Source organism: Pyrus communis, chromosome 4 (assembly GCF_963583255.1).
Source record: "Pyrus communis chromosome 4, drPyrComm1.1, whole genome shotgun sequence".
In the NCBI taxonomy this organism is placed as follows: Eukaryota; Viridiplantae; Streptophyta; class Magnoliopsida; order Rosales; family Rosaceae; genus Pyrus; species Pyrus communis.
Window position 1 is genome coordinate 5434896 of NC_084806.1, and position 125427 is coordinate 5560322.

Consider the following 125427-nt stretch of genomic DNA (forward strand, 5'->3'; position numbering starts at 1 on the left):
GCCGGAACACAGGTTGGTACACCACATGACATTATACAAGTGGAGGGACACTAGAAAAATAAAACTTCCTTCCACTTGTATAATGACATGTGACGTACCACCCCATGTTCAGGGCACACTGAAAAATTTCTCCTGCTTTCAGATCACAAGCTATGCCTCCCAACCATAAAACAACCATTTTAGATATAGCCACATGTTGCCATCCAAACTATCTAGCATCTTGGACTGAAAATTTTCATCTCCACCAGCTCACAATGAAACCATATCAAACATTACGATCAACAATTCTAATAAAAGTAGATTAGAATGTCCACGATCAGTGACGAATATCATCCAATGTTAAAGTCTCGACATATTCTACAAAGCTAGCATAACAACAATGAGCACACGATTGCCTTGGGAGGGGAAGAAGGAACTCACCGATGGTGGGAATGGTTGTGACGATCTCACCAAGCTTGAGCTTGTAGAGGATGGTGGTCTTACCAGCGGCATCGAGACCAACCATCAGAATTCGCATCTCCTTCTTGGCAAAAAGCCGGCTGAAAAGCTTCGTGAACGTAAGCCCCATTTCTGGCTACGGATCCCTACATATCAAAACACCAACTCACTAGCATCAACAGATCAAACTCCGGCAAGGCCAAACGTAAATCATTAGCAATTCATATTTTCACATCCAAGAAACTAAAATTACAAAATTGAAGGATTCAAACTAGTAATTATGCAGCATGCAGCAACAGATCGAGCAGATCTGGAGTTACAGCCAAATTTTGCAGTGGAAATTCGAGCAAAATTCTAGAGATCCGAATGATTAGAACACGTAATCTTCGAATCACAGTAAAAAAATCAACACAAATCTCACGGTATTCAAGCATTTGACCACATTAAACACAAATGAACGCTAAATCTGACCGTAATCAACAAAATTACCGCGAAATTAGAAACCAAATCGAGCGCAAAAGTACCGAAATCAAACGGAGAAGTACAAATGCTATTAAATTCAGAGAAATTCAAGATCTGAGAGTCGGAATTTACCTTCGATGAGCTTTCGCAGAGGGACCTTGAAGATCGAGGGAGAGAGAAGGAGAAGGAAGCTTTGAACCACCGCGTGAATGTGGGGGTGAGGATCGACAACTGGGGTTTATAAACTCCCGGTCCGTGGCTTGTGTGAAATACGAAAATGCCCCTGGCGCACAGCGTAAATGCTGATCCTAGGGCGAAGAGAATTTTCAATATGACCGGCACACGAGTTGATATATCATATATCATTATATAAGTGATAAAATATATATGTTGAAAAGTTAATAACTTAAAAAATAAAACTTCTTACCACTTACATAAAAACACGTATCTATCACTCATGTTCCCGTCACAATAAAAAATTTCTCAAGACATTGCCTGTCAAATGAGTAGCCGCCGCGTTGAAACCACGGTATATACGGCGTCGTCTCGTCCACATTGTAAACAATGTTGGTGTTGTTACGTAGGATTTAATGCAATGCAGTCACCACCTCGAAACGGGGATTTAATTATTCCATAGATTTGATAAAAAATAAAAATAAAAATTATTCCATAGATATTTATTAAATTTTTTTGATTAATTAAGGATAGAAATAAAAAGGGTCGCTGGTGGTTCAATTTTGAATGGTTGATGCAAGTAGCGAAAATTCTATTATGTTCGTTTTTGTGATATGCTCCTAATGAATGAAATATTAAAATGATCAGTTATAAATTTAAGAACCAGATATGTTCTATTATAATATACATTAATGCATATTAAAATATTTTTTATGGTAAATCATTAACATCTTAGAGCAGTTCCACCAGAGGTGGAATAGCCCATCACTTAATCAAAAAAACCAAACTGGGGGTCTGTCAATCCACTCCAGCCCACAAAACAGCCTAGCACCTAGCCCAAGCTAGGCAAGTGACCAACCCATTTTTGACTGACCCATGGACTGACCTATTTGGCTGGCGCGTGCAGCTCAATCGCGCATGGGTGCGAGTAGGGGACAAGGGTGCAGGCAGCGGGGCCCGCTGTCAGCCCACTTGCTCTTCACCCAGAAGTAGGTGACGTGGCCCTCTTTATGCTGTTGGATTTTCAACAGCTAGTTTTTCTACACCGTTAGATTTCCAACGGTAAAAAAAATTTGAATTTTACTTTTAAACTAGACCGTTCGATCACAGATCAACGGTCCACAATTTCCCCCCCCCCCCCCAAAAAAAAAAGGCTCAACGGTCAGAATTATGACCGTTGGCCACGTGGCAGCTCCTTGGCTCTTGGATTTGAATATTTTCAAATCCAACGATCCAGATAAATTAATACATTAAAAATTATAAAAAAAATTTAAAAATACAGAAAATTTTTTAAAAACTTTTTATTTTTTCTATAAATACCTAACCCTTATCTTCCACCGTACACCATATTTCAATATTTTTTACACTTTCAACATTTCAATATTTTCTACACTTTGAGAGAAAAAGAATGACTTCGTGGAAGCTCATTGAAGATGTTACGTTGTGTGAATGTTGAGTGCACACTACTCATGACCCGATTAAGGGTAATGAGATGGATAAGCAAGAAATGTGGAGTAAAATTACAAAAGAGTTTTGCGATGTACATGGAAAAGATGCCAGAAGTAGTTCAGGTCTTCAAGGTCATTGGAAAAAACTCAACGCATCCTTTACTTGTTGGAAAAACACCATCTCTCATGCTTCCGGTAATCTGTGTAGTGGGACAAGTTTAGCGGATAAGGTGACAATATTTTTATTTATTTATATGCATTCCACCCACATCAATATTTTAATTTATTTATGTGTGTTACACCCGTATTTTTTAATACTATCTTATCCCACATATGTAGACACTACAAGCACAAGCAATCTACAATGCAAAGAACCATAACAAATCATTCAACAAATGGGAATGTTGGCAAATTGTCAAAGATTGCCCCATATACAAAATTGTGGCAACTGGTCCAGAAGTTGTCATGCACGATATGGGTCTACATAGTTCACCAGAAGCAGACACAACTGAACAAAAAATCGACACATTTTGCGAGATGGAAGGGATGCCTGAAGAAGTGCCAGAGACCCAACCGACTCGTCAGTTCCTCAGGCCTCAAGGTAAAAAGGCATCAAAGAAAAAAGGTAATTCTTCAAAAAATGACTACACTAAATATATGGAGGAACTTGCTCGCCAAGGTGAACTGAGGATGGCACAGGAAAAGGCAAGAGATGAGGAAAAAACTGCCTGGACCAATCTACTGTTTCTTCAAACATAAAAAAAAAACAATCATTTGACAATTTATTTAATCACATTATTATCTGCGTGTGAAAGACCATTTTTATATTACGTGGGTACCATCAACTTTGTCATTTGTTTATTATTTTCTCTCTTCCCTTCATTTTTTTATTCTTTACACATGAGACAAAAATTTTGGTGTCCCCCACTTTGTCAAAATAATTGGACCAAAATACCCCTCAGCTAAAAAAATTCAAAACCTACACAAGATCATATTTTAAATTATGCAAGGGTAAATAGGTAATTTGGCTTTAAAAAAATTATGTGCTGCATTGTCTATCACACCTCCGGCTTTATATATAATAGATAGATAAATCTATGCACAATAATATAACTTTCATCCCATGCTCCCTGGACCAATCTACTGTTTCTTCAAACATATCATGCATATGCCCCTTTCATATTATTTAGCTCAGATTTGATAACAACGCCTTATCTCATTGAGTGGGTTTGGCTGTATGAATCCTAGAATGTCATTGCGCTCCAATTCACTTAGATCTAAACCTGAAAAAATTGAATTGCAATAATTCAAGATATGAATACAAATTCTATATGTATGTTATCCAATGAAAACTTAAAAAGTCTCAAATTTTCAAATTAATACTCTCTTTTACTTGTAATAAAGTTTTTTATTTTTTCACCAAACAAAAAGAAATAACAGACGTATACACGAAAAAGGGGTGCCATAAAGAGAGTAAAATCAACCGAAAACATGAACCAACTCCAGCATCGTTACAGAATTTTTCTGTACATAGTAAAGGTTTAGATAAGCTGAACTTTTATGCAGAAAATGCAAAGACTGCAAACAAAACGGACGGAAATAGAAATTACCTGTATCTTTCAAAGATGTAGATGACACACAACCTGTTTCAGAGATCAGCGCCAGTATTGAGCCCACCGATGAATGGTCTCGACCATTTGAGGAAACAATGCGCTGACACTCTCATTGATTAAATCCTGGAAGAAATGTATGCAGGCTTCATCGTCCAAGTCCAACCGGAACTTCTCCTGGAGCTGTACATGTCAAAAGACGTGCCGTCAAACAAAAAGACCAAATCGTTTTAGACGGAACAAACATTAGATTACAATCACAAAAGAAGTCACCTTGAGGATGCCTTTTTCAGGATCTGAAGCTATGTCAGGAATGTTGGAACCCGCCATTAGGTGAAACAGGTTCAAGATTAGGTTGCTGGATTTCCTAATAATGTTGTATGCTTCGCAACAGTAGGATTTGAACCTTGTATAGTACTGGCTGCAGAAGGAATATAATTAATCAAACCCTGTGCATTCCTGTATGCTAACCTTGCACCCAGCATGATATGGATATCATGCCATAAGTCTAATGCAACCCTATCTAGCAAACGTGGCGAAATTAGAAGCATCACAGAGACAAAACTAATCATTAAGTACCTTTCAGCTCCACCCATAGCCTCAACCATTTCTTTGCAAAGCTTCATTGGAGGCGGAAATGGTTTTGGATCACGACCCAGAATGAAGCCAAAATCAACATGAAAAAGACGTCCATCGTCCACAAGGAGAAGGTTGTCAAGATGTCTACAGAGGACAAATTAATGCTTTAAAATTATGCATTTCAATACCGCATAAGCAGAACAGCAGTTGTGCAGATATATGCATCTTAATTGTCACCTGTCTCCAATGCCCAGTATATATGTGATAACAGAGTAGCCAGCACAGCTCTTTATAAAAGTTTCCAGACAGGTAGCAGTAATACCAAATGGTCCATGCTCATCTGGATGAAATTTCTGCAGGTAGCTTGTAATGCTTCTGTGCTCTGAGAGAATCTGGAAAAGAGAACATTTTACCAATTGTACAAAACTTAACAGTTTCAAATCAAGGCAAAATGCTTCATAATTTACACACAGCTTACAATCATTAGTAATCAAGATACAACAAAATAAGGTCATCAATTAATACCTGTGCTAATGAGCGGGATGGTATGAATTTTAGCATTCCTTCATCTTGCCCGGTCGCAAGAACTCGATAAGGAGTTAAATGCAGATCAAGATTTTCCAATTTCAGCAATCGATCCATGAGATATACCATTTGAACAACCTACAGGAAGCATAGATCCACTTAATCAGAGTTCTCATGTCTGTGCATGCGAACAGCCACAAGGGTGGTTGCATGAAATACTTACTAATTGGTCTTGGCGAAGATCATCTCCCTTCTTAAAGATAACTTTGCAACTTCCCCCACTTGCTGTTCGGAAAGTCAAACGCAAAGGATGCAGTGCACTTTTGAATATTGATGACTCAGATGGCACAATCCCAGTGATGAGGACTCCTGGGGCCAGTGGTGATCTTATTGGCTAGAGACGTCACAGAACAACCATGAAAGATACAATTGGTAAGGCTATAAGCAATTCATATTTTAATAGATAATAAGATCCGTAGACAAGGAACTTCAACCAAAGTATTACCTCTTCAAAATACGTAAGTTCACTAAGGAGACCAGAAAACAGTTGTCTAAGCTTTTCAATCTTCTTCTGGGTATTGCCCCGTACATTTCTTACATCTCTCGTTATTGAACACAACTGTGCAGTTAATTCTGTCTGGCGCACCAAAGTTTGCCACAGTTTAAGTCCATCTTCATCTCCTTGCACACCAGCTGGCAACTATATAAAAACTTGGATACAGCTTATTTCCATTCTGGCTTCAGCCAATGAGAAACTAAGAAAGGCATTATCATATTAACCAAATAGATGGGTAATCCCAAAAGCTACATTTCATGGTTGGAGAATCTACATAAATGTTTATGCTGTTCTGGGGATCCAGATTCATACCCAAGCAAAACACACAAAACAAACGACCCCATAACGTTAGTTGATAAACTCTCACCTTCATCATATTCTCTTCCAGGATTTCGTAGGTACAGTAAAACCGTTTGGCATATGCTGGATCATGGAGTTCTACAGCAACATACCAGCGTAGAAAGCTAGCCAACTCAATGTTTCTTAACGCTGTCAGATCAAAAGTATAATCAGGATGCCATAAAAACCTATACTTCTGATACTGTGAAGAACTGAAGTGTAGCCTTGCACATCCATGCACACATCCCAAAGAAAAACATTAGACATAGCATGAGGGTAAGTGCATGTGCATGACAGCGTACATACATGAAGAGTATCTGACCACATACCACGTTGCACAAGGAAATGAGAAAGACGAGATTTATCAGAACGCTCAAATCGAAGAGCCTGAACCAGTTGAAGTAAGTAACACTGGAGCTCTTCATCATCAGCTCTTTCAAGAACACTGACAGCATATGCACGAACCTGGCAGGAGGTATTAAAGTTGGGCATTGGTCAGTTTCAAATTAAATGTGTAGAAGACTGAAGATACTAAATAAATCAATGATGGAGAGCAATATGTATCACTGCATAACACACTTTTCATCTCCCAGATCAACAGAGTTATTCTATTTAAGACATCGTATCCCATTGGACATTGCTCAGGATGACAAAGAAAGCATGGACTTTTTAGGTTGTACTTATACTGCACATGCAAGGTGCAATTCCCTCTTTTCTTCATGATCCTATATTCAGCCTAATCAGTCATCAGCTACCATGGGCTTGGAAGGAGCACAACGGCAGAAACAATTGATATGGTTAACTTCAAGTCATGCTGATTAGGATATGAAACTTGATTTTAACAGGAGTACGAGGTAAAAAAAAAAAATAAATAAATAAATCCTCCAGGTAACAGTTATAAGACGATAAGGAACAGGTGATAGCAGCTCAAAATGTTACAGACATGCCCACCTCTTCACTTTCAAAAACAGGAGATAGCAGCTCTAATGCGTCACAGACATCAATCATGTCCCATTTGGCCATCAGTTCTAATGCTTGTTTTGCTTCCTGCAACAAAATGAATATGGAATTCTTGAAAATCTAATCTATTTTTTATTCCTTAGTGATAAAGACAACATAAACGAGAAAGAGCAAGCCAAGTACGTGAATGAGAGATAGCATTCCAATACAAAATATGTTACTTTACTTGTCAACTATTGATCTCAGCAACAGATCTGCATAAAAGTAATTTCTCATGTAAAAAAGAAATAAACGATTGATATTTTGGTACAACACTATGCATATTGTCAAAAGTGCAACAATCCTAATTGGGACATGGATAGTCATATATGAAGGTAATAGCTGGCCTGCAGCTTACTAGTGATGAATCGGAGTTGGACCGAAGTCCTAAGATCAGCTGCACAAGCTACCTTTATATATAAGAAATAGAATAAGCTGGAAATAAGAAGTATTAAAAACAATTTTATTACAGGAGTTAAATAAAACTGCAGAGCGGTAGTAATATGGCACATGAACTAATGGCTAAAGGGGAAAATGATGAGAAGGAAGAAGAAAGAGATGCAGACCTGAATATCACTCCATTCAACACATCTGAGGAACTTTGTGAGGGCCCTCTTTTCTGACATCAATGAGAAACGAAATTTCCAGAGGAGCTGCCTTTCATCGCCAGTCAAAGTCCTCGTTGGTGGGTATTTCAGAATCCTGTGTATTGACCTACAGGAAAAGGCAAACAATTATACATCTCCAGCTTACTTAACAAAAAAAATCAATCAAAAGAACATATAGCAGTGATGTTGAAACTAAAGAATATGGCAAATTGAGAAGACTGGTCCATCTATAATACGACACTAACAAAATCCAATGATAATTAATTCAACCATTACACAACAACTGATCCCAAGTGAGAACCATCTGCATATATATAATTGGTACCATTAAAGTAGAACACAGTTCCTGCCAATTAATCAGCAATACATGAGTTTGTATGAACGTAATTGTGACAATTAAAATTTATGAAAACACTGTTAACCAACATATGAACCTTTAGAGTAAATTTTGAACTTACTTTCTTTCATTGGAGCTTGGTCTGAGATCCCTGTCAATGATACCACGGGTTAAACTCCTTGCGAGTTTTAGTTGCTTGTGCTCTGATGGATTCATCTTTCCCACTTCTGGGTCCCAGACCGTGACAATTTCATTTGTTGAAGCTATTGGGGACGGTAACAAGAAATTTGCCCCTGATTCCTAGATTCCAATAAATAAAGGTTAGTGCTAGGGAAACTCATCATCCACGGAAAATAACAACTAAAAGCTAGTTACTTATTTCAAGATGCGATAACAATAAGTATTGAGTTCCAGAGTAAACGAAGAGTTTAAATAGCAACATAAGCTAACATTCCATATAAGCATGCATTTGTCAATAGAAAAATAGCACCAACTAATTAAATTTCAAAATCTAACCAAATAGTTATAGTTAAATATCAGCCAATAGGTAACTTTGATAACTTCAGATTAGTTGCAGACTGGGGTTACCTGGAAAGCAACACGATGTTCGAAACTACAGAAATCGACAACCAGGTATAAATGCAAACTTCCATTTTTAGAGGTTTCCCGTTCCTTTATTCTCTCCATAGCTTTAAAAGCCAGGCGGTCCAGCCAATCAACACATTGGATCTGCCCCCTCTCATACCTATTCACAAGCTTCTCCAAGCGTTCCAACTCCCCGCGCTCATGCCTGGGGACCTATAAAAAAATTAAATGAGGGATACATAAACAAAGCTAAACCGATTAAGAAAAATCAAGGAACAACGCTAAGGCCCATATCTGTAACTGCTTAAAAAGAAACAATCAGAAACCTTTCCAGGAGTAGAAGTGGGAAACGACCCGTCTGCTACTTTTCCCTTCCAAAGCCTCAGCTTTTGCTTCCCTGTTTTGAGTTGCTTTTTGCTATTAAAAAGAAGAATTGTAGCACCACCAACCAACCCTTCATCCTTCCCACACGAAACATCCCAAACCTATATTTCCAACGAGTAAAAAGATTATGGATACCATCGTGAACTACTAGTTAATAGCTTAATATACAAGGGATTACAGAAAACCGAATTGTTTAAGATGTGAAGTGAAACAGCAAACATACTGTTAGAGCAAGTTGTGAGTGACCGGTTAAGTCTCGGTATTTGGTACTCAGAGTAACGAGTTCGTTCCAACAATATAATGGTCCTGAAGATTCCAACCTAGCAGAAGATACAAAATTTCAAAACCTATAATAACAGGATTGATGCAATTGAAGTCGGAAAAAACCAGTGAAGGGGAAAAAACCTTGTCCTGGTGGGAAGCCCAAACGGAGCACCATCAATGTACAATGCACACTCCACATACAGCTCTGAATTTCTCTCTTCTGTTGCGAAAGCGGGATCAACATCTGCAGTGCATAAAAAAAAAAAAAAAAAAACTGAATTGAAGAACGTTGACTGAGTAAAAATATTTTATCGGGAACCAAACAGAAAATTGAGTGAGAAAATGTACCGGAGCTAGGGGACTTGGAGGGAGGCAAGGCTCCTTCTAGCAGTTCGATCCGGAAGGTTACTGGGAGGTTGATGTCGCAGGACAAGAAGAAGCGGAACTCGTTCCCGCTCATGGCTTCTACAGTTTTAGGAGCTGTGTTTTCTCATAATTTAGGGTTTTCTGGTAGCGAATTGGGGGGTGGGGAAGTCGAATTGGAGTTCGGTCGAGGACGTGATTCCGAAGCAGAGTTTTCTGAATCGAGGTGGAGTGGGAGCAATGCGAACTCGGGGGAGTTTGCTTGAGCAGGCGGAGGAAGGTTGCCACGTCAGCTTGAAGCGGGAGGAGTTTTGGGTCGTTACTTTACTGGGCTTTCTTGAAGCTATAAGCCCAGTAAGATTCACTCCGAAGTTCATAAGTTTTTTTTTTCTTTTTCCTTCTTATTTTGCAAGAACAAAGTTTTTTTTTGTCTATTATTATTTGTATTTATTTGAGAAGGTTCATTATTTTCATCTAAGAATATGCAAGGGAAAATAATAAAATAGTGAAAAATAAAAAAGGCTTTTGAGTGGGAAAAGTGTTGTACAATGCTTCTAAAAAAGATATCATATACACTTCTCGATATGCATTTTGTCACTTGTGTCTTTGAAAGTTTGATTTATGTTCTCCATTTCTCCTCCTTTATTTTCATTTTCGTCAATAACCGCAATAGAAATTAGAAAGTTAAAAATTTCCTTTCAACCAAAATATAGTAGTTAAATGTTTACGTGGGTTAGGCTAGCTAACACTCGAATTTGAATTACCCAAAAATGCAACTAGAAGAGTAGTTTAAACTATCGCCAGAAAATGCATAACCGAACTTCCAAAGATGCAATTGGAAGAGTAGAAATCTCACTATGAGCAAGAGTTTTGAACAAATTACTTTTCTGGAGTCTAAAAAAACCAGTCAAACTATTAACTCAAAACAATGGCAGCAGGGCATTATTTGAACTCCTCTCCACCAACGTCGGAGCTTCAAAACCAAAGCATTTATCCGAAAAGGGGGGAAAGGGAGGAAAAGCAAACGAACAAGTGGCCAAGGGGTCCAATTCTGCTGGGAAACTGCTCAGCATTAAGGTCTCCTGGGAAACTTTGAGAAATCCGGACGCCTGTGTTGCATATAAGCCGTCTTCCCTTCATTCCCTTCCTCAGTGCCATAGAATAAGAGTGTGGCATCTCCAGCAAGTTGCTGCATTGGAAACATTGGCAAAGTAGTTAGCAAACGGATACATGAATAAGAGTGCGGAATCTCTAGAAATACACATGATAACTGAAGGTACCTGTAGTCCAGCATGACCGTCGTCAACTGCATTAAGAGCAGATTTCAGCACCCGAAGTGCAGTTGGGCTGTTTCTTAGCATTTCTCGACACCATTTAACCGTTTCTTGCTCTAAACTCTCCAGCTGGATAACAGTATAAAACAGTGAAGATGCTATCTTCTGCGAACTTTGAGTGAAATAAGGCTAATTTTTTAGGAAAAAGCCATTTGTATTCAATTTATACTACATAAGATAAGACATACACCATATGATGAGATCTGTGTCGCATTGGGAGTAAACTTACTGGTACAACAGTGTTAACAAGTCCCATTTTCTCAGCTTCAGCGGCTGTGTAAAACCTTGCCATAAACCACATTTCTCGTGCTTTTTTAGGCCCTACCTGATTAACCAAAGCCATTCATTAAAGGTAGTCCACCACATACCAAGTGAGGGTAATTTGAAACAAGTATTTGCATAACATAAATCAACTTGAATCGATTCTTACCAAACGGGACATGATTGAACTCCCATAACCAGCATCAAAGCTTCCAACCTGTCAAATTTACAAGTTGTGAGGTTTCTGTATGTTAGCATGCTGCTCTCACCCATTCTTTAGATTGAAGATGAAATGAAAAGCAAGTTTGTAAGTTTCATTAGTTTAGCACCCTAACCAAAATTAAAACTTTGTAACTAACCAGAATAAAGGTATATGATACGAGTACCTTAGGACCAGTCTGACCAAAAATAGCATTGTCTGCTGCAATGGTTAGATCACAGACCATGTGTAATACATGTCCTCCCCCAACTGCATAACCAGCCACCTGATAAACCATTTAACATTGACAACAGATCATGCATTCACTAATTTGGGGTGGAGGCAAAGTTTTCGAGAACTAGCAAAGTTTAAGTTTCACTGCTTTCCAACTGTCCAACAACAAAGGCTTAATGCAAAATAGGTTAACAAGAGCATACCATGGCTATTACTGGCTTTGGAAGACGTCGAATCTGGACCTGAATTATATAACAGCAAGAACAATTATTCATTCACTGCCCAGTATTAACATATAAAATGTTACAGAATCATACAAAAATAAAAATATTAATATATATACCTGCAAATCCAAAACATTAAGACGACCAAAATCTTCATAATCAGAATATCCATCTTTGCCTCTCAAAGCCTGATCACCACCACTGCAGAATGCCTTGGTTCCCTGAAAACATCAAATTGCCAACAAAACAGAGTAAAGCTGACATCTTTGCATCATATTACTAGCTAGTTGTTCCCCCGCGCGCGGGGTTTTGGGGGGGGTTGTGGGGAGGAAATCGTTGGGTTCAAATAGCATCAGGATGCATAGGCATGATTGCTTTCCGCCATTGCAGCCGGTAGAAAGCATCAAATTGCCAACAAAACAGAGTAAGGTTGACATCTTTGCATCATATTACTAGCTAGTTGTTCCCCGCGGGGAATCGTTGGGAACAAACCCGCATCAGGATGCATAGGCATGATTGCTTTCCACCATTGCAGCCGGTAGAAAGCTTTTAAATTTGCTGCAGATTAGTAAATTTCATTTCCTGTCCATTTTTTCTCAGAACTCAATTAGAAGTCAGAGAACTAAAAGAAGGTAAGTTAAGGAGGTACCTTCCCGGTAAGAATGACGACGCCTATGGAGCCGTCGTCCCTGGCATCGTTAAACGCGCGAATGAGCTCCTTAACCGTCTGCGGCCGAAACGCGTTTCTTCTCTCCGGCCTATTAATCGTAATCTACAGAAAGCGCGAGATTTAGACACATCAAATCTCATTATCTCCAAATTGGACTCAGTAATTAGGACTCATTAATCAAAACCAACCTGAGGAGCCTGACCTTTGCAATGGCTTCGCCGACGGATTTCTCGTAAATAATGTCGGTGAATTCTTCGCCAGACTCGTCGTGAGCATTTTTCCAAACAACTTGGTGAGTCGAGACCTCGCCGTGGGTGCGGTGGTAGCTGTCGTTCATGGAGGCGTTGGATAGAGAAACTGCGGGCGAGATGGGAGATGGATGGGCCGGACTGAGGTGGTTGGCGATGGAGACCACCCTCCTACTCGCGGTGGTCATGAGGTCCTTCTCTGAGCTCTCTGCCATTGAAGGAAAACCGGAAAAATGGCCAAAGCTTTGGACTTTGGATTTGGGAGGTTAAGGATGAGATATTTGGATGGGATAAGATAAGGCGCGAACAGCGAGACGGTGCGTTTCGTCAAAGCTCCTCCTGCGGCGTCGTTTTTGGCGCCAAGCCCTAGAGGTAAAACTGCCATTGCAATTCGCAAGCATGGTGCGCGCATCCAGAATTTCAGATTACAGAAATGAAATCAGAATCCAGGGAAAGGACGAAAACGGTGCGGTTTCAAACTTCTTGTGATAAATTTCTTTGTATTTCATATGATTTATGAAATTGTAAGTATGCACGGATGGGATTTCATGCTTGAATCTGCTGTTATAAATGGTAATTAATTTTCTTATTTTGCACTAATTAATCTACTTATTGTGCCATCTGTAGTATGTATCTTAAAGACTGATCTGGATTTCAATTTTAATCCCTAATCTGTTTGAAATTCAATTACTAGAATTAATCTCCTTCTGTTATTTTCTGTTGAATGGTATATGTGTGTTACTCTGTTATTTGGGGGAAATTCTGATGTGTCAGCGTCACCGCGGTATCTCCTTGTGTCTACATCACTGTTACATGGACTGAGAGACACTAGTGATAGAATTGTAGACAAGGGGATGCATCTCGATCCCGAAGAACTTACATGAAACATGTACATTGTTACTTTGGCATCCCAAACCTACGTTGTCATGCGGAAAAGTTAAACCACCTTGCAACGTGTGATAGGATTAGGATCACAAACTGGCGGTGCACCTGTTTCATGTAAGTTTCTCTCATAGGTTGTAGGGCAGACTCTCTTGGTTGTACTTTTTCCATACATAATGTTAAATCTGCTTGCTTTTTAAGCTGTAGAGTCACCAGAGTGTAGACAATTAATGGAAGTTCTGTAATTTATGTTTTTTTGGATGAAAATACAATGATGATACCTTGTAAAACTTCAGGATATAAATGTAAGCCTTTAATAACGATGATGAAGAATTCCTGTAAAACTAGGACTGCCAAATTATACACACACTATACCAATTACCAAGCAAGCTGATGGTGCGAAAGGGGTCAGGAAATCATGCCGACCACACAAAGTGAATACACCATCGTCATCAGATATACATATGTATACTTGGTACTAAAAATTTCAACATACATCGTGATCTGAGTTAACTTTGTTGCTCGATGGCTTGCCAAGCTGTAAACAACCAATGGGTGGGACTGTCGGGGTTCTCAACTCCCCGAACGTCTGCCAGCAGAAGGGGTCGTACATGTGATAATTTTCTTGCAATGGCTTCAGGTCTATGCCATTCAATGTTACGTCTACGCAAGGTAGGCTGTCACTGCAGGCGAAGTGTACTGGTTTTACGGTGTATGTTCCTCTTATTCTCTCGTAGGTGATCCCCGACAGAGCCACAGCTGATGTTTGGTTTTTGCATGTGCTTTTGTCACAGTAGAATTGGTCAATCACAATAGGGAGTTGAACTTCAGAAACTTGAATGTTTGAGAACAGCACTCCCTGAACAGAGCCTGATCCACCCTGCACATTTAGGATTCAGTTATATGAGTAAAAGAAAAGGGTAAGTTGTCAAGCATTAGAAACTAATTTGACGTGGCGTTAGATCCCATGAAGAAGACAATTCTTAATACTCATTTCTAGCATCACTGAGATTGTTTTGCAGTCGACATTTGATTATTTGATGCAGAAGAGAGTTGTATGTTAAAGTCTAACAATCAGTAGGAAGGATGTGTTAAAACTTTTAGGTGAATTCATACCTGCCATGTTTTGACTCTGACACCATTCATTGTGTTGTGCATAATGATGTCTCGAACGGTAATGTTTGAAACACATGCTCTCGTGTTGTCCCTTCCTAAACTTCCAATGCTGATTCCATGCCCTGGTCCACAGTTCACGTTGTGTACGTATACATCTGTGCATCCAGTTTGTATGGAAATACAGTCATCTCCTGCACAAATCATTAGAATTGAAACAATTTAGTTTAATATTAATCCATGACAGTTATACTAATCGACTTGGTTTTAAGTCTGTGCCCATTTCATGCCTTGTCTGTTGGTTTGCAATTTTCTGCTTAAATTTGTCTTTAGTTAGTTCTTAGGACACATTGTGATGTGAACTGACATGCTTGATATTTTCTCCTTCTTATCTGTTGTTTGTTGTATGTGGGCCGTTTTTAAGTTGAACTGGAGAGAATGGCAAGGGAATTCAGCAGTGGTTCTGGCATCCGATGATGACAAAATATCGATTGAGGGTTGCGAATACTACAAACCAAGAGTTGTCAGTGGGGATTGAGACCTAATCCTAAATTGGATAGACCAATGATGATATTGGGTGTGCAATGCATCACATGGGAGGTTGCTATGATTCTTGGAATGTAGCAGATTGCCTGTTGTTGTGTGTCAAACTTTTAGTGGTCGAGGATTGTCGATGGAAGATGCCAATACACAAGGCTGCAGGCAGGATAAGATTGCTCATGGAATTCCCCAAAGAGAGATAATAACCGAGTGCGGAATCTTTGAGTCAAACACAGTGCGCCATGCTAAGAGTAGATATTGGAGGGTAAGATGTATAGTTACCGCAAGCAAGAGTGGTGGTGTGGATGAGCACTCTTTGGGAGTTTTGGAGGTGAATTCCATCTGTGTTGGGACTGTCCCCAGGGGACGAGACGCTCATATCATGGACCAGAACTCCCTGGCAGTTGTCGAACTTGAGATGGCATTGGGGGCTATTCTGAATCGTTATGCCTGTGACCGTCACATTAAAACTCCCATAAAATCGCAATGCCTGTACAATCAACAAAAGTACAAAAATCATGTTACTGAAACTGCAGGTCAAGACTCAAGATCACATAAGCTTCAAGATTTTGGCACACAAGTGGTCCTTACCGTCGGTTTGATGCTTGGCATTTTCCCGCTCAGCTCGCTTCTTATCTGCCACAGATTTCATTCACAGGATGATGATTAGTTTAATTAAGCTCGACGATCGTGAAATTTCATGTTCAAATTCAATGCAGTTTAGCTTAATTACCGGCATTGGCGGGCGTTGTTGGACTGAGCTGTTTAGTGGCACAATGAGTTTGAAATCATCATCTATAGGGTCTCCATAAGGAGTGTCTTGCCACCAAGATGAGCCTCTTCCATCAATCACTCCCTTTCCCTGTACTGTGATTCCATTTAGCTTTGTAAATTCAAGCCATTGGAACAGACCTTTGCTCCATGATTCCGAGTCCGTCGGCGCTACAATCGTACCATCCAGCTAAGAAATTCATAATTCACCTCGTCATTAGTACATTAGACAAAAGACGGAAATCATAATTAAGTGAATGCTAAGGACAGTCGTCCACACAATTCGAGTAATTCCCATTAACCTTTGGATTGAGATCACTTCCCCACACTTTGCTTTCTTCTTATTTTGTTACTTTTTACCTCTGTTACTGTGTGTATATGTATTTTTACCTGGAAAAGGATGTTTTTCTGGCAGTAAGGGCCGGAGAATGAGATGGGACCCACGAGGAACTGGTAACCGGCTGGAACAATGATATTTGATGCCTCAACTTTACAAGCAGCGGCCCATGCAGCTTGGAATGCCTGCGTCACACCGTATCAAAAGCCCTCTGTCAGAAACTATAATAATTACGGTTGGTAATCTTTAACCGTAGAAAATGGCGCTAGTTTGTTGTGCAGAACCGTATACAATTATTGTTGGAACCGTAACAACCCAACTGCCGTAACGAGAATAAAATTTGTTCGGTGGGCCCATTGGGCCCCACCTGTTTGGTTTGTTGATAGAGGATTCCGAAAATCCTTCAATCACATCCGTTCATCGTATATCGTGCTATCAGTTTTTATTAGGTACTGTTTATATTCAATTTTAAATAAAAAAATTTACAATGATTTTTAACCGTATGATGTACGATGAACGGATGTAATTGGAGGATCTTCAGGATTCTCACAAAGAGAATCCGACGAGGATCCTCTCCTGTGAGTTTAATCATTGTATTAAATTGTAATTATAGATAGGTAGAACTTACAAAAAGTATACTTAATGGAAAAATTTTAATTAATAAAACTGATCACAATGCTTCTTCATAATTTGGATAAAATTACCATCTAACCCAAAGCATGTCACGTAAAGTTATTAACCCCAAAGAGTCACGTGCAAATGATTCAAAAAGGCAAAACGTTTGCCAAAATAACTATTTTGTTTCTCTCAATGATTAATTGGCTACCTGTCATCTACGTTACGGCTAGAAGCATGTTGGAATTCCTTGTCATTTTCATATATCATGAGCTACATTCGTAAATGCAGCGGAAAATACTGGACTCCTTACATGTATTTTCTCGTTCCTCATTATTTTGTTAATAGTCACTTCAGTATATGTGTCAATTTCTGATTTGCAGTTAGCGAAAATTGACTCCATAACGGTAAGGAGCCATATACAAACCTAGCAACATTTCTAATCAAAGCTCAAATGTTTTTTTTTCTATGAAGATATTTTAATTAACCCTTGATCATGATTGATTAGTCCTTAATTGGCTAACAGAGTAAAACCATGATGAGCTTAAAGGAACTACGAACCTTGGTGTCGTCGGTACCGCCGTCACCCATAGCACCAAAATCTAGCACATTAAAAGTGGATGAACCTTTCTGTGGAGAACTTGGTGGAGTGTCAACTATTGGCTTGGGAACTTGAGGTGGCAATGGTGCCTTGTTTTGAGGTGGAGATGGTGCCCTTTTAGGTTTTGATCCACTAACACTGTGGTGGTGGCTGCCCCCGCCGCCGCCATGGCTACTTTTTCCTTTTTTCTTTGAAAGAGAAGCATAGGATGCTCTGTTCTGCCTCCAATGTCGCCCTCTTCTCCCCATGCAAGCGTCGAAATTTGACGACCAAACCAGAAATGCAAGTACAAGCATGAATGCGATGCTTCTGAAACTGAACTCACTCATTTTTGCACAATGTGGGATTGTGGATGAGAGAGAGAGAGAGAGAGAGAGAGAGAGAGAGAGAGAGAGAGAGATAGAGGAGGGATGAGAGAGAAAGGAAGAGCTAAGAAACAGAGAGTGTGTTGTGTGAGAGGACTGCTTTAGTTTAGATAGAAAAAAATATGTGGTGGCTGTGTTTATATAGACAGAGACACATACATAAGCTCTTAGGAATTTATAAATTTATAAATTTATGAATATAATTCTCATTTTTATTTCCTTTTTCTCTTATATTAATTATCATGTTTTCTTTTTTGTGAATTATGGTTGGTATAAAATTATAGTTGTAATTTGTTTTGGCTCACATGCCAAATATTGCAGCTGTTTGTTGCAACTCATTCAATTTCTTAATGCTTATGTGAACAAATTGTCCATTTAAATAATCCTTGTTCAAATCTTAATTAATTAGTCATAATGACGAAACCATGACAAGCTAAGAATACCAACCACACTTTATTTGGACGTTAATATGGTTCATTTTGGCAAGTGATGGGTTAACCTCACTGTCATGTAGTGTTACAAATTCACTCAAGTTATAGCACGTGTATTCAATGGGGATTCAAGATTTGAACTTTGGGGAGTCCTATTATTAAAGGTCCAACGTAGCGCAAAGCGTGCAAACAAATTTCAGTTTATTCATTGAGGCATTGCATCAAATACTTGGTTGGCCTGCTTTCGTCAATTGACCCATGTTGTGCACATGTTAATGAATATCGACATTTGTCGAAGCAATCTAATGAGTGTTATTGAGAGTATTTGTCAAGTGTTATCGACACAACTTGCTAAGTGCTATCAATAAATGCCTAGCAAGCATGCATCAAACACTTGGTGAGTACTAAAATGATATGTACCAAACATGCGGAATGTCCACGAATGACCTTCATATACTTGTTTCCCAACCTCCGAGTGGTATTGGGACAACCTTAATCTCAATGTACATATGTGAATCCATTTATTAATATAATATCATATATACGTGACATATCAACCGTGTCGAGCACTCATATCAACCGTGTCCATTTTACGATTATCTGTTTTTTCTTTTGATGACGTTGTTTTAAAGGCTCTAAACTATGTTGGTCTGTATAATGCTCTTTTGTACCTATACCACTTTTTATTTTCTTTACAAGATAATATTCTATTCTAAACTATTTAACTTGCCCCGTAAAGATTTGAACTCGATTATAAAGTGATAGATTTACTGATTTAACCAACTGCCTTATCTGGATAACATGTAGCCCTATAGAGTTAAGGGTTAGTAAAATATTTAACCTAGCAGAGTGAGTGGGGGATGTAAAGGCCAAGGACACACGTGAGTGGGACTAAGTGTCAAGTCCCCGGCACTGACCATAACAGCACTTTATGATCACATGCAACCTTCACGGGCTACTCTTTTTTAGACATGGATTCTCTCCGGATTTATACATCTTAATTCCAGGAATCTATCAATCTGGATCATTGAAATTTGATCCAACGGTTACAAACAGAGATTTATTTTAAAAGTTATAATAACTTTAACCGTTTGATCAAATTTCAATGATCCGAATTGATGAATCCTTAGAATTACGATGCATGGATCCGGAGAGGATCCATGTCCCTCTTTTTTCTCTGCTTTGTCCTCTTAACTTGCATCTATGGCTAACAATTAACGGATTTGCTGCTACAAATTTCTCTTAAATTATTTTTTTTATTTATGAAATTTAATTTAGTTTACACTTCTATATATATTGCTTGTTTGACATGACTTAAGTTAAAAAAGTGTTGGATTAGGATTGGGTGCTTGCTTGCACCCTTATATATATTTTTCTCATATTTTTATATAATCAAGTTTATCTAATAGGAGAAAGTTTTAATTTAAATCACTACGCTTTCATAGTCTTCTAAAAACTGATAATATTAATTTACTTCGAGAATCAAACAATATGAATACTGATCGCTTACTGTGTTGTAACAATTAATAGAAATAACAGTCGAGTTCATAGATTTTTTTTAACAGTGCTTTGCGCATTAATTAGAAATAAAAATTCGAGAGACTTATTTGCGAGAGAATCCTTAATTTTATGAAGTAATGTAAAACCCACTGCGCCCATAGTTTTGCCCTTTCGGTTTATACGGAATTCTGAACGAAGAACAGAAGAGTACCAAGCCTGCAGTTTGTACTACCATTATTTTGTAATGATTTGTCAACAGAACAGTGGGAAACAAAATGGTTTCTTTCAAGTCACATGCATGTTCAATACTTGCGATGCGATGGCAATGACTTTGAGAGACGATAATTAAGAACTAATTGGGGTTTAGTCTGTTTTTAGTGGTGCGGTATAACAGTGCAGATACTGCATATCAGTTTCGATAATTGATCAGATTATTGTCTGCTGAACATCTCTTGAACATATTTACCGTTTAAACTTAGTTGTACGAGAGAATCTCTTGCTAAACCTTCTCTTTTCTCTTCTTCGATATGTTGGATTTGATTTTTAATTTTGAACTTTTTTTTATGTAATTATTAAATTTAATTCATGGGTTGGTATGTTTTGTTGGACATGTTACGTTATTTTCCTTACCATGTTCGTGTTTGTTCTTTCTGTTTTATTCCTACCATAGTTCATGTATATATAGTGAAGTGTTTTTTCTTGTATTCAAGTGATATTCAAATTAATTTATATAACTTTCGAAGAGAAAAATTCAAACTTAAATAATAAAAAAAGCATTTTATTTTAGCTAACTTAATTATGCTAAAGTCTTGCTAGCATTACAACTTACATCGTTGTGAACTATTTCATGGCTCTCATATAATTAATTCCTAGAAAACAATGGGAATGCAGTTGGAATATTTTATGGGAATAAAACACTATGATGATATATACTACAGATATATATATATATATTTCTGTTTTTGTTGCTTTCGGTTGAATTATTTAGGTGTATGTGTCTCAAACTTTTTATCAGATAGAGCTAGCTATAGCAATTGAGGAAAAACATGAGGCCATGAACGTCCCCATCCTTTATTACTCATTTCTGTGGCTGATGAATTGACAGAAATGCCAGGGCCGAGAAGCTATTAGCAATAACATGCACACCTCGATCAATTCCATCACCCACAACTCCTCGACCTATTCTTCCTTGCCCGTCCCTTTCCCCTTTAAGATTTCCATCCAAAATTGGTCTCTTCCTCTCTCATGCATTATGCTTGCTTGCTAGGATTTATTGGTACCCAAAACAATAAAAAAAAGAATAAGAAGAAATTAGGTTCATATCCTTCTTTTTGCTACTCCGTTAATTAAAACATTTTTTTTTAATTTTAAATCAAGGTCCTTAATTAATAAACATCATTAATTATTTTAATAATAAAATATTTTTATTTCTAAATATATTCATTTAGTGTTAGCAATGTTACATTTGGTATATTTATATTTATGGCTAAATTTTTTATGTCACATCCTGGCCCAAGCCCTCACCACATCCCGGACTCAACTCTGCCGTAGCACAATATTGTTCGATTTGGGCCCCGACCAGGCCCTCACGGTTTTGTTTCTAGGAACTCACACGAGAACTTCTCAGTGGGTCACCCATTATGGGAGTGCTCTCGCGCACCACCCGCTTAACTTCAGAGTTTCGATGGAACCCGAAGCCAATGAGCTCCCAAAAAGCCTCGTGCTAGGTAAAGATAGGAATATACATATAAGGCTTACAAGATCCACTTCCCTGGACGATGTGAGATGTTACAATCCACCCCCTTAGTGGCCTGACGTACTCGTCGGCACACATCCGGCCAGGGATTAGCTCTAATACCAAATTGTCACATCGCGCCCCAGGCCCCCACCACATCCTAGGCTCAACTCCTCCGTAACACGATATTATCCACTTTGGGCCCTGCCCATGCCCTCACAGTTTTGTTTCTATAAACTCTTCCCAGTGGGTCACCCATCATGGGAGTGCTCTCGCGCACTACTCACTTAACTTCGGAGTTCCGATGGAACCCGAAACCAATGAGCTCCCAAAAGGCCTCGTGCTAAGTAGGGATGATAATATACATATAAGACTTACATGATCCACTCCCCTATGCGATGTGGGATGTTACATTTTATCATATATTTTTATTTTTATTTTGTACCGATTTTTAATTTGCAACCCTTTTTTAATTTGTACCAATTTTCTTTTCACTTTTAATTTGTACCCATATATTAATTTCTTTTTGTGCCCATATTTTTTAAGTTTTATTTGTATTTGTACCCATTTTTAATTTTACTAAATGTACCCATGCAAATTATATGTATTTATTTTATGTTTTAAAATATATTTTTAAAGTACGTTAATAATTATGTGGGTACATTATTTTCTTTGCTATAATTTTGTGAAGAACAATATTATTCTAATATTTATTTTAAAGTATTTATTATATTTTAAAAATATTATTTGAATTTGTTTAAATTTCATAATTTGTGGGACATTAAATGCATAAATGCATGAGTTAAATCACTTAAATAATGTTAAGGACCTTGATCAAAATATTTAAATAAATAAGGTTTCAGTCTAATAATTAAGTTGATTAAAGAACGGAACCAAAATGATCCAAAGAATAATGATAAGATAATAAGAATATGGATGATGAATTATGTGATTTGTTCACTTTCGTACTTTAGTATTTTATACAAGCGATGTTGCGGGGGAAGAAATGTGAATTCAAAATTATGGAAACAATAATTTATGATCATCTTGTAGCATGATTTGCACAGAAAACCGTTAAAATTTTTGTGCTGTCATGCATAGTTAATAGTTTTCCTTTTGTTCTCGACAAATATCAATTGATTCTCGCACACAAAACTATATTGCTCTTAATTTGTTGGCTGCAGTGCAGGTGCAGGTCTATGCATATCAGTCCATATCATATATATATATATATATATATATATATATATATGATATGTATAAATAATGCAAATATATGCAACGAATTGTAACTTTTTAATCGCAATTTTTGGCTCGTTTTGCATGCATGGCAATATATATATTTGTTTCTTTTGTAATTTCTGTGACAACTATGAGTGAATAAGATATAGACACTTGGAAGTACGACCTCGAAGACCTTCTTGATTAGCCGTCCTTTTGTGTTTACATTAAATTTCATGTTCTCGTGAACTTTGAGTCCTCTCGTGATCTCCATCTCCATGCGCAGCCAGATATTGATTAAGGTTTCATTTCCTTCTTTTCGATTAATTATTAATTTTGAGAAAATGTTTAGATCATTCACCAACGCATCAAAAATTTCATGCATAACGCCACATGAAAGTTTTCATGCAACACCTAATTTTATTATATTATATTACTTTCATTAAAGATTAATTTTCACCATTGTGGCTTGAAGACAAAAGTTAATGCTAGGAAGATTAAATTTTTAATTAAATTTTGTAAATTAAATGACATGGAAGTTAATGATTGGATTATTACTTAAGTGTTAATTAACATATTTATTTCTTATTGATGACACATTATTTTGTTTGCAAGTTTAGTCTACCTAGTATTACCTAAGACAAATAATATGAGATGATCAAAAAGCACTTTTTCGCATCACATAAATTATGTTTTGCTGCCCGTTTGAACTCGGAAGCTTCATGTTTGATTTTATATTTTGGAGCTGGTGGGTTTTCGGAGGCCAATAGTACTGATGTACAATTTACAAGCATTAATCAGCAACACACAGTTAATTATGATCATGATATAAAAATATAGATAAATATGACCGTTAAAAAAAGGGGCAAAATGTGTCTCTGTACAAACTTCAACATCAGTAACATCACCATCGAAATTACATGCTAGTTGCATAATGTGCAACAGTAATCGAATAGGTCCTACAGATAGCAATCACCAGATTCAATTTAACTTGTAAGCAAAGGGTCACGGATCTTTCTAAGATTTGGAGCTGGCTAGCTAGCTCTACCTGTATATATATCATATGAATTACGATAATGATTAATGAAATAATTACAAAAACTTTCCCCATCGGGGTTTTCTCTTTGTTGTTGCTGCCACCACTAGGCCGGTAGGCCCTGCTGAATGCTTATGATGTTATAGGTATGGATGGTGGGCATTGTTAAGCATGTGAATACACACACACACATATATTTCCAGTTTGGATTATGTCCATGATCTCAATAAATTCTTAAAATATTTACCGAAGACAAAAGTGCCTTTGTCCCGACGTACCTCTTTGTTTGTATGCCTTTGAAACCCTTGGTTTATTATGGCCTACAAGAAGAAAAAAAAAACCCTTATTGTAGCCACAATCACGGATTGATTTAGACAGCCGCTGATGAAGTTCCCCCCATACCACCATTGTTTCTTTGGGGACAAGATCCCAGAGACTTTTCTCTGTTGCTTCTTCCCCCACTCTGACTTAGCATCTAATGCATGCATGCCAAGCCACAAGACCCTTAATCAAAGGCACGTATATATTGTACTCAAGTAATCGTATATACATAAAAAAAAAATATATATATATATATATATATATATGTTTCCGTGGATATTTAAACCACGTAAACATTTCATTTAGAATTAATAATATATTGGAAGGAAATGATTTTCACATATTCTTTTTTCTTATTATTCACATATTTATTTATTTGTGTTCACTGAATTCTCCTTATGATTGATGTAATTCGAAATTCATAAATAAACATGGGTGCCGCAATAGGAGAAATTAGAAATGGGTGTTGGAAATTCACTTCTGTGTTTGCAAATAGGGTTATGATATTGATAGTGAACAATGGACAAGACTACTGTGTTTGCACATGTGCATTCCTGTTGTGTAATCTGGAAATGCATCAGAATTCAGGCATGTTGTAAGTACCATCAGTACGACCGATCTAAGAATGTTCATGGCTGTTAAAATATGAAAGCTGCAATAAAGCCGATCAGTGTTAAAGCAAAAAAGAAAACTAAACGATAATTAAAAAAAAAAAAAAAAAATTAACGAAAAACTCCGTGTACTGTTTACTTTAATGAAAAATCACATTTTTACACTAAAAAATCAATCATGATACTATTCACTTTACCCTTTATTTTGTCCTTATCGTTAAAACTCAAAGTTTTTAAGTCATTTTCATTAGTTTTTCTTAAAAAAAAAACTGAATGGTAAAAACTAAACAATAAATATAGTTTATTCCTTAAAATTAAGTTAAAACCAAGTTTCTCGACTCTTCTGTGCGGTCAATGAGCATGCATGGTATAGTTTTGCTGCTTTCAAAAATTCCAGAATCTCATTACTGCATTAATAAATGGCAACAATGCGACTAGAAATTATAAAAACATAACAAAAAATCGTGCGTCTGTTGTTTCTTGATCCATCTTGCGAATTCCAGTGATGTATGCACATCTGTGTGTATGAAAATTGTGAATCTAAGAAATTTATACACATCCATATTTGTTGTTTTGTACTAGGTGGCCATTTCTTGTGACTACTTAAATTGCAGAGAGTTGTCTATGTGTTCAATCTAATATTATATTTTTTAAAACCCTAACCATAATCGATACATACAGCCTATACATCCTTATAAGTTTTGTTGCAACCCTAGCTGTGCTCTGCTTGCTGCCTAGCATTATTAGAATGGACCCAACCATCCGAAGTGAGGAGGACCAACCAAACGAATATACATATATATATGACACGACTCAACCACTGGCTAGTGGTAGTTGATATTACAAATTAGTCATATTCTCGGTGGCCCCTTTTCATCCACATTTGGAATTTCGGGCGTTTTGTTTTCTAATCATCATACAATAGGTCCAACCTCATCCAACCTCAAGATGCAAAATCTTCCATGGGCCATTGCCTCTTCTTTAGTACTAATAACTACTAATGACTAGTCTCTTGGCTCGCGCTTTATTAACGTTTGCGTGATTAGACTTTTTTTTACAATGTATAGTTCATTTATATTGAATAAATTCAACTTAACTGCTCATACATATTGTTATATGAGAGTATGGAACGTGAATACAAATGAAATAAGTGTAGATTACAAAAAATAAATAAATAAATGAATAGAGGACAAAAAAAAAAAAACACAGTTTAGAATTGCTTGCTTTTCTTCAATCAATCACCATATGACACCAAGTAATTGTATAAAATTTCATCAAATATGTCGGCAGAAGGATCCCAATACTTTCATCAACCAGTCAGTGATTGTTTATTGCACACAGCTTCTACTTTTCATGTCGTTTCATTGCTGCAGAATAAGCTTTTGGTTGTAGTTGTTGGGTTCTGAATGTCATCTTGCCAATTAACAAATGAGAACTTCTGTTGGATCGGATTCGAATATCCGAGTGGTCCTCAATCGTCCTTGTCTGCAAATTAACTTTCTAATTGTCCCTATTCCAAAAACGAAACACATTTCATAGTTCATACCATTTCTGAATATAGTGATAATAATGGGCAAGGCTGAGGAACGGGGATTTGATTATCCCTGAAATTTGGTATAGGCCCAGGGGCAAGGTGCAAATTTGAACTTCTTTAGTTTCTAGTCTCGGATTGGTTAATCCTTAATCGCTTAGATTTAGGTATTGAGAGTCAAACTTTGGACAAAGTCTCCTCTGAAGTACAATTATACACCTCAAATGATCAATCATGTCAATAAATGAAATCAAAGTCGAAAAATAAAGAGTGGAAGTGCGGTTTTTTCAATGCGTCAGTATCTTTAACAAAAGAGTGATCAATTTTATAACTATAATTCTATATAATAATATTCTGCGCAACTGCCCCTTAAACCTCCCTCCTATGGAAAGGGATCCTCCGGATCCTTTCCTCCTAGTCCACCAAGTTCGGGGATCCAGACCATTGAAATTTAATCTAATGGCTAAAGTTATTGTAACTTTTAAAGTATGCCCCTGTTTGTAGCTGTTGATCAAATTTTAATGGCCCGGATCCCCGGACTTGGTGGATTAGGAGGAAGGGATCCGGAGAGGATCCTTTTGCCCCTCCAATAATCCTTTACATTACTAGAGAGCACTCTACAGGCTCATTACCCTGTTCAGTATACTATCAAACAGTTATTTAGTTATGTGCATATAGGGAACCAAATCATAGCTCAGTGTGCACAATATCCGCTGTAGTCAGATCTGCAAGCTCAGATTCAGATGTCTGACCGTTGATCGTGGAGTCTTTGTCATGGGAATTCAGACATTCTGCAGAAGGATGCACAATGCCATACCCGAAGCCTTGCGCAGAGTTGCAGTATGTTTCCACTTGGCCATCCTCCTTCTCTAAGTTGACGTCAGTCAGAACTATGTTCCTGCATGGAACTGTGTCACTGCAGGCAAATTTCATGGCCTTCGCACTCTTTGTGGTTCCATAAATGTTCTTGTACATGACTTGGGTTATTTGCACCGCTGATGTCTGGAATGTCATGACAAAGAAAAGCAATACATTCACAATTAACAGAAATTTGACAGGGTTCTGGTTATGATTGATTTAAGCTAAGTGTTGGGGAGTTTAAACTACAATCAGAGTCAAATGGATGAGAAATCAGCAGTGAAGGAAAGAAGAGATTTGGAGCATTACCAGATTTTGACAAGTTTTGGGGGAATCACAGTAAAACTGATCTATGATTATCGGGTTTGATACATTTTCCATCTTCACATTCTGGAAACGGACTCCACGAACATAACCAGAACCGCCCTATATGCAAATGCAAACAGTGAATGTTAACATAGGGGAAATCCATCTGCAACCCGAAAAATAAAACAAAGAAATCCAATTAATAGATTAAAAACCTGCCAAGTCTTAATCCTGAGGCCATTGGTTGTCTCCCTGAGGTATGCCGTATCCAAGACCACTTTTGTGACCATGGCAGTGGAGTTATCCTTCCCAAGACTTCCGATGCTAATTTTCAGAATTTCATGCCAACAAAGATAATGAGAACAACAATTTAAGTAGCCTGCTACGTATCTCTTTTGGGAGACATGACTACATGAGATACAAACAATAGGATTAGTCTACAACAAAAGTAGATGATACCTGATTCCATGTCCTGGTCCGCAAAAGATTCTTTTCATCTTAATTCCAGAGGTACCATTGACAATTGAGACGCAATCATCACCTGAATCAACAGGAAACACAATGTGTCATGTGATTGTGCGCCTTTCAAGAGTACTCAATTGTTTCCTTCGTATCCAATCAAAGGTTAATTTATGATATTCTTTGTTCATATAACCAATTTAGTCTTGTTTCCATCCCAGTTCCTTCTTTTGGATTATGAAAAGTGATATGAGACATGATATTGAAGAAAGTTTGAGAACCTGTTCCAATTTTGCAGTCTTGGAGAATCACATTAGTAGACGCTGTGATATGGATTCCATCAGTGTTGGGACTGTCTCCTGGAGCCGAGACTTGTACTGCATTAACTCGCACCGCGTCACACTGAGAGATGACAAAATTCATCTGTTGGGCGTTCTTGATGGTGATGCCTTTTACCTTTATAGCTGAGCTTTTATCAATAGTAAATGCCTGCAATAAAAACTCAACTTAAATTCTATCCAGTGATCCTGGTCCATATCATTTGAATAAATTCATTTTTGGATCAGAGGGAAAGGTACGTACAGTTGGTGCCCCTCTGCAAGGCTGTAGAAAAAGAAAGAGACAGAGAGGTAAATCAATATCCAGGTAAATCAATATCCAATACCAAATGGTCTAAATTTAAGTATTTGGATACAGTAGAAATGATAAAATGCTAAGATTTACATTTGTCTTGTTCGTTTTGCAGGATGCGGCCCACCATTTACTGCCTGAGCCGTCAATAACGCCATGCCCTTGGAAAAGGACTCCATTCAGTTTAGTGAAATCAAGCCATGTTCGTGGAAAATTCGGATCCCATTTACTAGGCTCATCTGGTGCTACTATAGTTCCTTCAATCTGTGCATTAGTCGTACCATTTACAAACAAGAACATTTCATAACATTGTAGAGCTATAGAGAGACGGAATATAAAGAGTTATCATTGATGGTTAGAATGGAGATGGATTATAAAGAGCTAACTTTCAAAAAAATCAAGAAAGGTTTTACCTGGATGATCAAGTTATCCGCACATGGCCCTTGAAATTTTGTAGCATTCACTAGATAATGGCGTCCTTGGGGTACCAAGAAAACTGCATTTGTTGTATTGCAAGCAATACCCCAGGCTTTCTGGAAAGCCTAAGAATAATGGTATTGTAAAAGAATTAAATGTCAACAAAAATGGTAAATAGTTTGGGTAAACGATTTTTTTTTCGTGGTTAAAATTGGCAAAGTTCAGACGTGCTAGAGCTGTGAATCGTCGTGTCTTTTTTGCAATAAATTAACTGCTGATCACAGTATGTTGTATAATTAATAATCTTTCAGTTTATTGGTATCAAAAGTTGAGTCTCAATATTTTGGCAAAATCTAGTATTTAAAAGTGAGTTTAATTATTCAACAAATGAAGTGCATTTGAATGACAAAAAAAAGAGTCACCTGAGTATCATCAGAAACTCCATCTCCAGCTGCGCCAAAGCTATCCACGTTAACAAGAGTCTTGATACCACGTTCACTTTTCCATGTCGGGATGTCGAAAACATTCAGCTCATTGTCTTCTTCTATGTTAAAGCTTTCAAGCTCATGAAGCATGCTCATATTGTCACACACCATGTTTCCTGCAACTCCAAAAACCGCTATCAGCATACCAAAAACAAAAACCACAAAGAGATTATCCATGCTTGTCTTTTCTGTTGTTTTGCAAGGTTAGTCGATTCGTATAATTTCAACAAACAATGGGTTACCATTTATACGTACAGATTAGTTTAAGAAATCCAAAGGGCTCTCTGGTTTAACATGGCTTGGCTTGAAAGTAGATGAAGATGTTACATTTTCTACAAGCCCACACTTAAAGCAAGGGAAAATCTTTGTTGTTTGCTTTACTCTTAAATCAGTGAACAAAATGAACCAGAAATAGTGTTTCACTCTGGGATTTGTTTCAGGATAAAAGGAAAGTAAAGGTAAATCAGCAAAGTGCAATACTTTACGGATAAATCGAGCTAATTTTTAAGGACAATTTGAATTTTCAAAGGTTGAAATAAAATGATTGGATGTACAGCTGCAGTCTGCCGTACAACAAAATCTAAAACGTTTTTTGTAAGAAAAGCAAAAGAAAAGGTCAACGAGTTAGTTAGACCAAACATAGAAGCATATTTTTATTGAGAAGATGTAAACCTCATGAGCAGGGGCCGGCCAGGTGAAAATTTAGCTGAAAGCATCATGCAGTGGAGACTGGAGAGAATTCCCGTAAGACTACTTGATTAGGACAACTCTCACACTATGTGGGATCCTGTTGAGTCAAGTGGAGTCGAGTGGGATTAAAATACAAGGGATCTCGTGTTTTCGTGAGAGGCGGTCTATGGAACCCCTGGCCAAGATTTTCTCCATACGGACCCACAGTGGGGTCAATGAAGAATCCGATCAGGTGGTTTCATCATTTCAAGATGCTAGTGGTGATGGTGACTGTTTACCTCGATCAAACTGTGACCCATCTCCCATTTCACTTTCCTTGCTATTGCAATTTCCCTGATTTGCATTGCAGTGTCAAACTCTCCAATTTCAGAATAAAAGTTTGAAGCTTGCAACCAAATCTCAGGATCTTCGACATCAAGCTCCAACAACAAAGTTTTTACCGCTCGTCTTCCGACGATTTCGTTCTTGTGTACCCTACAACTACGCAACAACGAGCTCCACATCACACAGTCCCCATTAACTGGTGCCTGCCGCAGCAAGTCTTCAGCTTCCTCTAGCATACCCGCCCGGCCTAAGAGATCAACCATACACCAAAAATGCTTTCTGTCCGGAGAAATATCATATAGTTTTTTCATTGAATCAAACACAAATCTTGCTTCTTTGACCAGTCCTGAATGGTTGCACCCACTTAACACACCCAAGATTGTCACTTTATCAGGTTTCAGACCCTTTAAGATCATTTCTTGAAGCAAATCAAGACCTTCACTTCCCATTCCATTTCGTGCATATCCATGGATTATCGACGTAAAACAAATGACATTCAGTGAAGGTAATTGTTTGAAAACTTGTCGAGAAAGCTTGACATGGCCACACCTTGCATAGGCATCGATTAGTGAACACGAAACCGCAATATCAGATTCAAAACCTGATTTTATTGCACAACAGTGTACCAATTTGCAGCTGCCCAAACTTGCTAAAGCAGATATCGATAAGGCTTTCAGGGTCGTGGATAGAGTAACTTCATCAATTCCAATTCCCTCATCAACCATCAAACCAAACATTTCCACCACATCCTCAATAAAACCGCAATGCAACAAAGAGGTCATCAAAGAATTACAAGACACCAACGTTTTCTCACCAACACTTTCATAAATGGACACAGAACTTTCGATGTCAACGCATTTCCCGTACATATCTATTAGAGCAGATTGAACATGAACACTCCCACCGTGACCAAAACCCGACTTCAAAACATAAGAGTGCATCTGCTTTCCAAGTTCAATATTCTCAGTCCTACTCGCTAAATTCAAAAACCCTACAAACGAACGAATCGATGGCCTCTTCTCCCAAAACTGCATCTCAACAAATAACTTAAGAGCATCAAGCAGCAAACCATTTTCTGCGCAGACCCAGATAATTGAATTCCATGAAATCACATCCTCCATTTGAATAGCTTCAAATGCTTCGTTTGCATCAATCAAGCTCCCACAAGCAGAGTACAAATCCACCAGAGCATTCGCAACAAATACATTCGATTCCACCCATCCGTCCTTAACAATGCGGCAATGTAGCTGCTTTCCTTCATCCAAGAGCCTCCCATTACTACATCCGCGGATCAAATAACAATAAGTAAGCCCATTTGGATCCACACCATCCAATTCCATCTTGGAAAACACACCAAATAGCTCATCCAACAGACCAAGTTCACAAAACCCACGTAACAACAAATTCCAAACAGCTAAGTTTCGGTCCGGCAATTCATCAAACATCTTCAAAGCTACATTATCTAGTCCCATATGCAAATAAAGATCCACAAGGGAGCTCCCCACATACAAATTCAAGCCGAACCCAAGTGAGACAACCCTGCAATGAACTTGCATTCCTTCTCTACAAAACCCTGCGTCGTTACAAACACCCAAAACCGCCGAAAACGTCGACGCACTTTCTCTAATTCCTTGTGAAACCATTTCAGCGTAGAAGTGAAAAGCCTGTTCCGGAAACCCATGTCGGCCGTGCCCAGAAATAAGCATGTTATATGTAACAACATCGTATACAGGCATTTCATCGAACAGTTTGAGGGCAGTGTTCAAGTCCCCGGATTTAATCAAACCATCGATTTTTAGGTTGTTGGAGTATACAAGGTCACGAGCACTGGGTTCAAAGTACGAGTTCAAACGCAGAGATGACGAGGTTGATGAAGCTGTGGCTACGTTAAAGTTTGTACTGAAACGTACGGAAGACAGTAACCTAGTAATCCGCATTGGCCATGCGCCTCTCCGAAGTGAAACTGACAACATTTGATATGTCCAATATTCTCGGGTTCGTATTAATCATTGACCAAATTCATTACCCTCTCTGTCGTTCTGTCGTATTTTCTGCCATGTTTTAAACGACTGCTAAGAGTGAAATTGACAATATTCTAAACAATCAATATTGCAAACTATTATATCAAAAAGAGAAATCGATGTCGTTTTGGGCCAAGTCTTTCAAAAATTGTTTTTTCTTTTTCTTCGCGGTTGTCTTCTTCTCGAAGACTCCACCACTGCAACAGAAAAAAAAAACCCAGAGGGAAGAGCCTCAGAGGCCCAACCTTCGACTTCCAGAGGTCCGTAGAAAATTTGAAGCAAGGATTTCAGCTGTCTTGGCACGCCTCAACCACGTCTAGGCGAGTTTTCGCCTACTCTCATTGAATAGAGACGTTTTCACCCCTGCCCCATCTCAAAAGCCGCCTAGGCGCGTCTCGGGCTGTGTTTTTTATAATATTGGTTTGCATACAGACATTCTCTGACCTAAAAACTTGTAAAGAAGCCCAAACAACACATTTTTAATACTTTGCTTTGCTTGCAAATTGCACTTTATTAATTTGATTCCTACAAGACACTTTTCTTCCAGCCACAACCACTTGAAAAGTTGAAATTAATATTTCTCATTTCAATCCAACTTGAAATATGCAAATGAACACCCATGAAATATTTGGAGAAAGGAAGAAGTAGAAAAAAGTGCGAGCAAATCTTCGAACCATCACAAGACAGAGATGAACATTCTCATACATTGACGACGCCGCCTCCCGGATAATAGGAGAGCCATTTTCCTCACCAAAAACAAAACAGCAAACAAGTCCATACAAACTGTTCTACAATTATAATGATCTTGACACCATTGATTTACATTTAGCAGCAAATGGCAAAAAACACAAGCAGCTTTCACATCACTAACATGTAGCTGCAATGGCCTCCAAGAGGGAGGCCACAAAGCGCATCTGAGTTTCTTCATCGATTCTGGAAAAGAGAGGGACGTGGACAAATAAAGATTTGTGACCCTTTTCTTCTGCAAAACGGAGGGAATGATAGTAGACATAATTGCACACGAAACGTCCAGCATCATCTGATATTGCCACATCATATCCTCGATTCTTCAAGATCTTAAGGATTGCCTCGATCGAGCAACATGTCTTCAAGAACCAAATGGCGGAAAAGTTAGACACGCGAGAGAGAAGGGGGAAGAGAGGACTACATGGGCATGATAAATAGTTTCTTGGATGGCGACACATTATGCCACGTCCAGTATAAGTGATTCAATCAAAACTTAAAACAAGACGGACCATTAATTTGTTTATATGCAACAAAACATCCTAAGCAGCAGTTCCCCTTTCAGTTTCAATTAGAATTAATAAGAATCGATCACGAGACTTTGTCCACAACTCATCTAACAATTTATTGATTGGGAAACTAAGCACACCAATATGTGACATTATCATTACATTCCACGTAAACCAATGCCAAACCCTGCAACATTGAAGGCTTGAAGCCTTTCCCTCGGTTACTTATATAAGAAAACGCAGCAATTCTGCAAAATGTTAACTCAGCACAAAGTGAAATCTATACATTGAACTCCGACCCTAAGTATTTGGTACCCGACACTGACAACATATCATAGTTCTATAAAACGATAAATTGTGTTTTACGAATATATAAATACAGTATTGCAAATAGAATATACAAATACCTCTCTTGCTCGTGTAATTCCTCCATCCTCAGGGACTATTAGTCGTTGCTGGAAGAAGAGAAATAAAAGAAAACTAAGTTCAACAAATTCAAGATAATAGGAACCCTGGTAAAGTAAAATAAAGAAACACCATTAAAATAGGAAGAATCAGACTCACCTGAGGTTGCCATCCTAACTCATCTGGACAGCGGAAAGTGGCTTCATTTACTGCTTGCCGCTCAACAGAAAATCTTACAGCCCCACTATTCACCCCCAGGTGAAGCTGAAGAAGTAATGAAAGTAAAACTATTATAACAACATACAGAAGACTGCCGATAACTTATGTTTCTGCATAAAAATGTCTATTGGAATCTGTTCACACAAATTCATGAAAACGTTTGTCTGCAAAGCAACAAAACCTGACAAGAAGCCTCTAGTGAGACACAAAAAGTTTATGGCAAGTTAGGAACCAAGATAGTGCGTTGTGTGTTTCACAAGATCAACTAAGCAATCAGTGATCAAAATGTCTTGTCAGTCCTCACAGTAGTAATCAAGGGTAACATGATGAACTATGAAGCAAAAGGGGACCTTGTAAGTCAATAGACGCATGAAATTATAGTGCAAGTTAGAACAATAACTTTTTTTCAAATTTAGAACAACACTATTTACTAGCCAAAACAATGTGGATGCTTCTTTCGTTTCTAGCAATTCAAACCCTGAAAACAAAACAAAATTTTGCAACTCTAAAGGAGACACTCACCCATACAACTTGTTCATTGCCGTTAGAACCGGTTGCTGAAATCCCCGATTCCATGGCATTGTAAAGAGCGGGGCGCGCCCCGTCTCCTGCTGTTTCAAGAACATCACAGTTGCCAAGTTTAAGACCAGCAGACAACCCTCTCTTCTCAACAAACGCCCCCAGATTGCTAACTATACTCTCTGTGGGATTCTCAGCAACCCCCTGGAACTTCTTGAACCCACTCACATGAACCACCACTCTCTTTGGTCCTTCTGATCCCATTTCCTCACTCTGCACCTGAATACAATTCCCAATCCTCGATAAACTCCGCTGTCAAAACACCAAATTCAAATTTTTCAAAAACCCAACTTTTCTTTTCGAAGAAAGTTGCAGTCTTTTTGGTCAAAGAAGAGAACCCAGCAAAGTTTCTGAGATAATCAAGCTAGTTTACTGGTGATTTAAGCATCAAACACCACATTTTCACTTGAATATAACAAAAAATGCATGCTTTTACAGCCAAAAATGGGAATTAAGCCTTGGAACTCTCAGTAGACCGATTAAAATTTTATTACAAAAACACACAAGAATTCACAATTTAAAAGCTAAACGGATTAAAGATATGAATTTGCAGAGTTGGGTTGAAAGCAGACCTTAGAAATTCAGGACGGAACTCTCCAGTCCGTGGAGAATTTGAAGAAGGAAAAATGCCGCCCTCAAGCTGAAGAAAGCAGCTGGTTTTGGTCTCTTATTCTTTCTTCGGCCTTTTGCTTTGCTTGCTGGTGCCGGAGGCTAATTATATAACCATTTGGCCGTTAGTCTTTTACGAAAATGCCATGAGAGTCTGCCTCATCCCCTCTATCAGGCGGTCGAATGCGTCTTATCCTTTCATTTTACATCAAGCCGTCCTTGGTCCATTTATGTGTTCATTCATGTCAATTGTCAACGGAATATTCAACTCTGCATGCCCAAAGCATCGCAAGAAGTCGACTGAGCAATCCTCACGCAATTAAGGCACTCATGTCGCCGAGCGATAACGTAGAGAAGGCAGTGCCGGTCAATTTATGCGTGCTCGCTGACCCACTTGATGCCAGCACTCAAATAGACTCCTCCAAATACGTTCCGTGGCGAACATATAATGTATCTCTTAAATGCTTAACGTTTGTGACGTCATTAATTTTTTTTTTAACAATAATTACCAACTCACGTTTTAAGTACTTACCAACAATATTTGGTAAAAGTCGGCATCAGAGAGTACTTGACCAACTGTCGTTGTCATAACATTTGCTTTCTTTTGGAAGCACTTACACCCTTTGACAACTTCAAGGGGAAAAGGCAAATACAAGAGCCAAGGTCTTTCTTTCGGTGGTATTTAGAAACAAGATATGATGTGTTGTTTCATTACTGATCCAAGTCATTTGAGTAAGAATATAGGTTTGTCACCAGTGAAGACACAAATTCTTTGGTTTCTTGATTTTCATGTATTGTTTGGTTTTAAAATTGACTTAGATTGAATGACTCATTGAAATGTTTGAAACGCAACAAGAAACATATAAGCAAACTAATCAACCAATCAATAAAACAAAAAACAATCAAATTTGGATGTGGTACGTTATTTACTGGGTAACTGATCGAATGCGCCACGTTGTTTACGATTAATCTTTTTTTTCTTTTTTGAACAAGCGATATTATTTACTAAAATAGAAAGGAGACTTAACCTCATAATAAGCTTAAATAAAGAGGTAGACTTAGCATTTAATGAAAATCGAATATAAAACATTTCATTTATGAATGAAGAGAAATACTATGAAATTGTAGCACTAGGTGAAGATTAATTTTTAAGTACGAGGGTGCTTCATCTATCGGTATACTCTTTCTTACTATCTGGTGACGTGGCATCCTTTGAGTTGAGCTGGGTAAATGAACGTCTACCAGATCCGACCCGTCTGATTGCAAGACACGGAAACAAAACGACATTGAGTACTTCGTCGTTTGATTTCGGTGGACTTTTAAAAGGTAGAAGCTCAGAGCAAACAGACGACAAGTCATTGAAGTGAAGCGATTGAGAAGAAGAAAATGGGGAAGATTCCGGTGAAGATGAGAGCAGTGGTGTACGCGCTGTCGCCGTTTCAGCAGAAGGTGATGCCCGGCCTCTGGAAGGACTTCACCGGAAAGATGCACCACAAGGTCTCCGAGAACTGGCTCAGCGCCACCCTCCTCCTCACTCCTCTGGTCGCCACCTACTCGTAAGTATTCGATCTAAAAATTAGGGTTAGGGTTTTTCGATTATGTTCCTAAATTAGTAATTGATGGTATTGGAGTTCAATTGTTACTGGATTTTGAAGTGGGTCGTACGTACTTGTGGTGAATTGTTGAAATTTATGGTCAAGATGTTGGATTTAGGGCTGATTGGATTTGGGGGTTGTGAACATTTGGGTGGATTAGTAGATGATTTGCGTTTTGATTTGGTGGGATTTGCAGTTATGTGCAGTATTACCAGGAGCAGGAGAAGTTGGAACACAGGTACTGAAGATTTGGGCTTTGATTTGAGCTGAAAAGATTGGGAATTTTTCTTGTAGCTGCAATGATAGACTACTCTGATTGCAATTACACTAGTTGAAATTTGAATGTTTTCTTTTGAAATTAAATGACGGTGACCCTGAAATGAAGAAGGGTTTGAGTTTTATTGTTCTGGAAACAAGTTTGTAATTTGTTAATCCGATGGTTGAAGTTGATATACAAATTCAATCTGCGTAATAAATTGAGATTGCAGTATCTGTTTCATTTATCGACATTTAAACGTGCAACTCCATTCTGCTTATTACCGAAGCAAAATCCTCGCATCATTCGATATAGGTGCAGGATTGATGCTGGTGCTTGGTCCTCTGCTAGTAGATTTTAACCTCTTGATAAGGAGCACTTATATGGAACAGGTTCAATGCTACCGTGGCACCTTGGTCCAGTAATATCATGTGTAATTAGTCGACTGGAATGCCACGTGGTGGTGAATTCGTTTCATACAAGTTGCTCTCCTTGATGCGAGTTTTGAGGCCATTAAACTACATTGTCTACTGCATTATGATTTGCAGGTGAATTTGTTTGATGAAACATGTATGTAAGGACATTGAAAAATCAATCGTATCATTGTTATGTGCAAGTCTAAATGCCATAGCTGCTTCAGAAGAACAATCACCTAGTGCAGCTTATTACAATTCGAAGCCTGTACCACCAGAGTTTCTCCTCTATCCTGGCCAAAAAGTCATTAATCTGCCATATGAAAATGGTTTAGCAATGTGGTACCGTGGTGCCGTGGTCGCACCACGTAGCTTCCAATTAACGACCGCAGTCCTCATCCGCTTCCTCATCTCTCGCTCCGATAAGACTCCGGAAACGCTCTTGGCAACAGCAAGTTCTTCATCCTAACTATGAAAGCAAAGACGCCGTAGCATGGGAGATGCATCAATCCAACTCCAATATACCTGCAAGGTTGACGACAATGATAAGGTGAGTTGTGATAGAGCTGGATCCGTTTCAGACGAGTGGCAATATACATGCAGTCCAGTTTCTGCAATATTTGTTCGTCGAGGTCAAAAAAACATACCATAAGGGAGCGTACGAGGATGACAGGTCGAGAAATGAATAAGGCCACCTGCAACGAAGTTATCATGTGAGCAATAGTTAAACTTCTTCAATCTCGAACGAAAGTAATTCGAAATGCAGTTTTACCGCATGGATATGAAAGCATGGAATATCCACTGGAAAATCACGAACACGTTCGTCCAAAGCACAAAATATGCAATTCGAAACAATGGAAAGCGCTGAAGGGAGGAAAAAGAGAGAAGATTTCAAGCTTTAATCATGAAAAAAAAATAGCAGATGCCGTTGAAATCGACAAGGAACCGAGCATACCATGTTATTCAAAAGTGCCTCGCCAAGGAGGAAAACGGCATTGACTGAGTGCATACTGACCAGCATCTGCAGTTGAACGAAGAGCAGACGCGTCAAATAAAAGCCGTTCAGTACTGGAAATTAGAAGAGCAACTCAAATCTAGTCACAATATATAGAAGAAACCTTAAGTCAATGAAAATAGCAACCTCGTACTTACAAAATCCAGTGTGTAAGATTTGGACAGAATGAGCCAAAATACGCAATCAGTGAGAACCGAGGCACCGCCACACATCTATACACATGAACAAAGATAAGGAAATAACCAGGTTGAGATAACGGAAACTCAGACATTACCTAACTTTAAGAATCCAAGTCCTGATTTAACCAGAACTGCAGCTGCTAATTGGAGAAAACCTACCTGATAAATAATTTGAAAGATGTATTCGCATGCACCTGCACCTTTGCGCCCGGGATATTTTTCATGCGTAAGACTTTTAGATCCGCTGGACGTATTGCCACTCTCCCCTAGTGTTGGAGCAACATAAGCGCCTCGCTCTTCATCCTCACCAATCCTATTGCGATGCTTATAAATTCCGCAAAGTGAGACAGAAGATCCAAACTATAAAATGAGTTCAGAACATATGAAAACTAAGGACAACGTGATTCAAGGAAACCAAAGCATAATGACTCTCATTGTTCATCAATCATAACGAGCATCTTTGAGTAGGAAGATTGAACCGAGCGGTAGAAGGTACAAAAACGAACTACATTTTATATTTATAGTATACTACAACGTTAAACATACCCCGAAAAAGAATGTGACCAAGGCAAACGTCCACCTGTTAAGCACAATAGGGCAACAGAGTACATCAGCATATAGAGCGTTGCACATATACAATTAACACAATAAGATTCAAATTTGTGCGCATCCGCTCGAAGATGAAAAATGCAAACAGATAAGAGAGCTTACTGAGTGTAATAGTAAAAGATGCCGCCCCCGTCAAGAGCAACATTGGCAACTATCAACCCCAACATCACGAAGAAAGCGATTATTCTATAAGCAAGTAACCACGCGGGATGAATTCCCTTAAGGCACGTCTTCCAGACTTCACCCTCGTACAAACTCCCTACCGTTTCTCGCTGATCTTCTGTCCTCCTGCCCTTCCTTGATTTTTTGAAACCTTCGTATTTCCATATAAGAATTGAGGCTACAACCATAGTAGATAAGATCCATATTGCACAAACGAGAAACCTCCAATTCAACCAATAACTCGGATCGGTCGTATCCGCAGTCATGACGGGTTGCCTAGTACGGTTCGATGAACCTGTGAAGAAACTCGTAGCTTGTGAGTTTCACTAATTATGTTATCTAATTTGTATTCAAATTTGTCGCAGAAATTGGAATAACATAATTGCTCAAATCAGAGAGCATGGAAGAAACCATAACAACCCTGCAAATTCTTGTGACAAAAACCTAGTAACAGTTTACATGTCGAAGGTTAACAAAAAAACAAAAAAACATCGTACAAATCAGATAACGATTGGACAGAAGTTTGAACTACAAATGAAGGAACACAAAAAACTGCAGTACGAAAGGAGCATAATTTAGAAGCTGAAGAATTAATCCAAGTACAAATGCAGGAGAAAACAAAATAATGAGCAGAGCTTTTTCATGGTTGAATTCCTTACTTTCTGGAGGGCTGGATTGGATTGGATTGGAATCAGAAGATCGAAAAGAAGACGGAACTTTTCCTCTTCGGGTCTGAAGACTCAAGAACACGAAGTCAACCGGCTCAGCTACTGTTTTTTATTTATATTCAAATTCGTGTGGGATTAGGTGGTGCTACGTTCCAATTTTCCTCAACAACTGCACCACTCAAAATAATCCACGTGGTTCTCGTGCCAAATCAGAATGCTAAATTGGTGTATTATAATATATTATAAGAAAAATACTATAGTACATATGATATTGTTTATGGTAAAGGAGGGACTACGGATGTTGTAAATTTAAAATTATAATTTGAATAGATTGATAAAATTACGTGGTAGAACAACTTTTTTTTACGATTTCTTGTTGATTTTCGCTAATATTTGACCATCCAGAGAATATTTCATAATGGTAAATCAATGTGGAATGAAGTTGATTATTAAGACCAAATACACGTAAATTATATATTTTTGTGAAAAGTATTTTTTCGAATAACGTGATTACTTATGAAATAAAAAAAGATCAATTCAATCAAGCAAATGATATTTGGTAAATAATCTAAATAAAATTTATATAGCCAACGGCCAATATATGAATATTAATGATACGAGGCTTTTCCATATGCTTGTCGGTGGTTGTGAAACAAATCTTAGTAGATAGTTGCGAGATTTGGACAATTAAAACAAATGTTATTGGATAGTTGCAGAATGTGAGTGGCCGGTAGACTAGATACTAAAAGGGAATAAAAACTACCAATGTGGAAACCATAAATGGGTCAGAATCACTCTCATAAAATTCATCATCCTTACTCTCATTATCGTAATCATTGTCACCATAGTCGTCATATTCGCTATAAGGATCCAGTTGTGGATCTTCTTCATACATTTCGACTGAGCTGCTGCAACCGTCTTCGCTGGACACGATTGGCGCCGGATCAGAGTGCTCTGTCGCCTGCAAAACACTGTCGAATTCCTCGACCTTCTTCAAGAGAGCATCAGGATCAAGGATAAGTTAATCCAGCAGCAGTGCTTTGTTGGAGTCGACCGAGCGTTTCGAGAGAGACATCATTTTGGAGCTTGATGACAGAATATCAAAACCATCTGGTTCCGAAGGCGACGGTGCTGATTGGTACATTAATATCCAATATGAACCCCTCCTCATTGATATCCGTTCGTCATCAAAAGAAAGCAGCACGCAAGGAACCAATTCCTGTAAACAAAGTGGAGATTGAAAAGGTTAGGAAATTGCAGAATGTAAGTGGTATCTGGCACTTATACAATGCAATTCATCTTGCCGCGCGAGAGGAAAGCTCATGTCAGGCGTTCTTGAGGTCTTTGGTTCAATTCAAGCAAAGGAAGGACATACTAGACTGTTCCATCGTGCTTCTCTCTCTAGGGGTGAAAACCTTCTTGACCGAAGTTTACTCTACTTCTTTTGACGGGTTACTTATACTAAAAAAATAAGCAAGCCTAATTCCCCCCTAGGCAAAAAAATACTAACTTGAGGAGGAACATATTTACTCGTTATATTATTGGTAATTGCCTGAACCTCAATCTCAAGACGTTCTCGAACCTATCATAGATTTTATCAAGATAGGTAAATGGTAAAAAACATTATGATACTTTGAGCGGGAATTCCCATTTCCGAACGACACCTCTTTTGGCGCCGTATCTTTATATGAGACCACATGAACTGTCATGCTCCTGCACCGCAGCAAATAATTAGCACAAGCGTTGCCCCAAAAACCCTAGCCTCCGGATACTATATAAGGTAAGCCCCTCTATTATTTACTTCCCAGTCCCCTTTTCACTCTGCAGCCTTGCGCCTCCCCGCTCCTCCCCTGCGATCCTGAGGCCCCCCAACCATGCAGATCTTCGTGAAAACCCTAACGGGTAAGACCATCACCCTAGAGGTCGAGTCCTCCGACACCATAGACAATGTCAAGGCCAAGATCCAAGACAAGGAAGGCATTCCGCCGGACCAGCAGCGCCTCATCTTCGCCGGCAAGCAGCTCGAGGACGGCCGCACCCTCGCCGACTACAACATCCAGAAGGAGTCCACCCTCCACCTGGTGCTCCGTCTCCGCGGTGGCGCAAAGAAGAGGAAGAAGAAGACCTACACCAAGCCCAAGAAGATCAAGCACAAGCACAAGAAGGTGAAGCTCGCCGTGCTCCAGTTCTACAAGGTGGATGATTCCGGCAAGGTCCAGAGGCTGAGGAAGGAGTGCCCCAATGCTGAGTGCGGCGCCGGGACTTTCATGGCGAACCACTTCGACAGGCACTACTGCGGCAAGTGCGGATTGACCTATGTTTACCAGAAGGCTGGCGGTGATTAGAGTAATTTAGAATTTAATATTTTGAATTATATCGTTATTGATTTAAAATTTGATGCTTTATGATCGTTTTGGATTTCAATTTCCGTGCTTGAAGAACCTATGAGCTTTAGTTCTTATCGTTGTTTCAATTGCATATGCCAGATCGAATTATCCTAATTTTGTTGTTTTCGGCTGATGATTTGATGTTGGTTTTTGTTTTGGGAAGTTTGGTCAGATACATTTTCACACAGTAGGAGTAGAAAGTTAGGTTAATTTAAACTATGAGCTTCATTTGCTTAACATGGTTATTAAGACGGTTAATTTGGTTTTGATTAGCTTTGTTCGATTGATTTGGTTATCAAGCTGGATATTTGGTTTTGGGTGACTCATTTGATTATATTGGCGATCAAGCTGATCAAATGGGTTTAACAAAATAGTTTTGGTTTATGTTCGTCGATTACCAACTAGCTTTAGGGCCTAGTGGTTTGAGTTGGTTGACGCACGCACACGATTTGATATTTGTGTTCGTTATCTAGTTATTGTTGGCTCATTGCGTAGCTTAGCCCGAATTTTCTCTAAAGTAGAATATTGTTGTATTAAAAAATGTTTGTCATCAGTGTGTCATATGCATGATTAGTATCGTAGTATTAGCCATTGTTTTTGTTTTTGTGAAATTGCTACTGGTCGTCTATGATAAGGTTGGTGTTTTCACATTGATGCTAGCATGGTTGTGCCCCAAGAGGTTCCTCATGGGATACTCAGCATTATATACTAGGTATTTGTGCATGATTAGTATCGTAGCATTGGCCATTATTTTTGTTCTTGTGAAATTGCTGCTGATCGTCTTATGATAAGATTGGCGTGTTTGCATTGATGTTAATATGGTTGTGCCCCAAGAGGTTCCTCATGGGACACCAAGCATTGTATACTGGGTATTTGTGTGCATCATCAGTGCTGCATTTCGACTTTCTATGTCAGCAATGAACCAAATTTGTACAGGCTATTTCAGTGTGCAATGCTGCTGCATTTCATCTTTCTATATCGGCATTGAACCAAATTTATGGCGTTGACATGTGGTGTAGTCTTGTAGAGTAAGGTGTAGTTTCACATCTGTTACATTGCGGCACCATGTTTTATAAGATTGCGTATCTAAATTCCTGTCATGTTGAACTAGAATGGTATGGGCTTCCTTTAAGATGCTGAGTTGGTGTAGTCTGGAGTTTTCTTAAATGTATGTTATGTTGAGTCTTGTGTTTGAACTTAACTCGCTGACGGTGGCCCATTTTTTCACCTTCTGCACATCATTTGGGATTCTAGTCCTTCAAACATTGCATTTGGGGGCTTATCCTCCATGAGTGCAAGATTTATATGGTTTGGTTTGAGTTGTTGATCAAACTAGGAAGTGTAGTTTTACAGTGCGACAAACCACGCTTTAAGTTTAAGTCGTGACATGATACAGCGTATTGGAAGGAGTTTAAATTTTGGTTCAATATTTTTGGCTTTTAAAATGTCAAGAATACCCATTCAAGAAGGATTGTGTACAATGCACGTGCAATTTTTCTGATGAAATCCAAAAAACAATTACTATCCACACTTTATGTTTTTGTTTTACTTCACTCTACTAATTTATATCTTTGGATCTTTTTTAATACATTCAATTCGACTGTTGAAATTGAGAGGAATGTGTGAGAAGTAAAAAGAGGGGAATAGTATTATCGAAAAACTATGTGTAGGGGTAGGTGTAACTATGTGTAGGGGTAGGTGTAAAACTATGTGTAGGGGTAGGTGTAATTATGTGTAGGGGTAGGTGTGGTGCAGTTCGGTACGCTTTCAAGTGAAATCAAAACCGAAACTTTTGACGGTGTGGTTCGGTGCTCTTTCAAACGGTTTTTGAGAAAAAATATACAATTTAAAATAGGAATAAGATTTTTTCTCCTCCTCATCTCTTTACCCTTCCCTCTCCTTCTATTTGAACGGTAATGGTTAAGTTACGTTAACATTTTATAGTAATTTTATTTATAGAATCAATAAGACAAAAAGCAATGTGTGAGACGAGGGGAGTGAAGGGAATGGAAATAGGAGAGGAGATAATCCTACTTCTTTAAAATATACACTTATTTACGCATAAGACGGTCTTGTTTTTCTCATATATTAATTAATGAACCTGCAGCAAAAACAGCAACAATAATGCAGCAAAAAATAGTGGCAAAGCTGCAAAAAAAAAATGCAGCAAAACAACAAAAAAAAACATTAAAATGCAGCAAAACTACAGAAAAACAGCAACAAAAAAAATTGCAGCAAAACAATAGAAAAACAGCAGCAAAAAACAGCAACAAACCTGTACCAAAACTGCAGCAAATGACAACTACTAAAATTGAGACAACATCTAATGCATCAATGGGTTTAAATCCTTACGCATCACATCTACTAAAATTCAAATTGATCACCAATCACAATATTTTACTACAACCCAATTGAAAAGTTTAGTTTGCCACAATACAACTAAAGTTCAAACTTCAAGGTTTCAAACAAGGTTCAATGTCAAAATGCCTTATGGCATTATGTGACAGCCCGTCCCGAATTAACATTTTCATATGTGTGAAGTGTGTTTAATTACCCTAAATCTTTATTAAAGTTGGACGGTTTGTTTGATTGTGTGGAATGATTAAAGACAGGGCACTGTGCATACACGGGTTGCACGTTTCTTCTCCTTTTTCTTTTCCTTTCCGTGGTTTCCTCAAACCTGTTTTTCATTCTTCCTCTCTCCCCATCAAGCTTTCTCTCCCTCCCTCACTCTCAAACACACGGCAACAACACCAATTCTTCAAAACTTCACGGATCGACGAAAATAAAATCACCATCTTCTTCGTTTCGACGATATGAGTCCAACCATACCAATTTCAGGTAAGAACTATAACGTTTTCACGTCGAAAATACGAACTCCGGTTTAGGTACTATTCATCAACTTTTTATTGGTTGATTTTTAGGACTTTTCAAGCTTATAGGAAGCTTCTTGAGGTCCTAAGGAGGCTTGAAGTAGTTCGTTGGAAGTGTTTGGACGTAAGAACACGGAGAACGACAAGTTCAAAGTTTGGCCGGAGCTTTCGGGGCTTTTTCTGGTGAATCCACGCCGAGTTAGGGGTCAAGGCAGGTATGGATGTGTTCGTCTCGTCAATACCTTCATTTTGATATAAAGTACGTCTAAAATGGTTAAGAAATGAAGAAGTTATGATACTTTGAAGTTTACCCAGAAATTCCGGCAAAACACCCACCTTCGGCGAAACCAGTCCGGCGACGCGAGGAAGAAGACGCGCGCGTGGGCAGCGCGTATACAGGGCGCGTGAGGGCGTGTGAGAGCTCCAAATTGAGTTCTAAAAATTGTCACGTGTTCGTGACATCGTGTAGATCACCGTGCTATATTCACACACCCAAATTGAGCAACGTATGAGAAAGTTATTGACGAATGTTTGTGTATGTGCGTTTAAATGATGATTTTATAATTATTCTTTTATAGGTGAAACTTGTACGAACGACGAATGTAACCAAACTAGGCGTGAGGGTTACGAACCGGCTACTTATCAGTGAGTGGGCAGTTATTTTTCAGTATATATATACGTATACTTGACGTATTTCCCAGAAAACGTATTTTAAAAGAAATACGAATTAAATATCCTGTCATATATGCATCATATTTTAATATGTGCATTACCATAATTATGCATACTGTTGCATGGTGCTGAGGAGGCCCAGGTAAGCTACATTTGAAATACATTTGATATACGTACGAATACATTTGGAATACGATTGAAATACTATGGAAATACAAATGAAATATGATTGAGATATGATTGGAATATGATTGAGTTATGATTGAAATATGATGAATTATACGATTGTGATATGATTGAAATATGATTGAGATATAATTGAGATGCGATTGTAGCACTAGAGCATATTATGTTATATACAGTGATGAGTTGCATATATGTTTGTTTATACATTCATTTATATATGTATATATATATATATATATATATATATTGGTGCGGTGGAGGCACAGGTAAGTGCCAGGTAAGCGTTATTCAACAATTGCATTAAATAGTGATTAGAGGTGCTTAGAGAGCTCATAACCTGCACCCCCGGTGTTAGTGCTCCCGCCCTGAGCAGGGCACAGTCCTTCACGTGATGTTCACCTCCCGCACCCCATGCTCAGCTTGGATCCAAGCTAGGTGCACAGGCTTGTCGTACATACCACATTAGGTGGTTCCGACTTGTAGGTGACCCGCGATTATTCGCACAGCCTTCACGTGATCGTAGCATTAGAGCGTACATATATGTATTACACCCAGGCCTGTCGTACATACCACTTTAGGTGGTTCCAACTTGTGGGCAGGTTCAGTTGTTCAGTTATTGAGTTTGAGATTTGAGCTCTATATGCAACCGTACAGGTCACGTTAGGTGACTCCGGCTGCCAGATGTTATGCTATTGATGTGATTTATACCTGAGCACTTGCATATCATTATGAGGCTTTGACATGGCACATTCTTGAGCATGATTGATATACCCTTGAGCATATTTGGCATATTTATACATACGTATATATGTTTATTTTCTGGGAAACTATACTTGTTTTACGGCGAGGGGTTAGTATATGCAAAAGAGAAAAGAAGGTTTTGAATACGTTCGTTTTGCTGACCCACTCAACTTTGTTTTGCGCCCCTCCAGGTTTAAGATATCAGAGCTTGGTGGCTACGAGGAATCCAACGGTGTTCTGACAGAATGGACAAAAAATAGGACTCACCTTTGGGTGTTTCATCTTAGAAATTGTATCTTTAAAGCTTCCGTACTGTGTAAATGGTTACGTCACTCTCACGTGACGGCCAGCATGCCCTCCTTCGGGACGGGGTGTGTCACATTAGTACAACCAAAAAATATAAATGGTTCATGAAATTCAACAAAGTCTTGGTTTTTAACTTACTTTGCATCGTTCAAATTTCAAACATTTGCCTTTCTTTTTCCTTTTGAACACTTATTCTTCAAAGATTTGTCTAACCATATGCAACAGTAGCACCAATCTACAACACACAGGCATTAAAGAAAGTTTATATGTATACATGTTTCATAATGCACAATTTGTTTAAGTTATATATCAAGATAAGCATTGTTAAGCTCCTAACACATCTATTCCCATAAATTATTGACGAGTCATGCACTCATACAGATTCTATCATGTGTTTTAGAATACTTGTAGATTTTAGTATACTAAATTTTAATTATGATACTTGGCAAACTCCAAACAAGACAATTTTGAACCAAATCAAGGCAATATAGTAAAATACGAACTGGTACGAGGATGTGAGTACATAAAGAAAACAAAATCCAAAGAGAAGCAGGTGAAAACAGTGGATGGTGGTTCCTAAAGAAATTAATAATTTTAGAACTTAAATTGATACTTGGGTGGTTCCTAATCTAGTTCCCTTTTTGATGCAAAAAACCCTATCCCTAAAATTAATTATAAACCCTAACCCAGTTGCCCTTTTGAATCTTTGATTCAAATGACCCCTAACTCTAAAATTAATTTAATTACAAATTATTAACTAAACTAACTAATACAAGTTCTAAGTTCTTACCATATTAGCTGGAACGAAGAGCAGGTGAATGATTTGCCAAGTTTGTTTTGCAGAGCTTTTGATTTGTAGAGTTCAAGGCTTGCGGATGAAGGGGATATGGGGATGCAAGCAGTGAGGTCGCAAAGATGCAAGCAGCCAGGTCGCAGAGATGCAAGCATCGAGGGCACTGATGTCGACTGTGGAAGAGATAAAGATGAGTTTTGAGAGAGAGAGAGAGAGAGAGAGAAAGACTGACTGATGTATGATGTATGGACTTGAATAGTGGTGCAAATTTGAATGACTAGTGTAGTTGAACTAATTAAAACATAACATTCAATATATGGTGCGGTTTCGGTTACGGTGCGGTTTTGAAAACCCAAAACCGAAACCAAACCGTTCGATGCAGTCCGATTCGATTCGTGTTTCGGTTTCAATTTTCGGTTCCAAATGCCCATCCCTAACAATTTGACAAAACGAAATTGTGGGTATAAGTTCAGGTGACATCCGAAGATTGCATATTTTGTTAGGCAGCTATAGCAAACCAACACAAAAAATAAGATATTGATGAGCATGTATGTTCTAACCGGTCCCGAATCACCAAAGCATCATGACCATTGACAGCTTTCCATGAGAATCATCACTCCTCACTCCACCCTCAGCAGTCAAGATTTCTGCTAACTTGGGTAAAAAAATTACTTCAACGTAATTACTCGCAGAGTTCCGAAGCTAGTCACTTTCTTGGAGCAAACCAGGACAGGTGATAATTTATGAGAAAATAACCTTTTCTGGGTATGTTTAGAATCAACAGGATCCTCTTCAGATTTTTTTTGGTAAGGATTTTAGGGATTTATAAATTGTCTTTGTTCATTGTATATCGTGCGATCGGTTTTTGTCAAATACTATTTGTGTTTATTTTAAATAGAAATATTTAAAGTAATTTCTGAATACACGATATATAATGAACGGATAAGATTGACAAACTTCTTAAATCCTCACAAAAAGAATCCGACGAGGATCCGGATTCTATTTAGAACAGACTGTTGTCGCTATATACTTGTTGTGGTAACTATTTGCCAGTACTTGAATAGGAAATAAGACAAAGACAAAAAGAAGAGTGTCAGGGAAGAAAATGGAAGGAATGATAATAAAAGAAAGAGACGACAAAGCTTCCTTTTGACTTTTGACTACTTAATGATCCACTTCAATTGACCGAAAAAAAATATGATTGATCCACTTCAGATATAGGGTTCCAAATTTCCAATTCATCATCCTTTCTTTAGGGTAGATGCCCTTGGGAATGAAAGTTTCACTGCAGCTTTTTACAAGTCTTGCTGCCCAATACGTTGTGTTTCGGAGGAAAGTACCCATCGGTAACTGTAAAAAGTAAAGCGATTCACGATATATGGCAAATTCAAGTTTCTTTGATCCCAATTATATATGTATGTGGTTTATATATGAATGACGTATTTATTCGCACGGGTTAATTCTAATCATTCATGTTTATAAGATTTATGAAATATAAATAGTTAAAATTAACTCAAACACATGTGCATGACTAAACTTAATATTGATCTGCAAATAGAAACCTATGAAAATAAAATAAAATTTGAGTCTTTGCTCAAACAATACAACCTTTCTATGCATGCAATGCAAATGCTAAAAGCTCAAAGAGTTTTGGCACAAAACGAAAAAAGACACTAAATTGAAACTGATCTCTTCCTGCCCAATGTACAATAATGATTGCTAGAAACCCATTTCTCACTTAAAAAATTAAACTATAGATGATTAGGGTCTGACCAACAATGAAAAACAAAATAGATGATTATACTTCACTATTGGGACAACCAAACATCAATATATAGAACCAGAGAGTGAATACATATTTTCAAACTCTCCACCTTTGAGTTTTGAATTTTTCAATCTGTGGGGATGTGGGGACCTTTGATCTTGAACTCTCACTTACAACCACATGGGGGAGAGTTAATTACCACACAGTGGATCAATGTCAATGAGTTAAAAGGGTTACTGATGCAGTAGATGTAGGTCATTGATGAACCAAAACTGGGCAGCACAAAAAGCAAAGGAGAGACGTTCTTATGTCAAATGGTTTTTGCTCTTCTTTCAGGAAAGGACAAATCCTGAGATGCCACTTTTCCTTCTCCATGCATGCTTCTAGAAACATCCACCTTATTACTTATGGTAAATTTGCTGCACTTTCACTTTCACTTTCCATGTGGGAGAAACGAGAGTCAATTTATGGAGAAAACAACGCATGAAACAAAAGGAGCTTCTCTAACCCTAGCTAGTCACTTTACTCACCTGCCGTTGGATTGAAGTTTTACATCAGAAATAGATGTGGCTGCAAAGGTATTGCCAGTTTCACCATTTTAGGATTTAGGGGTGTGACTGTAATTTGTCTATGGAGTGAGAGAACCTTAGACATCAAACATTCTGAAATGCTTCAACATTTATCTACTCTTCATCCCAACTTCACATTGATATAGCAGTGAAACCTAGCACACGTCTTTTTAATATATCAATCTCATCAAATCTTGAATATTTCTTCGGGTTTTCCCTATCTTTGGTGCTTAAAAAACCTCGTGTCTCACTTTAGTGAACAATATGGTGTCTCAGAGAAATTTTTATCTCTTTGTAGCAAAAAGAAGAACTTTGCTTAGAGGAAACGGTGGAGAAACAAAAGCCCTTGTACATGCGCAGCCCAATGGCGGTTTCCAATTCTGATAATGAAGAGGAGGATACAATCTTCATGAATTCCATTGTTAACAAACTTATGTCTATAAGCCATCCATAATTTGGCAATTATATATATAGGCTTACATTAACCTTGCCTAATTTCTATTGTTTATGCAGCCCCAGAGAAGCGACAACGAGTTCCATCGGCTTACAACCGATTTATCAAGTAAAGATTATATGCATGTGAATATGATTCAATGAGGAGCTTTAGACATTTTATGTGACTTCCTTTTGTTAAACAGGGAAGAAATCAGGACGCTTAAGGATGAGAATCCAAGCATGACTCATAAGGAAGCTTTCAGTACAGCATCAAAAAATGTAAGTTTTTTTATAGCCAAGAGCAGTAATGAAATTTAATTATAGTACTATTAACTTTCGTGATTTTGCATGTTTGACTATGTGTAGTGGGCTCAGTTCCCTCCAATTCAGTACAAAGAAGATGGTCCAGATGGAGAGAGTTGCACCAGCCAGAGAGAGGAAAATGTGGCATGGGAATCTGATGTGCCTGAGGTAAACTAAACACCCTAAGTTCCCAACTTTGATCAGATTAATTTCAACTGTACTTATCACAAAAAATAAAATACAAAAGGGTAATCAAATTAAGTAATCCCTAAATTGTCGACTATTGTTTATAGGTTAGTTATGCAGCATGCGTGGTTAAAATATTGATCACAAGAATGTAAACCCTAATTGACTTTTGTTTAGAGGTTAGCAAACCCTAACTAAAATATCATGTAATCAGTTCACATTTATCTAATTAATGTAGCAAATGATCAGAATATATAGCAATTAACCAAGGGATTTGGATCCTCTCCGGATTTATTATTTGAAAAATTTGCAGTTCAAACTACTGAATACCAAATTTATTATTTGAAAGCAGAGGCTAGCTCCTTATGCGTTTGTAATAATTAAATTTATGCCACTCATTTATACATAACTTTCTGTTGAGAAAAATTTGCAGGCAGTCGAAGATGGCAAAGTTTTCCGCGAGACAAAGGCCCCAAGGCATTCCATATGGGAAGGACACCCTTCGAGTGAATGAAGACTTGACCTAAACTTCTATAACAAGAAAGCTGTTCGTTTTTCAGGCCTAAGATTTAGGGTTCAAGTCACTTGCTATTTAAAGAGTAGATTCTCTAGGAAATGTGCTTTTCGTTTCAGATTGAACAAAAAAGTCTTCACTGGCTCCAGAAAGATGTATCGACTAACTTAGACCATTCAAAAATGGCCCAGCCCTCGTATGTTTCAGAATAAACACACATTTACTTCCAGTACTGTTTCCTTCTTCCAAATCTTGCCCCCCTTTGAATATAACTGCCTGGAAATAGAAAATGCAGCAACCTCAAATAATTAAGTTTGCAATAATTTTAACAATCTAATTAAATTTTTTTAGGCCCCATAGCTGTATGAGAATCTATACATACATACATACATACATATAGGGTCTTATATAAATCTTCCCGATTGACTATCGCAGTTACAGTGATGTATCTAATTTTGTGGAGTAATTTATGAGTGTATTGAATGCAAATAATTCTAAAAAAAATAATAAAAGTATAGATGAGCTGGGTTCTTACCTATCAGAGGCCTGGGAGAAATAGAGTGGAAGTATGCTTGGAAGAAGTGCCTATTCTCTTTTTGTAGCTCTCTCCACACTGCAATCCTATATATATGCATTCAGCATTCACACATTAGTAAACCAACTAACTAGACTAATAATGATTCATAGAGGTGGGCATCAAACCAACTTATCCCAATCATATTGGTCGGTTTGGTTTTGATAAAAAAAAAGAAAGCAAAGTCAAACAAACCGAACTGAATCGATTTATTTTTAATTTGGTTGTGATACTTTTGAAACCGAGCCAACAATGTATTTTTCAATTATTTATTTATTTATTTTACATGTCAACGTATTATAGATTATTTAAAGGTCTTATTCATATACATATTTATAAGTCTTAACATATTACAAGTAAGCGATTTATATGTACTTTATACTTCTGTGAGGTTTTAATTAATAAATCGTTTGCTAGCATGAGTTTTTATTTAATTGAAAACTAGTTCTATTTGACTTAATGAACTTTTTATGTTCCGAAAAACTTAATCTTTCAATCAAATTGGAATTAATGCATGATATGTATGAGAATGTTTAGAAGATTCAAAACTCTTGAAATGTTCAACATGTTTTATTTATGTATTGAAGACTTAAACCGAGCAAACCAAACCAAATGAAACCGATTAACAATGATTTGTTTTGGTTTGGTTCGATTCCAACAGTGGCATTGATAAAAATGTAACCAAATCGAACTGTTCAATACTAGTTTATTCGACTCTATTTTTTGTGCCCACCCCTTATGATCGAACACACGCGTCTGTATACGTATTGATACACTTGTAAATATAGAAAATCTCGAGAGACAGACCTGTAAGCGTGACGAGTGGCCTAATGCTTGCATGCTCTGCTAGCACCCTTACGCATTGGTCACGACTCATGTGAAGTAGCAACCATCTCTCAATAAGATGTCGAATCTGTTTTTTATGTGTGTCAGTATCAGTACCATAATTTCCATGCAAATTAAGAAAAGGGTAATGTTAGAGAGACTAAAGTTGTAGATAAAATTTTGTAAATTAAATGGCATGGAAGTTGGTGATTGGATAATTACTTAAGCGTTAATAAACATGCTCATTCATATTGGTGGCACATCATTTAGTTTGTAAATCTTGTTTACAATTTAGTCTCCCATTACCCTTAAGAAAATTATTGGCATGCATAAGTACGATGAGAGAGAGAGATGGAGATTACCATTCTAATGTAGCTTTGAGAGTGGCAATGCAGACATGGACCAAAGTGATGACTGTGATACATTTCTCCAGAGTCTCGATGAGTCTAGGGTTTGGACAAAAACTAAAGGCATGAAAGGCTAAAGGAAGAATAGATTAGAAGAGAGAGAGGTAGAAAGAAAACAGATATATAAAAGCCAAAAAAAGTTCAAGGAAGAAAAGATATTTAGAGGGGTTATATAGAACAAAAGACGACCTAAAATATCAAAAGGGAAGTGTTGTTATCCACAGATATCCAAGCGAAGGGCCAAAAGAGCACTAGAAATCCAAATGATAGAGTCACCTCATCTCCAAAGACTTCAAAAGATAAGAGAACACACATTTGCGTTGGTGCCGATGACAAATCCGTACGTGGCTAAGCCTCTAGCCACTTCACTTGATGATTGATGACTTGAACCAGTCCCAACAATTAATTAATTTGCTACCTATTTTCGGGTCCTACATCCTCTACTTGCAAATTGCCATGAGTTAGTATTGTGTTCGTGTATGCTAGCTAGGACTCTTGATGCAATACCGTGCATGCCATGATTCATGGATAAATATACTTGTATAACAGTCTTATCTCATTTGTCACACGAACGATATTGGAGGAGAAAATTGAACTTAGAACTTCGAATGGAAGTATAAAAATGGTATTTCATAGCCAAATGCAATTGGTTATCCATTATGATATTGCATAAATAATGTTCCTTCTACATATCGTTTTTGTAGCCGCTTATGTCCCCCGCGATATTGAGTGTTCATTATTTTTTAGATGAATATACAATTTTCTTCGCTTTCATTTCTTAATTATGGTATTATAACTTTCTCGAAGTCCAGTTTTGAAGAGTTACAACTAATGATTTTAACAAAGATTTAGACTTTTAACCACTTGAACTACAAATCTTTTGCGACAATCTAATCTTTTATTGCATATGTTATAGGCAGTTTTGAGTCTTGACACCTGGAATGGCATAAGTTATCCCCTTATGTTAAAGTATGGTTCTTTCTTCTTTGTGGGTGCGTTTATTCTTCACGTCTTCATGTGTTTGGGTCAATATTATTCTAGATAGATGCGAAGCTTATGTGCCGCAATACTTTGGTCCCAACCTCATTCTCCCCACATTACGAAAAAAAACATGTTAATGAGGAGATATTTTCAGTGTAATGCCGGAAACTCGCACTCAGTTCACCATGAACAAGTCAAACCATTGGCATAAAGCCAAATTGCCTCCAACTTACTCACATGTGAATCGGCAAAGGAGAAACGTCATTTGACCATGTCAATAATTCATCGCATTTGTTCCACCATCCTCATGGCCTGACTGAGTGACTAATCCACCTCATAAACTAGCATTATATAATTGATTATCTTACCACCATCATCGAATAAATTATTATTCATTCTTTTGACAACTGTTGCCTTTGTATATAACCACGTTTATTGAAAAAAATTAACACAACCACCAGATGACCTTGTGAGTTGCAGACAAATGGAACTTATTCCACCCTAAAACAGGGAGAGGTTCCTTCTGGTCCAACTTCAATCAGCCAACTATTCCAAAAGAAAAAAAGGATTCGAACACAATGCATTACTGATCATTTTTATTTTGGAGGATTGATATTCAAGTTTCAAAACTCAGATCTATCAAGTGTTATTTGTTTATTATTTCGGTTCATCAAAAAATGACTGATAGCTCAGAATTTGTTGCTTGCAAAAAAATACGGTACTAAGAGTGATCCAGATACAATGCCAAGAAACATTTACCACACTCAGGCACTTGACAATGCAAAAATCAAATAAACCCAAACTGGTCACTTGTAACACCACTATCTTCCTCAATTAACATCAGACTTCTCCAAATAGTAACCAACAGAGAGTCGGTACAAATTCATCAACTACACTTGTAGTAAATTTTTAACTAAAATAATGAAAACCTTTAGATGATTTGGGGCAAGAATTCAGTTGATTTCTCCATAAAACTTTGAAGAAAGTTGAGATATTGAGATTTTACCATAAGACAATTGACAATATTGAAAATAACCTAATTAACTCCATATTACTAACCCATTTCCTTTAAGGCTCCATTTGTTATACCTTCTTAAGGGAGACTGTCTAACAAGGATTTCAATCCAGTAGAAGGAGAATAAAGTTCCCTTAATGACCATCGAAAAGCAACCTAGCTAAAAGATTTATAGTTCCAACTATGAAACTGCGGCCCCAAAAGAAGAAAGTAGATGGCATTCCATTAGGTCGATTTCTTCTACCTACATCTAGAAAGTAGAAACCTTTTTTAATTTGTTCATAAATTTATACACACTGATGGGATATCTGTATGGATTACTTTCCCTGCTTTCTTTACCTACAAGAAATAAACTCATATAATCACTATTAAAACACAATTACATCCCGAGGACCCCAAATCCCTTTCTGATCAACAGCAAAAGGAGGGGTAAAAAAAACAATCATGTTAAAACCACATAATTCTTATCGTCTCCACAAATCTACCTTTTGATACAAATCCCATCGTAGAAATCACTCAAGAAATTAATTAATATAAAAAAAACCGATATTATTGTGTGCAAAGTCTACATGTTAAATATCGCGTGCGTGAGTGAGATGTGGGGGGAGTGATCAGATCAGATCAGATCAAATCAGGCCAGATGATGAATGAAACGCACTGACCCCTCCATTATTGTTCTGTTTTGGAAGAAATTAAAAGCAAAGAGCGAAAAAAAAGACAAAAAAATGCAAAATGGGTGGGAAATGCAGGCCAGAGGCTCCTTTCATAGCAATGACGTGTGTTTGTTGAAAGGCATGCATGTGAACTTGTGAGGCAGGTAGCTCTATCCATCCACACTCACACGGCTTTTTAATTTTGAATATTTGGCGACACGCACTATGGTTTGATTTGTACTTCTGTGTGTGCGGACGGCTTCTTTGTACTGCTAACTATGCTTCTTCACGCTATCCAAAATTTCAAACAAGAAGGAAAGAAAGAAAGGAGAAATTTCAGAGATGGCATGCCCGCTGCCGATTGCTTGCTCCCAAATTATTTTTACTTTTGATCCAAGCAACAACAAAGCAAACCATTTTCTTTTCTATGTGCCTTGGGTTTGCGCCCACCTTTGATTACTAATATATCCATACTTTGTAGATTAGGGAGGAGAATATTGTCACTAAGTTAGGTACTGAATGAAAATGAAACAAAATTAATTTTTGAGGACAATGGGAGAACATAGAGCCTAACCCCAATCAATACAATCCTAAAAAAAGTTATGATCAATAATATTACGGATAATATACTTCCATCCCACCCTATGGAGGAATGCATATATTTCAACTTGTGCGTAACAAATTTTTACGTAAAAATTTTAAAATCAGAACTGTTTAAGTTCTTAATCTTGATTTGAATATCATTTCTAGAGAAAATCATTTGAACTAAAAATCATTTAGTCATGCAAATGTATAAAACAAATAAATAGTATTAGCATGAATTAACATATTCATGATGAATGATCCATTTAATTGATGCATTTAGATAACTAAACAATCTCCGATGTGAATGATAATAATACAATATTCACATTGGAAATATGTGCACTCCAGCATAGAGTGGATTGCAAGCATTATCCTAATATTATATTCAGTTTATCTTCAATACAGTGTTTCTAATTAAATGGGACAAACGTTAACCTTGTTGTTAATACAATTAGGCATGTATTTTTGGTTTTCATTATCCTAATTATGCAATCAAGTTTCTCATAACATCCGCAACCTTTTCTACAGCGAGATCAAGTCTTCTGCACCTAACAAGGGTGTGGCCTTTCTGTGGCCCCAATAAGTGTCATTCATTATCTTAACTTTTCTTAATTTTGTTGTCATAAATTTAATATGTGTCAGACATTTATTGGGACCAAAAAGAGACCACACCCACTTTGGATGCAGAAGATTTGATCTCTTCTATAGCAGCCGTGGACCACTACTATGTCGGTTTCCCAAGAAAGAACGCAAATCGACATAAGAACAATATAGGTTCTCCGATCTCGGCTGGAATCATCTAATTTACCACTAGTTGATGAAATGATTAGTTCAACATTTGAAATTTGATTTCAGATAATCTAGTAAAAGATCTGAATTTCTTTTTTAAGGAAATACCATCATTTTTAGATATAATATTATTAATTTCTATAATTCATAAGTGTCCAACGCATTATCAAGAGTTCTTTTTGTTCATTTTAAAGCATCGAAAACAACTATTTTTTTTGTATTTTGTAACTTCCAAAATATTTGTGGCTTCATTCTAAATAATCGTAATTTAAAGATTTGATTTATTCTAAAAAAAATGGATGTTCAAAGCACAGAAATTCAACCATATGGGTTGATTTTGTATCATAATTGTAATGGGACAGCTGATTTGGTTTTATCTTGGTGTTTGATTATACAATTTGGTTCAGATTTGGTTAAATGGCCAATATACAATTGGTATCCATATAATTAACAACTTGCATTAGACTAGTCTTTAAACTTGCTAAGGTGTCATGACTTGGCAACCAAACCATTAGTATTCGAATGAGGATCCTCTCCGGATCCTCTTTGTAAGGATCCTGGAAATCTTCAAATTGTGTCCGTTTGTCATACATCTTATGATCAGGTTTCGTCAGATACTGTTCATGTTTAATTTTAAATAAAAGTATTTAAAATGATTTATGATCTCACGATATATGATGAACGGATACGATTTGAAGATCCTTAGGATCCTCTTCCTCACAAAGAAGATCCGAAGAGGATCCTCATTCATAGTATTCAACCTTGCAAAAGCCCGCGTCATCAAATTAATACTCTCAAGTTCAAATTCTTTTATATGATTTTTTTTTTTGCTTTGTACAAAAAATGATTATTTGGGTGGCTCTTTAATCAATGTTTAAAATATTAATATCGATATACAAATTTGTAAAAATATAGACGGATATATCAAATATCAATATCGGTTGCTTTTGATGGAAATGATAGAAATTTAAAAATGAAACTTTAGGGATTGTCAAATATAGATTTAGACTAAATATAAGAATTTTTCTGATATTTAACAGACGTGTCAAAAATATCGATGATAAAATTTTAGCGCAAACTTAAGAGTTTTTTCTGATATAAGTGAAATTTAAACTTCATCCCATTCTATATCTTTCTATAATTTTTTAAACATTTTCATAAAAATATCTATCGTATAAAAAAAAATTCTACACGCTGCTTGAAATTAACAAATTATTTTATTCATATGGAAATATTTTGGTGTGGTTGGTCCGTTGCGTCTCTACGCTCTAATTCCGTGAATGATGCGGTTGATGCTGATGATGGCTCCTCGTCTGTCCGCTCGCCCGCCAAAATTACCCGCCAACAACAAAGCGGGTGCGTGGGGTCCGCTCTTCTGTGGGGCCCATCCCATTCAGTCAGCCATGAGCTAGCTAAAACTAAAAGCTCTAGTTGTACCCCCAACCTTCCTCACCCCACCCACACCCCCTTCCCCTATTTCCCCCACTTTTAATATTTTTCAACTAACTTCTGATCCATGGCCCCCTTCCCCCCGCTCTCGTACTAATTCTACCGACCCACGCGCCACACGACATATAATGTGTACCCCATCCTAACAATAATTAACTTTTTTTCTTAAAAAGGGGATCAAAGGTGGTTTTACCACCGTGGTCTATCTTTTTAGAGGCTGAAATTACTCATAGAGGTATTTCAGTATTTTTTTAGTTATTATCGTGTGATTCACTAACATCAAAAACCAAACTCATGATGTTTTGTATGAATTACGGGTATGAAATTCGTCATCAATTACTGGACCCCATCATAATAATTCAACCCATTTAATAATTTTGTTGGACGCCCAAATGGAAATGCTATGTTGTTTTACCAAATTGCCTTGTCTTTGTTACCAACCATGAATTGCATCTTCGTCTTGAAAACCACCTTTTTGGTCCGGTATCATCGAACCCGTCGTTATTTCTTATAAATATTTATAGGTTTTTTTTTAATTAAATTTATGACTTGGACTCAACAGCCATACAGTAAAAGTTCGTCATTAAGGTCAGTAAATTAGGAACTGTCAGTAAATAAGGTAATAATTTGCGGTGGGAAAATAAAAGGAAAACATAAGGGCGGTAAAAAGGTGAAGCTCCAACGGTAAAAAATGGTAATTAAGGTAAGTAAATAAGGAACTGTAGATAAATAAGGTAGTAATTCGTGGTAGGAAAAGAGAAAAATAACAAGGGTGGTAAAGTGAGTTAGTGCGGTGAACTACACAAGTGAACCACTTATTTTTTCAAACGGTTGCATTTGGAGTGAGATGAACTTTTTCATAAATAATAGAAAAACATTTTATTTTTAATTCTTATCCGTATATTAAGGAGATTATTTTTCTCTATGCTATATGATAGGTTTATTTACTCCGAAATGAGATAATTCATGAACATGAGAAAATAAACTGAAATATAATCAATTATTCTCGCTAATATATATTTTATGAATTTTTACATAGCATAATATAAGTCGTGAATTGAAATAAATATGATATGGGTAAATATATAATATAACTTACCACACAAATAATAACGTTATGGTATCAACGATAAGGTGTTTTATTTTTGAAATTATCATGTATAAAAATAATATTTATTTATGGAAATTTGAAAGTAAACGAAAATTGCAAAAATAAAGGCAGAGAGAGAACGGCAATCCGTTTGCGTAACCACGAGCACCGAATATTTATGTGTGTAATGTGTGATTTGGATTGAAATAATAGTTTTTGGGTTTTGGGCACTCTCGCCCACTCTCATCCATCCTCATCCCATTTCTCCATAATATTCTTGATCCTCCATCTTCTTCCAAACGACAACAGCTCCACTCTTTAATCTCTTCGGTTTCGATTTTCCAGATCTTCCTCTCCCTTTTTCTCTTCCAAATTTCACTTCTTGGTCCTTTTCCTTTCTGGGTTTTGCATTTCACTCCTTCTGGGCAGCTTAAACATCATTCCTCAAACGATCGGTTATCGAAAAAGCAGTACATTTCTTGAGGTAGTCATCTTCTTTTTCTTGTTTCCTGTTAAAGTTTGGAACTTTTTTTTATGGTTTTATTCATTAAATCTTTTTTGGTTGTTTTCTGAGTCTGATTGGAGTTGGCATATGATTGCAGGATCTGGGATTCTGGGCATGCACCGATTTTGCTTGAGACTGAATCAAAGAGGATTTGGATATTGAGGTAACTTGTTCTATCTGTGATGCTGCTGCACATGTTTTTTTTTTTTTTTTTTGGGATGTTGATTTTTTATGGATTTTAGCTAATTTTTGTAGGAAAGGAATAAATCTTTTCAGTAGGAGATTAGATTGGCATTGAATTCTTTTTGTAAACGATCTAAAAGATTGCATTTTTTCCCTTGTTGAGATGGGTATCTTATTGACTTTCCATATTTTTCAGGATTTTCCTAACCTCTTAACTTAGATAGGAGTTTTCCATTTATTTTCTCTGTTGAATATGATAGCACCGCTTGGTATAACAATCCCATCTCTTTTGTAGCACATCCAATTTATTCACCTGCTGATTTAGCTTCGTTTTGTGTCTTTCGTTCTTGGAATCATGGATATGCTCTGATTTTACCGCATGTATGTTGTCTATCTATGATTGCATTTGTTGTTGTTGGATGTTATTGGTTAAGGCCTGGCTTGGTACTGAGGTGATTCTGAAAAAAGCTGATATAAAAAAAAAACTGGGAGCTGTTTTTGTGTTTGGTAAACATTCAGCTTCAGTTTTTTTTCACAGTTTTGGATGAAAAAAAGCCAAAAACAAGAAGCTGCAAAACCCAGCTTTGAAAAACTGGCTTTTTTTCACATCTGTTTTACATAAAAGTTTACCAAACATTATAATACTGCTTTTTTTTTTTCAAAAGCACTTTTACAAAAAAGTTTACCAAACACTTTGCTGCTTTATTTCACAGCTGCTTATTCTCACAGCACAGCTAGCTTTTTTTCAAAGCACAGCAATACCAAACCAGTCCTAAGCCACACAATGGGCAGCCTAATTTGGTATCGAATTCGCCATCCACGAGAAGACCTCTCACTTAATTTGGTATTGAATTCGCCAGTCCTAAGCCACACAATGGGCAGCCTAAGACCTCTCACTTCCAAGTGAAGAGAAATACCACCAGACCGTAGTACTGAATGGCTGAAAGTGTGATTACGTTTATTGGCTGCTTTTGTTTTTTCCCTTCGGGTCAGGTCTTGAGTAATGTTCAGTTTTCCTTGTTTCTAACTCCACTGATAGGAGATGACAAGCTTTGACTTCATTCTTTCCTGAAACATATCGATCATAATTTGAAGCTACAGTGTTTAGATTTACAGCTGATTTAAAATATTGAGACTTGCTGCATTGTGATGCATTGAAGCATTTTGTTTTGATCATCAAAGTTGTTGGATGCAACTGGTTTAGAGGTTTATGTTGTGAATGCTTACGCATATATTATACAACGTGCATTGACATGCTTTCTCTCGAGTTTTTATGTAGTAAACGAAGAGAAGAACCCTAGTTCCTTTCCATTTTGGCTGTAGATTGAACTTGATACCTAGTTTAACACCATCAAACTCATTATAGCTTGACCCAATTCAGGGGCAACAGGATGCGTGTTAAGACAGACGTAATAACTTCAGATGCAAGCTGAACTGTGAATCACTTTTTAGCCAAATATGTGAAGGGTGGTTGTTTTTTTACGTGCATAATGCAGTTTAATTCAGAATCAATATTGCATTTAAAGGCTGTAGATTATGAATAACGGATATCCTCATCCCTAGAGTTAATCGTCTCTCTAGTGTTTCCTAGATTCCCGCATTTGGAATATAAGGGTTTCTGACATGAACAGAAAAGCCATTTTGAAGTTTTACTTAAAGTTGTAGACAAACCGTTGAAGCGGCATATTCAATTAAAGTCAAGTTAAATGTGGTTTCCAACTTTGCTTAACTATTTCATTGCTTCGTGTTTTTTTCATACATATTTTGGAACATTGTTTTCACCTCTTATACCATGATGTACCCGCTTACCAACTTACAATAAAGCACTTTAATATGTGACTATTGTGAAGAGAATATCCTCATTTGTGTGGAGAAGCCCATTTTCACAATGCACTTGCTCTAAAGGTGTGAAATAAGAAATGAAATGACGTATCTCTGTATAACTTGGTCTCTCAATATACTTAATTATAGAAAAGGCCATCTATAGTAAGGGTGAGCCTTGTATATGCCTTTTGGATTATTTCTTGAATCGAGTAAAAATAAAATTTGGTTTGATTATTTTTTGATGCACACTGGCTGTTGCTAGAGATCCTTCAAAAGAACCTGTGTTTTGGCCATTGCCCACTAGTTCTAATTCAAGATTTAAATTTCCCCTTTTCCAGGTTGATTCTTGCTGTTTATTTTCCAACCTTCGCCGAAAGAAAACAATTGAGGTAGTTTAGTTTGTCTTATACGATGTTGGGAGGCAACAGTGGTAACCCCATGCTTCCTGTTTTCGTGGATGAAAATCGTTACCCATATCCGACAAATGCTTCAAGTCAACTACAGCTGTTTGGAAATGGTAAGTTGTTGTGTCTGCATTCTTTGTTCCGATAAGAACTTTAGAATTAATTTAGATTCATTGATTTTAATCATCTCTACACGTTCATATAAAGTTCTTATCTTGCAGCTCAATCTTTATTGAGCATCATTTTTTCCTTACTAGAATTTTTTTAGTTTGACTTGTCTTTAAGAAGATGAAATTTCAATTTATGTTGCAGTACAAGCTGGATGTAACGTTGATCCTGTAAATTATTTTGGAACTGAGCATATTACTCCCATGCTTCGGCCTAATAAACGAAACAGGGAAATGGAAGATATCTCAAGACAGCAGAAGCTTCAGATTTCTTTGAACTATAATGTCTGTCCGGATGAAGTTGATCATTCAGCTAGCATTCCAAACCCAAATGCTGTATCAACGGGGTTAAGGCTATCATATGATGACGATGAGCGCAACTCATCAGTTACTTCGGCTAGTGGAAGTATGACAGTAGCACCTTCAATGATCCTATCCCTAGGTGACAATATTAGGACTGAGCTGGATCGACAGAAGGAAGAGTTTGATCAATACATCAAAATTCAGGTACTTATGATCTTCAAACACAAATCTCCATATTTCTCATTTCCCAGCATATGGTTTGATATATGATGTCTTTTGGAGTAAAATCGGTATAAATTTTGATTTGTGAATAAGGATTTGCAACTTCATTGTTTTCTCTTTTCTTACACAATTTGAAATTAACATATCGTCCATTCTCACTATAACATAGATTAATGATTTATCTCAGAAGTATCGAATCTTGCTTGAATGTTGAACAATCTAGTCCAACAACTTAAAAATTTCGAACAGGTCATTGTGCGTTAACTTTTTTCTGTGTGTGGACATCATATTATAATTAGTTGCTCATGTAAATCTAACGTTGGATGCCCATCGAACAGGAGGAACACTTGGCAGAGGGAGTTAGGGACATGAAGCAGAGACATATGTCTTCTTTCCTTGCTGCCATAGAGAAAGGTGTCAGCAAAAAGATGATCGAGAAAGACTTGGAAATTGAGAACATGAACCGGAAGAATCGAGAATTGGTGGATAGAATAAAACAGGTGGCTGTGGAAGGCCAAAACTGGCACTACAGAGCGAAGTACAATGAGTCCGTGGTAAATGTCCTGAAGAGCAACTTACAGCAAGCAATTTCACAAGGTGCCGATCAAGGGAAGGAAGGATTTGGAGACAGCGAAGTTGACGATGCTGCCTCGTACATCGATCCAAATAACTACCTGACTATCCCAGCTGGACCCGCGAAAACCGTGTCGAAGAATTACCTTGGGTTGAAGGAGCAAACGGGTTCGAGAACGTGCAGAGCATGCAAAGGGAAGGAGGTGTCGACCTTGTTGATGCCGTGTAGGCATCTGTGTTTATGTAAGGACTGTGATGGGTTTGTCAACGTTTGCCCTGTTTGTGAGTCAATGAAAACTGCTAGCTTCCAAGTGTACTTGTCCTAACTTATGAAGCAACTTAAAAAGGAAAGAAATTAAAAAAAAAATTATGTGATGAGGTGTTGATTATGTGTGATTTTCTCTCTGAAATCAAAATTTGTATGTAGAAGATGTAGTTGTCTTTATAAAATGAGTTATAGGCTTTTGTTTTACTTTTTTTTTTTTTTTTTTTTACAGTAAATAAAAGTGCTTTTGTTACTCCAATGCGTTTTTTACTATATTTGATAGAAAAACTTAAAGTCACATTTGGGTTATAGAGGCATTTTTTGTTAAAACATCCGCCTAATAAAAGCACGTGTCGAAAAAGTGATTGTGAGCATAAGTGCTTTATTACAAAAACAAAGTAGCATATGTAATGCATAATTTATACAGTGGTAAGAATCTGATTCATCCGATATTCTGTCAGCATACCACTAATAGTGTTTCTGCTTTAATAATTGGATGAAGCACTTAAGCACTCAGGTTAGCATGGCATATTGGCAATGCCGCCGCCACGGCCACTATCGTAGCAGCAGCACAAGAACCATTTCTGCATGTCATTATTTCCTCCAACAGAGGCAGGGGCAGCCATGCCATCCACACTAATTAACACACATGAATAAATACGTACTTTATGGTTTGGGACTGGTGGATCTGATTTTTTGATAAAACCAATATTTAAAGTATGGAAAATCGATAAGGAAAAGGTATGAACTTGGACGCATTGGATTGATGAAAAAGATTTTAACTATCAAGATAATTCATTACTTACCGCATCCTGAGACATTTGTATTGTATTCAGAGGGTTTTTGGTTTTCTTCTGCTTTTCAGCTGATTTCTTAAGTACTGGGCTTCCCAGCCACCTCTTGTGTCGAAAGGCTATGGGCCAATAAGCAATATAGTTCGAAAACATCCAAGGCCAGAACCGCCCAAATACAAACAGTGGAGGTGCAATTGGAAGTTCTCTTCAGTTATAATTTGGTTTCTATACCCAATCACATTAAGCTTCAACGTTCCAAATCAATAACGTAACGTAGGCTGAGTTTAGACCGTCATGAGTGTCGCAATAAGAGTAAGCAAACTTCACTTAGTGTCTGACAAATGAAGTTTTAGTCTTGAAAACTTGAGAGAAGCATGCGGATAATTTTTTTGATATAAATGTTACGAGGGAGAGCGTTTGAACTCAAGATTACTCAACACAAGAAAAAATGCTCGATAATCACCAAGCAGATATGCCTATTGATCCTATTTATTTATAACAGCTGCCAAATGTGACCAACTGATTGTGACTCCTGCCTCGTGGCTAACGCTTTCTATATATATGAGAACGGAATTTTGGTACTAATTTTTTTTTTACATAATTTTTTACAAACGTTTTTGTAGGATCTACTTTGTAATGTATTTAACGATCCGAATCGTTTATATTTTAAAACATCATTCATAGATCATCTTCTCTCACGTATCCATTGAAATATATATATATATATATATATATATTTTGTTATGATTTCTTTGTTGATGAATTCAACTGGAAGTGATGGAATCTCTTGCTTACTAAAATTTTAAACATAATCGATATCAAATGTCAAACCTTTTGTTTTCTTGATTCCACTGCATTTTCTGGGTCGAATAGTATGTGATGCAGTTGCAGCTTGATTAAGACAAATTAAAGAACAATTAAGTCAAGTCAATTATTCAGCAGTGTCCACTGTCCACCTATGAATATGATAAAAAAATGAATCCCATAATTCAAATGTGCACATTAACAAGATAACGACTCTTTGTTTTTTTTTTTTTTTTTTTTTTTAAATGAAGAAAGCCTCGCGTTTTAAACAAATCACACCACAATTATTCTTGATATATAACAAAAATAATTGCCTCTTGTTCTTGGTTGATGAATTGCACCAGATGTCTGATTTACTATTGAATTTAAACTTATTGGTTCACGATTAAATTCTGAAATAAAATGTACAGTTTAAATTTTATGTTTGTACTGAAATTAATGGTTCAAATTATAAAATTACGATGTGTTAGTAGACATCATCATATTAATATGTTCATCTTCACAAATCCCAATCGGCAAATAGGAAAAGAAAAATGTTTGTTGTTGCTAACGGGGAGGATGAACACTTAATCGTGACTAGGCAAAACTGAGTCAACTAGGAAGAGCTGCTGTATAGAGTTGACTAGGGGCAAACCTTTGACTGGGGTTGCTAACAATCATCAAAAGATTGAACATTAGGCCATGTATACACATACAAAAATCTGACCCAAAAATAAAAAATAAAAAATACATACAAAAATCAAACAAATATTATAATAAAAGAGCCCTTTCATTTTTTCTTATTTTCACATAAATTTTGTGGGCCTTCTTGAGTGCCATTTCAAAACACCATAAATATTATATAGTATGATGCTTTTATATATAATTGACTAGGATGCATCATAAAATTTAAACTTATTTAACGTTAATAGATAGAGTGATGAACATCATTATCACTTGAAGGTGATGAGTACAAATATTTTTTACAAAAATTTAAGAAAGAGAGTTTCAAACCCCTGACACATAAGTGGAACTTCAACACCCTATTGACTAAAATGTGTTAGTAACGGATGGTGATTATGTATAATAATCTGATTTAAGTGAAAAAATAAGGAAAATCATCCCTTTGTTTGAAAATAATCACACATCTACAAGTGCGTTTACCCCCTTTGTGCATGTGTATTTTTTTTTTTCGATAAATGCTAAGGAGATTTTCAAAGTGGAACTCTTTATAGGTTTTTGACACAATATTTTATAATGTTTACATGAAAATTGAAGTAAAACAACGTTACAGTTGTTTAAGCTTCTCCTTTCATTAGAGAATAACACTACATATGTATGTCACGGATTTTATGCTCTGAGCTATTGAGTTTGCTTGATTGTGGCATCAGATAGAGTGAAATTCTCCATAGCCTATCCGGGTTCGAAAAGAGTGGATAATCATAACTTACCATTAATTATCCTCCTTAAAAAAAATACATATGTATGTCAATTTTAGGTTCTAAATAGCATAATATAATAAAAATATTAGAAAAACGATTGGAGTCTGCACTTTTTTTTTTTATTGTGCAGAGTCCGCAAATTTTAGACCACAGTTAGCGGTGTTGGACATTGATGCTCGAAAAAGTACAAAAGATCAACGGTGATGCACACCACAAAAAAAGCAACCAACCGTATCCCCAGAAGCAGTGGATCATTCTTGGGATGAAATTACAAAAACAGGCTGTTGTCGAAGACTCCCCGGTCCAAATCGGTAGGTGCCCGCATGTGTTTGTTAAGTTGCCGCTAAAAATTAAATCAAACCCCACACCAACCTACCCTTAAAAATATCAAAATTAAAAATGGACCCCCTAAATAACGGAAAATTATATTTGCGTTTATAATTTTGGGCAGCTATAAATACACTCCTCCATTGGCTTGTGGAATTCAGTTGTGAGTTTGCTCTGCATCTACCTTTCTACCTAACTACTTCCTCTCTCTCTCTTTCTCTCATCACAACTAACGCGCATTTTTCAACGGTAAGTTTTTATTTTCCTGCATTTCTGAAAACCCAAATCCCCATTTGATTGAATTCAGAAAAAGTTGAGATCTTTGATTGATTTGATTCTTATTTGTGTGGGGGAAAAAAGCAGGTTGAGAAATGGCACGCAAGAAGATCAGAGAGTACGACTCCAAGAGATTGTTGAAGGAGCACTTTAAGAGGCTCGCCGGCCGCGAATTGCCCCTTAAATCTGCCCAGGTGAGTTTTTTTTTTTTCTTCGATTTGTATTTTTTCTCTGTTATGCATTTAGATCTTCAAGTTTCAGAATTTGGCGCCCCATTTCGAACGAAATCATTTGGATATTAATAAATTAATCAAACAACCATGTGGTTGAACTGTTGCTAAATGCTAATTATGGTGTGTGTGGTTTGGTTTATAGATCTAATCTGAGCTCAATAAACTTAATCATTCAAAGGGTTTTTATTTTTTATCAGGTTTTGTCCCGTTTGGGTTTTGGTTTTCTTAATTGGGTTGTTTAAGACAAATCTATTTGTATGATTCCGATTAAGAAGTGAATTTGATGTTTCTGAATATAAGTTATGTTGGAAATTGTAATTATATTGTGTTTTTATAGATTACCGAAACAACCGATGTCAATGAGCTTCTGGAGAAGGAATCGTGGCTTTCGTCTTCCAAACTCGTTGTGAAGCCTGACATGTTGTTCGGAAAGCGTGGGAAGAGTGGTTTGGTTGCCTTGAATCTTGATTTTGCTCAAGTTGTCGACTTTGTGAAGGAGCGCCTGGGCAAAGAGGTATTTGATCTTCACATTGTTTCATCAATACATAAATTCCTTATGTGTGTTTTGTATTTGATGATTTTGATCTTCATAAGAATCGAGAGTTTGGCTTACGTTTTTCGTTCTTTTGGCGTTACAGGTTGAAATGGGTGGCTGCAAAGGACCCATAACAACATTCATTGTTGAACCCTTCATTCCCCACAATGAAGAGTTTTATCTTAATATCGTCTCAGACCGACTTGGAAACAGCATAAGCTTCTCCGAGTGTGGAGGAATTGATATTGAGGAGAACTGGGATAAGGTATTTTTGGATGTCAATGTGTTACCATATTCTTATTCAAACGCTATTCTTTGTTATTTTCAATAAAAAGATAAAAATTCCTAGAAGTGCATCTTCTATGAGCTCTATTCGTCTACCTTAACGCTCCATATTTATAAAAGAAATATACTTTGTGCAGGTTAAGACCATATTTGTCCCTACTGGAGTTGCTTTTACATCAGAAGTTTCTGCTCCACTTGTTGCAACCCTTCCCTTGGAGGTAAGTCTTTTATTGATATGGTATTTCGGTATCATTTCTGTATAGTTTACTTCTGACCAGAAAAAAACAAATAATGTACTTGATTTTGCTTGCGTCAATCGTATGCTATCTCTCTTGAGTTCATGTTCGTTTTACTTTAAATTGGAAATCATTGACAAGTATTATTCTTGAATATAGATCAAAGCAGAACTTGAGGACTTTATCAAAGCCGTATTTGCTCTATTTCAAGGTGTGTTAAAAAGTTTTGGCCGTTCCGTTTCGTACTAGATTGATAAGAAGTAAGAACAATTTTGCTAATTATCATTCTATTCCAGATTTGGACTTCACTTTTCTGGAGATGAATCCTTTTGCATTGGTTGATGGAAAGCCATATCCTTTGGATATGAGAGGCGAGCTGGATGACACTGCTGCTTTCAAGAACTTCAAAAAGTACATTTCATTCATTCAGTTGTTTTTACCTTCTCTGTTTTGTATTGTATATGCCAAGCTATTTACTAGTGTTTTAGCGTACCAATTTCAATACCACCTTACATTATTATTATGTTCCAGGTGGGGCAGTATTGAATTTCCAATGCCTTTTGGAAGAGTTATGAGTCCTACAGAGAAATTTATTCATGGGCTAGATGAAAAGGTACACACGGAAGCCTTCAACTTTTAAATGAGTAATGTATTTATACTTTCTGTTAATACTCAAGTAAATACCCTGTGTCTAGACGTTCCAAATCCCTTTTTTTTTTTTGTCTAGGAAAGGAAATTGCATCTTCTTGGCACTACCAAGAAGTCAGCTGATTCTTAGTTTGTCCAATTTACATTTCACTATGTAGCCCAAAAGCCGGGATTCCTGCTGTTATGGTTTATCTAAATGCATGTCGCTAGGAGTGTATTATAGAGTTCATAGCTTTCTGACCTTTGAGAAATAAAGGTCCTCTTTTCCCAGTCAACTGGTCTGCATGTACTTCATTCTTTAAATTGGAAACCTGGTCCTTAATGTCTGTCAATTGTAATTTCATATTGGTAATGTTTATCTCATATCATCAGGTGACATGCATTTTAGTAGCCCTGCCATTGTTGATTTATCAGGTTTATTTTTCATTTATTTGCAGACAAGTGCATCTTTGAAATTCACAGTTCTGAACCCAAAGGGACGAATTTGGACTATGGTTGCTGGAGGAGGTGCAAGTGTCATCTACGCAGACACGGTGTGTGTACATAAGATTGAGAAGTTTAACTGGATTTTAACCCTTTAGCTTTTTGACAATTTTTTTCATTGGCATTAATTGCTCACCCAAAATGATTTTCTTTGGTCAGGTTGGAGATCTTGGCTTTGCTGATGAGCTTGGAAACTACGCCGAATACAGTGGAGCACCCAATGAAGAGGAGGTGTTGCAGTACGCCAGAGTTGTGATTGATGTAAGAACGATACATTTTCACTCTTAGCATTGTATTACACTATTACTATGTCCAGTGCATGTTAGAATGCTGCATTCAGTTTTGCCCTGCATCATTATTCTTCATAAAAGACAAACGTCAAGCCACACATGCGTATGCACCTCATTTTTGTTGTTTAATACTAATCTTACGCCTTGTACAGTGTGCAACTTCTGACCCTGACGGCCGCAAGAGAGCCCTTGTAATTGGAGGAGGTATTGCTAACTTTACCGATGTAGCTGCAACATTCAATGGCATTATTCGTGCCTTGAAGGAGAAGGTGAGCTTAATCTTCTAGTCTGAATCCTAATTGTTTTTCAGCGAGTAATGTTGTTCTGTTCTTATCTTTTCGAAGTATGAAAATTGACAATGGCATATTTGACTACTCAGGAATCTAAGCTTAAAGCCGCACAGATGCATCTTTACGTCAGGAGAGGAGGCCCTAACTACCAGAGGGGGCTTGCAAAAATGCGGGCACTTGCAGAGGAAATCGGCCTCCCTATTGAGGTACCAAATATTTTTCAAATTCCATTGATTAGGCAGACATGCAGAGCTCACACTAAACTTTAATAACGAAGAACTTGTCTGACATTTATGCTTCTGTTTGTGTTCCCTTGCAGGTCTATGGACCCGAAGCAACAATGACCGGTATTTGCAAACAGGCAATTCAGTGCATCTCCGCTGCTGCATAAGTTATCGTTCAGATTGCTCGCACCCTTACTGTCTCCTTTCCTTTCATTTTGATTTCTTTTGTGGCAAGTTTCATGTCTCCATTAAATCCTTGTACCAATTACGTTGTTTCAAAATCCTCGACCGAGTTAATGTAGTTATTACGTGCAAATGGGTAAATGGTAGCATGATGAAGCTGTGTGATGGTCTTGTTACCGTAATAAATAAATAAATGAAACAAAACAAAAACAAATTTACGTTGGCATTCATTTCTGCGCATGTTGGAATCCTTGTTTTTCAGAGACAACAAACTTGCAAAGAGATCCCAGTGGGATAACTATAACTATGGACGTTAAATCTTATAACCGAATGCAAGGCAGATTCACTTCACGAAACAAATGCCGGAGGCCAGTAACCCGAAGATGAATAAGAATACTTTTAATATCCTGCATCAATGAACCAACACGCCAAGGAGCGACCCGACAAATGAATCAAAATCTGAGAATCCCCTTCAACAAATAAATTCGAGAGACCAAAAAACTTGGTTCAACTTAATTCAATTTTCAAACCACTACCCTCAACCAAGTTTGCTGTTGTAAATATCTCAAAAAATCAGTAAGAAGCTGTTCAACACCAGAAACCTCAGCAGCAAAGTATGAACTGTATATCTAAAATACTATTCGATAAAATAGTAAATGGGCCGCAGAACCCAGCAAAAAACTTAGCCATGCCCTTCTCTTGTGGGCTTGAGTTCGTTCTGATCCACACTCACCTTTGGTCCTCTTTGAAAGCCGTCGGTCAACATGGAAAAAATAAATTTATATGATGTTAATAAAAATAAACAGGTGGAAGAAAGAAGAGTGTTGAGAAATTCCGGTAACATCATTTTTTCTCTGTGTTACTAAGTCTGGATCTCTGACTCCATATTCTGCAACACGTTGAAAGATTTATGACCGTCTGGACGATAATTGTATTAAATATAAGGAAGAATTGTAGCTAAATTCTTAAATGTGCTAAAATTTAGAATTGACATATAATCACGTGAGCACGTAAGGTCATCTTCAACCGAAGGATCCAGAGGATTAGAGGGCCGAAAATAACCTGAAAATCGTCTCTAACCGAGGGCTAGATCAGAGGGCTTGTGGAATTTGAGAGGGCCCTATGAAATCTGAAAGGGCTGGCCAGAAAAATCATTATTCCTGTCGCTTATAACTGACATGAATTCTTAAGCTAAAATTCAAACGCAACGGCTAGCTGACATCAGCTAGTCGTTGCATTTAATTTTTTTTTTTTTTTTAGGTTTTTTGGGCCTTTTTTTTTTATTCTTAAAAATTCTATTTTTTTTTCCCTATAAGTACCTAAACCATTCATTCATCATTCCTTTAAATTTAATTTATAGTTTTTAAATTTAATTCGTCGTTTTTAAATATAAGTTGTTGTTTTTAAATTTAAGTTGTTGTTGGATTTGAATTTAAGTTGTTGTAGTTTTTAAATTTAAATAATAAATTATGTTTGACCATTTGACCCTTGGTTGGAGACAGTTTTGGCCCTCGGTTAGAGACGAAGGCAAATATGGCCATGTATTGTTCATTAAAATATTAATATCTTAGAGAGCCAGAGGGCTAATGTCACATCCCGGCCCGGGGCGGATCACTTCCCAGGCCCGCTCCACCACCGTAGCACGATATTGTCCGCTTTGGGCTTACCATTCCCTCACGGTTTTGTTTTTGGGAACTCACGAGCAACTTCCCAGTGGGTCACCCATCATGGGATTGCTCTAGGCCCCTTCTCGCTTAACTTCGGAGTTCCTACGGAACCCGAAGCCAGTGAGCTCCCAAAAGGCCTCGTGCTAGGTAGGGATGGAAATATACATATAAGGATCACTCCCCTGGGCGATGTGGGATGTCACAATCCACCCCCCTTAGGGGCCCGACGTCCTCGTCGGCACATTTCCAGCCAGGGATTGGCTCTGATACCAATTGTCACATCCCGGCCCGGGGCGGATCACTTCCCAGGCCCGCTCCACCACCGTAGCACGATATTGTCCGCTTTGGGCTTACCATTCCCTCACGGTTTTGTTTTTGGGAACTCACGAGCAACTTCCCAGTGGGTCACCCATCATGGGATTGCTCTAGGCCCCTTCTCGCTTAACTTCGGAGTTCCTACGGAACCCGAAACCAGTGAGCTCCCAAAATGCCTCGTGCTAGGTAGGGATGAGAATATACATATAAGGATCACTCCCCTGGGCGATGTGGGATGTCACAGCTAAAACAAGTCTCCTGATCAGCCATCGATTGGAGATGACCTAACGAGCAGGGACGAATCCTTTGAGAGCAGCCTCGGGCTGCAGCCCAAGTGACACTTTGAAAACATAAAAATTAGTAGTAGTTATAATGGTTTAGTCCAACTCATCAGCCCCGAGTCAGTGTTGCGAAGCTTTATTGCTTAATGTGATTTACTTAATTGTTATTTAATATTACGGTCCAGTTGTATTCTTTTTTACTTAGTAAGTGATATCTCTTACGTTCGATTCTCGTCAAAAGAAAAATTTGAACCACATTATTGCTAGGCACACCCCCCCCCTCTTAGTGTAGATAATATTTTTTGTTAAAGAAAATGTGTTTTACTTAATTTAGGTTATATGATTGAGGATTGTGTTGGATGTTAGACCCTAGTCCAAAAGCTAATAAGGCATCGCAGTTAATAAGAATTGTAATGGAATGTAAGTAGGGTAAGGGTTTGGTTAATGTGCTATAGCTTGAACTCCAAGTATAGATAATATACCGTTTATTATTGAAGAATAAGGGATCCTGATTCTATCATATTTGGACTGAGATTTCATAAATCAAATCCTTGTACAATAAGGAATCTTAATGACATTATGAAAGGATTCATTAGAGCAAAGTTAGTGTAAATACTAAGCAAAGGTCCCTGCACATACCACCGAAACCAACACCAAAGAATTCCCCACAGCGAGTTATACAATTAGCCTTTTTTTTTTTTTTTTTTTTTTTTTAAATTTGCATGAACCAATTAGTTTAACAAATTGTACCAGGTTGTTTATGTTTGTTGAAATTATTTTTTTTTTCAATTGTTCGAATCTTTCAAGTATTCTCATTATATTAAACTTTTATGTAAGTAGTCTATGCTGTACATATTTGCATTGCATGTTGTCTTTTGCTTTTGTTGTAACTTCTTATATACATTTTGAGGAAGAACTCATTGTATCTCCCTAACTGTGTATATACCCTCACATATATACATTGCCCCACAGACGGCCATGTCTTTCTCCACATATTGACCTCGCGTGTGGCTTGTGAGTTGAGATCAACACTTTTTTTGACAAAATACTGCCCAACTGCACAATACCATGCGCGCGCGCACAAATATATACATATATACATATATATATATATATATATATATATATATATAAGCTAGTATTTGTCCAAAAAAAAAAAATATATATATATATATAAGCAAGTATTATGAGTATACATATATATGCATTGCCCTTTAAAAGAAAAGATTTCTATGTTTAAAAATGAGAAATTAGGCTCCAGTCCTTAATTATTGATCTTCTTTGATTAAAATCTTGTTATTTTTTACTTTTTGATCAAGGTCCTTGAAGTTTGTACACATCAGCATTTTATTATCAGTATATTTCCATGTCAACTTTTTATTTTTATTTTTATTGAAATAGTTAATTATTGCATTTTTTTATCCGGGACTGCGTTTTTATTCCACGACTGTTATGCCTCAAACGCCTCCTATGCTTACCAAACTCAATTGACACATCCATTCCACCAACTAATCCTGCTCACTTGATTTCTTCTTTTTATTTTATTTTTGTAACTGCAAATTCCACAATAATCTCACTAAGTTTTTCAAATCCTTCATTATTATCTTTGATATGATGCTTCAAATTCAAGTTTAGCCAAGATTTGAATTGAAGTCATACTTCATCCGCGAGCATTTGAGCGAGCGCAGTTTTTTGCAGAGTAACTTGAAGAATCAATGACAATTCCGAGCTAAAATTCGAGGTTCTTTTTTTTTTTTTTTTTTTTTCTTTTTATTTTTTGAATTTGCACCCATAATTCATTTATACTTTTTTGTCCGCAAAGTGGATTCTTGGTGTTATAATTTTCGTACCCATATTTACAAGTAGTGTAGTATCGTTTTCACAATTGGTTTTGCATATGTAAAATAATTATTTTTCAATTTTTTTTGGCATGTATTGGGGAACTTCAATGAGTTCAGCATGTATCTTGTGGTTTTGCAGTGTTTTTCTGGTGCATACCAAGTGTTTGTCGAAATGTTTGAAAGAGAATTTCGTATACGAAAATTTTGTATGCATAGAAACTGTTTATAAAAATTCTTGAATAAGTCTTTTTCTCTATTGTGGTGTGCATGAGTACAATTCAATTTCATTGTATACATTTTTTAACAATGGTTCATGTGTTGATGTGTTGGAAACTACTGGAGTTGTAGACCGGGTACAAATTGCAAATAATAATTGGACATGGTTTAATTCACAGCGATGGCAATGAGTATTTAGGGAAATATGCAACACTGAGAGGTAAGGTAACTGATTTAATAAGTGCGTCATCAACGTCACTTTTTGTCACTTTTTGTAACCTGATCCTTTGGAATGCAAAAATACCTTTCCATAAATGCAGTGTGTTTCACTCTCACACTTTTCATACCGGTGTACTTAAGTATGGAACCCATGTTAGGCAAGTCAAGAATTGCGGCTATATCTCTTGGAGTTAACCTCACGTAAATGTCCCCAAACACAAAGAACTTCATATCTTTATTGTACTGCTTTACTATTTTAGCAATATCTGTGACAATTTTTTTTGCAAAACTCAAATGTAACATGACCATCATGATAAGCCTTAAACAAGTTCCAAAATGGTGTTTTTTTTCATCTCTTCGTCATGCATGTCTTGAATAAATCCTTCCATTTTTAGGTACAACTTAGCAAAATGAAGAAGGCTCGAACGATACCTCACAGTTTCCTGTACCTATCCAAGACAAAAACATTTAAATTCTTGCCCAAATCTTCATCACAATATTGTGTCCAACTTCCACATGTATTTATGTAACATATTAGTAAGGTAACAATATAGTAACAATGTACCAAATCAGACCCACGGACAACACAAATGTACCCGAACCATCTTCGTGAGTGTAGGTGCAAACTACATCATCAATATAGGCCATGCACGAACACCATTACTAACATCAACAAGTTTAAAAAAGTTTTCAAGATGTTGAGAATATACCTAAAATTAATTCAGAATCCCATCGTTTATCAAAATTTTCAAGTTGGTGAAAGGGCCATACACACTTTTGAATGTTAGTAAAATGAAATCATAATCCCATCGTTCAGAATGCACCCCTACTTACAATGCTTCAACTCTATAAATACTAAATTGTACCCTATACCACCTACTTTGTACCCCTGCTTGTTAATGTTAGTACAAAGAATTTATACTCCCAACATTGAGAAAGTACCCTTGCATACAATGCTAGCTGCAACTCTAATGCAATTGAATTGTACCCCATACCACCTAGTTTGTACCCCTGCTTGTGAATGTTAGTACAAATAATTCGTACTCCCAACATTGAGAATGTACCCCTCATACAATGCTTGTCAATGTTAGTAAAAATAATTCATACTCCCATCACTGAGAATGTACCCCTCATACAATGCTAGCTGCAACTCTATAAATATTGCATTGTACCTCATGCCACCTAGTTTGTACCCTCTGCTTGTTAATGTTAGTACAAAGAATTTATACTCCCAACGTTGAGAATGTACCCCTGCATACAATGCTAGTTGCAACTCTAATGCAATTAAATTGTACCCCATGCCACCTAGTTTGTACCCCCCCTGCTTGTCAATGTTAGTAAAAAAAAATTCATACTCCCAACATTGAGAATGTACCTCTGCATACAATGCTAGCTGCAACTCTAATGCAATTGAATTCTACCCCATGCCACCTAGTTTGTGGCCTTGCTTGTCAATGTTAGTAAAAATAATTCAAACTCCCAACATTGAGAATGTACCCCTTATACAAACATTCTCATTCCAAAATTCTCATTCAAACATTTCGACGAACACTTGGTGTACACCAGAAAAACACTGCAAAACCATAAGGTACATGCTAAAATCATTGAAGTTCCCCAATACGTGACCAAAAAAATCGTAAAATAATCATTAATATATACAAAATCAATGGTGAACGATACTACGTTCTCGTAAATATGGTACAAAGATTATAACATCAATCAGTATAGGTGTAATTTCAAAAAATGGAACAATACCTCGAATTTTAGCTCGTGAGGGTCTGCAAGTACCCCTGCAAAAAATTGCACTCCTTCGAATGCTTGCGGAAAAAATATGATTTTGACTCAAATCTTGCCGAAAATTGAATTTGAGGATTCATATCAAAGATAATAATGATGAATTTGAAAATGGGTGTGAGATTATAGTGGAATTTGCAGTTACGAAAATCAAAAACTGAAGAAAATAGAGTGACTATTTGGTGGAACGAATCCGTGAATTCAATTCGGCAAGCAAAAGAGGTGTTGGAGACGTAAGAATCGTGAAATAAAAACACAACGAGGATAAAAAAAGGGAAGTGTTATTAGCACTCCAAAAATCTCATTCTACACTACTCACAAGTGTATTTTTCTTTCTAAATATAGAAAGTTTGAAGTATAAAATGAGAATTTTGGAATGCCAATAACAATTCCCTAAAAAAAAAAAATACAATAATTAACTATTTTAGTAAAATAAAAAGAAAGATGACATGGAAATATATTAACGGTAAAATGCTGATGTGGACAATTTCAGGGATTTTGATCAAAAAATAAAAAACGACAGGATTTCAATCAAAGATCTCTACCAACTAAGGACCGGATACAAAGTGTCCATTTTTTAAATAGGTATTAGTTGTGAAACCCACTTCACATTGAACTTCAATAATCTGAACTGTCTAATTTGTAATAGATCATCCTTACAAATATTCAATTCAATCCCAAATCACTTGCTCATTTAATTGTCACGTTGACATTTCAAAGTTCCTTAAACATATTGTTCGTCAATTTCTTAAACTCAATGAAGTGATTCAAATATTTTTTATTTAGCTAATATTTTGAAGGATAATCTATGAGGCACAATTACAAAGTTGTGGACCGATAGTATGAGACAACGACGTGGACATGTGGTGAGTGTTTATGCATGCAGGCGGTTGGTGTCCGATTAAGTGGTAAAAGAAATTATTAAATTATTTGAAACGAAAAAATGTATACGGACTGCGACTGTCTGACACTATTTAAAGCGGCCATGTTGCGGTTGGTGAGCTTTCTACTTCTATAGGCCACTGATCTGCTTTCTCCCTTGCCAACTTTGAAGACGCTTCCACTGCCGACCAAAAAGTGCCATGTGTAAGGTTGGATCGTTTTAATTACATCCACCAAAAAAAACGTGATTAATTGGAGATTTGATAAAGATATGGGGCAACAACTTACCCACTCATCTTGTCCAAGATCCTTTTCTTTCTTCTTCTTTTATTTTCCTCTCTTTTCATTTTGTGTGAAGGATATTTTGCAGGAGGATAAGGAAACGTCAAAACATCTTACCGTGCATGTGCAATTAAGATCTAGGGCTTGTGTTGAAATTTTGGCTCAAACCTTTGTCTCGCGCATCTGTTTGCAAGTGCAAGACCATACCGAATATCTAAAAAGGAAAATTGGAGAATTGGGAGCATTGTGCAAGGACGCCACCTGCACATCCTAAATTAGGACAAGCCTTATTAAGTGACGTGGAGCATGTGTGACTGTAGAACTTCACATGAGGGACAACCTACTTTAATATTATTAGGATTATATACAATTTTAGGGTTTAGGGTTAATTTTATAAGATTTGGATTAAGTATTACTTATTGGGATTAAAATTTTAAATTAGTTTAATTTCTTAACTTTTCAATCCCAGGCTTAGGATTTAAGTTTAATTTTATAAATATAGGATTAATATTTGAGTTGTAGGTATTAATTTTATGTTTTTTTGTGTTAATTTTATTTTATAATTATAGGGTTGGTTTTATAATTTTATAAGTTTTGTGTTAATTGTATAATTTTAGGGTTCAAATTTTAATTTTTAAAGTTTAGGGTTTTGTAATGATTATATAAATTGGGACTAATAAAATAGTTTTAAATATTTGTCGTTCAATTGGATTTTGTAGATGTTGCAATTGATTAGGTAGTGTAGGTATTTCCAACAGCTAGTTTTCTGGACCGTTAGATTTCCAACGGTCAAAAAAATTGAATTTGAAATCCAACGGCTAGTGACATGGCATGATCTGGGCCGTCCGATCTAGTGATCAACAGTCCACGTTTTTCTGCCCAAAAATTTTATAAAAAAAAAGGCACACCGGTCAGAATTATGACCGTTGGCCACATGTCAACATATAGGTTGTTGGATTTAAATCTTTTTCAAATCCAACGGTCCAGATTAATTAACTAAATTAAAATTATTAAAAAATTATTTAAAATTGTTTAAAAAATACAGAAAAAAAATTATTATTTTTTCTATAAATACCTAACCCTCATATTCCACCTTACACCACATTTCAATATTTTCAACACTTTCTACCAAAGCTTTCATATACTTTTAGTGTGAAAAAAATGGCTACATGGAAGCTCATCGAGGATGTTACGTTGTGTGAATGCTGGGTTCAAGTCACGTATGAACCGATTATGGGTAATGAGATGGAGTTGCGAGAAATGTGAAGTAGAATTATGGAAGCGTTTTGCGCTATACATGGAAAAGACGCCATAAGTAGTCAAGGTCTTCAAGGGCGTTGGAAAAAAACTCAACATATCCTTCACTTGTTGGAAAAATGCTCTCTCGATTGCTTCCAGTAATTTACGTAGTGGGACAAGTTTAGCGGATCAAGTGACAATATTTTTATTTATTTACATGCATTCCATCCGCATCAATATTTTAATTTATTTATTTGTGTTACACCCGCATTTTATAATATTGTCTTATCCCACATTTTGTAGACTCTAGAACAGTTGATTTTCCCATCCTCATTATCCCATCCACTTGATCTGCAAATACTACATATGCAAGCATCCACAAGGCAGCAGTAATTTTTTGCTCAAGAAGAAGACCTTGAACATGAAAAATATCTTTTTTTTGCACAAATTATGGATTATGGTTTATATGGACAAAAAAAGAAAGGATGAGGTTATGGACACTAACACGTGGCATTACGTGATTGGATAAAAATCTTATCGAAATCTTGGCTAAATTATTGTAAACAGATAGTGACACGTAGGGCGTCAGAATTGGTTAAAAATCTAATCAGAAATCTATCCACAAAATAGTATGTTTGGATAATGACACATAGCGTGACAAGATTGGTTGAAAATCTTATCGAAATCTTGGCTAAATTATTGTAAACAAATAGTGACACGTGGTGTGACGAGATTAGTTAAAAATCCTATCCGAAATTAAAACTAAATTTAAATAAAAGTTATTATTTTATAAAAAAAATTTAATAATATTTTAAATGGGCTAGGTGCCAGCACATTTTATAGGATGAAGATTGTTTGTACTAGCGCATTTTTTAGGAGTGGAGAAACATTTGGCCAATTTATTGTTCATGGGGTCTATCATTGTTCACTTAGTGAATTAAATAGACTGAATACCAATGCATTTTTTTAAAGGTGAACTTGCTTTTACAATAAACACACTTGATAACACAAAAGCTTATGAACATTACATACTTTAACAGTCACACAACAAGCGATCCCATATGAAGAAATCTTTGGTGAGTTGCTTTATGGATACACATCTAACTTTCTAGGATAGTGTTGTTGAACCACTCAACTACAATTAATTAATCAACTTCATAAATACTATGATGCATCCATACATCTTTATATTTGTTTGGTGTTACCTTTTAGTTGTTGCAACAGATGGGTTTTCTACCTAGTGAATTAAACTAACGAAGAAAGTTGAATTACACAGTTGATTTAAGTCGTCATGGCCTAGATTGGCAATTTTTTTCCAAAGTGATCAGACTTGACTAAGAGGATTACTATTCACACAACTTTTTTTACTTTTAACATGTCATTTTCAATGTTGGGCCGTCGAATTAAATATATTCAAGAAGATCAATGACAAAAAACTGACAAGAGTGTGAAGAGGTAAAAATAGGTGTGTGTGTGTGTGAATATCATTGTCCCTTGATTAATGATCCTATGTTCACGGAAGCATTGAAATGGAACTAGTTAATTTTTTGTTATGTCTGATGGTTCGGTGCAATAATACTTTTTTTATGTGTAAGTTTATTTTCATTTGACAATACATTATTAAACTGAGACGCCACAATAACAGAAAACTCATTTGATATAAGTTGTTCTTTATAAGTTTATTTTCATATAACAATGAATTATTGAACTGAGACACCACAATAATGACAAACTCGTTTAATATAAATTACTCTTCATATCTTTAATTAATATGGTATTTTGAATCCAAAGCATCAATGCATGCATTGACACAGACTAACACCATTCAAACTGTGGCTCCCTGGTCCCTTCCCTTTTGAATATTGAAACAAGAAGTCCCAACATGGACGGCGTGGAATTATTTGCTTTTTTTTTTCTCTTCTCTGGTATCCAATCGTGGTCAGGTCCACCATTTACACATACACCCCCCGCCCCCACTGCGCCGGTCACCTCACGCTACTCTGTTTTTTATTCTTTAACGTTAAAAAAACAAATTATTAACATGTGTGTATTTTTTTTTTTTTTTTTTTCTATATTGAAATTTTACTAACATGTTTTATGCTACCATCAGATATAGGAAGGTTTTCTACATTTACTTGAACGACAAAAATTATTCTATTAAACAAAATTATTATACCTTTTTTGTTCTTTTTAGTTGAAAGATGAAGATTATGGAGATGATCCTATTACAAAAATTATCAAGTAATAATTAAATTTTAAATCGATATGTGATACCACTTTTTTACACAACTTTGACACATATATTTGTAAGGTCCACTACGTAATGTATTTTAACGATCCGAACCGTCTATTTTTTAAAATATCGTTCATAGCCAAAGTCGTTAAGACATTCATTTTTAGTGGAGGAAGTTGATGAATATCATTCTACAAAGAAATCATAAACCCTTAATCCAACTTATAATTTCGGATTTAGGGTATTTTGGGTAGACAATATATTTGAGGGAATACCTAAAAGATAGACAATTCAGATCTCGAGATGAATTACAGAGTGGCCACAAAAATGTGTGTCAAAATTGTTTAAAAAAAAAAAAAAACAGTGTCACGAATATATATATATATATATATTAGAGCTTGATGTTGATAAATACGTAGATCTAGAAATTCATTTCGGAATCAAAGAATTTGTAGATCTGTTCCTCCCAAAATGGGAATGTGCTAGGGTTATGAACTTATAATCTATAATCTGATGATCGAGTCAATTCCATGATTATAAGTTCATTCTATAATGAATCAGACCGGAATATGGTTATATACATTCTAATTATGAGAAGGGATCATTCAAGCGTACTGAGCTAAAACAATTTGTCGATGTCTCTAGTAAACCAAAGTCATTGTTTTAAAGTAATCATGAAACTTTGACCAATGTACCTTGTAGCTCGTACTGTTTGTTGACCATAATTCATGAACCGAATTACCATAAAGAACGTATCGTTAATATATTCATATACACACACACATTATAAAATATAAACTCGTCATGTATCACATTCAAATAACCAAAATGTTTATTTGCAAACAATGTATTATTCTTATAATATGTGATAGTTGCCCTGTATATTAAGTTACCATGCACGTTTGTTATTAGTATTACAACGTTGCTATTTACAACAAATATCGTGATATCCGCTGTATCTGTACGTAATTACATAAAACTATTTAAATGCAGAGTATATATATGCGTGTAAATTATATGTTACAACTACGGCTTACAATTTAAAATCAATTAGTTTAATCCAATTACATAAAGATTGAAAAGCATATGCAAACAGAAATGCAAAAATATTTAAGGGGTCTTTTAATATGGGGTCCAAAGTAACTAAAAATTAGACCTATTTCAAAAGTCAAAAGTCACTAAAAATTGGATGTACGCTCACCATTCCTTCTTAGGGTCCGACTATTTCCTATATAAACGAGTAATGTTATTCATATCATGTTTTTATACCATATTTTTATACCACTTAGGTGGCATCTAATGTGGACAGCCACATTGTTTGAAAAATTTGCAAAGCTCAAGGAAATGAAGGAGAAAGACCTCGTATTCCACAATCATCATTTAATTAACTAGTTTTTCTTAATTATTAATTTATTAAATAATACACTAAATTAAAAAATCTGATTAATTCAAATAATGTGGTTGTCCATATCAAGTGTCACCTAAGATAATATGACAATGTGGTACAAAAACATGGTATGAACAATATTATTGTATATAAACATCCCGCCCCACACACGCCTTTCCCTCTCTCTCTCTCTCTCTCTGTCTCTCTCTCATCCGTTCTTTCTCTCTCTAAAATAATTAGCAATGGCGCCGGAGCAGGTTCAAATTCCGACCAAAATATCCAGAAACGAAGACCAGGAAGAATCTCCGCTCTACGGAGACATCTTAGAGGCCATACTCTACCACGTGCCTCTCCTCCATCTCGTCCCTGCCTGCCACGTGTCCAAGTCTTGGAACCGCGCGGTCTTCTCCTCCCTCCGCCACCTGAACCGAAACGTCAAGCCCTGGCTCATCGTCCTCTCCCAAACCACCTGGCCTCCCTACAAGACCACCGCACGTGCCTACGACCCCGCCTCGCACGCATGGATCGATATCCACTCTCAGCCGTCGATCAAATCCATCTCCACCCTCCGATCCTCTCACTCCAAACTCCTCTACATGCTCTCTCCCTCCAAATTCGCCTTCTCAACCGATCCCCTCCACCGCACGTGGCACCACGTGGACGCCCCTCTCGTCTGGCGCACCGACCCGATTGTCGCGCTGGTCGGCCACCGCATAGTCGTCGCAGGCGGCACCTGCGAATACGAGGACGACCCCCTGGCCGTCGAAATTTACGACACGAGGGAGCGAAGGTGGTGCACGTGCAACTCAATGCCCGCTATCCTAAAGGACTCCGCGGCCTCCACGTGGCTTTCTGTCGCCGTGGACGACAGCAAAATGTACGTGACAGATAAAAACACCGGTTTGACCTACACGTTCGATCCCGACTCCAGGACGTGGAGTGGACCGTACGATCTGTGTCCCGACGGTACGGTGATCGGCGCCATGACCGGATTCGCTAACGGCTGTTTCATTTTGGTGGAAGCGATCGGAAGCGAGGTGCATTTGAAAGGCGTGAAAGTGTGGGAAATGAACGGCTTGTCATTTGAGTGCAAAAAGTTGATCGGGGAGATGCCCCCGGCGATGATGGCGAAGCTGAAGGGCGAGAGCAACTGCGCAGGGACGGTTTCGATGAGCTGCACGAGAGATATGGTGTGCCTGCATAACCCTTGGTCGCCGGAGGAGCTGATTCTCTGCGAGCTTGTCGACGGCGGGTGCAGGTGGGGGAGTGTACGGAATGCAGTTGTGAACGGCGGGACTCGAATGCAGAAGCTGGTGGTGACGTGTTCGAATGTGGGATTGCCGGATTTGCACAAAGCCGTACAAGTTGGAGCGCTGAAAGTGGTTTGAAAAAGGCGGCATGAATCATGGCGGAAATTTAATCGTGTTTTATATATGGAATTTTATTAGTTTTCCAAAAAGTATGTTGTTTCGAGAGCTCTCGTTAAATTTAATTAAGAGACGTTTTGATATAGCTGCGTTTAAAATTTTTTAAACTAAACATCTATGCTTTTGAAAGATTTGATTAAACTCTCATTCTGATAATTTTGATGCCACATGTATTAGAATTAATCATTTTTAATACCAAAATTACATGATCTGACACTACCCTATATTTCTTAAAATCTCACACCAAAAAAATGCACAGCATATTGAACCAAACTTCCAATAATCTAACATTTCGATTAACCTCTCTCTTTTGAGATATTTCACAATTTCTTCTTATAATTTACCAATGATTATCTACGATTTAACATAATTTTTTCTCAAAACGGTTGAAAATATTTTTAAATCTCATTAAATCAAACGTACCAATATAATTCTTTATATCAATACCTTAAGAGAAAATAGGACTAGCAACCGTATAAACGTACCAATAAATAATGCGTATGAAATTGAACATACCAAAATCGAAAGTAATGTACCAATATCAACAATATGTATCAAATCAAACATACTAAAACCGCAAATAAACGTACCAATCAATGTTTTTTACAAATTCAAACGTGCCCAACGATTATATACACATAGTATGTTGTACCTAATAATAGTTTATCAACAACTATAAGTAAAAAAAAAACAAAGGAAAATAGTTTGACAAAAAAATATGAAAAAAATTACAGAGTACTTTCTATGTTGGATATCACCAACCATTTGGAAAAAAAAATCAATAAAACGAACCATTTGGAAAATGTGATAATATTAAAGTTTGTAGGACACATAAATTATTTTGATCGAAAGAAAATAATTGAAAAAAGAGATAATAGAGTTAATAATTAATATCTCACTAAATAAGGAAAAAAAAAACGCATCAAAAAACTAAGAGGATAATTCAAAATTATAATTAACATTTTATTTTAAAAAAAATTACAATAATAACATGTAATTTAATTTACTAGAACACGGTTTGCAGAAAAAGACATGAGATTCAAGTCTTGTTACAGAACATGTTGTGTGACGATTGAAGAGATTTTTCATTATGCTGGAACGTGACAACATGTCACATGTCAATATTTAATTAAACAAATATTTGAAAACAAAATTTTCTGTCATTGTACAATCACATGCGACCTACACGCTTGATCCCGACTCCAAGACGTGGAGTGGACTGTATACGATATGTGTCCCGACGGTACGGTGTTCGGCGCCGTGACCGGATTCGCTAACGACTGTTTCATTTTGGTGGAAGCGTTCGGAAGTGGTGTGACGTTTGAGTGCAAAAAGTTGACCGGGGAGATGCCGCCAGCGATTAGGGACAAGTTGAAGGGCGAGAGCAATTGCGCGGGGACGGTTTCGATGACCTGCACAAGAGAACTGGCGTGCCTTCATGTATGGAGCCAATGAAGGCCCACTGAGAGCATATGCCCACAGCTATATGATCAAATTCAGATATATTACACTATTAGTGTATATATATAAGGTCAAGATTGGGAACACATTTTTATATACAGAGTGTACAACTATTTTGTAATAATGTATTTTAACGATGGGTTTTTTGTCTAAAGAAATGCCTTCAGAAAAGGCAAATGTATAGAATCTTTAAAAGAGATCGTGTTTTTTCAACTCTCTCAAAATGAAATATATTCTAAATTTTATCTATCAAAAATCATCCAAATTCAAATTATATGGCCATTGAAAATATTTATGAAGTGGAGCCTGAGAAGGTGTGTCAATAGGTGTGTCCAAAAATCTCTCAATTCTAATATATATTATATATGTCTATCTATTTATAAACTTCAACGACAACTCATATTTATATCGTGGACAAGACGTAATGGCCCAGTTATAAATATGCGGAGTGTGGATGCATGGATCTGGAGTTTGGAGCTATGCATGCATTATATACATGTGTTTGATCATATTATGAACATTATTGTGAAAGTAAGGATGGCAGCAAATTGATAAGTGCACTTCACTTATCTTCTCCCTTTCGAGTTCAGCAAGTAATTGTATATGTTTTCACTTTTTTGGATTCGTTTTGTATGTGTTTTTTTATTCTTAATGCAATAAATATACTTACAATAAGGGATGAGGAGGGTAGATTTATGCAACAAAATAAGCTTGTCATAATAATTCGATATCAAACTCATCATTATGCTAAGCTTCTGTTTGTAGTCCTATATTGGTATGAACGATTTGAATTTGTTGATATAGAAGAAATGGGTGTTGGTTTTACTTTTGTTCTGAAATGCTTTAACTATGGAAATTGATCATCTCCAGATCCCTTCCACCTAATCATCATTATCAAACAATCCAGATCCTTAAAAATTTAATTAAATGGCTAAAGTTATTATAACTTTTAGAGTGGACCCCTGTTTGTAGCCTTTTGATCAAATTTCAAGAGTTCGAATTGTTTGATGAGGAGGATTAGGTAGAAGGGATCCGGAAGAGGATTCCTTTAACTTAGAATTGTAGATTGTTGGTGCTAATAAGAACCTTTTGACTTAATTACTTGTTATATATTTGAATCTTTTGACTTAGTTACTTGTTTGATTCCAGTTTATATAGTTTCAGGTCCACGTTTGGAGCAGTGTTTACAGTTTTCTACTATTATTCTCTTCTTTTAATTTCAACTTATGGGAACCATACTTTTTAACTTAAAATTGGACCATAAGGTAAAATGTTAAGAGATGGGTGCTACTGTACTGGTAATAAGAATTGTAGAGTTTAGATTCCGTTTTCTGGTCATGTTTTCCGATCCATTCCGAAATACTGAAAACATTTTAGGAATCTTGAAATTCGGGAAAATCAAAATTTCGGTTCAAGCTTGGTATTTAGATTTCCGTCCCGACAAAGAGTCGGTTCAGGACTCGGATCCTATTTTCGGTTCGGAATCCTATAACAAACCGGCTCTAGGTCTAATGGTTAAACTATTCTTTTTTTTAGTACTGGAGACGGTAGTTGGACATGGGTGTCCATTCTGTCAATTTTTTAGTACTGGAGACGGTAGTTGGCCATGGGTGTCCATTCTGTCGTTTTTTAGTACTAGAGACGGTAGTTGGACATGGGTGTTCATTCCGTCGAATGTGCATGCATGGCTAGCTAGTATTTATATTTTCGAGTCTTATTTGGAGTATTTTTTAAATACAAATTTATCGAAATCTTAAATGTGAAAATAAATATTTTTTTTAAAATGAAGTCCAGACATCATTTTTGGCGACAACCTGGACTTAGAAAATCTGTAAACTGTCCCTGCTAGAAAAGCTTTGTAGCAGGATAGTCCTTACACCGATTGCACTGCATAATTAGCTATGTAAGATCAAAATATATGCAGTCTAATACTATTGTGAAAGATGTCTTGGATCAGAATGCCAGTAGCTAGCTAGCCATATATTTCTTCACTCTGTTTCAAGATCTCCGATCTCCGATCCCCTTAGGTATTACTATTCTTGGTCAATCCCCAACATGTACAGCGTGGATTAGCTTGTGTTTCTTCATCAACATCAGATAGTGTAGGGGTCCACTGATTATACACATCATTTGTTTCGGTAAATAATGTTCCAAGGACAGACAAGTTATTGTACATCAGATACAAGATAGTGTTGTGTAAAATATTAACGAGTATAGACGACGCTAGTTGGTCGTTGTCAATTCCTTATCAGAGTTAGTGTTGCTCGTCGTCAAAAAACGTCATCTTGTTTGTTATATAACATTTTGTGCGAGTTTGCATGTTATATTCGCAAAGCGTTTGACATTTATATCATGAATATAGTCTTTTGACTTTGAAGTTCCATATTAGTCTTCTGAGTTTAGGCATGGTTTTGTATGTGTTCCTTGCTTATTCTCTGGCTTGTCTCTCCATCAAAACCACCGATCAACTAGTTTAGTCTTGTTAGCCTTTTATGTTTTGCTAAAGTTGCTTAGAATTGAAGTCCTCTTAGATGTTATCTCGAATGTGCTCTTTGGTATTTGTATTTATTTAATTTTTTGATATTTTAATAAAACCGTTGTTGAAGAAAGTTGAGGGTGTTTCATTATAAAATCAATTGGCAATATGAGAAATAACTGAATTACTTATAAGCATATTTAAGGTACCTCCTCTCATCAACGTGGGATTCATTTTCAACACGCTTCCTCATGTGTGGCAAATTTTCAAGCCTAACATGTAGACAATACAACGAGGTGACGTGGAGAGCGTGTGGTCGTTTGACTTTACACATGAAACGATTTGCTCCGATATAATGAAGAAAGTTGATGTTTCATTATAAAATCAATTAATAATATGAGAAATGACTCAATTATTTATAAACACATGCATAATCCCTCCTCTAACTAATGTGACATTTTAAACAATTTTGTCTCAAAAAGAAAAAGAGCGCGCACATGTAACTGGAAACAATGGATTAACCGACTCAAATACACAACAAATCAAATCGTAAAATGTTGTCTGTCAAAAAAGAAAAAAAAATCGTAAAATGTTGAAGTCAACGGACGCAATAGTCAATAATCAATTAATTAGTTCATTGAAATAGAAAATAATTAAAGGTTAATAATTTCCTCATAAACAATCAAATAATTAATCAAAGTCTATAAATTGCGACATGTTCCACTTCCACTTCCATATTCTTTTTCTTTACGGTCAGCATTCCTATGTAAGCCATCCCGGTACGACTTTCCCACCCAAAAACTCTCTCTCTCTAGAAAATTAGCAATGGCGGCTGAGGAGCTTGAAGACCAAGCTCGGACAGAAACTTCCCACACCGAAGTCCGGCAAGGACCTCACGAACTCGACGGAGACATCTTAGAGTCCATACTCTCCCGCGTGCCTCTCCTCCACCTCGTGCCTGCCTGCCATGTGTCCAAATCCTGGAACCGCACCGTCTCTTCCTCTCTCCGCCGCTTCCACCGAAACGTCAAGCCCTGGCTCATTGTCCTCGCTCAAGCCACCAGGTCTCCCTACCACACCACCGCACGTGCCTACGACCCCGACTCGCACGCTTGGATCGACATCCACTCTCAGCCGATGATCGGATCCATCTCCACCCTCCGATCCTCGAACTCCCTCCTCTACGCGCTTTCTCCCTCTAAATTCGCCTTTTCAACTGATCCACTGCACTACACGTGGCACACGGTGGATGCCCCGCTGATATGGCGCACGGACCCGATTACCGGCGTGGTGGGCCACCGCATCGTCGTCGCTGGCGGCACGTGTGATTTCGAGGACGATCCACTTTCGGTGGAAATGTACGACACTGTGTCAAAAACGTGGACCATGTGCGACTCGATACCCGCTGTTCTCGAGGACTCTGCAGCCTCCAGCTGGCTCTCTGTCGCCGTCGACGACAGCAAAATGTACGTGATGGATAAAGGCTCCGGTGTGACATGCTCGTTCGACCCGGATTCCAGCACGTGGTCTGGACCGTATGATCTGCGTCCCGATGAGACGGTTTTTAGCGCCGTCATTGGATTCGCTGACGACCGTTTGATCTTAGTGGGCGCGGTGGGAAGCGCAGAGAATTTGGAAGGCGTGAAAGTGTGGGAAGTGAACGGCGTGTCGTTTGAGTGTAAAGAGTTGGTCGGGGAGATGCCAGAGGCAATGGTGGAGAAGCTGAAGGGCGAGAGCGATCGCGTGACGTCGATTGGGATGAGCTGCATTGGACATATGGTGTGCCTGCATAACCCTTGGTCGCCGGAGGAGCTGATCCTCTGCGAGCTTGATGAGGGTGGGTGCAGCTGGGGTAGCGTACGGAATGCGGCGGTGGACGACAGGACTCGAATGCAGAAGCTGGTGGTGACGTGTTCGAAAGTAGGTTTGCCGGATTTGCATAAAGCCTTACAAGTTGGAGCGCTGAGATTGGTTTGAAAAAATTGGCCGATCGACAAAATTAATCGTTTACTATTTCGTACTTATTTTTAAACTATGTTGTTTTTTTTTTTTTTAACAAATAAACTATGTTGTTAGTTTAGAGCTTTCGTTCAATTTAGCTTATCAAATAATTGTGACAAATAAATCAATCGAGGCATTGCCGTATCTTCTACCGGCTTTTAAAATTACGAAATAATTTAAGAAATTGTTTTCACATTTTATAATTAAAAACATTGTTTTTTGTTATCTATTTGTACTATTATTTGTTAAAGAATAAAGTTCAAGTTTCACCATAAAATCAATTATTTGTTAAGGAAGAAAGTTGGAATTTTACTATAAAACTAATTGGCAATATAGGAAGTAGCCCAACATTTTAGAACATCCCTAATGGGGGCTTTATCTTCGGCTACCACATTTCTAGCCTTAGCGAGAAATTTCATCCCCAATGAGCCAGAAAATGGGGCTAGATCCACCATCGGGGCTAGCAACTTCATTTCTTGGCCGTCAACATAAAATTGGGCTAAATCTAGCCCCAAAAAACAGTGGGTCTTGCAAAAAAAGTAGCAACCCATGTAAGTAAAATTCTATCACTCTCCCTCCACTTGCAAATACACTTATACTCTCCTTTTATTATTATTTTTTAATTATTTTTTCTTACTTATTTTTCTTGCAATTTGGCTAATTAATGATTGCTTTAAATTTCATACGAATTAAAGTTTCAAATTGATTTAATGTTCATGGGTATTGATGGGTGAAATTTTTAAATAATTTTTTTTTTTCAAAATTGTATGATACTAATTTACCAATTGGTGCTGGGTAAATTGTTATGTTATACGTGAAAATCAAACTATTTCGAAGGGCGAATTGGAGGTTTGTTTTTTTCAATGGTTGAGATTGAGATAAGGGAATCTAATACAACAAACGATTCATAAGCAATGAAATGTAACTTTATCACAATTTAAATTTTTTAGGTTGAAGGGTTCATAAAAAAAAATTAAGATAACATGTCCAAAAATCAACTTAAGAAAAGCTAACACAAAAAAAAATCATCGCTTAATCAAATTACTACATAAATAAATATATATAACCCCATATAGAGCCCGAAAGATATAGCCCCTCATTGGGAGAGATTCTTTTATAAAGCCCCAAAGATTCCTTAGAACTCTAAAATAGGCTATATCCACCACTTTTCTAGCCCCATATAGAGTCCCTCACTGGGAATGCTCTTATAAGTCTTTACAAATGACTTAATTTCACCAATATGTGACTCTTTTACCTTCACAACACCATACGCCCCCTCACCGTGGGGTGAATTTCCAAGTCAAACACATGGACAACACGAATTGATTGACATGAAGCACGCGTGGCCGTCGGACTTTACACGAGAGACAACTTGCTCTGATACCATGAAGAAAGTTAAAATTCCACTATAAAACTACAGAAGATATTGATATTTATCAATTGGGTGCATCTTTTTCAGTGTTTAAAAATTGCTAAGAACTCACGACTACGCCACTCGTTGTACTAGCGATGGAGCATGACTTGAATGTCACTGAAAAAGTGTACTCGTATTCCATAACGCTAGTCCCGTCATGATATATACATTTTGTAACATCGACCAGAAGTGAGCCTATCTTGACTGTGAGTGGAGATAATATAGATTCCTTTATCACATGCATGAATGGTCGCTCAGCCATTGGCCCGTTTAGCAGTTGCCAACGCAGTCATGAATTGACAAGAGCCAATATCTGCCCAGCCGCACTAGATGACCGAGAACATTGTGCATCCATCACAGAGTAAAATGATCAGAGGTACAAGATATCTCAAGAGATATGACTCCCTCAAACTCATGCATCCTTGTCTGGATGAGGATAAGATGGCAGATGGAAGGAAAATTGATCGATTCCCATCTATACTCATCTTCTCCCATCTCCAATTCAGCAAACTCATATTGTAGTTTGCATTATGTAAGCCAATGATTTTAGCGCCTCGTTTACGTTATCCATTTCACTCATACAAATTCATATTGTTCTCAGATTTTATTTTCACGTGTTTCGAATAATTGTGAAGGTTACTTTCAAGTGAGAAAAAAGGTGGCTTAGTGCTTGCCCTACTAATAAAAAAACAATGGAATTGTTTTATGTACTTTCCGTAATTAGCGTAAAAGAAGACTCAAAGCTTATAATTGATGTGATTGAAGGGAGGTCTTAAGATCTTTTTGGAGAATCACAAGTATTATCGCGGGTGTTAAAGGTCTAATCTCTGATGGCCTTTTTTCAAAACATTTCTTGGAATTAAATTTTTAAAAAGGCAAATTTTCTTGCAGATATATTACTGCTGTAGAGATCAGCACTCTTATTTGGGTTGCGCTCTTCCTTTGCGTGGGACCTAGACCGTACACTTCAATTGTACTAAAACTGATTTTACATGCGGTTTTATCCTCTGTGAGTTTCTTTTTCTTAGCCAAATAAAAACAAAAGGCAAAAAAACAAAAAATCGTTTAAACACCACCACACAAATCGGTCCAGGAAAAGAAAAACCTTGGCAGTGATAGTACATCATCAAAGCGGTCCATAAAAAGCAGAGCATTTTGGTGGTTACTAAAATATTGAGGAATCAAACAAAGTGGGATCCACACAAATTTTGGAACCAATTCCTTGTATACGAGGAATTGGATCCCTTACATGTGGTATTCCAATTCCAAGTGCTATGGGGATTTCATAATGCAAATCTTCAACCAATTGTACCCTCACTTGATTTTTAAAATTCCAACACTACCCTTCGCATTACCAAAGCACATCCATCCTCTGCTCAGCACCTTGTCCAGTGCCACTCCTTCACTCATCACCGCAACCACCCCAGGCCATCAACCCAACCCAAATCCACTTGCCATTAGACGCCATGAACTTGAAACAGATAATCTTGAAATCATAATGCAATGAATTGAGAGAGAAAGTTACGATGGCGTCGATTAGGAGTGGGTTTCTATAAACAGAAAGATGAGATTTTTTTTTTTTTGGACGAAAGAGAAAAAGATAAGATTGGTTAGGATTTCTTTTATTTTTATTTATTTATATTCTATCTTTTAATAATAAAAAATCATCGTGTATCGTGCGGTCAGTTTTCATCAAGTACTGTTTATATTCAATTTTAAATTAAAAAATTACAATGATTTATGATCGCACGATGTACGATGAACAAATGTGATTTGAGGATTCCCAGAATCCTCGCAAAGAGAATCGTGCGAGGATCCACCCTCAATTTTATTAACAACCACCCTCTATAACAAAGCTCTATTAGTCAGAACAACAATTATGACTAAAAAGCAAATTTATCACTCACACCTGTTTTTCATGAGTAATATACATAGGAATATCATGAATGAAAGACAGAGAAATAGTATCAAGCTAATCAAATCTACAGAAAGTTGTTTTTACAAGAGAAGGCCATCTAAAAAATCCATCAAGCTAAGTTGAAATCAATAAAAATCCACCATGCTAAGCTGGATCGTACATATAGGAACTTCCTTTCCAATTTAGTTCTCAATAAACTACTGATGTGTTGTTGCTATATAAACGATTGTTATCTTGCGCTGTAAGGATTTATAATTTACTAGCCTCTTGTCATGCTTACGAGTGTGACAATTGGCTTTTTACATGTTAAACTAATTTTTTTTATGATTTTTTACAAAATAAATTAAGAAATTCATTTTTTTATATATATGTTTTATTTAAAAATTTTGAAAATAAATTAGAAGTTAAACATAAAACCACCCACCAACGTGGGGGTTTTGTTAATTTTTTTTTTCCAAGTATAAAATTTCAATTTATTCAAAATGTTTTAAATTTTCTTTCATTCAAAATTAATATTTGTTGAATTATTTTAACTCCTTTTAATTTAATTGTAATTTTAAAATTCATGAGGGGCAAGGTATTTTGAATGTTTCACCACTTTGGGGTGCTTCCTTTATATATACTAGTATATGCCCACACACAAAATGTGTGTGAAATGTTTTTTTTTTTTTTTTAAATTGAAGGAGAGAGGAAGAGAGTGAGAGAGAACGTGGGAGTAGAGAGAGAGGTTATTTTTTTAAATTTTTTTTAATTTTTTTAAATTAGAAATATTAAAATCACTTGTAGGTGATGCTTAAATAAAAAACATCAAACTTTTGTTTTGTGAAATTATGTTAGTGCCCGTAAGTTTTTTGTTGTAATATAAGACTAAATAGTATTTTTATCCTCTTTAAGTTAACAAGGAAAATTTTATTAATATGTAGTTTAGATATATATATTAGAATTAGGGGAGTGAAAATAAAAACAGAATAAGTGATAGTGGACAAGTGAACAAGAGCCCAATGGTTTTCTTAGTCCTTCTTGTCCAACTCAACAGCCGCATTGTACTCAATTGGCCCAAATTTCCTTCTCTGCATTACCTTCTTCTCCTCGATAAATTTTTTCTTTTACATTAATATGAATTTGATCGAGAGGCTTATATCCGGAATTTTTACTTTTTTTATTATAAATTACTACTTGTGATTAAATTAGTATTCTTTTTAGATTTAGTTACACTGATAGTAACTAAATTACTGATTAGTAACAAATGTTACTTATCGTGACTAATTAAATGTCAGTAACAGACATTAGTCATAAGAAACAAATTACTGTGACCACGTCTTAAATAGTTACAACATATAGTCACGACCACATTATTGAAACTAAAAACATTACTTAACGTTAACGAGATGTGACTAATATACATTTAGTTACAAGATAATTTTACTGTGTGACTAAATAACCATTTTCTAATAGCGAAAGCCTCCTGATTTGGGCTTCAGTTTCTTTGTAAAATTCAAATCCTGAAGCCATTTCAGGAGTTGGGCCTCTTGTAAAAAAGGGAGAGCATTTCGTGACAACTTACCAGCCTGCCCAGTGCCCACTCATAGTCACCGGCATGTAGTGATTGATGGGTACTATCTTCTTCTTCATGAATCAGGTTTGTGTAGAATAACTTTTACGAATGTAAAATATCGTCACGATATTATGCACTAATAATATAACGTCATGTGTAATAATTCTTATAACAAGAATGACTCATATAATATGAATATATGTTACCGTGACATTTGTGGTAATATTATAAAGATAAATGTATATTTCTGTTCACATGAATATTATATTATTCACATTCGTAGTGGTGCTTAAGGATTCCAATGTACTACGTTTAATATAAGAACCATCCCCATCCCCATCCCCTGCCTGCCAGCCCAATCTAAAAAATTCATGGGCCATCAAGCAGACGAGAGAGGTATAAATATAGCCAAGTATTCATCTGGTTATTCCTTTTTAGGATAATGAATTGTTTTTCTCGCTCAAAAAGATCTCTCAAGTGCAGGAACCCCACGATCAGAAGTAATAGGATTTATTCTCATAATAATATATGTCGAAATTTTTTGGGTTAATTAGTTTTTTCATATATAAATGTAACAAATATATCCCCTCTAGAAGGGATTTCTCCATAATGTCCATGAACAATTGCTTCTAAAGTGACTACGGATTGGATGTATAATTGTCCAGGCAGTAATTATATAAAAAATTCATTCTATCGATCTAATAAAAAATTTTAATTTTTATAACCCAACTAACTATGATAATCATACAAATGTGTCTAGCTTAAAACTATCATATTAACAATGTACAAATGTCATGAAAGTTGTTGTCATGGCTGTAGGATTGAGCAACCATCGTCGTTAATTTTAAATCAGCGCTGCGTCACACCATCCACAGAGTAGTTGTGAAAAAATATCAATAAATAAACAAAGAATGAAGAATGTGCGGCAGTTTTGTTTAGTCTCGGCCATTGGTCCACCACCGCAGTTCATATCACTTCAAAGCGGGCCCCAGTAGCCCAACATGTGACTCACAGGCCCATAAGACGAATCCTTTTCTTCATTTTTTATTTAATTTCCCTTCTTCTTTTTTTTTTAAATATAAGAATGAGTTGTGAATAATTTCACAATGAATTTCAATGATTCGAATTATCTATTTTATAAGTTTTGATTTATAAAATATCTTTATAAAAATTTAATACAAAGAAAAATTATTTACCTATTTAATTGTTACGACGAAATTTTAATAGTTTCTTATAATATAGTATTCGTCATTTTCTTTGAATTCAATTAGATGCATCGAATATTCCGATTTAACTAATATTTTGTAAGGATGATCTATAAAGTATAACTTTAAAAATATACGATTCAAATCGTTAAAGTTTGATAAAATATTAACCTCACAACTAATCTTTATTTTTATGTTTTAAATGACTCTCCTCCCTTGAAGACAATTTAATTTCTTTTATCTGGGACGTGATTGTATTATTATTTATTTTATTTAGGGAATTGTTATTAGCATTCCAAAAATCTCATTTGGCACTCCAAACTTTCTATAACTAAAAAGAAAAATACACTTGTGAATAATGTGTAATTTGATTTTTGAAATGCTAATATCAGTTTTATATTTATTATCATTGAGGGAGTGAGTGAGTGTGACATCCCACATCACCCAGGGGAGTGATCCTTAAATGTATATTCTCATCTCTACCTAGCACGAGGCTTTTTGGGAGCTCACTGGCTTCGGGTTCTGTAGGAACTCCGAAGTTAAGCGAGAAGGGGGTTAGAGCAATCCCATGATGGGTGACCCACTGGGAAGTTGCTCGTGAGTTCCCAAAAACAAAACCGTGAGGGAATGGTAAGCCCAAAGCGGACAATATCATGCTACGGTGGTGGAGCGGGCCCGGGAAGTGGTCCCACCTGGGCCGGGATGTGACAAATTGGTATCAGAGCCTAACTCTGGTTGTGGTGTGCCGACGAGGACGTCGGGCCCCTAAGAGGGGTGGATTGTGACATCCCACATCACCCAGGGGAGTGATCCTTAAATGTATATTCTCATCTCTACCTAGCACGATGCATTTTGTGAGCTCACTGGCTTCGGGTTCCGTAGGAACTCCGAAGTTAAGCGAGAAGGGGGCTAGAGCAATCCCATGATGGGTAACCCACTGGGAAGTTGCTCGTGAGTTCCCAAAAACAAAACCATGAGGGAATGGTAAGCCTAAAGCGGACAATAACGTGCTACGGTGGTGGAGCGGGCTCGGGAAGTGGTCCCACCTGAGCCGGGATGTGACAGTGAGTGTTAGGTTGGGAATTGCAACAAAGTAAAACTTTGACATTAATTACAAATTAATAAAAATGGTGAGAAAATGACCTGATGAACTGCTATGGTTAGTGTCATGGCGAAAGTGGCACTTTTGTCATAATTCAAAGTTGTGCTTTTGTTTCTCTTTTGAAAGCAGAAAAAGTTGCAAAAGGAACCACCTAATCATGCATTGGTAAGGTGTTGGTCGAATTGCCGTTGGACAGACTCACCATATCCATATAGTATTATTATATTCCCCATCCTCGAGAGTTCTGATGTGAGTTTGACGGAATTGACTTACATTACAAGAATACATTAACATAGTTTACATATTTTTATTTCAGAAGTTTTAATGAAACACTCATCGTAATGTTCATTTTTAACGAAAAATCATATTTTTATCTTCTTTTGTTACTATTCAGTACATATTTATTTGTCATTTTTTATTAAAACTAAATTTTTTTTAAAAACTTTTTGTTAGTTTTTGTTTTTATTTCTCTACTGAGACATGAGCTTGGGAATTTTGTTAGATAAAACAATAAAATACAATACAAAGAAAATATTATGATTTAAAAATTATATCTCATAGTCATTAAAGTGCTTGCGCTATAGAATTTTTGTGTGTATTTTGGTCGACGAAATAGCTTAATTACTTCTTAATCAAAGTGAAAATTGTATGTTGTTAGACCAAGTAATTATTGTTGTTGAAATAGTAAAAATACCAAGCTTTTGACGTATAAAAAAGGGTACCAACTTCTTTTGTTTCAATCAAAACATCCCTATCTTAGTATAAAGATAGGTACCGACTTCTTTTGTTTCATTTTCTTCAAAACAACCCTATATTTCAATTATGTGACATTTTTTTTACTTGAGGTCAATAGTCCTAAACCTAGATAGTAAAAAAGATAAAATGATTACGAGATATAAGTAACATGTAGATCGACAAAATACAAGCGAACAATTAGTCACATCTTAAAACTTTAGTAGTTACATTATTTGTCTTAAATCAAAGAACTTTAGCTAAAAATTGGATGATACATTAGTGCTTCTAGGGAGAAGTTCTTTTGTCCGAAAATCAGACTAGAGCTAAAGGAGAGAGGATCCTTGCCGAATCCTCTAATCACTTATGTTCATCGTATATCGTGCAGTCAGTTTTTGTCAGGTACTGTTTATATTCAATTTTAAATAAAAAAAATTAAAAAAAATTTCTAACCGCATGATATACGATATGTACGAATATAAATAAATAATCTTCATGATCTCCACAAAAAGGATCCGACGAGAATCCTCTTGGCAGCTGAAGAGAGAGGGTGGGATCATAGAGAGGTGTCGGTGTGGGCATGAAAATCAGAAATAGTGACAGCATCCCCACCGGTCCATTTTTTGCCCTTGCAATTGGGTTGAATTGCCTCCAACCCATAAAAGCTTCTCCGCCGTTGCAAAAAATGGAGGGCGATTGGGCCTAGGGCTAATGTGGTCTTTATAGTGAGAAAATTATCTATATGGGACTCCAAAATTAAAAGTTTTAAAAAGATGATTAAGGACCTAGGGCTAGTATTGGGGCGGGGGTAGAGTGAGGATATTTCATCTTCCCAAAAGCGACCAAAATACCCTTGCATTTGCTCGATATGTGGACTCCGGAGTCGGGATCATGGTTGTTGGACTCCCTCTTGCTAGATTAATGGTTTGCATTAATAATGTTTTTACTAATAATAATAAGATCAGATTATGATCGTTCAGTATTACAGTTTGATAATATTACTATTTATTTAGAATTAAAAAGTCTTAAGTTCAAAATTCGTAAATGACGAATTCGATATTAAATTAGGTAATTCATTGTGTGACTTAGCTAAATTCCTCATCTCTTTAATGTAAAAATATCGATATGTTAAATAAATAATAAGATTAGATTAGGGGAATATTCAGTTTTCCCAATGCGACAAAAATGCTCTTGGGTTCTGTTCTGGGTTTTAATTTATAAACTCCATAGGTAACACCACCTCGCGGCATCATCTGCTTATTATATCTTTCTTAAAAGACTGCTCAGTCCGTCATGCTATATAATATTATACAACTTAATTAGTTAATTATATAGTCTATTGAATCAAACCTTGTATTGCAGTTACGTCCCTGAAATTACATGTTATTGTTGTTGCATATTTGTGATGATATTTAGTCAAGTAACAAAATTTTAAAAGATAAAAAAAATAATAAAATGCCCCTATAAATCTTCATGTCCCAAAAATATGGAATACCGCAACGAAACCATCCGTTGGTTTTTTTTTTTTTTTTTTTTCAAAAACAACAAAGCATTGGTTGGGAGTACCTCTACCAACTTACAATAGCAACACACGTTCCCTTCTATTTGCAATTTTTTTCGATGTGTCTTTTCTATTTATATTCTGATTGAAGTTGAAATTATTGCACACATTTTTAGAAATATTTATGGGACCAATATAAAAATATCGCCTATGAATTTTGACTGGTAGATCTTTAAGTCATTTTCTAAAACATGTCATTGATCGCTCATGAGTTTCAAATATTAAATTTTGCTTCTTTTTTTTTTTTTTTTTTTGAAAAGCAATCATGTCTATGCACAAAGTTCAATTTATACCGATTATTCTCTTTCTTTGACAATGAAATGTTTTTTTGGACTAGAGTAAGGTAGATCGAAATACCAATGCCTTAGAAGTTCGATCATTAACTTCACACCTCTGATCGTAATAAGCTGCTTAAACGGACCAATGCTACCAACACATCTTGTTGGGCTTTAAAATGGTTGGTGAGGCTTGCAAGCCTCAATGAGATTGACCATGCTTGATGCCAATAGGCACAAAAACCTGATCTAAGTGGGGATTAGATTGGTTTCCTTTCATAAATCGGTCGCTAGTTGATCTGATCGGACCCTGGACATGCGAGACCTCAACTCGAGAGGATTATTCTTGGGGATTCCAACAATTTAGAGATTAGCGTGTACCGCAAGTAATCATAATTCTAAAAGAAAACAATATTATGGTAGATATCCTCTAGGATTTTTTCCAGTTTAATACTGATTCTACATCCTAAAAAGATTTATTCCAAGAAGTCAATGACAACGTTTTCATAATGCATACTTTGCTCTCTAGCCCACTATTTTAGTTTTAACACTTTATACTAATTTGACCATAAAAAAGCCATTAACCGGTGCCATACATGTATCCCCACGTTATTCACAGTTGGTTGTTTGCTCTTGTTTGTAGGTCACAAGATTTGTACAATTCAACCATACACAGTGGTGAAAAAATTTGACTCCAACAATTTTCTTGTGTTCTCTCTTCGTTTCTTTATGTCTTTTCATCCACTAAATGGCTTATTAATCAAAGGTGAATTTTAAGTCCAACAAAAGTTCAACACAAAAAATGGTGATTTTAAGAAAACAAAAAATTAAAACAAGGACTCGCACAATAACACGGGCTGAAGTCTTAAACTGTCCACGTGGGCGGGGCAAGGCTGTTTGTGGAGATTCTTTCACGAGACCCGATGAAGAATAAAGGGGGGATACAAACCCGGCCTCGCGGTCCGCAAGCATCACCCACCACCGCAACCGGCGTATTCAAACACGCCCCACCCCACATCACCTGGCATCTGCGCGACGCTCTATAAAACCAAACCATTCATGTGCTCATCAACTTTCTTCATCCAATTTTACTAGTTTATAAAAAGGTGAAATCTCATTGTAGTATATGTGAATGTTTTTCGAAGATCATCCGAATGTTTTATACGAATTCTTTTTATGTACACTAAATATTTAATATAATATCTGTTAGATATATTTTGATAATTACGTTGAAAATATTCGATAGACTCTCTCAATTCACTCGAAAAATTACTTTAACGTATATTGACATCTGTTGGTATGTGCATGATAACTTGAAGTATCGAGAGCTTATTTTAGCGGGAGATGGGGGCCATGCCCTGCAGAATTACTTTAACAGAATAATGTGATTACTTTTATGTCGTTTTAATTTTAAAAAATTGGGGCAGGGCCGAATGCCAAGAAAGGCCAAGACAATCCAAGCACGTGACCTGCCAAAAACTTACCTGCAATCCTTCACCTTTTGCATAGATATCCCATTGTTCTCTTCTCGCTGATCGATTCCACATCCCTTCACAGTCCAATCACCCCTCCTTACTTTTTTTTCATTATTTTTATAGGAACAGATCTCTTCTTTTAAATTTTAAGATCAAATGATTCGAATCTTTTAAAATTTAATTAAACGGTTAAAAATAAATATTTTAATAAAAAAATTTAAAAGATATAATAATTTTTAGCTTATTTGGTCAAATTTTTAAAGATCAGGATCAGTTGATTTCTGGGTTTTGAAGAAATTGCTTCAAATATTTTTAATAATGTAAGAGCCGATATATCTTCACAAATTACTTCAGCGTAACTGCAACCCCAATCATTCAGCCCTATCAAGTCTCCCTCCCCAAATAATCAAAAACCCTATTTTTCACTGCCTTTTAATTTTTCCTTCTTTTTAAAAAGGCGCAATTTTTATTTTTTTAGTTGCTGGGTTCTGTTGGCATCTGTATCTGTGTCCGACTTTGGCCTTTTGCATCGGCCTTTGCGTGTTTGGTTTTTTCTGGTGTGAATGAGTGAGTGAGTTTCACTTACCTTTTCACTGTTTGAATGGAATTTCACTCACTCCACTCCTTGTAGAACAAGATAATGCCGTGGTGGTAGTGGTACTGCAGGAATCACAGACGACGGACTGAGCTCGCCTACAAACCAACAACATAATCTACGTGGAATTTGTGGGGATCGCCCAAAACTTGTAGAAAATCAAACCCACTGTTTTCAGATCTCTAGGATCCCTTATATCCAGGCTTGGTATCTGTTTGTTTCTCGAGAAAATTATCTCCCTTTTGTTGCTTGTCTCAGCTCATACAGTGCCCATTCTGCTTAGTTTGATTCGAATTCTCTTTTTCCAAGCAAAGTGCTTTCTGGGAAAGTGATTTTGGCAACTGGGTTTTTGTTTCCTTCAAGTTTCATCCACAAAGTCACCGACTTTTTCTGGAAGTGAGAGCCGGAATGACCATTTCGGTTTGCTTTCTAGGATTCTGATTGTGAAACTGCTACTTATTTTGGATAAGGCAATTGGATAATGGCTAGTAGTTTTGCTGGTTGTGGTGCTTTTGAATAAAAGCTGCTTCTTTGCTCTGGTTGCACAAAGAAAGTTGAATGAAGATAGAAAAAGACTACATGGGAAGAAGTAATTTCATGTTGTGCAAATTGGGTTTACTTGTTTTGGCATTGGCTGAGGCCTCTTCTGCAACTCTTTCCCCTACTGGTGTAAATTATGAAGGTTGATTTAATTTCTCTTTGGGATACTGTTATCTTCTTATTTTCTACATCTTCAAATTTTCAGAGAAGAGAATGAACTGCTCATTAGAATTGCAACATAAAGTTTGGATTTTTATCTTTTTCTTTTTTTGAAAAAATTACAACAGATGAAGGAATGTTTGATGAACAGTAAAGTTCTATACATTTTTTTTACTATTATTTTTTTTTGGAGGAATATAACTCTTTTTTTTTTCTCCCTCACTTTGTTCGGTTAATGCTCATATTATTGCAGTGTCTCAATTGGGCGCAGCCTAGATTTTGCTTTTTTTTTTTTTAGCAAGAAAATTCCTGCAGAAAATAACCCTTTTATCTTTTTTTTTTGTTTTTTTTTTTCTGAAATATTCACAGTTGAAGCTTTGGCGGCCATTAAAAGTGATCTGATTGACCCGCATAATGTTTTGGAGAACTGGGATAGTAACTCTGTAGATCCCTGCAGCTGGAGGATGGTTACTTGTACTCCTGATGGCTATGTATCTGCTCTGTAAGTTCTTCTGGATAATTATGGCTAGAAAAAAAAAAAATCAGAGTATTTTTACTATTTGCCTATTTGATGAATACTTTTCTCAGTAAGTGATTCTTATTTTGTTGTTAGGGGATTGCCTAGCCAGAGCTTGTCCGGTATCTTATCTCCGGCGATTGGAAACCTCAGTAACTTGCAATCTGTGTAAGTTTGCACCTCCTTTATGTCGTTTTTTATTTGTTCTTGTGAAATTTGGATATGAATTGATATTGTGATACAAAAGTTTTTTTATTTGAACAAATGTGGCTGTCTTACTATTGCAGTTTGCTTCAAAACAATGCGATTTCGGGTCCAATTCCCGCTTCAATTGGAAATTTGGTGAAGCTTCAGACACTTGATCTATCCAACAATAATTTCAATGGTGACATACCAGATTCTTTGGGCAACCTAAAGAACCTGAATTATTTGTAAGTTTCAAAATCATGTTATTACTTCTTTTAAACATTTTGAGATTCGATAACCACTCAAATTTAGCTAATGCCTACACCTTTTCTCTTGTTTTTTGAGCAAGACAGGCGGTTAAACAACAACAGCCTTACAGGACCCTTCCCCAAGTCTCTGTCCGCAGTTGGTCTCACTCTTGTGTATGTCTTTTCCCCCTTCTTTTGTGTGTTCTACTTTCCCTTGCAGTATAAATGGGAAAACCTATAAGTAGAGATTTGTTTGTTAATAATTTCAATGAACATTTGTGTAGGGACCTTTCTTTCAACAATTTGAGCGGTTCCTTGCCAAAGATATCCGCACGAACTTTCAAGTGAGCTATATCATTTGGTCCACTAATCCTTAGTTCCTTGTATACTTTGGTTCCTTTCTCAGCCCTATTTTGTTTTTCTTTTCACTTCAGAATTGTTGGAAACCCTTTAATTTGTGGCGTAAAGGCTGCGAACTGTTCTGCTGTCTTTCCAGAGCCACTATCCTTCACACCAGATGCTCTAAAAGGTATATATGCACGTTGTTTTTCTGTTCCTTCCTGTAGTCTTCCTTGTGACACTGGTGACAGTATGCATTCATGAATTTGGCTTTCTTAGAATCAGACTCTGGAACCAAACGCCGCCACATGACTATTATCCTTGGTGCAAGCTTCAGTGCTGTCTTTGGCGTCATAATAATTATTGGGTTACTTGTTTGGCTGCGATACAGACACAACCAGCAGATATTCTTCGATGTCAATGGTAAGTTTCTTGTATATAATTTTCCTACTTTTCTAGATCTCAATGCTAGTATCTCAGATAGTTTAACAGATTGATAGGGGTGCTTGTATCTTAGGAGGTATGATTTCGATTCGTTGTGTTATTAGTTACCTTAAGGGCGACACTGTCGAAATTAATTAGTAATGGTGCAAGTCTGAGTGTTTGAATGTTTCAATCAGTAATCTTTCAGATTTCAGCTCTGATATTTTTGTAAAATGTGCTAACTTTATTCATTAAAAATGAATAGTTAAAAAAAATTCCAAATCCAAGGCTCGTTCCATGTATTTTATTTCTTCTGTCCAAAACACAACAAAAAAGGTTTTGTGAAAGCACACGAGTCAATTTATTTATATAAAGATTGTTAGCACAGGATGGTAATAGGAGATAAGAATAAGTTGGGGACAGCTAACAACGTGTAGTGACTATACTACTCTCTTTGTTTAATTAGGTAAAATCTTTGGAAACCATTTAAGTCGTTCAAACCTTCTTTTCTGGCGAAACCTTAGGATTTATTGTACTTAAACCATTTCCTGGATATGTTTTCATGCAACCAGTGGTACTCTTTCTCCCGGCCTATGATAATCCCTGTATTCTTTATTGGGTGGGTTGTGCAGCAGACCAATATGACCCAGAAGTTTGCTTGGGGCATTTGAGGAGGTATACATTTAAGGAGCTCCGGGCAGCAACAGACCATTTCAACTCGAAGAACATCCTAGGTAGGGGCGGTTTTGGGATTGTATACAAAGGAAGCTTGAATGACGGTACTCTGGTTGCAGTTAAAAGGCTAAAGGACTACAACACTGCTGGTGGTGAAATCCAATTTCAGACAGAAGTTGAGATGATTAGTTTGGCTGTCCATCGAAATCTTCTGCGGCTTTGCGGGTTCTGCTCAACTGAGAACGAAAGACTTCTTGTTTACCCTTTTATGCCTAACGGAAGCGTAGCCTCTCGATTAAGAGGTTAGCATTTTGTTTTAATTCTGCTTGCTGTTATTGTCACCCTCTAATCAGAACCTAGCCTTCTATAATCTCTTCTCTAGTCCAACGCCCGGTACCATGCACTTTTGCATGCCAATATTGATCCTTCCAAAACTGAACTGCAAAATGATATAAATCAAATTACTTTATTATACAAATACGGTGATTATGATTCAACTAAATTAAATCCCTTTATTACTCTTCCTGCATTTCACTGATGGCAACTATTTGTCTTCCTTGTTATCTGTTCAATTTGAGAGTGTTCTTGTTATCTGTTCAATACGACACTAACTTCCTTTTTTTACATTCTGTATTTTTTCCTCAGATCATATACATGGTCGACCAGCACTAGACTGGGCAAGGCGAAAGAGAATAGCGTTAGGTACAGCAAGGGGGTTGGTTTATTTGCATGAGCAGTGTGACCCCAGAATTATTCACCGTGATGTTAAAGCAGCCAACATTTTGCTTGATGAAGACTTCGAGGCAGTTGTTGGAGATTTTGGGTTGGCAAAGCTTTTGGATCACAGAGAATCTCATGTGACCACAGCTGTGCGCGGCACTGTTGGCCACATTGCTCCAGAATACTTGTCAACAGGTCAGTCTTCAGATAAGACTGACGTGTTCGGGTTTGGGATATTGCTCCTGGAGCTAATCACAGGGCAAAAGGCCTTGGACTTTGGACGAGTTGCAAACCAGAAGGGTGTAATGCTTGATTGGGTACGCTCTCTCTCCCTCTCTCGTGCATGCACACATGTAAGCATGTAACTAATTGCATGTATCAAACAAAATTATCTCAATGTAAGTTAAAGAAGTTGAAAATACCTAATTTGGATTACATCAACAGCGTGGTGTGGAACTTTCAAACCACCAATTAACACATGGCTGATGGGTTTCCCTCCTGTATCTGTCCCGGTGTTACATACATGTGATCCTTAAGAGTGTTGCTAGAAGCGTTAAGAAACTCGATTTGTTACATGAAATATAAATATGTTATTACTTGCACAATCGCATTAACGCTGAGTTGGGTTTTTCACTGCTGATGGCTGTGTAACAAAAATGCAGGTGAAGAAACTCCATCAGGAGGGAAAGCTAAATCTCATGGTGGATAAGGATCTAAAGGGCAAAATCGACAGGGTTGAGCTGGAAGAAATGGTTCAGGTTGCCTTGTTATGTACTCAATTTAATCCTCTGTACCGACCAAAAATGTCAGAAGTATTGAAGATGTTGGAAGGTGATGGATTAGCCGAGAAATGGGAGGCGTCGCAGAAGGTCGAGACACCAAGGTTCCGGTCGTGTGAACACCCACGTCAAAGATATTCAGATTTTATAGAAGAATCTTCGCTTGTGGTAGAAGCTATGGAGCTTTCTGGTCCTAGATGACAACTATTTTTCATTTCTTTTTCCGTGTATACCTCCCTCTTCACAAAGTTAATTTAAGTTTGAAATATCAGAAATATGTGATTGTTGATAGCTGTTGAAAGCATGTGAATCTGTAAAAATGAGAGAAAATTCCATGTAAAATCTGCTTTTTCTTTTTCTTTGTTGGAAAATCAATTCAGTTGATTGAGCTTTTTGTCAGAGAAATTTGTATGTAGTTGCTTTTGTTCTAGTTTTCTTAAGATTTGAGATTCATATGGCAGGCTAAGTGGGATGTTAAACAACTTTTCAATTGTTGCTTCTTTTTGGGGTCCGAGCACCTTTTTGTGTCAGTGTCTTTATATTTTGAACGTAATGTTATGCGGTTTTTAACTTTTTTACATGATAATACAAAATTTCGAATCATTGAGATGTAGAAAATAATGCAACCCCTGGTTGGTAGGCTAATTGAAATAGGTTGTGATCAGTTCGATTTATTTTCGTTATGTCAAAATGTTAGATGAATATGATAGGTTATAAAAACTCACATGAGTTAGAAGTCTTCTCTTATATGTCTCTGACAATTCAATTTTATGCTTAAGACTCAATTTTATCCAGCCCACCAAACCCCAATTTCACTACCTCAATTACTTTTGGAATCTCGACGTTCTCGTTAACTAACAAAACAAAAATTAAATACATTAAAACACACTACCCTCAATTTATACGTGTTTTATTTCTTTGCAATAAATAATGTACTTTTTCCTAAAAAACTAACACGATTAACGTTGGAGACTTGGAGTGATTCGAAACTTGGCGCTCAGCAACCAAAGCTGGTTGCTGTACTTCGCGTGTAGCGTGCTCCTGCCACCTGCAAGACATCATAGTCGCCGACTCACAGCTTCCATCAGACACCACCACGCATCAAAATCTCAACGCATAGGTAGAGTGATCGGCAACCATCAATGTCCGCATTGTTATGGGCCTCAGAACAAGGCCACGTGTCCTCGTACGTGTCGGCGCGAAACCAAGTCGTATTTGTGTCGTCTCGGCAGTTAATACAAGAAAACTCAAAATCTCAAAAATCCTCTGACAAAGCTGCCCCTCCGCTTCGAACCATTAATGATGCGTTTATTTACGCCGAAACCCTTTCCCAAATGACTAATATGTCCACTACTTATACTATACATCCCATGGTTAGGGTGTAAATTAAAACAGTATTAAGGGTATTTATGTACATGAAACTAGATGTGGACGGGTATCTTTGTAATTGTCTTTGTCTCGCTGTCGCTCTCTCTCTCTCCACGCCAAAGAGCAGAAGAAGCCTTTTTGGTTCCAGCACTCTGCTTCTCTGCGGCACACGCACCGCTCCCATAACTTTTTCTTTAATTTAATTTTTTATTTCTTTTTTCCATGATTTCATATATGAAGGTCTGCCATTCCACGCTTCATCTTGATTGTTATCTTTTCTCCTGATCATGCAAATGAAATTCACATTTCAGTCGTATTTGCTGTAAATCCTCTGCATTGTCTTTCAGCCATGGTTTGGAAGAAGCAGTTTTTTTTACAAAGAAGAAAGGTAACTTCTGGGTTTGTTTTGGGAATTGGAGTTTCAGTAATTGTACTGGGTTGGCTGTTTTTTACCAACTTCTTGAAGAGTCCTGCAGTGGAGACTTCGATTCAAGGGTTTGACAGTTTGAATTCTTCTTCTGTTTCATGGCCTTTCTCCTTTTCAAGCAGTTCAGAAATGCAGGATTTTGTCGACAAAACCCAGGAAGCAAATGAGTCAACGGTTGCTGGGAAGCAGAATTTTACTCTTTCGGGGGAGACTCATTTGGGAAATTTTACAGAGGAGGGTAAAGATGAGAGCTCGGGGGTTGAAGGGGAAATGGGTAAGCAGAAAAACAGCGAAAACGAGTCAGTAGTTGCTGAAAACGGTAACTTTTTGAATTCAAGTGAGGGAGGAAATGGCTTGGGGATTGCCCATTTGGGAAACTCCTCTGAAGTTTTGGAAAATGGAAGCTTGCATGGTAAGGAAGGGAGGGTCATTGGGAATTTTAGCTTCTCTGGGAAAGAAGATGTGCATGCAGAGAAGGCAGTTGATGGTAGTTTTTCAAGGAATTCTAGTAATGTGGATGGTAATGTTGGGAAATTAGTGATGAAGAAAAGTGGTTGCAAGGCGGCTCATCGAGAAAATTCGACTGCAAAAATTGTCGAGTATGATTCTCAGATGGTGAAAATGCAGACTGATTTGTATCAGCAATGTGATATTTTTTATGGTAGGTGGGTTAGAGATGATTCAAGGCCATATTATCCAGGAGGTTCTTGCCCATACATTGATAGGGATTTTAATTGTCACCTCAATGGGAGGCCAGACAATGCTTTTATAAAATGGAAATGGCAGCCAAATGAATGTGACATTCCAAGGTAAAATCCATCTTCAATTTCTTGATGAATTTTGTGTTTTATGTAGCGGTCGTTGATGTCCTGCCATGTAAATCTTCTTCTCATAGCTTTGTTCATTACTCATGTGATCCCCAGTCTGAATGCCACTGATTTTCTGGTGAGGTTGAGGGGAAAGCGGTTGGTTTTTGTGGGGGATTCACTGAATAGGAACATGTGGGAATCTCTGGTTTGTATTCTTCGCCACAGCATTCGAAACAAGAAAAGAGTTCATGAGGTTTCTGGGAAGAGGGAATTTAAAAAGAAGGGCTTTTATGCATTCAGATTTGAGGCAAGTGTCATACATCTTCGTATGTTCTTAAGCGAAGAATCAGTATTCGGAATGAAAATCTCTGATCATCCATGGTATTCCCACACTTGCAGGATTATAATTGTTCAGTGGATTTTGTTGCTTCTCCCTTCCTTGTTAGGGAATCATCATTCACGGGGGGTCAAAATGGTACGTTTGAGACGTTAAGATTGGATTTGATGGACCAGACAACTTCAATGTATGATGATGCAGATGTCATAGTTTTTAACACTGGACATTGGTGGACACATGAGAAGACTTCTCGTGGGTACGTGCTGTTATTTCCTTCGTTAAATTCTTTTGATGCTTTCCCCCTTCAAATCTTTTGACAGAAGTAAAAACGTAATTGCAGTGTGCTACCAATCAAACTATTAAGTCCCTTGACTGTAGATTATTTCATTTTTGCATTTGGTGGTCTTACAGAGAGGACTATTACCAAGAAGGAAGCTATGTGCATCCAAGACTCAAGGTTCTCGAAGCATACAAGAGGGCTCTCACCACTTGGGCCCGATGGGTTGACAAGAACATTGATGTCAACCGGACACAGGTTTTCTTCAGAGGATATTCAGTTACCCATTTCAGGTAACCTCTCTATTGATCTCAAACTTTGATGTGTTGTTGGAGGAATCCAGTTTTGGTCCCTTTATGATGTTTATAGTTGTATAGACTTCAATGAAACTGTTTCATTTGGTTGCAGCGGAGGGCAGTGGAACTCGGGTGGACAGTGCCACAAAGAAACGGAGCCAATCTTTAACGAAACTTACTTAGGGAATTACCCTTCAAAGATGAGAGCTCTAGAGCATGTAATTGAAGGAATGAAAACTCCGGTGATATATCTAAACATAAGTAGGCTTACCGATTATAGAAAAGACGGACACCCTTCCGTTTACAGAATGAAATAGAAGACAGTAGAAGAACGAATTACAGCTGAGGGGTCTCAGGATTGCAGCCATTGGTGCTTGCCTGGAGTTCCAGATGCTTGGAATGAACTGCTATATGCCGCTCTTTTGAAATCCGGATGGGGGTCACTCGGAAACTGAACAAACCTGTATACATTCGTTTGTTCATCTTTAATCGTCTCGGCTTAATTTTGTGTACTGCGAGAGTTTCCCAAGTACCATTTTGCATGATGCGTATAACGGTGCAATTTCGCAAAGTCGGGAAGGTGTAGTACTTACATCCTACGTTCAAAAGATATACACGATACAGTTTGTTGTTTCATTCAATTTACTAGCAATATTTGGATTTATGTCATAGTTGATGCATGTAGCAAGAAGCACAATTTGAGATCATAGCGTCTGAATTAACATAACAGGAACTATGACGCAATTTTTTATTGGAACACTTTGGATGCGGTTCTTAATTATCAATGTTCTTTAACTGAAACCTTTGTGGTTTTTAGTTTTTGATCGAAGTCCTAATATTAATGTAATAATGTATTTCTATGTATGTTATTATATTTTTAAATTAAAAATGAAATTTGTAGTTATTTATATAATGAGATTTTAAATAAAATCTATAATTTATGGGATTAAAAATATTAGAGATGAAACTCTCCAGTATATTGTGTGTGTATATATACATGGGAACTTTTATCAAAACTAACCAAAAAATTATTGTACCAAAACATGGGGTACATTCTTAAAAAAATCAACAAAAAAATTGATATTAGCTTAATAACATTATTAAATTTCTTCTATTAAACTTGACATTGATACGTTCTTAAATTAACGAAATAGAATGTACCCATACAAATTTTAAAAAATGGATTAGAGAAAGGATTGAATGAATTTTATATAAAAAAAAATGGTACATTTTATATTAAAAAAAAGGGGGTACATTTTTCATATAACAAATTGGTATATTTAAGAATAGGTACATATAAGATTAAAAAATTGAAAATTTAATTTAACGAGTACAAACTTATTATAATTTTGTTTTTTATATTTTGGAAATGTTTGAGTTGAAAATTATTTAGGAGTTTAATAAGGGTGTAAATATTAAAACCCTAAATCAAATAATAATTTTTATTATAATAATTATGTAACTTACATGTAATTCATTAATATATTAATGCTAAGGACCTTGATCAAAATCTAACAACTGATAAGATCTTAGTTAATGAACATTACAAACTAAAAACCGAATACAAATGTTCTCTTTTTTATTTGAGAGTCAAGGACGTGCGAGTTCAATTTCATGTCATGGATTGATCATGCTCGCAAGAAGCACCGTTTGAGAAGCTAGGGTTTCATAACCCTAGTTGATGCATAAACAATGGGACAATGATTGTTTGCTCTCCTATTTCCGGTGCCTTTTCATGTTTTTTTGTTTGTGTGGTCACGGTTAAGCCATGTCAACATTTTATATTACTATTCATTTTTTCTTATTATATCTATAAAAAAATAATATAAAATATTAACATGGCTTAACCGTGATCACACAAAATAGACAAACACGGCAGACGATCCTTATCCTAAACGACGGACCCACTTATTTACCTTTGCTCAATAAACCATCTAAATAACACTTTGTTTGTTGATTTAACCAACATAAACAAAATGACTGAAAAAAAGTATATGGCTGTATGCTAGGCTGCCAGCTTTGGCATGATCACGTCTTGTCTTTCGTCAGCGTCAGCGACTCAAGTATTGTACCATAGACTCAAGAAGAACTTGGATAGGGCTCAAGCTCAGCCGACGCCTAGCGCAACTGTTAGTGGCCATCACTGTTCTTCTTTTCTTTTTTTCTTCTATAATACTATCTCCAACTCTTGAACTAAAAGTTAAAATTTTTAGTCTAAAAAATTTAGCTTTTAGCCTAGAAATAATTTTTCTACTCCAACTTTTCTGCCTAAATTTTAGCCCTAGATTAAAGAATGAACTTAAGCTAATTTTTTTTCTTAAATTAACTTTAAAAAATAAAAAATAAATTATGTAGACTATCGTAAATTAAGTTTATGAACATTTTAATCTAAAAATATTTAAATTCCAATAAATATTGAAATATCACTAAATTGATACATTAAACTCATAAAACACTATGGAAAAATATGACAGAGATGTATAAACACAAGATACATGAAACACGCAATACACATAGAACACATGTGAAGCACATACATAACACAAGTGAATGACATACAAAACACATGTGAAACACATACACATGTGAAGGACATACAAAACACATGATAGAGATGAAGCACACACAGAAAACATGTGAAACACATGACACACACGAAACACATACCAAAATACATACAAAACACATGAAACGCATGAAACATAAACCTACACACATGAAACTGAAACCTTCAATCATCCTCTATATAAACACAGGTTGAATATCAAACCATCACACAACATATTCACCAATCTTTCAACTTTTAAAGTGTTTTTGTTTCCTAAAAATCCTCAATAACTTATCTATGGATGATAGAAGAAGGCGTAGCACGGCAATGCAGATGGCACAATACCAAGCAAGCCTTGACAATGCAGATGCAGAAATGATGAACGCATAAACCAAATTTGCCAACTCGCTTATGCAATATGAGCACAATGTTGAATCTAGTTATCTGTCACGGCGCGTTCATATATGCAGCATGATAGAGAAGAGTGTCATAACCAAATGAGAAGAATGTCATGATTGAACGATGAAAGATTATTTCATTCGTGCCAATTGCACCATCTTCGCTAACAGAAACTCATGCCAAGAATAAAGTCATAGGTCCAATTAAAGAAATGGTAGAAAGAAAAATTGGAAGAATTGTAGGAGAAAATTGAATTTTGTGTGGATGTTTGGACAAATACATAGGTATTTATAGAGTTTTTGGATGAAGTTTGAGTTAAATATATATTTTTAATTATTTTAGCCATTGGATTTATTTGGGCCGTTAGATCTTTTTTTTACCATTAGATTTGATTATATTCGACCTCAGCCGTTGGATTCAATGTATTTTAAAATTACATTTAAAAAAAAAAAATTTGAATCTGGACCGTTGGATCAACCAACGGTAAAAAAGTAGCAGTTGTTCGATGCAAAAAATAGCCGTTGGGCTCCTGATGGTGATTTACAGAGGCCCTGACAGTGGGTCCTACCATGTCAGGCGTTGAAGGCCTCAACCCGCGTGGGGAGAGTGGGGCGCGTCCTCGGGCAGAGAGTGGGTTGGATTTGGACGAGTCCACGCGTTTGTGGGCTAATTCTTGAGGGCTATTTGGCTTTTGTTTGACATTTGGCTTTTAGCCCAAACATTTAGGTTGGGTTGGGTTTGAGGGGGGGGAATAAATGGGAAATTTTGGCTTTTAGTCCAGGGTTGGGTTCAGTCTAAGGGTGGTGCATCCACGTACTCATTTTTACCCTCACACATTTTCTCAAATTTCGATTGTAAGATCGAATCAATTGAAAAACAACGCACAAAATTTAACAAGGATGTGTGGAAGGCAAAAAGGGGTGTGTGAATAACACTACCCTTTCCTCAAAGGTCACGTGAATAGCATTACCCTTTCTTCAAAGGTCATCACATAAGGGCATGTACGAGAATGAGAATGAATGTGTAGGATTCCCAATTATGCATTTACGAACACATCGGGAATGCATTAATTATGCGGGTAATCGGGTACTGTCAATTTTGGGTAATAATGAAAATATACCCTTAACATTGAGGAGTTGTTTATCTCATGCCCAATCCTTCACATCCTTTTTTCTAATCTTTCATCCATTCATATCCCTATATCATTTAAGTAAACATTCCCCAAGTTAAGTTTTGATTAGTGACCTGAAAATGGAAAGGAAACATTTGTGTCAAGTTCCTCAAGTTGAAACTTAATTTTTGCATCACTTTTTCACATTCCGTCTTACGACAAAAAATATGTTAAGTTGACTCACGTGTACGACCGGGTACAATTATTTATGTTGTGTGTTATACATTAAATTTAGTTGAAATAAAAAATCGGTAGGACCCCTTCAGTTCATAACTCTTTCAATGAATAACTATGATATAATTTATTTTTTATTTTGATAATTAGTTCTTAAATATATTATCATATCATCGCTTATGAAAATCTAGACTTGAACAAAAAAATAACACATCAAACAAAATATATCTAGAACAATAAAATATAAATTCATAGTTTACCAAATTTCGGTTAAACTCATAGTTTATATATGCCTTTAATTGCAATCTTTTAGACCTAATGGTATATTTTGATTCGCTCCTTCACGCGAGTGACATCTATTGAATAAAACACTGTTTGAATTATGGAAGGATCAAACAACGTTAACTTCTTCAGCTGAGAAATCCATTCTTGGGTTTCTGGGAGTTTTTTTATGGGTTTATTTATTTATTTTTTCTGAGGTTTTTATGAGTTTGAAACATCTTGTTGGGTTTAACGATCATTTGGCGTTAATATATAAACATGTTCTTTCTTGTCACATGGAAGAGTATGTAAATTGAAAATGGATAGATTTCGTTTCACAGTTTTGTGTCTACCATGCGTGTAATATTATTTCCATCGAAAACTGGTATTGCTACATATAATTAGTTTCTTCCAATACCTCAAACAATATGAAGCATTGTGAAATTTGATTTATTACCATGCTCTGTAAAATTTTATTCATTACCATGCTCTGTAGGTTGAAGAACTAAGCCATATACACAGGAGAATATCACATACAAAATGGAAATAGTCAATTTAACTAATTTTATCTAACTGTCTCACAACTTTAGAATTTACACATGCAATGTGCATTTCCAACGCATGTGTTTTGGTCAATATTAATCCAACCACCCATCGTTTCTCACACATTGAGTCAAACAAAACTACATTCCAAACCAAATCTCATGAGCCATGGCAAACAAATGTACTAACAACTGACACGTGGAATATGCCCATCACCCATTTATAGGAATGGCAGCGGTATGTTCTATTTGGGGGTAAAAATGCTATATCTATCCCTATAACTATAAAAATTAACTATATTCATACCCGTAAATTAATCATCGGATATTATCCATAATCATACTCACCGGGTAACGAATTCCTCATCGGTTAACGGTTATATTCATCTTTGTCAATACAAAAAAAATATAGAGAATTGTTATAAGCACTAAAAAAATCTCATTTTGCACTCCAAACTTTCCATAATTAAAAAGAAAAATACACTTATAAGGAATATAGAATGAGATTTTTGGAGTACTAATAACAATTTCCAAAATATATACGTTCAATTGAGTTATGATAATTTAGTAAATATTAATTTCGTCATTAAATAATTGATGTATAAAATGATTTAATGAATGGATTTTTTGGAGCATACAAATTAAAGCTAAACATTGATAATGTTGGCTGATATTTGATATCTCCCATAAGTACCATTGAATCATCATATATTTTGATTCATATCAAAACTTTTGAACTTTCTCATAAATGCAACTCACACAATGCAAAATTTGTATTATCAAGATAATGGATTCGGTGATTAATGAATATACATATATGTATATGTGTATGTGTATATATTATTTAATACTTTAATATTATATATTATTCGGTTCGGATTCGGAGGTGCATACGGATTGGAAACCCCTATAACCATAACCAAGACCATAATCAAATAATATTCATGATTTTTTCCCAAACCCAAAATATACCTGAATTTTCATACTCAAATCCAATTCATTCAAATGATTATTTACGATTATCGAATTTAACGGTTAAAATTGTTATCATTTTGCATTAATTGTAGGCAACGGCTGCGTTTAACGAGATTTATTTTTTAGTGGAAATACTGACAAATTTTTCTTACAAATTTTTAGAGCCGTTTAGGGTGTTAAATGTCGTTTTCGAGTTGTAAGTTTGACTTCATAAGGAAATTAATTAGTGTTGTTTAATTCAGCCATGATATTATATACAATCATAGAGCACAGATCTGAAAGGAGAATGTATACGAAAACCAAGTGAAGTTATTTAAATTTATCCTGGGGAAGATAATGGGAATTCATGTTCCCCATCTGTATCTATAGGATTAAGATAACATGATCAACCATCAGACATGTTCCAAGTTGATCGCATTTCCATTTTTGTCTCCCAAATTCCTTTAGAAAAAGAATACTTTAACCCGATAATAGTTAAGAGAATCCTCCATTCTTTTGACCAGAAAGAAAGACTACCTTTATATGCTGGCTCTGGAACCTTATTTCCTGTGACGACTAAATGCCCTCCACTCCACTTGACTTTCATTTTCTAGCTATTTTCTAGCATCATGCTCTCCACCTCCACTTATCTTATGATCCTACGAACTCACGTGTATTAACAAGAGTATGTGCATAAAGAATGCCAGTTAGTTTTTGTATTGGTTAATTAATCAAACAATAACATTACGTAAAAAAACTATTCAGTACTCCAAAAACTATGTACTGTACCTTTTTCATCTTCATTTCTGGTATAATTTTCACACGCGAAGTTGTATTTATGCAGCTTTTTAGCGGATATAATAATCCGAAAAGAAAAGGTAATCAAGGACAGCAAAGAACCAAAGTTTAATTAACCAATTAACTAAAACTACGTGATCTACCAGAAATACGCAAAATACACTTAAAACTATTGCTAATCAGGAATGAAGACCCTTGTCATTGGTGTCAACTGCAGGTCAATCCTTCTGTTAGAGAAATTTTCATTGTGTCCGTAATACAGATAATATATCACGTGTTATTATATAAGTCGCAGGAAGTTTAATTTTTTTTTCAGTTGTTAATTTTTTAACATAAATATCTCACTATTTGTACAATTACACGTAATGTACATCTATCATCCCTTCAACCACCAACAACCAATAATTCCTCTGTTTGACCGTCCCAAACCAAAAGCAATGCAAAAGCCACAATTCATTAGTATTTACAAATTTTTTGACAAAAGAAGCATTTAAAGTTTCTCAAAAGCTAAAAAGCTTAGAGAAAGATTGCATTTACAATGCTTTCTCCAGCTCGGTTGTATGGTGGTGTCCAGAATTTGCAAAATTAATTTGAGAATAATTTTAAGAAAATTAAATTTGAGGACAAAATTTACAAATTTTGAGACTTCAAATATAGATTTCGACTCATTAAATTAATTAGAACAATATACTTCTCTTTTTGCACTCGAATTCAATTTCTCTATTCATAAATTTAAAATATAGTTTGTAACAAAAAAAAAAAAAACATGCATGATTACGAATTTAAGCAATAACAAGCATATTTTACCTGGAAAGCACCAGCATTCTGTCGGATTTAGCATCATTGACCTTGATAACTGTCCCCCTTTCAGCTTCCTGAGATGTTGCCTTTCTGAACGTGGGATTTGGTTATTGGTCATGTTATCTTTAACCTTAAGTCAATTAGTAATTGAAAATTGGCACACACGTAATAGAGGCGACTTATTGAAATCTTTAAAAAACATGGGTTAAAATTCTCTGTGAATCTGTGAATTAGTGACACGTACGTACTGTTTTGACTTGAAGATAGATTGCAATTTCCGAAAGCTGCACCATGCAATTAGGTTTGTGATTCTCCAACTTTCTCGCTTATTTATTGGCACCTATTTTCCAAACGTTGGCTCTCCCCTCATTGACTATAATCTATATATAAAGAAAGCAATTCATGGACATAGACGACCACCCTGAAAAAAAAAATGAACATATACGACCAAACTTCTTGATCATGTGGGTTAATTCTGCATCAACTTAAGCTCCTCCAAAGCTATTAGGTCTTCCAAGGTACTCCAACTTTGTTGATCATTTCCATTTTTATAGTGAAACTGTGGCTGCTATATTATGTTCTCAAGAAGATAGGTAAAAGGATGATGGTAAACTGGCGGTTTTGCTTTTACAACTAGATATCAACCTTCCAGTTTCTTTAACCCTTTCCAGTTTCTTTAACCCGAGAAACGATCCATCCAACGGTAAGAACAGCAAGCCATTGGATTCTCTGAAAGATATTTTAACTATTTGCTAAGGGAGGGGACACTTTTTGTTGTCCACTTTTTTCCAAGAGATCAATCAATCCATCAAATCAAACATGTAAACTACAAGAAAGCAAACAGTCGATTACGTGCCTGCGTAACCCAATAGGACCCAGAACCCGCCTGCTGTTCTGGGGATGAAGTTAACTACCATCTCTATTTCCTTTAGAAGTTTGCATTTTAATTTTTGAATTAAGATTCTCTGCCATTCTCTTTCTATCTTTTTCCATCTCTTCGTTTTACATTATTTTATTTTGTCTTCCTCTTTTTATAAAAAATTAATATAAAATATTGACGTAGTTTAATCGTGACCGTTTAAATAGAAAAGGAGAGAAGGATAGCGAAAAAAATAGAAAAGAGAATCATCCTCCTTAATTTTTAGTCTCGGGATTTTGAGCCTTTAATTGTATTATTTTTTGTTTTGTTTTGCTTTGCTTTTGTAGCTGCTCGTTGTAACTTAAGTTGCCCTAGTAGATATTTATCTTCAAACAATATTAATCAGTTTGCAGCATCACAATTCTCTCTTCCTGTGAAACATCAAAAGATCTTTCCTTAGTCTGTTTGCAGTTTTGACCAATTCTCTTGCTTCTTAGACAGAAAGTGGTGTTAATCATCCTATAACATTACATCTAGAAAAATATTAACCCCAAACATCATTATGTCTTGATTGTTTTTCGTTAGATTTATTAAATTCGATTACCAAAAATTATATACTGTGAAATTATCATTTCTTTGTGTTTGGGCTTGAAATTCACATTTTCAACCAAATTGAAGTCGGCCAAAAAAAGTGGCTGCAAATCTCGACCTCGACCCAATAGAGAATTACTCGCACTAGTAGCTAGATGCTAATGACTTGGGCAAGTCCTAGATGAGATGAGATATGCAAGTCCTGGTTGAAATAAAATTGCTAAGGATTAGGCCGAATTTTGATAAGATTTGAATTATTCCATGAATCAAAACCTTTGGCTGATCAGATAAAAATGAGTTAAGTGCATAAAGAGACTAGGTTCAAAATCCTAGCTCAAGTCAAAGAAGTTGAGATCAAACAGAGATTGAGTTTCGGATAAAGAGGGGATTGAAGAGATAATGTCAATGATTTCTAGGTGGGTGTCGAGAAGGCATAGTCCTATTAGGACTCTACCTCAGCAATCTTGGTTATCACAAAATCCACCCTTATAAATAGAAGTGGTTCTACAACTTGAAATGCCCTTTCAACTCAACACACAAACAACTCAAACGCTATACGCAAAACCTTTTTCCAACTATAAGAAAAATACTAATTACCCTAACCCTTTTTTTCAGCACATATTTAGCGTAGTTAAACATCATTGGGTTGGCAAACTGGCAACACATTCGATTTGGTGGAACATCACCAGAGAGACGTAGAACTAGTCGGTCTAGGAGTATCTTTAGTTTTGTTAAAAAAAAAAAAAACACTACTTCTTTTTGGTTGGTTACATATCCAAGTCTTAGCCAACAAAAAGTCTTTGATTCTTTCGCTGAGAGAGGTCATTTCATTAGCTTATCTGATGAAGCGAGGTGTTTTGACCGATTACTCGCAAGTACATTTCAAAGTTCGGTATTCAGACGGTCGAATGACATTCACCATAAAGACACTCATCTACTTTGAATATCTTTTCCCTTAGGTATCGTTTGGTATGCAGACGGGACGGGACGGGACAGGACAGAACGGAACAGAGCAGGAGCAAAGATGCCCTCGGATGGAAACAAGGAGGAAGAAGAAGGAGACGGAGAGGTTATAATTTTGTGTTCCACGGATGTGGAACGAGTTGTTCCAGGGGGGTGAGGTGGAACGAAAATTCACCCAAAACTCGTCCCATGGAACAGCTCGTTCCACCCGTTTTAGGCGCACCAAACGTGGGACGGAACGCCTTGTCCCACTCTGTTCCGTCCCGTCTCACGTACCAAACGGTACCTTATAGCCTGATATCGACCAGACGCACTTATATCCTCATGAATATAGTTGAAGTTGCCGAACTTGGTGTAGAAGATCCTGAGCTTTGTAGTGAATTAAGTAACCTTGTCTTCAGGTTCTAGAACCCTAAGCCGAGAGTATTCATTCATCGACCGTAGTGGCTGAGTAAGTCAACAACGTGTTCGACACCACCACTACATCTACTCTACTTGTCCAACCAACCTTGGCTCTGAGTTGGTATGCCGACGTTCACAAAAAGGACGTAGTTAGCTCAATAATTGCTCGGCCTGCACTAGGTAGGCTTTGTAATTTTTTTAAATCAACAATTTGATATGGAAAATTTTGACGGATGATATATCTAGTATATAAGTCTCTTTTTGCCATTACAAATGCTACAAAACCACAACCATATACAGTGGCAAAGCCTGGACTTTTCGTTAAGAGGGTCCAAAATTTCAAGTTTAGTGTCATTCGAAATAGGTAGTTTGGTTTGATATTAAATTTAGCAAGAGTAGCTCAAGTGTTCTGAAGGTTCAAAAGTTTAGAGTGTAACATTCACATTGTCCGACAAAAAATCTAGGTGCACAACATTACACTTTAGTATAAACTAAAAGTATAAAACCTATTTATCAACCATGGAGCACATCAGAAAGTATTCACAACCCCATAAAACTATAATAGCTAAAAGAAAATCTAATGTCATTGATTATTTTCAACCTAATGTTCAAAAGTTTTAATCATTTCAAAAAAAGTCTCAAAATATAGCCAAACTTATACAATAAATTAGTTGTAATAATTTCATACCAAGCTTGATAAAAGAACAAAAACGATATGGTTTCGAAAAAAGAAGAAGTTAAAAATGAACCAAAAAAAAAAAAAAGTGAAGATTGGTTAAAAAAAAAAATAATTTTGAAATAAAAGAATATAAAGGTGAGGAAGAGAAAAGATGGTGGGACCATCTTAAAGAGGAACAAGGGATGCGGGGTGTTGAAAAAAGAGTAGGATTCTTTTTTTTTTTTTTTTTTTTTTCCCTTCCTTTCCCTTTCCTCATATTTGAACGATCATGGTTAAACATGTTAACATGTTAACATCTTATATTGATTTTTTATACAAAGAGAAAGACAAAATAGAAAATATGAGAGGAGAAGATAGAAGGAGATGGGAAGAGAAGGGAATATAATCCTAATCTGTTAAAAAATTGACATCATCTTTAACCTTGCACTGTCACATGCTACCCTTGCAACAAAAACATTTTAAGATTCCAGCATAACGACATTTTTCACATACGCCAGTTTAGAAAATTAAACTTCGTTTCTAATCGAACAAGAAGGGCAGTTGTACAGCAAACAAGACTCCTGGGTTTATTTTCGGCGAGAGAGGGGCGGCTGCCCCTTACTGCACCTTAATAGCTTCGCTCATGACCATATATAAATTCACTATATGAGTTTGTAACTACATAATTAGGTTTTTTTTTTTTTTTTTTTTTTTTTGGGTATTTTCCAAGTTACTTAGCTATATTGTGTATATAATGAATTAAAAAACTGCGTCTGTCCGTTTTTCCTCATTCAATTAGCTTCCATGATATTGTTGATCCTAAAAATTACAAAGCCTACGCACCGTGCAAGCCGAATAACTAATAAACTAACTAAGTCATTCGGTTGAATGCGGAGTGTGCCAACTCGTCGGTCGAGCTTGGCCGAGGAGTAGAATTCGTTGTTGTCGCGTTGAGCGCGTTGCTGACTTTTTAACCTTGCGACTGCGACCGAGGAAGGAACACTCTCGCTCTTTGGGTTCTAGAGCCTGAAGACGAGGCTGCTAGTTCTGCGAAGTTCACAAGTCGTCGGTGCCCAATTCGGTCACCGTGATTATATTCGTAAGAGTATAAGCACGCCGAATTGACACCAGACTATACGGACACAAATATTCAAAGGTGATGTATGTCTTAATGGTGAACGTGGTTCGGCCGTCAGAGTGCCGAACTCTAAAACTCACTTGGGAATATCCAATCATAAAATCACTCGGCGTCCGATACGCCGAATGTCGCAACTCGTAACACCTTACTTCACCGAGATGGCTGATAAGATGACCCCTGCCAACAAGGATTCGACAACCCTTCTCGGCCAAGACTTGGATAGGTAACCAGTCGGCCTCGACGCAGTGCTGTTTATCCAAACTGAAGATGCTCTTTGGTCGGTTGATTCTACGGCAACAGTGCTGTTTATCCAAACTAAAGGTGTTCGTCACTGTTTATCCAAATTGAAGTTGTGTCGGCGGAAAAAGAAAAGGAAAAAAAAATCTCAAGGTGTTTGAGAGGTTTTGCGCAGAACAAGTGTATATTGAATTCAAGGTCCCTGGCATATTGCACATCGTCTCACATTTATAGCAGTGAGGTCTCCTCCATGCTTTTTAGTTTCGGCTTGCCGATGCATTTTCCAAATTGCACCCGTCTCTTTGTCATGCTTATCGGAATATTCTTGATATACCGCCAGTGACCAAACCAAATCCCTTTTGATTTCCTTGTGAACCTAAACTTCTTGATAGAAATTCAACGCGTACATCGAGCCCAATAACGTGGTATTCTATTAATATTAAAACAACTCATCCAGCCATGATATCTAATTCCACACGCTTCAACATGCAAAACTAATTGCAAGCAGATTACAATATCACCTCACTGGTGATTAAACCCATGTTGCAAGCAGATTACAACATCACATTATTTTTACCTCATCATTATCCCTTGCATGCATGAAGATCATGCATCTTTACAATTCCGATTAAACCCATGCTGCTCCAATACGATGACAAGAATTTCAATCCCATTCGAACTACACTGCTTACTTGGGGATATAATCTTCATCCTATCTATCTTGTTTAAGAATATGCCAAGATAATTCATATTAAAAGATAATTATTATGATAAAAACCATAATATTATCCTTTAATAATAACAAAATTATCTCCACTTTTCTATCCGACGGTTGAGAGCTATGCTCACTCAACGGCCTTGATTACTCGCGCCGATAATGTAAAATCGGGTCCAAACAGATATATTGGTGGATACACAAATTAGCTTCTATGATAGATTGTTGAATACTATGTATGGGTGAATCCATTCAATGGTAAGGGTAGGCTGTGCAGCTAGACTTAGAAAAATTTACTTACTGAATCGAATTTTTCCCACCTAATAGTTGGAATAGAAAAGGTGGCACGGGCGTTTAGATCTTCTTTTTACGCAAAACCACAACCAT

General features: G+C 36.6%; 17 protein-coding genes and 1 pseudogene across 19 annotated transcripts in view; 9 read left to right on the forward strand and 9 right to left on the reverse strand.

Moving 5' to 3' along the window:
- Positions 1 to 1158, reverse strand: part of LOC137731611 (ADP-ribosylation factor 2) — a 3038-nt gene extending 1880 nt beyond the window's left edge. Inside the window, exons 1-2 of the mRNA XM_068470768.1 lie at positions 1033 to 1158; positions 421 to 584 (exon numbers count right to left, since the gene is read on the reverse strand). Coding sequence (XP_068326869.1) covers positions 421 to 568 — 148 coding nt within the window. The 5' untranslated portion in view covers positions 569 to 584; positions 1033 to 1158. The remainder of the gene's footprint in view (positions 1 to 420; positions 585 to 1032) is intronic.
- Positions 1159 to 3185: 2027 nt separating this feature from the next.
- On the reverse strand, positions 3186 to 9997 carry LOC137731973 (phosphatidylinositol 3-kinase, root isoform-like). The gene is made up of 18 exons (XM_068471243.1): positions 9657 to 9997; positions 9450 to 9552; positions 9268 to 9364; positions 8987 to 9145; positions 8664 to 8873; positions 8197 to 8375; positions 7697 to 7844; positions 7083 to 7178; positions 6461 to 6596; positions 6160 to 6281; positions 5742 to 5936; positions 5460 to 5630; positions 5237 to 5374; positions 4949 to 5103; positions 4712 to 4855; positions 4406 to 4553; positions 4133 to 4315; positions 3186 to 3805 (listed from the first exon to the last, which is right to left on the reverse strand). Exons 1-17 carry the CDS (start codon positions 9766 to 9768, stop codon positions 4178 to 4180), a joined length of 2451 nt encoding a protein of 816 aa, XP_068327344.1. The 5' UTR covers positions 9769 to 9997; the 3' UTR covers positions 3186 to 3805; positions 4133 to 4177.
- A 504-nt stretch (positions 9998 to 10501) lies between these two features.
- On the reverse strand, positions 10502 to 13803 carry LOC137731975 (1,4-dihydroxy-2-naphthoyl-CoA synthase, peroxisomal-like). The gene is made up of 9 exons (XM_068471246.1): positions 12796 to 13803; positions 12573 to 12695; positions 12043 to 12144; positions 11903 to 11941; positions 11653 to 11751; positions 11436 to 11483; positions 11235 to 11330; positions 10952 to 11074; positions 10502 to 10860 (listed from the first exon to the last, which is right to left on the reverse strand). The coding sequence occupies exons 1-9, from the start codon at positions 13054 to 13056 to the stop codon at positions 10744 to 10746; spliced, it is 1008 nt and encodes a 335-aa protein (XP_068327347.1). The 5' UTR covers positions 13057 to 13803; the 3' UTR covers positions 10502 to 10743.
- A 140-nt stretch (positions 13804 to 13943) lies between these two features.
- LOC137731974 (polygalacturonase At1g48100) lies at positions 13944 to 18156 on the reverse strand. Its single transcript, XM_068471244.1, has 7 exons — positions 17661 to 18156; positions 16538 to 16669; positions 16110 to 16337; positions 15968 to 16012; positions 15659 to 15866; positions 14840 to 15030; positions 13944 to 14603 (listed from the first exon to the last, which is right to left on the reverse strand). The coding sequence occupies exons 1-7, from the start codon at positions 18027 to 18029 to the stop codon at positions 14211 to 14213; spliced, it is 1566 nt and encodes a 521-aa protein (XP_068327345.1). The 5' UTR covers positions 18030 to 18156; the 3' UTR covers positions 13944 to 14210.
- An 8611-nt stretch (positions 18157 to 26767) lies between these two features.
- Positions 26768 to 29783, reverse strand: LOC137730465 (probable polygalacturonase At1g80170). Its single transcript, XM_068469455.1, has 9 exons — positions 29544 to 29783; positions 29118 to 29246; positions 28798 to 28968; positions 28657 to 28677; positions 28356 to 28563; positions 28075 to 28156; positions 27831 to 27939; positions 27619 to 27735; positions 26768 to 27453 (listed from the first exon to the last, which is right to left on the reverse strand). Exons 1-9 carry the CDS (start codon positions 29781 to 29783, stop codon positions 27139 to 27141), a joined length of 1392 nt encoding a protein of 463 aa, XP_068325556.1. The 3' UTR covers positions 26768 to 27138.
- A 503-nt stretch (positions 29784 to 30286) lies between these two features.
- LOC137730464 (pentatricopeptide repeat-containing protein At3g03580-like) lies at positions 30287 to 33152 on the reverse strand. Its single transcript, XM_068469454.1, has one exon. The coding sequence runs from the start codon at positions 32591 to 32593 to the stop codon at positions 30551 to 30553; it is 2043 nt and encodes a 680-aa protein (XP_068325555.1). The 5' UTR covers positions 32594 to 33152; the 3' UTR covers positions 30287 to 30550.
- A 134-nt stretch (positions 33153 to 33286) lies between these two features.
- LOC137730466 (uncharacterized) lies at positions 33287 to 35879 on the reverse strand. Of its 2 annotated transcripts, none has more exons than XM_068469457.1 (5): positions 35670 to 35879; positions 35041 to 35316; positions 34459 to 34563; positions 34302 to 34349; positions 33287 to 33747 (listed from the first exon to the last, which is right to left on the reverse strand). In XM_068469457.1, the coding sequence occupies exons 2-5, from the start codon at positions 35299 to 35301 to the stop codon at positions 33508 to 33510; spliced, it is 654 nt and encodes a 217-aa protein (XP_068325558.1). In that variant the 5' UTR covers positions 35302 to 35316; positions 35670 to 35879; the 3' UTR covers positions 33287 to 33507. The 2 variants fall into 2 exon arrangements, with proteins under 2 accessions (XP_068325558.1, XP_068325557.1); XM_068469456.1 differs by having other exon boundaries at positions 35041 to 35349; positions 35670 to 35877.
- A 1164-nt stretch (positions 35880 to 37043) lies between these two features.
- Positions 37044 to 37804, forward strand: LOC137731291 (cytochrome b-c1 complex subunit 8-like). Its single transcript, XM_068470387.1, has 2 exons — positions 37044 to 37262; positions 37498 to 37804. The coding sequence occupies exons 1-2, from the start codon at positions 37093 to 37095 to the stop codon at positions 37544 to 37546; spliced, it is 219 nt and encodes a 72-aa protein (XP_068326488.1). The 5' UTR covers positions 37044 to 37092; the 3' UTR covers positions 37547 to 37804.
- A 127-nt stretch (positions 37805 to 37931) lies between these two features.
- On the reverse strand, positions 37932 to 40672 carry LOC137731289 (uncharacterized). Its single transcript, XM_068470386.1, has 9 exons — positions 40595 to 40672; positions 39876 to 40230; positions 39711 to 39744; positions 39324 to 39524; positions 39123 to 39197; positions 38926 to 38991; positions 38743 to 38834; positions 38618 to 38665; positions 37932 to 38495 (listed from the first exon to the last, which is right to left on the reverse strand). Exons 2-9 carry the CDS (start codon positions 40199 to 40201, stop codon positions 38378 to 38380), a joined length of 960 nt encoding a protein of 319 aa, XP_068326487.1. The 5' UTR covers positions 40202 to 40230; positions 40595 to 40672; the 3' UTR covers positions 37932 to 38377.
- Positions 40673 to 42401: 1729 nt separating this feature from the next.
- On the forward strand, positions 42402 to 43065 carry LOC137731959 (ubiquitin-ribosomal protein eS31 fusion protein). Its single transcript, XM_068471230.1, has one exon. The coding sequence runs from the start codon at positions 42478 to 42480 to the stop codon at positions 42946 to 42948; it is 471 nt and encodes a 156-aa protein (XP_068327331.1). The 5' UTR covers positions 42402 to 42477; the 3' UTR covers positions 42949 to 43065.
- A 743-nt stretch (positions 43066 to 43808) lies between these two features.
- Positions 43809 to 52333, forward strand: LOC137731404 (axial regulator YABBY 4-like). Its single transcript, XM_068470512.1, has 6 exons — positions 43809 to 43859; positions 51194 to 51326; positions 51409 to 51457; positions 51534 to 51609; positions 51697 to 51801; positions 52253 to 52333. The coding sequence occupies exons 1-6, from the start codon at positions 43809 to 43811 to the stop codon at positions 52331 to 52333; spliced, it is 495 nt and encodes a 164-aa protein (XP_068326613.1).
- A 57-nt stretch (positions 52334 to 52390) lies between these two features.
- Positions 52391 to 54157, reverse strand: LOC137731407 (uncharacterized). The gene is made up of 4 exons (XM_068470516.1): positions 54095 to 54157; positions 53715 to 53820; positions 52869 to 52946; positions 52391 to 52609 (listed from the first exon to the last, which is right to left on the reverse strand). Exons 1-4 carry the CDS (start codon positions 54155 to 54157, stop codon positions 52554 to 52556), a joined length of 303 nt encoding a protein of 100 aa, XP_068326617.1. The 3' UTR covers positions 52391 to 52553.
- Positions 54158 to 60871: 6714 nt separating this feature from the next.
- Positions 60872 to 65354, forward strand: LOC137731664 (probable BOI-related E3 ubiquitin-protein ligase 3). The gene is made up of 5 exons (XM_068470844.1): positions 60872 to 61185; positions 61304 to 61369; positions 63552 to 63730; positions 63930 to 64291; positions 64648 to 65354. Exons 3-5 carry the CDS (start codon positions 63625 to 63627, stop codon positions 65206 to 65208), a joined length of 1029 nt encoding a protein of 342 aa, XP_068326945.1. The 5' UTR covers positions 60872 to 61185; positions 61304 to 61369; positions 63552 to 63624; the 3' UTR covers positions 65209 to 65354.
- Positions 65355 to 68623: 3269 nt separating this feature from the next.
- On the forward strand, positions 68624 to 72406 carry LOC137730880 (ATP-citrate synthase alpha chain protein 1). The gene is made up of 13 exons (XM_068469879.1): positions 68624 to 68742; positions 68857 to 68963; positions 69340 to 69516; positions 69641 to 69802; positions 69960 to 70040; positions 70218 to 70269; positions 70355 to 70469; positions 70590 to 70671; positions 71144 to 71239; positions 71349 to 71450; positions 71632 to 71748; positions 71859 to 71975; positions 72089 to 72406. Exons 2-13 carry the CDS (start codon positions 68865 to 68867, stop codon positions 72158 to 72160), a joined length of 1272 nt encoding a protein of 423 aa, XP_068325980.1. The 5' UTR covers positions 68624 to 68742; positions 68857 to 68864; the 3' UTR covers positions 72161 to 72406.
- Positions 72407 to 84752: 12346 nt separating this feature from the next.
- On the forward strand, positions 84753 to 86038 carry LOC137732995 (F-box/kelch-repeat protein At1g23390-like). The gene has a single exon (XM_068472221.1). It carries the CDS (start codon positions 84775 to 84777, stop codon positions 85918 to 85920), a length of 1146 nt encoding a protein of 381 aa, XP_068328322.1. The 5' UTR covers positions 84753 to 84774; the 3' UTR covers positions 85921 to 86038.
- A 4622-nt stretch (positions 86039 to 90660) lies between these two features.
- Positions 90661 to 92061, forward strand: LOC137731876 (F-box/kelch-repeat protein At1g23390-like). Its single transcript, XM_068471119.1, has one exon. It carries the CDS (start codon positions 90722 to 90724, stop codon positions 91871 to 91873), a length of 1152 nt encoding a protein of 383 aa, XP_068327220.1. The 5' UTR covers positions 90661 to 90721; the 3' UTR covers positions 91874 to 92061.
- An 11119-nt stretch (positions 92062 to 103180) lies between these two features.
- On the forward strand, positions 103181 to 108720 carry LOC137731004 (protein NSP-INTERACTING KINASE 3-like). 2 transcript variants are annotated; one of them, XM_068470038.1, is made up of 11 exons: positions 103181 to 104411; positions 104798 to 104930; positions 105042 to 105113; positions 105233 to 105376; positions 105485 to 105553; positions 105664 to 105723; positions 105814 to 105908; positions 105998 to 106141; positions 106774 to 107118; positions 107462 to 107853; positions 108199 to 108720. In XM_068470038.1, the coding sequence occupies exons 1-11, from the start codon at positions 104288 to 104290 to the stop codon at positions 108514 to 108516; spliced, it is 1896 nt and encodes a 631-aa protein (XP_068326139.1). In that variant the 5' UTR covers positions 103181 to 104287; the 3' UTR covers positions 108517 to 108720. The 2 variants fall into 2 exon arrangements, with proteins under 2 accessions (XP_068326139.1, XP_068326140.1); XM_068470039.1 differs by having other exon boundaries at positions 106777 to 107118.
- Positions 108721 to 110032: 1312 nt separating this feature from the next.
- LOC137730633 (protein trichome birefringence-like 2) lies at positions 110033 to 112284 on the forward strand (annotated as a pseudogene).
- Positions 112285 to 125427: the final 13143 nt, after the last annotated feature.

Excerpts from the sequence above, each read along its gene's own strand:
- LOC137731975 (XM_068471246.1), bottom strand. The coding sequence starts at position 13,056 with ATGGCAGAGAGCTCAGAGAAGGACCTCATGACCACCGCGAGTAGGAGG. Across the intron at positions 12,696-12,795 it reads TCGGCGAAGCCATTGCAAAG|ATTACGATTAATAGGCCGGA; the intron begins GTCAGGCTCCTC and ends CGCTTTCTGTAG. Across the intron at positions 12,145-12,572 it reads TCGTCATTCTTACCGGGAAG|GGAACCAAGGCATTCTGCAG; the intron begins GTACCTCCTTAA and ends TGATGTTTTCAG.
- LOC137730880 (XM_068469879.1), top strand. The coding sequence starts at position 68,865 with ATGGCACGCAAGAAGATCAGAGAGTACGACTCCAAGAGATTGTTGAAG. Across the intron at positions 70,270-70,354 it reads CGTATTTGCTCTATTTCAAG|ATTTGGACTTCACTTTTCTG; the intron begins GTGTGTTAAAAA and ends ATTCTATTCCAG. Across the intron at positions 71,240-71,348 it reads GTGTCATCTACGCAGACACG|GTTGGAGATCTTGGCTTTGC; the intron begins GTGTGTGTACAT and ends TTCTTTGGTCAG.
- LOC137730465 (XM_068469455.1), bottom strand. The coding sequence starts at position 29,783 with ATGGATAATCTCTTTGTGGTTTTTGTTTTTGGTATGCTGATAGCGGTT. Across the intron at positions 29,247-29,543 it reads GAGTTTCTGATGATACTCAG|GCTTTCCAGAAAGCCTGGGG; the intron begins GTGACTCTTTTT and ends CATTATTCTTAG. Across the intron at positions 27,736-27,830 it reads TCAGGATTAAGACTTGGCAG|GGCGGTTCTGGTTATGTTCG; the intron begins GTTTTTAATCTA and ends ATTTGCATATAG.
- LOC137731664 (XM_068470844.1), top strand. The coding sequence starts at position 63,625 with ATGTTGGGAGGCAACAGTGGTAACCCCATGCTTCCTGTTTTCGTGGAT. Across the intron at positions 63,731-63,929 it reads ACTACAGCTGTTTGGAAATG|TACAAGCTGGATGTAACGTT; the intron begins GTAAGTTGTTGT and ends TTTATGTTGCAG. Across the intron at positions 64,292-64,647 it reads ATCAATACATCAAAATTCAG|GAGGAACACTTGGCAGAGGG; the intron begins GTACTTATGATC and ends CCCATCGAACAG.
- LOC137731407 (XM_068470516.1), bottom strand. The coding sequence starts at position 54,157 with ATGTATCACAGTCATCACTTTGGTCCATGTCTGCATTGCCACTCTCAA. Across the intron at positions 52,947-53,714 it reads GCCACTCGTCACGCTTACAG|TGTGGAGAGAGCTACAAAAA; the intron begins GTCTGTCTCTCG and ends ATAGGATTGCAG. Across the intron at positions 52,610-52,868 it reads TTCTCCCAGGCCTCTGATAG|GCAGTTATATTCAAAGGGGG; the intron begins GTAAGAACCCAG and ends TTCTATTTCCAG.
- LOC137730466 (XM_068469457.1), bottom strand. The coding sequence starts at position 35,301 with ATGGGATCAGAAGGACCAAAGAGAGTGGTGGTTCATGTGAGTGGGTTC. Across the intron at positions 34,564-35,040 it reads GCAATGAACAAGTTGTATGG|CTTCACCTGGGGGTGAATAG; the intron begins GTGAGTGTCTCC and ends TTACTTCTTCAG. Across the intron at positions 33,748-34,301 it reads GAATTACACGAGCAAGAGAG|ACATGTTGCTCGATCGAGGC; the intron begins GTATTTGTATAT and ends TGGTTCTTGAAG.
- LOC137731289 (XM_068470386.1), bottom strand. The coding sequence starts at position 40,201 with ATGACTGCGGATACGACCGATCCGAGTTATTGGTTGAATTGGAGGTTT. Across the intron at positions 39,198-39,323 it reads TCTTTCAAATTATTTATCAG|ATGTGTGGCGGTGCCTCGGT; the intron begins GTAGGTTTTCTC and ends TCATGTGTATAG. Across the intron at positions 38,666-38,742 it reads CATGCTTTCATATCCATGCG|GTGGCCTTATTCATTTCTCG; the intron begins GTAAAACTGCAT and ends ACTTCGTTGCAG.
- LOC137731291 (XM_068470387.1), top strand. The coding sequence starts at position 37,093 with ATGGGGAAGATTCCGGTGAAGATGAGAGCAGTGGTGTACGCGCTGTCG. Across the intron at positions 37,263-37,497 it reads CCTCTGGTCGCCACCTACTC|TTATGTGCAGTATTACCAGG; the intron begins GTAAGTATTCGA and ends TGGGATTTGCAG.
- LOC137731974 (XM_068471244.1), bottom strand. The coding sequence starts at position 18,029 with ATGAGTGAGTTCAGTTTCAGAAGCATCGCATTCATGCTTGTACTTGCA. Across the intron at positions 15,867-15,967 it reads TGCCAAGCATCAAACCGACG|GCATTGCGATTTTATGGGAG; the intron begins GTAAGGACCACT and ends TTGATTGTACAG. Across the intron at positions 15,031-15,658 it reads CACCACCACTCTTGCTTGCG|GAGATGACTGTATTTCCATA; the intron begins GTAACTATACAT and ends TGATTTGTGCAG.
- LOC137731959 (XM_068471230.1), top strand. The coding sequence starts at position 42,478 with ATGCAGATCTTCGTGAAAACCCTAACGGGTAAGACCATCACCCTAGAG.
- LOC137731876 (XM_068471119.1), top strand. The coding sequence starts at position 90,722 with ATGGCGGCTGAGGAGCTTGAAGACCAAGCTCGGACAGAAACTTCCCAC.
- LOC137731004 (XM_068470038.1), top strand. The coding sequence starts at position 104,288 with ATGAAGATAGAAAAAGACTACATGGGAAGAAGTAATTTCATGTTGTGC. Across the intron at positions 104,412-104,797 it reads TACTGGTGTAAATTATGAAG|TTGAAGCTTTGGCGGCCATT; the intron begins GTTGATTTAATT and ends AAATATTCACAG. Across the intron at positions 104,931-105,041 it reads GATGGCTATGTATCTGCTCT|GGGATTGCCTAGCCAGAGCT; the intron begins GTAAGTTCTTCT and ends TTTTGTTGTTAG.
- LOC137731973 (XM_068471243.1), bottom strand. The coding sequence starts at position 9,768 with ATGAGCGGGAACGAGTTCCGCTTCTTCTTGTCCTGCGACATCAACCTC. Across the intron at positions 9,365-9,449 it reads GGGCTTCCCACCAGGACAAG|GTTGGAATCTTCAGGACCAT; the intron begins GTTTTTTCCCCT and ends ATCTTCTGCTAG. Across the intron at positions 4,554-4,711 it reads GCTATGGGTGGAGCTGAAAG|CCAGTACTATACAAGGTTCA; the intron begins GTACTTAATGAT and ends TTCCTTCTGCAG.
- LOC137730464 (XM_068469454.1), bottom strand. The coding sequence starts at position 32,593 with ATGTTGTCAGTTTCACTTCGGAGAGGCGCATGGCCAATGCGGATTACT.
- LOC137732995 (XM_068472221.1), top strand. The coding sequence starts at position 84,775 with ATGGCGCCGGAGCAGGTTCAAATTCCGACCAAAATATCCAGAAACGAA.
- LOC137731404 (XM_068470512.1), top strand. The coding sequence starts at position 43,809 with ATGGTTGTGCCCCAAGAGGTTCCTCATGGGACACCAAGCATTGTATAC. Across the intron at positions 51,327-51,408 it reads GAATTCCATTGTTAACAAAC|CCCCAGAGAAGCGACAACGA; the intron begins TTATGTCTATAA and ends TTGTTTATGCAG. Across the intron at positions 51,458-51,533 it reads GCTTACAACCGATTTATCAA|GGAAGAAATCAGGACGCTTA; the intron begins GTAAAGATTATA and ends TTTGTTAAACAG.